The 144,179-nt window shown below is 40.3% G+C and overlaps 3 protein-coding genes across 6 annotated transcripts; 1 reads left to right on the plus strand and 2 right to left on the minus strand.

The window, feature by feature from the left end:
- Positions 1-2,577: 2,577 nt before the first annotated feature.
- Positions 2,578-91,019, plus strand: dscama (Down syndrome cell adhesion molecule a). 3 transcript variants are annotated; one of them, XM_018692398.2, is made up of 33 exons: positions 2,578-3,496; positions 23,833-24,150; positions 24,274-24,423; positions 57,436-57,582; positions 58,639-58,917; positions 59,092-59,367; positions 59,908-60,204; positions 61,586-61,861; positions 63,152-63,430; positions 63,721-63,840; positions 65,681-65,860; positions 74,726-74,922; positions 75,389-75,485; positions 75,581-75,709; positions 75,973-76,140; positions 76,726-76,796; positions 77,923-78,166; positions 78,534-78,680; positions 80,947-81,102; positions 81,504-81,637; positions 82,527-82,680; positions 83,242-83,359; positions 83,523-83,686; positions 83,840-83,938; positions 84,041-84,229; positions 84,684-84,974; positions 85,751-85,927; positions 86,029-86,059; positions 86,174-86,289; positions 86,382-86,540; positions 87,281-87,478; positions 87,647-87,949; positions 89,028-91,019. In XM_018692398.2, exons 1-33 carry the CDS (start codon positions 3,454-3,456, stop codon positions 89,405-89,407), a joined length of 6,087 nt encoding a protein of 2,028 aa, XP_018547914.1. In that variant the 5' UTR covers positions 2,578-3,453; the 3' UTR covers positions 89,408-91,019. The 3 variants fall into 3 exon arrangements, with proteins under 3 accessions (XP_018547914.1, XP_018547915.1, XP_018547916.1); XM_018692399.2 differs by having other exon boundaries at positions 86,382-86,531; XM_018692400.2 differs by lacking the exon at positions 87,647-87,949.
- A 3,495-nt stretch (positions 91,020-94,514) lies between these two features.
- Positions 94,515-115,609, minus strand: pcp4a (Purkinje cell protein 4a). 2 transcript variants are annotated; one of them, XM_018690973.2, is made up of 4 exons: positions 115,408-115,609; positions 100,840-100,891; positions 97,514-97,546; positions 94,515-95,555 (listed from the first exon to the last, which is right to left on the minus strand). In XM_018690973.2, the coding sequence occupies exons 1-4, from the start codon at positions 115,603-115,605 to the stop codon at positions 95,425-95,427; spliced, it is 414 nt and encodes a 137-aa protein (XP_018546489.1). In that variant the 5' UTR covers positions 115,606-115,609; the 3' UTR covers positions 94,515-95,424. The 2 variants fall into 2 exon arrangements, with proteins under 2 accessions (XP_018546489.1, XP_018546492.2); XM_018690976.2 differs by lacking the exon at positions 97,514-97,546 and having other exon boundaries at positions 115,408-115,587.
- A 13,636-nt stretch (positions 115,610-129,245) lies between these two features.
- On the minus strand, positions 129,246-138,704 carry igsf5a (immunoglobulin superfamily, member 5a). The gene is made up of 9 exons (XM_018692409.2): positions 138,593-138,704; positions 137,627-137,705; positions 135,699-136,010; positions 133,199-133,489; positions 131,785-131,904; positions 131,422-131,446; positions 131,231-131,322; positions 131,011-131,072; positions 129,246-130,041 (listed from the first exon to the last, which is right to left on the minus strand). The coding sequence occupies exons 2-9, from the start codon at positions 137,691-137,693 to the stop codon at positions 129,934-129,936; spliced, it is 1,077 nt and encodes a 358-aa protein (XP_018547925.1). The 5' UTR covers positions 137,694-137,705; positions 138,593-138,704; the 3' UTR covers positions 129,246-129,933.
- Positions 138,705-144,179: the final 5,475 nt, after the last annotated feature.

The raw sequence follows: 144,179 nt of genomic DNA on the forward strand, positions 1-144,179 counted from the left end.
AAAGATTCAGAAGGCAGTAGAAGCCAGTGTTTACCTCTGATTTTCAGCAACAAAACTTATAAATATCAAGAATTATAAACAGAGTTGTGCGAGGTTGTGTGTTCCCGTTGCTGTGGAAGGCAGGGATCATAAGGAATGTACATTGTTCAGGCGTGTTTCAGTTCAGTGAGTGGGACTACGCAGTTAGAGCCGAAGTGATTGATAAGCTTTGTTGTCTCCACATGAAAACTGCTTCATTAATTATTAATGTCCAATTCTTAGAATAAAAATTAAGCAGAAACACCAGAAACAAAACAAGGGGTCATTTTTCATGCTCAGACCTGACTGACCAGTTCTTGATGTCACAGAAACTTGTAAAATGATCATAGCATCATAATTGCATAAAAACATGTTATACATGTGTATAAACACATTAAAATCAACTTTATACTGTATATTTTAGTACATACTGTAGCTGTGTGTAGATGTTTAACATTCACCAATGTGGTATTTTTAACAGCACTTTAAAATGTGAACTTTCTCTGTCATATTGACAAAAAAGCAAAAAAGAAGTCCCAGAAATGTCTGCAAAGGTTTAACATTTAAATAACAGAAGGGTTTACAGAGGATAATACCTTTGATTTGATCATAACCTCGCAACATATCATGGGGTTAAAGCAGGGATTAGAGAAATAGGGATTGAGCTCTTTATGACCATACAGTCAGATTTTAATCCAATCTCTGTACCCAAACAGTCCACTGGGATGACACCATATGGCTGAATGATTGGACATAAGACAAAGAGAAAAAAAAAAAAGGCAATCAATCAATGGGACTGGTGAGGACATGGGTCAGCACCAAGTTAATTGGTACTCTGTGTATGAGTGTGTGTTTTACACAAACCACTATGTGCCTGTTGGATTCTGGTCTTTCACACACAGTGGTTATTAAATGTTTCTGGATTTTAATATTGTTTTGTATGAAATCCAAGTCGTGAAGTTAATTCCCTTGAATTGCATTTTTTGACTGGAAAATAATGGAAAATGTGGAAAACCAAGATTATGGCACAAACATAACTAATACAAATATCAATAGGTGTTGATGTGTAAGCCTGTTTATCTAATAAGTATTTGCAGGCAGTCTAAATATGTAGCTGCCTGCAACTGGAGCAACATATGTACAGTATGGTTTCTAATAATAATCCCTTTTATAAAGGGTAGTGGGTTGTTGTGAGTGCCAGGCTGCAGACCAGTGTTATACAGAGGCAGGTAGAGGAGGCATGCACATTACAATGAACACAGCACCATAACTGGATGAACAACAACCCCCCCTTTCACTGCTGGGAGCCATGGAGACTGACGGGAAGGACTATTAGGCAAAATCAACACAAACAAAAACATACTTTGTATACAATGTGTGAGGAATAGCACGTTTTCCTCCCTTGCCATCTTGGTTCGGGTAGCTGGAGTCAGTGATAATGATCTGTTTTATTTTGGGGATGCCTGGCTGGAAGCACATGCAGGGGCCAGACAGGCGGTGACAGGTCCTGTATCCCTGGTGCAGAGCATGTTCATGTGTAGGTCTGATGTGGATGCTAAGTCTGAGAGACAGACAGTGTATCTGGGAGGAGGGCTGAAGCCCAGCTCGCCTGCTATTTGAACATAAATGGGCCACGCTACATTCAAACAGCAGCGGATGTCACTGCAGTGATATTGTGTCAGTGCCTGCAAAATCATTTAAACTTCAACGTATAATGCAAATGTGACTTTCTTATCATAACACTATGCCTGAAAAACATAATATGGATGCTTGTAGCATTTACTGTCGGCATGTTCCCTTCATTTCCCTAGATCACCAAATGTAAAAGTTTACATGTTCAGGTGTACCTCCCTCCCAAATGCAGATAGTTAATTGTAAAACCTTAACATGGAGGTCATTACCAATCTGTTAAAGTAGAAAATGTTTATATTACCAAGTCTTCTTCTGTTAACACTAACAGCTTTAGTTTTCATATATATTAATCCACTGCCTCCTCTGTGGTCTGATTGGAGGTGAACGCATGCGGGGGGCTGTGGATGTCTGACATGGCTGCTGTTTGATGCCCCCTGGTGCATTGGGGGGGGGTCGCTGCTTATATTTGTCAAGGTCAATTAATGAATGCAGGGGTAAGGCTGGCAGGATCCCCAAAACGCCCCCGGGGCTCATAAATTATCCAGAAAACACATTAAAAGACAGGATTTGATCTCCTCCAATTAAGATAATTTAGATTTTTTTCCCCCCACCAAATGCCTACATAGTATCCAGTCAGGTGTAGCCTACATCACTCCCTCCCTCCCTCCCTCCCTCAGCATCCGTCCTCCCGCCTGCTACACCACAGCAGTGCCGGCAAGCCATGGAAGGATGTCCTGCATGGGCTAATTCGCTCTTGCTTATGTTAATGCACAGTTCTCCCTCTCAGAGTGGGACACCTTGATCCGTCTTCTCAGTGATAAAACAAAAGAAAGAGGGTTTTTTAACGCTCCTTCAAAGGCTCTGCTGTGCGCGCCCCTCCATCCCCCCCCCACCCCCCGTCTCCCCACCCCTGCACCTTTAAGGCAATGGAGAGGGAGAAAAGCAGCTGCGGAGAAGAAGGCAAGGGTTTATTCCACAGTGCTCTGAGGCAGGGCAGGTTATAAGCGCAGGGACCAGTGTGCGCAGTTTGTGTGTGCGGCTGCGGGGGGAAGATGCGTGTGCTTGTTGCTCGCCGGACGGAGAGAGGCGGCGAAGAGAGAATGAGTTTTCAGCGCAGCTAACAATCAACTCTGTGCGCTTTTTAATCCTCGAAAAAATCCAACTTTTACGCATTTTTTCCACGTACCTGAGATGACACGTTTGGCGCTTTCCCGTGCATAGACTTCTAATTTATTTATTTATTATTTATTGATTCTTTTCTTTATTTCGATTTTGGAGCCTTTTTATTTTTTGTTTGTGTTGTTTTAATTGTTTAACCGTGGAGTTGGGTGTGCGCATAGGCAGTTTGTCCTATGCGTCTCCAGCCTCTGACTCAGCAGCAGCAGCGGCACAGCTCACCTGGACCGGAGCGCACCGAGCCGAGCTCCCTCATGTTCCACGCAGAGCAGCGCTCCGACACGGGGGGACGGCTGCACTGAGGCCCGGCGCGGTGCGGTGCGGTCAGTCCGACAAAGGGGAGACGCACAGTTGTGGATCATATACTATCTCCCGCTGTACCAGGAGACAATCAGCAGCAGGAAGAAGCTCAAACCTCCTCCTCTTCATCTTCCTCCCAACGTGAAGGATTGAGGGAGAGAGAGAGAGGGAGAGAAAAAGAGAGAGGGAGAGAGAGAGATTTGCAAGCTCCCTTTTCTTTCATTGCAATTGACTTGTTGAAGAAATAAAAGGAAGAAATAACAAGAAGAAAGAGTGCGGGGAGATAAGAAGAAAAAGCATAAGCTTGGATATTGAACGGAGCGGGGCATGTGGATATTGGCTCTTATCTTTTCCCAGTGCATCTTGAATGGTAGGTGATGCATTTGTGCACGTTCAACTTCAAGTTTATGTTAATTATCCCAGAGGACTGAGTGTACAAAAACTAAACGAAATAGTCTGCAAGCATTTCCACATTATATATCGATTCAGTTTTTTTTTTTTGAACGGAGGAACAGGCTGTTGCTATGTCCTGACACAGGCGGTGCATGGGCTTTTGGGGGGTTTGATACATTCATATTAACATTTAGAGAGATTAAGTGTAAGAACGTTTAACCACTTACACATTTTTTAAGATTTAATCTTTCCTTATAAGTAAATATATAGGTATATAGATAAACAGAGAGAGAGAGAGAGAGAGAGAGAGAGAGAGAGAGAGAGAGAGGAGAAATGTAGGTTGAGTGATAGGTGCAGCCTGTACTGCACTAAGAACAAGACAGTTTTTATGTGTTTTTTGGTTTAGTTTTTGTCCAATTAATTTTTAGGGAATTCTAGAACTAAATTATAACCCCACAATTATTTTTGTTTCATTCTCAGTTGGTAAAATAAATGATTATTTGTTCTCCCTCATCAAACTGCACTGGGCCTCAGTCTAGGTGCATTTTCCTACATCATGTTTATATCCTCAATGTCCATATTAACAGTTTTCAGTCACATTTTCATGTATCTGGCTCATGAGAAAAAAATATCTTTTAGTAAATAATTTAGTTGTAACACATTTGCACTTTATCTGGTGTGGTCACCATTTGTTTGTTTGAATCTCAAATCTGCCTATGACTTGCACACCACAATTATTCACTTAATGAAACAGATTTTTTTTTTTCATAGACCTTAAGTTGATTTTTAATTCAGAAATCTTCTCTCAAACCAAGAATTATATTGATGAAAAATGCACTATTTGCTTGCATTCCATAATAACAAGTAATTTTTAAAGAAAATGTTAAGTATTAAATTAAATAACTTCCACATATGATTGTATGTTTGTATTGGATTTCCAATGCATTCTGTTAGATCTACTGAGGGTCCTCTGAAAAAGGATTAAATAGGTTGGCTGTGCTTTTTTCTGGCATTGCACCCGCCATATTAGAAGCACAGACATGGAGTCATTTTGGATTGGAAAAAAAAAAAAATGAGACAAGCCCTATCACCCTTGCCCAAGTCCACATCTCGCAAAATGTCTTGTGTTTTGTACACAGTAAATTCTTCAAAGGATAGGTTTGATAAGTGGCTATTGTGTTTTTTTATTTGTTTTTGTTTTTTGGACTGAGGTTGACTGATTTTTTTTACAGCGAATACAAGAAGGGTGTGTAAGGAAGGGGGGTATGAGGAGGACAAGGGGCTGTGGGGTAGGGGGTGGGATGTGCGCGTGTTGGGGGGCAGAAATCAGCTCGAAAGAAAATTGGGGTATTGAGAAGATCTTTTGAAAGGTATACGGAGGGAAAGGGGTTAAAGAAATCAAAAGTGGACACAATGTGAACTGAGAGTGGAGGGTGATGCGTCAAGCAAAGATGACAGGAAAACCATTTTGTGGCCATGCTGAAGGGTTCAATGAAGGCAGTGCTTATTTATAGGAGAGAATGGAGTGAAAGCAGTGACGGTGGTGTAGCAAACAGACCTTTCTTTAACTGAGGCAAGACAATTTCAAGAGATAGAGAGGACACTGATGTCCATTTCAAATCCCCCTCAATGCTCTGCTGAAATGTGTGTTTGCTGAGCACGATCTATCGCTTTGCTTGTGAATGGCTTTTTCAGTCTCTTTGGTCCAGGCAACAGCGTTGCAAAATGGCTGCTGCTAGAGACATCTACATGGAAACTTTGAATGGCAGCAATAGCACTTGTAATTGTGATGAATGCTACATTTGTGCTTGCTGCAGATGCAGTGCCATTCATATTGACGGACTCGGTTCATTTGACACTGACCTTTTCTATTGATTCAAAGATATAAATGTTGGTTTTGTGGCAGAAACTAGAATTATCCTGAGTGCATTATGACAATCCCCTCTTTGTATTGTGCTTCTGTCTGTACCATGCTAAATTGACTGTGGGCAGAATAAAAGGGCTGTGATTGTTGATCTTAGACCGTATTCTTTCTGCTGCATATTTGCTCTCCCTGGACAGACCTGCAAAGATTAGTCTTAATGAGGAGCTTCCATCAGAATCGTTCATTTTGCACCTCTTCTGGACAGAGAGATGTAGCTTCCTGAAATAAAGGCTTTTAGGGCTCTGGTCCAGTACAGGCTGCTGAGGTTGTCTCTATGGAGACCTGGGTAATGAGTGTTGTTGCCGTGTGGGCTTTGGGCTTGAGCAGCACTGCACTCTGTTCAGGTGACCCTAGCAATGTTTCCTGATTTTAGCCTGCTACTCTCTCCTCTTAATAATACTGTAGTTATGGGAGTGATATTTTATTTCAACACTTCATGTTCTCGTCTATGTTTTTATGTAGACATCGGTATATGCATTGCATTGTTAGTAGAAATTTGATTTAAAAGATTACATCCTCTATCCACCTATTTGCAGTGCAGCTCTAGTTAGACTTAGTAGTGGTCATTTATGAATAGTACCTACTGTACAAACTCCATTTTGCTCTGAATAGCCGTTTGCCAATTTGAGGACATATTTTCAAGCTCATCTACGGTAGATATAAACAATTCACTGCTGTAGAGAGTAAAATATGCTGAAGAGTTCACTTCAGTGGTGCTTGAGCTTTTAAAGTGCTCTTGCAAAAGTGTCTATTAAAACCTAAATGGAATAGGAACAACATATTCCAGTTATGAAGAGATAAAATTGGGGAAAATGGCATAATGTTGTTTTTGCACCGCTACGCCAGGGGGGGAAATCTGACACATGCTCAATTGGACACTAATAAGCTGTGTAAATATACAGCAAAGCTCCTCAATTGGCTCTTAGTATCACTCTGTGCATGTGTATTTTTAGCTTTCAGCTTAGGATAGCGAGGGGCTGCTGGAGAAATGGTACCTCCGCTTATTAAAACATAAGCATTATCAGTATGACTTAATCCAGACATCAAACATGATTAATGATTAGGCAGAATTTTGTTTCCTCCTACATTTTTTCCCAGTTCAGATCATCATAGCAACAGACTGAACACTGGAAACTGTCTCATAGCTCCTTCATGCTGAACAACACGTTTGGAGGATTAAAGATTCAAAACACCCGAGCATCTGAGTACCTGTCATCAGCAGTTAGACTCTTTATTTGGATCGGGAGTAACCCATGCACAATTTTAACCTAGAGAAGGACAGAAATGATTATCAGTCAAGCTCAGAGAGGAGCCCTACTGAGACAAAGATGAACATTAAACATTTTTCCATTGTGTTTCCCTGAAAATGTATTTAGCCAAACAAATGAACACTGGTCACTTCTAGGAGACAGGGTTGGGGTTACACTATCTTGAGAGCCTGTATTGTGTCAGACATTTCATCAAGACACAACATGTCCTCAAAACAACATCACTCTTAACTTTCTATGTGAAATATCTGTCCTGTCATCAGCGGGAACTTTTCTTTTTAATGATACCAAATTTGGTGTAACCGTTTTGTTTTGACCAATTATCACCAGTCAAAACAGCGTTGCTTAGAGGTCACATTAAGGCCAGTGGGAAACTAGGCCTGTGTAGACTAGTGTCTTTTGGTATACATCTGTCACTTCAAATAGTGCCACGATGGCTTGACAGAGTCACAGCAACACCCATCAGCCAACAACAATTGAGTTCAGCTTTTCAGTTGCACATTAATATCAGCACACCACCCAACACAATGTAGGCCAGTGGGAACATGTTTATTCTGTGATCAGTCTTTGTAATATTTTCACCTGATGTGTTGGACAGAGTGACTGGTGTGATGGTGTATTCATCACATTATGATTTTAGACAGAGGTAGAGTGTTCATACATTTATTTAACCCATATTTTTAACATTATGTATTATATTAATTACGTCTTCGTCATAATGAAATGTAGTATAGTGTTTACTGTAATCACGAAAACTAAATTTTAAAACCTGACTAAAGGCAGACTTTTCCTCAACAAGATTGGAAATATGAAATAAAACTTTAAATGTTCTGCAGTTTTCAAAATTTGAAGTGACTATATACTAATTCCATCAAATATCAGTAACACCATATTCATATTCTGGTGATTGAATTTAAGTTATTGCTTTAATTCTTCATATTTTTGGGCACTTGGTGTACAATTCAGGTTCCGGATGATTTCTTTTATTATTTAGTGTTAGTTATGCATGAGGCTTAATATCGGAGGGTATTAGTGACATGCTGTTTTCGTGGACTCACTAATCACTCCAGGATTTGTCAGTGCCATGGGGTCAAGATTTTTGTGTCGCTCCGCTGTGTGTGCATGCGCCTGAGCTTGGCTGTTCAGACAAGAGTAGACTCAAGCATATGTTAATGGATGCACATTGAACTGTTAAAGGTTTCATTTAACCCAGACCAGAATGCTTAAGGAGATGATAGTGTGTAGTGAGGCAGAAAAAGAGGAGGAAGAGAGGGGGAAGAGGGACACACAAGAGTTAGCCCTTGTGATGCGGTATCTAAAGCTCAGAGAATCATATCAAATCAGCCTATTTTTTCATGCAGAAACACGGCTATTTTAGGCACTTTCCAATATATCAGACATTTATACTGTTGGACACTGTGAAGACACAACAGTCTTTAAGGTTTATCTAATAGGAAATAGACAAAGCTTTTATTTAGTTGCTTTAGCCCTTTGTACATGTGCAGTATGGTTAAATAATGTTGAAACAGTCCTTATGCTGGTGATAATCAGTGATGCAAGTGACATGAGAACAGTGTAATGATTTATTAAGTGTCAGCAAAATTTGAAGTTGAATTTAATAAGGTCAAGGCAAATGGGGTAGAAAAACACTGCAGCCATTAGAAAGCCAGCTACCACGACATATGTTAAGAGGTTACCGAGCTTGTGAATGTTTTACAGCTGAACATTGTTACAGATGCTTTCCAAAATCTGTCTGTCATATACATCTACCGCTTCACATAGATGTCATAATTACAGAATTTGTCACAGAAATTGATGCCCAAACAAGAAAGCACTGTTGAATACAGAATATTGGTTTATTTTTACATTATCTGTTTGAATGAGGCAGTAATTGACTTTTGCATCACTGCAGTTTGGTTGGAATTGCATTGCATGAATGTATAATAGCACAGTAAGGCAGTGATGTTAGAATATTGGTGGACCATAGTTTTTGGCATCTGTTGACTGGACCTGTAACTTAACAAGATGACAATTAGTTGTGTTGTTTGTGTCTATAGGCTCTCGTTAGAAAATAGGGCAGTAGGTTAATGCTGTGGTCACGCAGGTACAGCAAGGTACAGCAAGACAAGTTGAGCTCAGGTTATTCTATAAAAGAAGGTCCTGATCAGAACTCTTTGCTTGTTGTTTTGGGTTTCCTACGTTAGCCTGAAGGATTTTGTTGATATTTTATGTCATGGGAGAATACTTGGTGGCTAACATAAGAGATAAAGATGTACCAACTGCTCAGTGGGTCAGAGAACCTCTGTGGGATTTTTGTCTGTTGTGGCCATGAGCCCTTCTGAGATCATAATAAAGACAGACATGGAAACACCGTTAGCATAAGTTAGAACAGTGATCTGCTTAGCTGCTGCACATCATTCATTATGGTCATGCAGAGACAATTTGTGACAATAATTTATGTTTACAGGCAGATGCAGGGTGACATTCATAAAGTGCTACAAAATGGGTAAACATGGTGCTTGACCTTACTCCAGAGATCAGGGTTTGTGTTCACTCTTACACTGGAAGTCATTGACATTTAAATATTTAACCAAGAGCGTAATTCTTTCCTAAAATCACCAAGTGAGTTTAGTTGCCTAAAGTTATATCATGCTTTAGTTGCTCCAGTCAGCTTGAACTAAAACGGTGTGTCTCAAATTTTGCTATTGGACCTTTTGCATAGCTTGAGTACATTTACTTTGAACATAGAGAATCTGCAAAATACTGTATGTCCTTGGTGCACATTTTGCACATGTTCAGACTGAATGTTTTGGCTCATTTGTTGATTAGGTGGCATTTCCCTGTCCCCAAAAATGTGTTTTTCTAAGGCAAAATACTGTAGTTGCATTATGTATGTTACTTTTGGGAGTTTGGTTACTCAGGTGATGGAGTTTCTGCCAAACAAAACCCAAAGAGACTCTGCCTGGTGGGGTTTCTTCATGTCCTTGTTGGCTGTAGACACCTGTCTGCACAAACAGAGAGATCAGCTTAATATCTGCCCAGTTTAATACTATGTATGTTCCTGAGAGGAGGAGAATGAGTAATGTATGCTGACACAGAGACACCCTTCCCTTTCTTTATATTCAAGTACATTCAAATCTTCTGCACACAGGACTGGAAGATGGTGCATGAGCATGTGCTACTCTTCTACATATAAAAACACAATAATTTTGACACAATAGTCACAATAATGACAGCTGAAGCCCAATGATATCTATATATTGTAGTATGTCTCGCTGTTTTTTGTTTATAATGTACTGTGTCATATCAAGACACTCAGCGTCTCCTTTTGTGCAGTTTGGTTAATGTTGTAATATCCTTGAAAAACCATTTTGCCATTTTGAATAGCATTTCCTTCCTGTGACTCTGACATCCCTGTGAGATGTACAAAGTATAAAGCTCTCTGGTACTGCAGTGATTGGCACACAGCATTTAGTGTCTTGAATTCTTTAGAGATTGATTAGCACACACACACACACACACACACACACACACATATATATGTATATATATATATATATATATATATATATATATATATGGTATGGTATATAAAATAAACAAATTCTGTGTGTAGTAAACAAGACCTTAATTTAAACAGTGCAATTAATGGAAGCACATACATCTTGAACCCGAGACTCTCAAGTGGTCATGTCCCTGTGCTACAGTCTTATAAACCGATAGAGGATATTTCACAACACAGGTTGAAATGTCTGTAATATGGTACTCTATAGAAGCAGGGTGTGGCTTCATCAGAAATGAATAGAAAGAATGAGAATTAAAAAAGATTAAATAAAAAAATGAAAACTAAACTTATTGTTTCAGTAATAAAATGATCTTGCCGTTCTTGTTGAATGGTAGAGAATACAAACTGAATAGTAAATCATAAAAGACTTTACCAACAAGAAATCAAATCAGGACTTCACTGGCAAATTCTTCCCCTGTGGCTGCCTACTGGACGCATTCATTAGGCATAACCAAACCATGCTGATTAGCATTCAAAATCCAGCTCTGTTCCTGTAGCCCAAAATGTGTAACATTTTCAAACATTCTGGCAAATGTTCCATTAAAGTGTTGCTAGCCCCCAGCTCCATTCCGCTCCAGTCTCCACTCTATCAGGCCTTTCCCAGAAGTGATTATGCTAATTGCTGTTTGATCAGATGATTAAATTATAATTTGATTAATCCCGGGCAGTAAACGCTCTGAATACATTGCTGTGTATTTTGCTGCCTGGCAGTGTTTGCAGATCCCCCTGTCACCAGGCAGGCAGTCTGATACACTCAATCCAGGTATAGGACAGGGGGGAGATGTATGTAAGGCTGCATTTGGAGGTACTTATGAACATAAATGAAACGCTGCTTTCGATGTACTGTGGTCTAGTAATCACAGAAAACATGATTAATAAAGGATGACGCTCGTCTGTGTGCAGATTGAGTGCATCTCTAATGCAGATAGCTGCCATTTTCTCAGCCACTGCCTGTCTCTGTTACTCTCAATTGACTGTGTATCCATCAGGGTGATTTATAATAGTGCTGTATGGTGCTGTAGGACTAAATGACTAGGTCCTATATTTTACCATGGGATTCAGTGCCACTCTGGTATCAGACTGTTCTGTGATTTCAGTCTTGTTATGCTTCTTGATTAAAGGCAAATTGAAAAGTTGAACCAATGTTGGATGCACAAAAACTTCAAGATGTGCAGACACACACAGATCCACACAGATTGGTTCACAATGTGTATTTGCATAGTAGCAATAAGGGAGGACTCTCTCCTGCAGTGGGGTTACTGAAGATGAAATACTCTCGCCTTTGAGGCAAATGGAGGGCTGTTGCGGGGAGGGGAGGCAGGCGTGGAGGGAGAGAGGGTTGGTGGAGGGGGGGGTTGATATTTTTCTGAGGCTGAGGATGGCTGTGAGCGGAAAGGCAACGATGTCTAGTCATCTGACCCACAATCCCATTTAACCCCAGGACTTTGATTTGCCCTCCACTGTCAACTGCCAGCTCATTTCGCCTCTTTGTTTCTCTTTCCTTTTTTCCACCCCCAGATAATGCAAAAACAACATGGCAATGAAGCAAAATTCCTCCCTGTTGTAGGTTATTAAAGAGCCAAAGACAGAAAAGCATTCAAAGATCTGTCTAATTTTTTATTGTGATAAGTGATTCAGGCAAAACTATATTCTCTTTATCCATTTTGATACCAGTAAACCTTTGGGATTGTTGTTTTTTTTGCAATTACTTGCTAATACATTGCATATTAAACACCACAGTGAAGTTATAAAAAAATGTATAAATGTTACTCTATAAGGCTCTAAAGTAAATCCATTTAAGTAGTGCATGCAACTATTAATTAACACTTGCACACATAAATGTGTTGTTTAAAATTTGTAGCTCACTACTAAGGTTTGCATGAACAGTGCATGCTTCACATTTAGGTGCTAAATGCAGAATACTACAAAAATACAAATGATGACAACATTATAGGTGTTAGAATAATATTTTGGCATTCCTGAACTACGTAAAGGATCAAGGATTAAGAGTGCATTCTAAAAAGCTCATTTTTATCTAGATGGACCCTTTATAAACCAACACAACATCTTGCTGCTTTCCCAGTGTGGATTGCTGGTTCATAACCTCAAATGAGGCCCAAGGAAGCATACTTGTTATATAAGCAGAGTTTTCATATCCCACACACCTGTTTTAGTGTAGATGTGCCTCGCATATTTGGCAGGCCTAATGATGCAGCCGCACAGATCAGATAGAAATACAAGTGAGAGCATTGTTGTTTCTTTGCTTTGATGCAAAAAGTATGATGCAGAATCATCACATGTCAGAAGTGGACACTGTGTATTAAGTGGACACTTGTCAGTGAAAAACAAGTCTAAACAAACAACAGCAGACAGGCTGAACACGTTAGTGCTGCCTAAACTTGAGTAAACATTTCCCAGTCACATTTTTGGCCTGTGGTTTACTCATCACTCATGTTGCATTTCACCTCTCAGTCATTCATGTCAACATGTCTAGTCACTACTTGCCTTTAGCCACATGTCAAAATAAATCAAATTTATAGGAAAAAGAACAACAAAAACAATTTAAGGAAAAACAGGTCAGTCATTAAGAGCATTACAGAGTGTTCTCTTTCTTTTTTTCTTGCACACAAAAGAGATGCAGGAAAATGCCACTGTAATTATTCTGTTCAGGTGGATATGACATGTATATAATGGCTATAGGCTCCTGTGCTGTGCTATATAGTAGTACAGTGTTGTATGAAGATGATCTTCAAGCTGTTAGCCTTCCTCCTTCCACTAATCTCCCCGTTCATCCCTGCCTGCTGGGTTTAATGTCCTCCCTCTCAGCACACCTGAGATCTCTCTCTCTCTCTCTCTCTCTCTCTCTCTCTCTCTCTCTCTCTCTCTCTCTCTCTCTCTCTCTCTGTCTGTCAGCTCAGTCAGAGTTGCTCTTGACAGTACAGCAAGCAGAGGTGGGCGGAATTTTACTGAAATAGAAATTATGCACTCTTCCCCTCTCTAAAAGCATGCACAGTGTATATTGTGGTGCAATATATTACATGCAAATTCGAGTCAAGTACTGTAGAACTGCTCAGACAGGAAAGTCAATAACTAACAGCTCTAACTAAAATTCTCTCACTAAAAATATATTCTAGCTCGTTGTTGAATGAAGACAAGAGCTAAAATGTCACATCAAAGTACAGCACTACCTGGGAAGTCTACACTTTGCTCTTGTGAACATTCTTGTGATGTGCAAGACAGTTAATCTATCAATGACTGTGAGTGATGCCTCTGTCCTTTCATAAGTATAGTTATATAAAAAAAGAAGTGAACACTGAAGGATGCTCAAATTAAAGGAGAAGTACAGCATTTTGGGATTTAAGCTTATTCACCTTCTCTCTTTTCATTCAACATGAAGCTTCTGGTGAGTGCACAGCATAAAGACTAGAAACAAGGGGAAACAGCTAGCGTGGCTCTTTTGGAAGGTAACAGAATCTGCCTACACTACCAAAACCTCTAAAGCTCACTTCATACAGCATAACACATTATATCTCATTTCTTTAATCCACACAAAAACAAAGGCATAAAAATGACAAGGAGTTTAATCTCTCACTGTTTCATGAGCCTTGTCGTCATTGTGAGGCAAGCAGTGTCCAATAGACATAGTTCAGCACATAACAAACGTAATACATGTAATACAGTTTATGTATGAACTAAACAAAGATATAGCATGTTAATAAGTGAGCTTTAGAGGTAGTATAGATGGATTTTGTTACCTTTGAAAAGAGCCAGCTAGCTGTTTCCTCCTGTTTCCAGTTTTTATTGCTAAGCTAAGCTGCTGGCTCTAGCTTTATATTTATTGTACAGATACAGATATAAGAGTGGTATCATTGTCCTCATATAACTTGTGGCAAGAAAAGAAATAAGCATAAGGTTTTCCCACAATGTCAAACCATTCCCTTAAGATGCAGACTTGCAAAAATAATTCCCAATAGTTGTTGGGAATTCTCAAAGCCACAAATGTTTATCATGTTGGCACTGAGGGAAACTCAGAGGACCTGCAAAGTCAATAATATGCATTGCCTGTGAACCAGGAATGTCTGTACCAAATTTTGTGCCGATCCATCCAAAAGATGTATATAAATAAAAATAAAAGTCACACATAGTGTAATGAGTCAGAGGACAGTCTTACATGACCACTGTATGTAATAGGTTTTAATTTGACATTGTAAAGCAGCATGTGAACTAACCTCTGCTGCTCCAGAGCTCTATGAAGTAACCAGCATCTACACCAAGCTCTGATTCACACTTTGATATTCATGTGGAATAATATTAGAAAGCTGCTACATTGGGTACATGCTGTCATTTCAATGCTGTGTCACTTAGGAGGGATAATGGAGCATTATGAGTGTCTCGTATGGTTGTTTTTACCCCTTACTCTTCTTTCTCTTGATGTGCCTTTGCATATTAGCTTCAGTGGCAGCAGCTAGAGCTTGTTTACGCACTCACAGGAGTTTCTCCTCTTTTCACTCTGTAGCCAGCACTCTCTTTTGTTTCTCTCTCTCCTTCTGACTCAGTTGATTTGGAGTATTTGTCTATTTCCACCTTGGTGATGTAACTGGTTAAGGTCTTCAAAGTACCCAGTACATAGGAACTCCCTCCTCTCCTGTTGGTGCTCATGTAAATGAGCATTCATATGCATCAACTAACCCACTCCACAGTGACTCTCCTCTCGCCCTCCAGAGAGTTGACATCAGAGGAGGGTATCATTGGTTTTACATAGCGGCTGCATGGCACAGAGCACACCGCTCAACATTATTCATGAGGGCAAATTGGGAGCCGATGATTTGGGAGAGTGAGGGGACCCTGTTCTCCGATCTGTGCATCTCGGCTCAGCGCAGCACTTCTCTTTACCGCTTATTGTGTAAGCCCCTAGGGCAGGAGGAGAGGGGGGAGAGGTTGGAGGGGTGGTTTGGGGGGTTGGAGTGGCGGGGTGGGGGGTGAGGGGTGGGATGGCGGGGGGTATGCTTACTCACTGTCATCATGTGGCCATCCTGTCCTCCACCCTGCTCTATCCCTCCCCCTTTTCCACTCCCCCAGCCCCCACTCTCCCCTCCCTAGGCGGTCTCTGCAGAGCTCTGCCTTAATTACCTGCATCGCCTGCCATGAGCTGTCAGTGTGGCTCAGTGCTTGTTTGCCCCAGTGGAGCTGCCCTAATGTCTTGATGCCCTGGTGCCCACTGTAGCACCACAGATCGTTGACCTGGTGAGGGCCACACTGTGGCTGAGAGCCAATAGGACTCTAATGTTTAAATACATTAGTGGCCTTGGGCAGGGCAGACATGTTTTGGCTAATAGCTAATTCAGTGTGATAAACTCATAAGAGAAAGGGTGAATATTAGGCTGTTGTCACAGAAAACCAAGCAGTCAACCAGGATAATATGAGATAAAATAAAGCATCAATGAGTTTTTTGTCATTTGAACAAGAAAACAAGAAGCTCCCAGGCACATTCAGCTAAGGTTGATTAATGGTATTTGGTTGAGGTAAACACAGGCTGAGCAAAAAGCCCCTGACACATCAGTGGGCTAATGCACAGGCTAATGCATAGGCCTATTTATGTTGTGTGTTAGTGGGACCTGTATTGATCAGACATTTACTTAAATAAATTGCCTGAGTGATTTGGAAGCAACCACTGATGGGCATTGTCAGAGTGGAGGTTCATGGGTCTTACTGTGGACACATTTCAGGGAAAATAAAGGCTTGTTTGTTTATTCTTTTGGAAGAGAAATATCACTGAAGATCTTTGCAGCTGGTGCATTATTAAAGTTGATGATACTTCCTTTCTAGCCAGTGTCTTGACGTCCAATTTCAACATATTTTACCCACAGCTACATATAATATTCTAAACTGGCAACAGTACTAGCTGCGTTGACTCCTTTCTGTCTTGCCTGTCAAGCAAGCCCCTGTGTTTGTGAGCTCCCGCACATTAACGCACATCCCCCCACATCCCTGTGACACGCCCGTGTGCACTCTCCTTGACCAAAGCATGTTTGGTGCCCTTGAGCTCCAAACGCAGTAGCAGAAGCTGCACAATAGGAAGATTGCATTAGGAGTCACCTGCAATCCACGATTAGAGGCTTCAGCAGGGCCTGCCACCAATAGGTGCTGACATCTGGGACTGTGCCAAGCATTATTTCACGCAGCAAGAAGAAGGGACCCGCTTCACTAACCCAACAGGACCCCCACCCCTCCTGCCCCTCCTGCCCCTCCTATGAGCTTTTCTAAGACAGAAAACACAGAAAAGAGAGAGAGGCCATCTATTATAGATGAGTGAGAGATTCATAATTGAACAATATCACTTTTTCCTCTTTGTGGTTTTGGCTCATGGAAAACTGTCGATTAAGACAGGCTCTGGCACAGGCTGGCATATGGTGACTGTTAGTGAGAGCATTTTTGTGTGTGTGGGCATGAGAGGCAGGGGAGTGGGTTGGCGTTCCTTCAGCATAATATTGTAATATTATGTTTGCGATGTCAAAGCCATATCAAGGAAACTGTAAAGATTTGTACAGTTTGTACAAGTGAGAAATAAATTCTAAAAATGCTACAACTTGTATTAACCAGAATTTTTTTCCTGGCTTTGTGTAGTGTGGGATAGGAGACAGAAGAAACGAAATGACAGGGAGGAAAGAAACAACCCAATCAGAGTTTTGGGGTCTATTCAGTAAGCAGTCCCAAAATCTAAAGATTATTCATTTTAAAGTAAAATTCAGAAAACCAGCACCATCAACCGAGACAGAAATCCTTTGAGATGTGGACCAAAGTGTTGCAGACTGAAGCCTTAATCTGCCAACCGACTATCGATAGGGTCCACATAAATCTTTTATCTCCCGTTTCAAGATTCAGTCTGCTCTTGTTTTGATCTCACTCCTGTGTTCCCAGTATTATCAATAGATCCTCAAAAGTGCGCCTTGTCCCTCTGCAGAACCAATGTGTTACATATCTTTGAGATGTGCATTTGTATGTGTTACATCTTACTATTTTATGACAGCCGTTAATGAGATTATTATTTAACGGTGCTGTACACAAACACACTTGATGACAGCCAACAGCCACCCCCATACTGTCTCCTTTGCTTGCAAGCAAGCATTATGATAAATTGGGCCAGTTTGTCTTGGGCTATTAATTTACAACTGAATATTCTAATAAAATCCCCTAAAATACAAATATTGTATGTTTATGTAATTTCTGCTTTATTAGACTGTTAGTGAACAGTCACAGGGAATAAACAGTAAGGAGTGTCTAGTATTAACCTGATTCAGATGCACTATTGGATGAGTGGTCCAAGCGGGGTTACATGTGGTAATGGAGGATATTTTAAATCTATGACCTAACAGTCCTATTTACTCTCTACCCAGAACACAGCAGCGTATGTGTCTTCTCTGTATATGTCCTATAGCACTTTGATTGGCTGCAGTGCTTTCAGTTGCAGGGGCTTGTGAAGGTTCCAGTGGATGATAAATACAGATCAGGAGAGTTAGTGGACAGCTGGGTTCACTGCGATACACAGACTTCCTCTCTGGTTCTCTCCTCACACGTTTACTGTTTTTTTTACACCTGTACCCCCATGTAAAGGTGGAGCAAGTCTGACTGTGAGAGACAGGGTCAGAGAAGCGTGAAGGAGAGATGAAGGTTAGAGAGGAATACAAACAGACAAAGCAGAGCGTGGAAATGAAGAGAGAGGAGAATGAAGAGAATCAGAATAAGAGAAGAAAAAAGTATGCATTTGATGAAGGTCATAGAATACAGCTGAGATGGAGCATGCCTTTGACCTCTGTCATGGCATCTCTGCTATACTTCTCCCTTTTCTGTACATTTTCTTTCTGTCTCTCTCTCTTAATAGTGGCCTGTGTGTCACTGTCTGAGTGCTTTCCAGCATTCCCGCCTCCCTACTCAACCCCCCACCCTCACTGTTTTCCTTGGCACTGCACTGAAAAATAAATGCACTCCCACTGTATCTATCTGAACTACTGGGATCTGGCAGGGTTTTGTGTCCATCAGGCTTTCTCATCTTAAGGAATCAGCCACCCAGAAATAGGTGGTGGTGGTGGTGGAGGTGGTGAAGGTCTCAATTTTTTATGAGTCGGTGCAAAGCGGATTGAGACAAAAGCAGTTATAAGGCAGCCTCTCTTCTTCACACAGTCACCTTTCAAACACGCTCAGACTACAGGCTGCATGATGGCTGTTTGTTCTCATTTAGACAGTGTCAGCCACTGCAGCAGCCATCACACTGCCTGAGTCCCTGATGGATGATTACAGTAAAGTCTGGCATCCTCTTATACAAAATGATTGCTCCAAATTTTTTATGAGACAGCCAGCACTGCACTACAGATGTAAACAAATATAAATACAGTATTAGGATATAACCAGATAATGTTCTCTGAATAGACATGAACATAATTCAGAAATCTCCAGCAATGTATTGTTTTCCTGTGTCAATTTGCCAGAAAGATCACGCCACTTTTTTAGATTAACGTTGTATACATTCACACATGCCAAACCAAACCCCATGTTTGAGTCTGTGTCTAAACATGTCCCTCTCTCAAATTACATCAACTCTGTGTTACAATGTGGATAATTCACTGCATTGTAAATGACCTGAAGCTACAGGGAATCTAACAGTAAGAGACGTGTGTGTGTGTGTGTGTGTGTGCCACTCCCTGGTATTTGGGAGATCATCATTCAGCTGATGAGAGCCAATATATCTGTTTTGGAGCCAAATTAACTAAAGGGTGGGGAAATATTTACTCTACTGATAATTCACACAGTCACTGCAGCTCCCTGCTAGTCATAACAGATGCTGAGATTTTATGACCATCTTGATGGCAGATTTTCCTACTTGAGAAAACCACTGACAAGCTGTTACTCAGTGTGATTACATGGCTGTAAATTAACCCCTGAGAAGTTCTCCATGTATCAGGATGAGTAGAGAGCCATTCTGCATTGGTTATTTTGATAGGGTTTTTTCTATATTTACTGTATTAATGCAGCTATATCAAAGTCCTTTCTGTGCGAACACAGTGTATCATTTTGAGGGAATAAGGCAAGGTAATAAAAGTCATAAATATTGTGTCTGCCTGAAGGCTAATGCTTAATATGGACCAATGCTTAATCTTTGCAACAAGTTTTAAATTAACCTTCCAAACAGATGATTGATTGGTGCATTTTACAAATGCAAAGAATAGTGAGTAGAGTTATGTGATGACAGAACCCATCAACAATAAAAGCTGAAGGTTAGCTGTCTGTGTGTCAACAGCTCAAGTAGACTGTCACACAATACACTCAAGATACAACCTCATACAAGCAGTACACGTTTTTTAGGTCTTCGCTGTTGAAAGGTCACTCCTATATTAGTAATGTGACAACTCAACATGTGACTCTCCATCTAAACAAACAGTCACTGTTTTGAGGGTAATTAATGTTCAGGTTTCAGGAAATCAATAAAAAAAAAAAAAAATCCCAGATTTGTCCCGAGTCGTGGCTCCTCCTCTTGCCAGCTCTCGGATAAGAAACTACAGTCTTGTAGCTGTCGACAACTACAACCATTCGCTTTTCAACACCTCCAGGCCTGGCCCTCTGAGTACTGCATGTGTGAAGTGTGCGCCGCCAGTACATGTGTACACCATGATGTTTGTTTGTCCTAACAGGTTGAACAACCGGTGGGTGGAAGTGGCCGGTGATTTGAGCACGCTCATTAGGAATTTATGGAGCGCTAAAATGTTTTGTCTCTGGGGAGGGGGGATTGGCAGCTGTCGCGCAGGCAGGCTGGCGACAGGAGGGGAGAGCCCACATTAGCAACGAGCACAGACTGTAGAGATACAGTACAGATTCCTGAAATATTTACCTCAGGTGGCTGACAGTGGCTCTTCACACAACAGACCACTTGAGATTCCCTTCAAAGGCTGATACTCTTTTTCACCCATACCATCATTTGTTCACTGTTGAATTATCATTTGCTTTTTTTTATTTGGCTTGCCCTGCAGATGTAACTAATTTCAATAGAACAAACATACATCCACTTAGCAGTCCTCACTTTGTTTTTCCAAGACACACATTGTAGGCATGCCAAAGTGAAATTGTACAGTTCTTTCACACATTATTTGTAGTACTTCAGCAGGCATTCGCTAAAAATATTCTTTTAAAATGGGATTCCTCCAACTTGCCATATTACATTTGGGTCCATTGCAAATAGGGAAAACATCTTCAATAACTAGCATTCAGAAAAAATGCTGCAAAGAAATAAAACATTAGCAAATTGACAAAAACATACTCACCATACCAAAACACACTTCTGTTTTCTTTACTTGAACTCACTTAAAACAAAGAAAACACCAAATATAGAAAATACAGCAAAATTTGGAGATGCACTGAAGTTGACTACCCATCAGTGAGGTTGGAAAATGAGTATTTTAGCTTTAACATTCTGATATGAAACACATTGATCATCCCATTACAATACAATTTTCTGTGGGGAAACCTTGGGTTCTGGCATTCATCTTGATGTTACTTTGACATGTACCACCCACCTAAACATTGTTGCAGACCACCAAATACCCCCAGCCCATGCCAACAACATTCCCCAAAGGCAGGGGCCTCCCCCAGCAAGACAGTGCACTCACCACACTGCAATAACCGCTTAAAAATGGCTCAAGGAACACAACAAAGAGGCATGGACCTGGCCTACAAACTCCTCAGATCCCAATCTGATCGAACATCTGTGGGACCTGTCTAATACTGTGTGGATCCCCCATGTGCTGCCTGAACTGCTCTGACCATTCAGGCCATGGACACAGGACTGCTTGGGTGTCCTGTGGTGTCTGGCACCAGGACACGTGATCCTTGTGGGTCCTGTTGGTTGCAGTGTGGTGTCTCCATGGATCTGGTTCCAGTGCATCCCACAGATGCACAGATGATCAGGCTTGATTTGGCTCTTTGTCGTGTTTCTCGAGCCATCTCTTAGCAGTTTTTGTAGTGTGGTAGGCCTGCTGTGGTAGGCCCCTCTTATTGGAGAGTGCTGTTGTCACAGGGAGGTATAGAACGATGTTTAGGCAGAACATGTAACAAGATGATCAATGTTCTTCACATCTGTCAATGGTCGTGGTTATAATGTTAAATGTAATGTTGTAGCTGATCAGAACAAATAGTTTCCAGTTTATTTGGTACAGATAACTAAACGAATGCAATGAAATACATACATATTTAGCTCACAGCTCAATAGCATCACAGCAACGCCCCCCCCTCCCCTCCCACACACACACACACACACACACACACACACACACACACACACACACATTAATCAGACACACACACACACACACACACACATTAATCAGACAGTTCCATCAACAGCTCTCTAAAATAATTTGTACAAAAACCAAACGTTTTAACCTTCATGAAGGAGGATTTATTGCAGGGCTGTTGTATTTGGCTGCATTAGTTTTATCAAGGTTCCTGATTAAAAAAAAAAAAAATAAAAAAAAAAAAACATAGTGTGTATTTATTGAGTAGTAACTTTACTGGCTATCATAGCCTTTTGTTTTGATCTCAGCTCATTTTTGTTCAGTGCAACTTGCAGCATTTCTGCATTCACTTTTGTTTTCTTTATTTGCCCATTATTATTTTATGCTGCATTGTCAAACAGATTAAGATGTTTTCTTCATGTATTTGTGTTTTTTTCCCCTATTTGCATATTTTTTAGTTGCAATGCATTAGGCTCCAAGTAACACAAATGGTCAAATGGTTATTTGTTACAATTAATAGAACTAATATAGAACCCTATATATGTAACACAGCTTGTAAAAAGAAGTGCTAATATCAGTATTTTGTGCTGACAGAATGCTAAATAAATTACCCTTTTGCAATGCCACAATGTTGTTTCGCAATAATGGTGCAACTCAGCATAGAACATGTAGAAATGACATCAAATGAAAATACAAGGGTGATATGAACAAATAATAATAAGCAGTTTTACCATTGATTTTTGTGGTCTCATCTTTAAAGCAAATAGATACAGTACTGTTGGATGTATTGACACCCATCAACACAATGATTAATAGATACTAACAAACTACTTGACTAATTATAGTTACCTATCAGAAAAGAAACGAGATTGGCATCATGCATTTGTGGGGTCTGAAGGTTCTTACTGTCTCCTCTTGGAGTGCAGAGATAATTAACACTGTGCACAACATGTTAGCTGCTAGTAAATTATTAATAGTTATTCTGTTATGTATAGAAATGTGAAACAGGGCTCTGCAGTTATCTCTCGTTATGACACATTATGACATATGTTTATTTCCTCCACTTTTAATATTTGAATATGTAAAATATTGAAAAGGTGCCAGACGTATCAAACAAGTCATCCACTCTTGCTTGGGATCCAGCCAGTATACATTTCCTGGCTTCATGCCAACAGTGTAGGTTGTCCATTACAGCAAAGAGTTGCGTTGTCAGTTTTTATCCAGCACAGTAACTTACTACAGAGGAAGTGCATCACATTACACTGACTTGCTTCATTTGTTAAGATGACTTGGAAACATCCTCCTCTGCATGCTATACTGACAAACATGACAAACTGGCTACATAACAGCTTTTAGGGCTATTCTATTTTTGCCAATATCCAAATTGTAATTACAGAAACTGATTCTCAATGAGTGTTTTATGCTACAACAATGTAATTGTTCCAATGATAGATTATTTATTTTAATCCAAGATGAAACATCATGTAGGCAATGGCAGTTATTTTAGATGCAAATTAGTTTGTCAAGAGAGAATGTATGGCTGTTTAGCTGTGTGAGAATAATAAAATAATAATAATGATTAAAAAAAAACAGAATTTAAAAACCCTGAAAAAATCAATATGATCATCATCATACTTGCTCCCATTATGATGTTGCTATTTCTATTGTACATGTATTGTTTGAGTGCAGGATTATTACTTAAGCTTGTTCTCCATATGTTTACCAAGAAATCCCTCTATTATTGGAAAATTACCCCTGAGGTCACTGTCATCAAAACTCTCTGGATTTCTGAGAACTCTGCAGGGTTGTGTTTGCCTTAGAGCTTTTCAGATGATCTGGAAAAGGATTGTGTATTTTGAGGGTAATGTGTATATATGTTATATCAGAGGAGGGGTGTGGCTACAGGCATGCTTGTTACTGGCTGTTAGTTTGCACCCACTGCTTATCTCCCAGAGCTTTGCTGCAATGTTTCCTCATAGACAACAAGAGATACACTACTGCAACCTTCCTCTCCACTGCAGTGAGCACAAACACAATGGTCAAGCAGGGAAAAACACACTCGGCCTAAATTCAGCGACAAACAGAGATGCCGGATAGCACAGTTCTGTCAAATACAATAGTTCTTCTGTTACGTGGTGTGGTTTAACAGTGGCTGGTACAGATTGCAGTTTAATTAGTGAAAAAATTCTGCCATACAGTGTTTCATTTTGGTATGAAGTGAAAAATGCAATTGCTTGTCTAACAGTTGTGCTTGTCATCTCTTTTATCTCCCTGCAGTTTTCTGTGAAGATCTACGTTCCAGCTTATATTTTGTCAATGCATCTGTGCAAGAGGTAGTGTTTGCCAGCACCACAGGGACATCGGTGCCCTGTCCCGCCGCAGGCGTGCCCCCTGTCTCACTGCGCTGGTACCTGGCCACAGGCGAGGAGATCTATGATGTGCCAGGGATCCGCCATGTGCACCCCAATGGCACCCTTCAGATCTTCCACATCCCCCCTTCCAGCTTCAGCAAACTCATCCATGACAACACCTACTATTGCACAGCGGAGAACCCCTCAGGGAGAATCAGGAGCCAAGATGTCCACATTAAGGCTGGTTAGTTTCTCTGCTCATGAATGTCTATATTTCACAGTCATAGTCAATTGAGAGAAGTGTTTGTCTTAGCTCAGTATTAGCAGTTTTCCATCTCATACACACCTCTCTGTCCCTTCCTCTCAGTCCTACGAGAGCCCTACACTGTTCGGGTGGAGGACCAGAAAGCCATGAGAGGCAATGTGGCGGTCTTCAAGTGCATTATCCCTGCCTCAGTGGAGGCCTACATCACTGTTGTGTCCTGGGAGAAAGACACAATGTCAATCAACGCTGAAAGTAAGTCATTGCATCTGTCTTTCCTCCAGTAACTTCTGCATAATCTATGCATAACGTCAAAATGGGTAGTTTGATGTATGATGTATTTAGTTACTAATGAGACTCTTTTTTGCTGAGTTCTCATTGATGTCACAGTGTTGTAAGAGATTAATAAACACAGTCTGGACGATTGATTTGATTTAATGGTGATACAGTAGAATTTATATATTTATACCACATATAGATACTGGTATACTTATAACAAACAAATGAGAGCAAATCAGTGTGTGTCATCTGGTCAGATGTGGTTAGAAATCTGCTGAATGGTTTCACAGCACAAAAGGAGGTTTATGTTACTAAATGGGCTGCTATTTTAAGTTTCCTTGCCGAGATTACAATGGAATTGGTAAAATGTTGGTGGAATAAAGAGAAAATACATAGCAAACAGTACTGCTGGAGTGAGATAAAGTTAGTGTTACAATGTTGTTCTGCAAAAATGCCATTAGTAATACCATAACTGAAGTTTATCCTGGCCTAATGGCAATTTCAAGTGGTGTTTGTCATGCTATGAGCATTGTCACACCAGAGGTGTGTGTGGTCTGAGTTAACAATACTAATCTTCTGACATGAATCTACACAAAGGCCTACCTTGTACCAGCCAGGCGGGTCTACTTGGTCTGTGGGTGTGTGTATCTGTGTATCCACGTCTGTCTGACCCAATGACAGTGAGGTCCCGCTCCTCTTCCTCTGCCTGGTCTTCCATGAGAGCACAGGCTGCCAGCCGTGTCACTTAGTCTCAGTGTATTGACCCATTTCTCTGGCTGATAGGAAGCACTGCAGCGCTCCGATCATTCAAATCACTTAAATGGAACGCTCGCCTGCGTGATTGTTTCCCAGCCCTGGGGGGCAAATTCACTTTATGTGGGGCATTTAGCAAACTCAATAGACAAGAGCTAATGTCATTTTGCTTTTGGATGGAGGGCAAATGCTGGCTTGCGACTGCTTTTTTTGTTGACATTTCACATTTGTCCACTGAGGTGAAATCAGCCATGTTGAAATCTATAGCAATCTCTTAATTGTCCACAAATGGATTTGCCCCAGGCATGTTATATGGGGATATACAATGATTAAGTTGCTGATTGAATCTACACTGTAGGTTTTCTTATCTTTTAAGTTTGGACTTTTTGAACTTATCACCAAATTGTTAAATTGTTTTACAGTTGGACTGTAAGTTTGAAGTAACTGAATGTTTTTGAATGCCGGATTTTTGAAAACCTGCAGCTTTTTCACTTGTTATCTTTATAAGAAAAGTTTCTGCACTGTCAAAGCAAAGTGTTTATCTTGAGCCGTAAAAATCATCACATCTGTAGCCGTCAGCCATGTAAACGCTGTCAGAAAAATCATCCAGCCACCAATCCACTGCTCTTCTCCATGCTAAATAATGGATGACGGAAGCCTATGAATCCATGAGCAAATGGTCTTTATTCACGTTTCAGTGCATGCATCCTACTGACGCACCGTCCATTCCCCTCATTCTCTAAAACACACATTTTAAGTGCACTTTGTGTGTGTGTGTGTACCCATGCCTACGAGTCTATTCGCACAGTAACTGACAGCTCAACGCAAGATGGCTTAACCCTCATCTCGATGACCAGGCTTCAACATTTTAATTTTTAATGAATAAAAATAATATCAACACTTGGCCTTCAAACAAAAACTTTGTGAAATATAGCTTTTCTGTTTTTCACATGAATAATTGAATTGGCTTTTCAGTTTGGAAGGTGTAGTATGATGTGGGGCGCCTGTCAGACAGGCCCTCTGTAAGTCTCACTGGACGTAGACCTTTCTGAGTTATTGCAGGCTTGACTAACAAAGCACCACTTACAGAACCCTGGAGTCCATTAGAATAGAATGGAAAATAATGATGAAAAATGCATTTAGTCAGAACATCCAGTAAAAGTAACAGGTCAGTATAGCTGTCTGATACAGTGGTTTCATAGTGGGTTGGGATTTTAACAGAAAATATCCACTAAATGCTCCAATACTGACTCTTAAACTTGACCCTTTGTTTACTGTTTAATGTTTCTAATGTATTTTCTCTTGCACTGGTATTGAGAAACTTTCTGACTTTGGAAGTTATTTTGGAAACAAGTTTGATGATTTCACTAAGCAGGATACATTTTTCTCATTCCTACCCACTTAAAAAACCCAGGACTAAACTAAATTACTTGTTCATGAAGAAGGATATTCTTTTGTATTCTATTCTGTGCAGTAACTTAACCACGTGTGGAGACATGGATTGGGCTAAATTCTTGTTAGCCAAGTCAGCGCAGGAAAACCAATTTTTAGACTTATGAATGAATGAAATCCCTTTGAGACTATGATTGGAATATAAGATACAGGGCTGACAAATCAAATGTTTTGATTTGACCAGTTTCTCTTATTGTAGCTCTGCTTTATAGAAGCAGTTGCATGTCACTGGGTAGGTACATCTTTCTTCAATGATATAAAATGCTTGCAAATACTCATTTATCCATATGAGCATCGAAGAAAGTTGGGAAATTTGTCAATTCAACGGCTACAAACCGAACCAACTAAGAGGATTTCAGTTATTGTTTAGAAGGGCGAGCCAGTCAGGACTGAATCTGATTGTGATGGGTTTACTGATTTACTATGATTTATGAATACAATAGAGGTAAATCTGTCATTGTATAATAAGGCTTTTAAAGAAGGCCCATTGACAGGACAGATAATACTGGCAACCCAAGGCCCTGCACTGCCATTTTTTGCAGTTATTACAAACTCTGACATCCAAGACTTCACAGCAGCCTAGTGAATGAGGGATTAATTGTTGGAAAATCAAACCTGTCAGACAAACAATGCTAAAACACTGATGCCAGGAATCACATGATGTAAATCAGCTTTAGAAACAGCACTGTTTTTGTTTTTTTCCTCTGTGTTTGGTCACAGTGAAAAACAATACCCAGGAATGAATTTTAGATGAGAGTTAATGTATTTGTGTTTTGTGATAATAAAAACAAACAAAGAAACAAAAACAAAATTAAGGGAACCTTAACAAAAATATTTTTAATGTTATTGGTTGTAAAGAAAAAAAAAGGTCCTGTATCAGTTGAACTATACTTTTAAATACTTTAGCAAGTACAGAAGCACTTTCTATCTCTAGACATAGAAATCAAAAGTGATAAGAAGGCCCAGATGATCACCATGATTAGCAGTTAGCATTACTGTAGCTCACCAAGGAAACATTTAAACAAACCTGACAAAAACCTTGAAACCTTGTACTTTTGTTTTGGACCATACCTGCTGGACAGGTGTGTAACCCCTGTAGGGTTGGTATTAGGGATGCTTGTGATTGACTGTATGTGGCTGCGGCTGTGTTGCTGTGCAGGGCCATTCCCCAGGTGCAGCCTGTGCTGCAGTCACTGAGGAGGCCTTGTAGTCATTTGCCTTGGCCTGATGCTGCCTGCTCTGCATTCAGCACCAGTAGGGCCGAGAGGGGGCCGACCCCCCAGTACTATTGCAGACGCACACACACACACACACACACACAAAAGCACACACACCCACACGGGGGCTTCTTTTCATTCAGCACACGAGCTAAGCACAAGGGCCGTCGGCCATCACACCACACATTCTCTTTGCTCTGCTCAGCCCTCCCTCTTCTCTCCTCCGATTCAATCTTTTCCTCTGCTCATTCTCCTTCTTTTCACTCTGTTGCTATCACTATCTCATTCACACATATATGAATTGTTACATCAGTAAACAAAAACATACCTTTATTATCTACTTATTTCTTCCACGACATCACTGAATGACCACTAATGATGGTTAATGTCTGTTATTAACCATCACTCAGTGCTGCTGGGTTAGGCAGCATGTAGAGAGAGTTCTTTCAGGATATTGAAGATTAACACTTTCAGTCTGGCCATTTGCTGAGCCATCTTGTGCCTTTCACAGATTATTTCATGTTTGTTGACATTTTGGATATGTGTTGGAGTTATTTCTGCAGCCAGTTTCGATCCCTGCAGCCACCACCGAGAGGAAGACGAGCCAGCCTCACTATGTCGGTTTAATTGGCTGTGTATAATGGGCCCTTGAAGTAAATATCAAGAGCTACTATCAAAGGACTGCTGGACGTTAGCATGTGCTTTCACAGTGCCCACTGTTTCTCCTCCACTCCTCCTCCTCCATTTCAAGGCAGCTACAAAGCCGGGCTGGTATGAAGCCATGCTAATCTCTGTGAGTTTCGGGTCGTACAATTGATGGCAGTTGATGTGTGGAAAACTAAACTGACTTGTGCTTTTTCAGCTCATCCTCAAAACTATGGATACACTCAGTCAACCCTTGGATGCAGGTGTGTTTGGCCACACAGTATTAACAGTTAAAGTTGTTATTAGGTTTCATTAAATAAAAGCAAGGTTATGTATATAGGTTAAAATTCTTTACCTTTATGCATCAAACCTTAAGATATTTTTTAGAGGGACTGTGACTCTTCTGTATCACTGTTGTCCAACTGTAAACGTGTCTGCAGGCTAGAATGGGAGTTAATCATCTGCTGTATACTGTGTGTTGTAGCCTACAGCTAGTACGTAATAATGAATGTCTTTTGTTGGGAGAAGCCTTGCAGCTTGCTCGCTGTCAGTTCTGCCCTTTTCTTAGAATGCTATGTAGGAAGCACAGCCATTGGCGCAGCACAACCTTGAGCTGGGGGCTGGGGTGGGTGGGTAATGGTTTTACTGGTCCCTGTGTGGTGGAGATGTAGAAGGAGAAGGAGGGGAAGGAAGGAGGGGGAGAGAGAGGAGAGGATAACTAACTCTCTCACTCTCTCTCTCTCTCTCTCTTTTCTTCCCTCTCCATCCCTGCCTTGCTCTGTCGACAGGCAGGGTTGGGACTCTGACGTGTGACAGGCTGGATGTAGAGTCTTTTTCCAGCATTCGTCATTCTGTCTGCCCATGATTGGCTGGAGTATTGTTATTCACACAGAAAAATGGGTCAGGTGGCCTGTGGAGAATGGAGTGTTTGTATGGACGGATGGACGGACAACACAAACACACACGCGCACACACACACATACACACACATGCATATCTACACATGAATCCCACACAGAGCAGGATTATACTCTGCAGCAGAGCAGTGCTGGCAGATAAATAACAGATAAATGAAAATAAATCCAGGTTATGTGGTAAGCGTCTCTCATGTTGAATTCACTGTGTCCTCTCACAAGCTGCGAGCTGGTTCTCTCCTCACACCCTGTGGCAGGGGCTTAGCAAGATAAATAAAGGGTTGCGCTGAAGGAAAAAAAAAAAAAACTGGGAAGAAAATCAATACCTGTGTGCATGAATCTGGCTGCAGCTGCCACAAAGAATTATGGGAACATGACAGGTAGATACACTTGGGCTGGGCAGCATGCAGGCAGCATGATAAGCTATATGGATAAAAAAAACAACCCCCCCCAAAAAAAAACAAAAAACAAAAACAAAACAGAAACACAGACACTTACTGACTGAGCTCTATGAAAAAAAGATATAAATGATGTTACTTAAAAATGTGATAGATAGATAGATAGATAGATAGATAGATAGATAGATAGATAGACCGTTCAAAAATAAGTTACACAGTGCTCTACAAAAAGAAAATTTATAAATCAGAGTTTAAATAATAATAATAATGATATCCCATATTGTGCTATTACAACAGTGTAAATGTTTAAATCTGAATTAGTCAATTATGTAATAATTGTAACTGCTCACCGACCCACAATGGACGATTTTTCTGGAAACAGAGCATAATTAATGCTTATTTTCCTTTTTCTTTGTATTGAAATTCAAACAGCCATATTCATTTCACACGTCTAATAAGTTGTGTTTGGTTTAGTATGAGGGTATCATGGTTGTCAGACCTTATAATGCAGTGTAGCAATGTTATGAATGCTCCATTACAACATTACAGGTAGAAAACATATGCAGCTATAATAGCATGCTTATCAGTATGTTACAAATATGTCACAAGTGTCCAGCAGCACTGTAAAACATCAGGCATTAGATTATACTCTGTGTGCTCACTACATCTCTCTCCACACAGCCTGCTCCAGTCTTAGCCTGAGACTGACAGAGATATTAATTAAATTGGCTGATGCCCTTTCTCTCTCTTTACTGCACTGGCGCTGCAATGATCACACTCCCACCTCCGTACTGTGCTGTTTGCTCACCAATAACCGCAATTTGTTCTTTATTAAACTCTCGGGGCTGGGAACAATTAGGGTTTGAGCTGGAGGTGGTGGTATATGTGTGTGTGTGTGTGTGTGTGTGTGCATGCATGTGTATATTTGAGCACAGGCAGGAGAAGGAGAAGGAGTAGGAGGGTTGGGGGAGAGATACTAAACACTGCTTAATCTTTGATAAACAGTGAGGTCTCCTTTGTGCTACTGCAGTTTGGCACATCTTCTCCAGGCTGCTCAGTGCTGTGCAGGCCTAGCTCATGGCTGCTGCCTCTGTGGATAGACCTATCCAGACCTGGATAGAAGCCAGGTCATGCGTGGCTCCCTGCCAAGATACAGATTAGCTATAAGCGCAACATGAGCTAATCGTGAAAGGAGCCACCAATTAATTGGCACTTAGACATTCTGTGGACTGTATAGATTTGAGGCTGGATTTTATCAGTGGATCAAAGTGACTGGCGTGGATGTCACCATCAGATACAATGTCACATACTGGGAAAAAAAATATTTGTTGCGTAGATGCGTTTACGTTAAATGCATATTTCTTATGATAGAGAGACTGAAGCTCCAGCTGTATGTAAAGCTGGAGCCTGGAGCTGTGTTTTAAACTGATAAGAGGGCTATGCCAGGACAGGTTGTGTGTATTTGAGTTTGTGTGTGTTTGTTTATCCACAGAGGTGTTCTTCCTGTCTGGGTAGGAGAAGGAAACATGACATGGATGATGCATTCATACCTGAACATCTTTTGAGTGCAAGGTGACATAATGCAAGTTGCAATTTTGGTACAGAGATGATGAACATGGTATCCAGTTCTACAGCACACTATACAGGGATAACAGAGCCTTGTGTATAGTACAGTGACAGTAATTTGTCATTAAGGGACAGTAATTATTCAGGCATTTAAGCAATCCTCATTTGTATGTAAGATTATCAGAGAGAGGCAGACAAATAAATCTGAAATCAGACTGAGCAGTGGACAGCTAGATGAGCGTAAGTCACAGAGCCGTAGTAACGCCTGTGTTGCTGCCTGCTGAGCGCTACATGACGACTCTCTGTCAGTGATAAAAAAAAGAAAGGTGAACCCCCCCCCCCCCCCATCACCTCTCCATCTCATCCATGTTTAACCCTGCTGTACTTTGACGTCAGAGAAAAATCTTGGGGAAAAAAAGGGTTTGCAGGGAAGACCTCTGACTGCCGACAAAGGCTGCTTGAAATCGCAGCATCTGCGGAGGAACCTGCAGAGAGGCTGATGTGCATATAAACGTCTATGTAGTAGTGTGTTTGTGTGTGCGGCGGAGAGACAGAGAGGGAGAGGAGGAAAGTGTATTAGTGTGTGTTGGTGTGTAGGAGGAGGAAAAGGGGAGCTGGCTGTGAATGGTTGCTCTTATCGCGTGCATGCAGCTGCTGCAGTGTCTTTGAGAGACAGAGGGGCTGTCCATGCATGCCACTCACAGCCTCCCTCCCTCTCTATATCCCTCTCTCCCTTTCTCTATCTCTCTCTTTCTGTCCCTGTCTGCGCTGCGTTTTACAGCAAGGAAGTGAGCAAAAAGAAAGAAAGAGGGGAGAAAAATCATGACTTGAGCTCTAATGCAGACTCATGATGTACAGGCCCTCAGTTTCACATCCTCATGATGATTCTTATAATAAGGGACAGGCAAGAAATTAAATGTCATTGGACATCACCACATCACCCTGACTGATGTGTGATTGTTTCCAGTGTCTCCTTTTATTGACAGAGATATTTTAATGTTTCAATAACTCATGGCTGTTTACATGCATTAGCTCAACAGGCCTGAAACGTGGCTTGTGCTATTATCATATTGTTCAGACATTAATAATGTAAAAAATATTTCTTTTTTTCCCCTATAAACTAGTAAATATTCAGGTAAATCAGGTGGTTTTCTCTCCAGAAAATCATCTTACAGTAGTTGCAAGCAGAATGGGAAAAATGTATTGCAGAAGAATTTAGATGTAAATCGTTAAAAGCTAAAGAAATAAAGAACGACGTACCAACCTTAGCTGTCCCACAAGTCAGTTAGGAGATAGTACCGATGAAGAGTCCTCCCCCTCCTCCATGATGCTAATCAAAACTACGAATAATGAAGTGAATTAATTCAGTTGGGAGCCGGTGCCAGTATAAAGGTGACCTGTGGAAAGGTATTTCCAAGACGAGCCGCCATGGGAAATCACCTTGATAGATGGATGTCTCAGGCAGCTAGGGAAGTGATATCCCCAAGTACTGTAATGCATGTTGCATGCAGAGTGTATTCTGGGACTTGTAACCCCCCTCCCTTGCCTCACCCATTTTTGCCCAGGTGCCCTGTCATGTATTGCTACACTCCTGCAGCAGTATTTTTCAAGCTGTGATGTGTAACCTTGACTCTGAGAGTGGAGGAGCAGATGGTGAGAAAGGATGATTAAGAATCAGTTTGGTCTGCAAGATCTAGGAAGAGAAAGACATTTTATGTGTTTATTCTAGGTGATTTTTTGTTGTTGTTGTTATTTAACATTTGCCTTTTTTTTTTTTATCACTAACTGAACTTACAAATAAAAAACTCTGTTTTATGTTCATGACATTCATTTAGGTTTGGTAAACTGGAAGCTGAATTACAATTAGATTAGAAACATAAAAAAAATCTAAATAAATGTGCAAATGTTTTTAACAACAGCATATAATTATTTTTGCAACAAATATAAACAGCAAATTTTTGCATTTTCAAGACCAAAGTGGAATTTCAGTTCCATCTTTTCATTTTTTCTAATATTCAAGTCAGATTTATTTACATTTACTGTAAACAAAGAAAAAAAAACAGTGCTGACAGTATGTGTTAAATCTTTATTTTTCATTTATTTTTCATTTAATAAAATGAAATCTAAAACAGTAAGATTTATATTTACTGTAGTACTTTTACTGTGATGATAACTGAGACTTTCCTGTTATTTAAATGCAGGATTTAAAATAATTATACTGTATTTCATTGAAGATATATTTATATTTTTAAACTGAATTGCTGCGTGCAAACTCAGTGGTGAAAACATTAAGAGAATCAACCAACCAACGTTTTACATTTTGTCCAAGGTGAGGAAACCATTTTTTTTTTTTTTTTCGTTTTTAGAAATGCTTGCATAATCCTTTAGTTCCACTTGGCAACTACAGAGAGCGATACAATACTGAGGGAGTCTGTGTAAAAATAATTCAGAGGACAAAGAAATTAAACTGATAAGTGAACGCATGAAGAGTCCTTTGCATAATCCGAGTTAATCCATAATGCAGAACGCAGAGTGAACTGTCTAAAAATATCTCTAACTGCCTTCAGAAAGCAAAGGAAACATGTTCTATTAGCATGTTAGGTGCTACTGCTCTTTCTGCAGCCACCGATAATATTACAGGTTTTTCACATTACATTTTACAACTTAATGATAGTAAGAGTAGTGAAAAAATATACTAAAATGAAATAAATCTATTAAATTCATGTATAAAAACAGCTGAATTTAATGTTTTTGTGTGTGTGTGTTTGTTGGACGAGCAGTGATGAACCCCAAATAGATTCTTCTCTTGCATACAGTAAATAGTCATGTTGTTGCTGAGGGCCTGAGTTTACGCTGTCAGCTCCGCCTGATTGGCTGGAGCTTGCTATGACTCGTCATGCACTTGGCCAATACGGTTTGCTCGGGCTCCGTTCCTTTTTTTTCCCCCACCCTAAATAAATTGCCTGGAGAAATTGAACAAAAAATTAGAGAGAGCCTTTCATCTAATTGAGAAGCTCATATTAGCTGTGGTGGGAAGATAAGCTCCTCTCTCTCAGCAGCTATTAAGCTCACTGTATGTTAGCCAGTTTCTTCTGTTTTTTTTTCCTCACTTCAGTTTGATTTTTTTAAGCTGTCACCTCTGTGCACTCAGTGTCAGAGAGGAGCAGGTTTAAAGTTATATGTGCAGCGTGTTTATCTCTGTGTGTTCCAGGTGCTGCACCTGCACACATGCACACCACTCCGAAATGGAGACCAGATCACGTGACCTTGTGCAGCATTTTAGTCACAGGGGAAGAGATACCTACACTTTTGAGCACAAATTTATTGTAAGCATGTACTGTTTGTCAGCAGTTAATACATTATGAGATGAAATTGCCTTTGCCACATTTATATAGTCATACAACCACAAAATATATATTTTAAAAAAAATGCTTGATAAAGAAAAAATAATGGGTAAGACTGTAAACAAATCTGCACAAAAAGTGTATAAATGTGTGTGTGTTGTCCTCTGCACGTGCGAGTGGTCAACATTCAGTAAGTGTGTCAAATGTCAATTAATGTGTCCCAACATATGTTCTAATTGACATTGTGGATAAATCTGTGCTTGGATTTATCTTGCGGTCTGATTCTTGGGGTGTAGACGTTCCTCCTGATTACATTGTGTCTTCTAGTGCCTTGATCCCTTTAGCCCCCAAACCAGGATTACATTTCCACAATGTAATCCTGGTTTGGGGGGCCTGGGGGTCACACTGCAGCCCCCAAATGTCTCAGTGTGGTGGCGATATTGTGGAAGTCTTAGGGGGGGAAAAGCAATCAAGTGGTGGTTTGCTGGTGATTTGTTAATCTTTCCTCAATAAGAGTGAGGAGAGACCAGTAAAAGATTTGCTCTGTTTAGGCTGCTGCTGCTGCTGCTGCTGCTGCTGCTCTGGCTTACTGCCTCTTTCAGTCCAAGGCAGCCATTTTGTGTCAGCCACTCTGTGTTGCGAGAACAGTGCTGGTTCTCAGTTCATACTGAAGAGCTGAGCTGATCTGAAAAACATAGTACAATTGTTTTTGATTCCAAATCAAGGTTCTTTTCAGTGTGGAAAGAGAACACTTAGTGAAGTGTGATCCATTATTAATGTGGCGAAGGCCTTTAGACACTGCATAGTAACAGGACAGGCTTGGTTTGTATCAGTCTATTTTAAGTCAGTTTGTTGAGGGAAAATTTTTGTTACACTGAAACAGTTGTGTCCAATCCATTCTGCCAGAAGGTCCTAACAAAGAAATAATGATAACGATGAAAAATGGGGTCTTGTGTGTTCTTTTTTAGTATCTCATTCAACAGCTTGTATTTTGATCTAGATGTGAAAGGGTCCATCACACTAAGCCCTCCCATCTGCACACACACACACATACACACACAGACAGACACACACATGCACCTGTCCTCTCTATAGGCAGGTGCGCTGCTCATCAGCATCATTCTCCTGGACCTCAAATAGTTCCTTATCTGTGTGAAAATAGCAGTGCTGTAGCAGCACTGTAGGGCTTGAGCAAACACACCATCTATGTACCTGATCAGCCAGCCCATTCAAACAGGCCCATAATGGCCGGCTTCCTCCAGCCTTGTTTGCTCTGTGTGTGTTTTGTGGCTTTGGTGTCTGGCAGATGGGCCATTGGGGATTATACCTGCTAATGAAGAGAGGTGGAAGAGGGTAGGGGGTGGTGGTGGTGGGGGAGTGGGGTGGGGGTCATTACAAGTTATGATGTGACCATGTGGATCTAATAATGCTACAGGTCTTCTATTAAACTTCTCATGGGACGTGTTGGATGTGGGATGTGTTTCTAAGTTGACAGTGGGAATAGTTTATGAATTCTGGCTCATGTCTTTATCTGGCATTTTCGTGGTTTCATTGCTGTTGACTGTATATTTCATATCTTTTGCGATGCAGATAACTTTGTCGTGAAATTATTATTAGTGTCATTAACTTGCATTTGCAAATTTCATCAAATCTTTTCTGAATTTTGACAACATCCGTTTCCATGCCACAGCTGGGAAACAAATGTTGGGACAAACTATAATAATTCAGAGTGTGTGATACATGAGAAGGAATTGGAGCTTATGTGTCCATTATACTGACATGTACAGTACTCTTATTTACTCCGTTTTACTTTTTGTATTTTATGGTACTGAGGCTTTTCAGACAGTTCTCATCCCTGGTTAACTGGTTGGTGCTTACAACAGCAGCTGCAGTCAGATTCAGCGTGTAGGTGGGTGCAGGGCAGAGTGTTTTTTCTTTTTTTTTGTGGAGTGGTCATTGAGGTTATGACAGGATATCCTGGGGCTCACAGACCCATACTGGACAGAGATGCACATTGACCAGCCCTTCCAGCGTGATTACACAAGGCGTATGTCCAGACAGGATGGCCTAATCCCTGACACCCCCGTCCCCCTCCTCCCCTGTCCATACACACACTTGCCCACATGCACTCCCCCTCCCTCTACAGCCCTTAACATATGGAGAAGGGAGGAATTAGTGCAGTGGAAGAAAATAAATGAGTTAAAGCAGCCAGCAGCTTAGATCCTACAATATTCTTGGGTGACCCGTCTGTGAGTTTCCTAGAAATGAGGCAATCGTCAGGAAAGCCTTGGCTCCTTATTTTTATTCTTTCCCTTCAGGAACATGTAACAGCAAAGTACCATGTCATTTTACATATGAATGCTCACTTAACTGTGAATAAATTGCTCACATGTACTGACTACGCATTTATATCTCTGATTAGGGATGTAGTGTGGTGCTCATTGTTTTTAAGGTACACAATGTTTAGGACCAAACCACACACAAAGCCACAGCCTGACCCCGACGGCTCCTCGTGTGACCCCACCAACACGCCCCACCCCAGATTCAACCCAGATCTTGTTAAATAGGATTACGCTGGCTACCTGCCATTCAGTGGCTTGGACAGGACCTCTTATCTCCTGTCTTCAGATGGCTGCCAAGAACAACATAATGCACAATGACCTACATTAAACAATGCCACATGCAGGTTTTGTACTGGGCTTATATCTTATGGCCACTGTAGGTATTGTCTTCCTTATGCTGATTTCCATGGCTAAGTGTAGGTTACTAGGCCACTTACATGCCTAATTGGGATCTAATGACTGGCCTCATGCTAAGAAGCATTAATGCTCAGGCCATAAAATGTTTTGATGCCGACCATGGCCACTCATGTGTGTTTAAGTTTGTGTGTGTTAAAACTGGTCCATCTTGTATAGGTTCTTGTCTTTTCACGCAGAGCTGTTTGCATACATGCTTTATAAAGAACTTGTTAATTCCCTACCCTTGTACTCCACCCCTTACTCTCACGGTTTGTCTGTGTATTTAGCAGGATGTGGCCCTGAGAGAGACTAGAGAGAGCAGTGGAGTCCTTGTCCTCCAAAGCACATGTGACATGTCTCGAGCACCCTCCCATACTCTCCCTCGAAGCAGGGACACCAATTCAGTGGCGTAAGAGGCTTTGTGTTCAAATCCCCAGTTGATCTTCATAAAGTTTGTGTCTTACAATTAAGTACAGATGGTTTGCAGCTGGTTGTAAGGCTAGTAAATAACTTGGGCCTCTATTTTCGCCAGGGATTTGGTGGGGTAATCCCTCTCTCTGACAGTTTACCAGATTCAAATCAGTCCGGGCTTTGCTTTCCTTCCTCCACTTCTTCTACCGTTTTTTTTTTTTTTCTCTCCTATCCCCCTCATTCCGTCAAAAGCTCCTTATCCTCATTTGAATATGCGATCATGTAGGGGGAGCACACACATGACATGACTGTATCCAAGAACAGGGACGTGGGTGATGCAAAGATCTCACTCAATTAACCCTTAAGACTCCCTTTTCAATCTAAGAGGTCCATAGTGTAGGTTGGAGGGACTAAAGACATACTAAGAAATCTTTCAAGGACTTGACTATCTAATTCTCTTAATTCTCTAGAGGCTCAGTGTTTAGAATAATAAATGCAAACAGTTTCATTACTGGTTCACTTTTATTACAATACAGGGTTTTATAGACTGGTTTTATATACTCTATATTAAACAATTATAATTTGCCTGTCATCAGGTACCATACCCTCATATTTCAAAAACTGATATTACCTGAAAAGATCACAGTATACAGTGACATTATCAGTATAGCTTAGCGCATCTTCATAGCTCAAATAATGCATGTCAGTGTGCATAGAGGACCCCTGTTAAGCAGATCTGTCTCTTGGGACGATGCTGGGGCCCAGAGGAAGGCAAACCCTAATGAGGACATAGTTACGGCACTCACACATCCTGAAGGAGCTGTGATCATCGGATGGTAAAAAGCAAACGGTCCCTAGGAAACAGCTTGACCCTGCTGCTCCTTGTTTCCCCATCCGGCTATTGCTATTATTCAAATATATTTGAATAATATATCCGCTGTAAGTGGAAGGAGCCGGCACAGCAACACCTCATCTGCATAAGACTGTAGCTAACTGCCCTAGTAGCGCCTCGGGATACGAACAGATGGGAGTGTTTAGCAACCTTACCCACCTACCCCTCTCACCCACAACACACACACGCACATACCGAGACCCACACACGAGTCCTCCACCTTTTCCTCTCCTCTACCCCACCCTCACCTTCCTCCCCCGCCAAATGTTCAGTTAACCTGTCAGATCTCATTGCCCAAAATTCAAGATGCCATATGCCTCGCTCTGACTTCTAACCCTCCACCGCCGCTCTTCCCTGTCTCCTTCATGGTGACATGAAAGTCCCCCTTGAAACACGAGGATGTCTCTCCTCTGTTGTTTGATTCAGAACGCCTGGCTGAGATCACACCGATTGCAGGCGTAGCTTGTCTTGTATAATAAAAGCAGTCACTTAGCGTTACACGACACAGTGGGAACACATTTACCACGGCAGCATCGATGAGACTTTTGATGATGTACCCGGGTAAATACAACAAATAACTTATGATGAAAATAAATGCTGTGCCATCTTCAGTTTGTCAGGTGCTGTGTCGCGGGAGCCAAAATGACTGATGTGTTCAACATTTAACACAGAGCACATGTGATCTCATCAGCTGGTTGATGGATGCATTTAAATGTTTCACTCCTGACTGAGATTGACTGATTGTTAAAAGGACTGTAAATAAACCCCGGCAGCCTAAGAGCTTGTCCTGTGTTATAACATCTAATAACAGCCTCTTCTGCAAGCTTTGGCAGTCCTGTGTAGTGAATTCCAGGCCATTTGCCCTTGCACAGAGGGCAGCTCCCAGCAGGCCTGGCCATAGTGACAGTTTGTTGTTGTTTATAAGGTCATCCCCACCATAGGGGGCAGCATATTCATTACACCCACCCCATGGCTCTGTTTGTCTCTGGCAGTCTGTTTCTCTGTGGGCTCCTGTCATAAGGTCAGAGGGTATTCACTATCATCCTCCTCTTGTCTTCACAACAGGCCAGTAAAGTCAGAGCGCCTCTGGAAAGAGTTAAAAAGGTTAATTGGCCTCGTCTAAACAAAAATGCCAAGTTTATACTGAGAAATGGAACATCTATACTAATCAAGTTGCTGCCATGCAGATGTGGCAAGATTCAGGTAGATTAGTGAAATTAGAGCTGGAACAATTAATCAGTCAACTACTTTGAAAATCGATTAATCTTTTAAAGTGACATTTTGCAACTTTTGAGGGTGACAACACCTTATTCTTCTTAAAAATGAATATTTGGATTCACAAGCAGTAAAATGCACCCTTGCTTAGGTCAATATACTCAGTGATATGTTGCTGGTCTGGTATGACCGGTTAGAAAGTGTTAGCTGAAGTGCGTAACTGGTGACATTATGAGTCCTCCCTGTTTGTTCTTCTGTTGCACTATGTTTTACATTTGGCAGCTGGGGCCAAAGTGGCTGTAGTTCAACAAAAGTTTCATAGTCTCACTTCAGAGACAAATTAACCTAAACAGTTAATAAGTCAGTTATACAATAAGCTAGCTTCAGCTAGGAGTAACCAAAGTAAGCTAGTAGTCATACCAGACTGTATGAGCCAGCAAATCCCAGCGCATTACATCACTTATACATTCAACTTTTCATTTGTGGGAGGAAGAATATGTTGTCTCTTTTTTTCAAAGCTATGTAGTCACCTTAGGTCATTTATCAAGTAGAACTGCTAAACATTTGATGCTTCAGGCCTTTAATTTTCTGCTTTTCTGAGTCTCAACATCATAGCAAACTGCATATCTTTGGGGTTTGGACTGTTGGTTAGATAAAACAAGATATTTGATGATGCCACCTTGGACTGTGGATAAAACGTGAAAGGCATTTTAATGTTCTAATCCAGCAGTTGAACCTCAACAGTTAACATTTATCTGTGGAAAAATTCAATCTGAGAAACACCTGCAACAGACTCAAGCATGTAGTGTTCTGAAAGAGAAACACAGAGAGAAAGAGAGACATAGAGTAAGGAAGTGTCTGGGAGTGGGAGCAGCAAGCTAAGTGAGGTTGTTAGGAGGAAGCGCTGACAGTCCAATCCAGCACAGCGACCATTCAAAAGACAGCTCCTTTTGTTTCTGCCTCCCTTTCTTCTGCCAGGGTAGAAATAGAGGGTGAATCTCTCTGTGCGCAGTAACCCACTGACACCTCCCTCTGATCTGCCTCCTGCACTCTACCTCCTCCACCCCCCACCCCACCCCACCCCAACCACCACCACCACCACTACCACTACCCTCCCCTCCCTCCACTACATCCCTTCATCAGCGCTCTCCACCTTCTCTCCCTCTGCGGCTCTATGTCTCTCTCTCTCTCCCTCCCTTCCTATGCATATGCCATTGCCTAAGAGTCACTCTCCTGGTTGCCACAGTAACCAGCTCACCTCTCTCTCCGTCTTTCTCTCTCTCACAATGCACCTAAACAGGAGAATTGGTCTCAGTCTGAGAGAGAGAGAGAAGGGGAATTGGAGGGAGGCATATTTCAGAAAGATTGCTGTTGCACAATTGTCTTCCTTCCTACAATTCTTTTCTACGCAGGCAGCACAGAGGAGACAAGGCAAGGCAAGAGAAAAAGAAAAAGGGGGAAAAAAACAAACAGCAGGGAATAAAGACATAAAATAAAAGGAGTCTGAGTAAGGCTACTGGAGACCACGTGTACAAAGGAAGCAGTCCTAGAATGACATCCTTTTTCTCTCTTACATTTACTGCACCAGTAGCGCCACTGCTAACCAGCACTCCCAACCTGCTCTAGCCATATTGACCCATCCCCCTCCTCTATATCAGTCCTCCCACATCCTTCGTTCCCCTCTCCCTGCCTTGTCGTCTGTGAGTGGCAGTCAGGTGGTGATGGTGGTGGTGGTGGTGGTGCTGTTGTTGGAGAGTATGGCCATACAGCATCATCCCTTTGACAAGTCGTTCAGCACCTGAGTGCTCTCCCTGTCTGTCTGTTACTATCTTTCCTTCTCTAAATGTGCCCAATGCCCAATAATACTCTCATTACCTCATAATTACCCTGGACAAAACAGCAACTGGTAGCACAGCCACAAAGAGGGCAGAATGTAAATCAGTTACGTTCGTTCTGACATTATTTGTGGGATGTCTTTTTTTTCCACTGGGTGGTGGCATGTTAAATGCTCCCCCAGTGATTGTGGTAATTTAGAGCAATATGTTAATAGGGGTGCTGATGGCTATTTCTCCTCTCACCAGCCGCTGTTTTTGTCCTTTCATGAGCTGTTTGTCGGCTAAATTACATTGAAGGTTTAATTGGGTATTTTAGATCACTGGCATCACAGCTGATGAATGATAAAAATCAGCTCAGTGATCATTGATTAGGACTTTTTAGAGCATGCATCATATATTAGACCATCATTGGCTCATGCAGTTTTTCTCATATACACTAAATTAGAACAGCAGGCCACACTTGCTCTTAAAGACACAATATGTGATCTGTGTGCTGTCATTGGCAAGCTGACTGACAAATCTTTTTTTTCTTTTTATTTTATTGATGGTTTGTTTTCAGTAATGGTTGTACACACAGGCTTGAAGAAGGCCTATATTTTAATTATGATCTTTCTTTATTATGTATTACTTAGACTGGATTTTTCAATTGTAGTGTGAATACACTGTGGAAGACTGTTTATTCAAAATACTGGATATAAATATCTATGAATATAAATATGAATATTTGAGAGTAATTCTGATATATACAATCAGGCATTACTGTATATTTTTAATAAACTGTATAATTCTTAATAAGATTCATTCATTCAAAACCAGCACTGCTCAGGCTCTAATCACTCTCTCACTCTCAAATAAGATTCTGTTTTTATAATCTTCAATGATACCAATGAGCAATGCAGTGATGATAAACAGAAAAGCCACACTTTACCATGCCTGCAGTAAACTGCTGTACCTGTCTGCAAGGCAGGACTTTCTTTGTGTTTTATTAAAAGCTGAAAGTCCATCACATCTTGTATGTAATTTAATACTGGGATTACTGGTCGTAGCGTTAGTAGAAGGGGAATGCCACACATAATTTTTCCCCAGATATAGAAAAAGTAGTTTATGCTAGTTCATAATAAGACCTATAAACTGTAGAAACATTATCATTAGAAATAACGAGCCATTTAGTTTTACAGCTGCATCTGTCTCGGCTTTGTCGCTTTCTTTGATTGCCTCAGTGCATGTTCCTGTTGTCTCAGAAGACCTTCCTGTTCTATTCTAGTTTCTTTCTGAGTTTGCTTGTTTGAAAGGTTTTTTTTACTAAACAAAGTGCAGCCACTCAGCCCACACATCAATGATTTAATTGCACAGTTGATCTTTTGCCACACACTACTCTCCTCTTTGATGAAAGCTGCACACCTTTATGAGTTTTTTTTTTAAAAAAGAAGAAGAAAATAGCCATGGAAAATACATGGATGAATCCCAGGCTGCTGGATTCCATAAACAACCAGTGATATGGTGAATCACTGGTTCCATGGACCTCTGTGATATTTGCACATTATCTAAGTACTTGGGTCAGTCTGCCAAGTCCTCCAACTGTTGCTTCAGAATCAACTTCAGGGATGTTTCATCATTTCTAGTGGTCATATCTTGACAGATTTACCACAACCCAACTCTGATATTACTCCCAATGCCACCTATTTGCAATCTCAGTATTTCAGACCTGTTACATTTGGTTTAGGTTCTCTTTTTCCCAACTTTGAAACTATGTCTTAGACAGTCTATAGACATAATAGATTAAAGGGATGGCAGTGTCTGACTGTGGTCGTTATGTCATCCACTACTTTGGTCCAGACTAAAATATGTCAACAACATTCACTGTTGAGTTGATGAGAGCTACAAACTTTGCTGATACTATGATATTTTGTCTAGTGTTGGAGGCAGCAGACAAAAAATCAGGTAATTCATAATCAGGGTATCAAAGTTTTCCCTCAGGTGGTGAAATAGTTCAACATCTACTTGACTGATTGGCACAACATTTTGTACAGACATTTGCAGTTTACAGAGAATGAAACAGACGCTGGAGATCCTCTAGTGCCGCTATGAGGTTGATTGATTGTTTTTTTTGGGAACTACTGGAAGAATTACATTGAAATTTGGTATAAATGTCAATGGTGACCGAACAATGTACCCCTATCACCTATCACGATGCCCTGACTTTTTCTGTTGCCCCATCATCAGGTCAAACTTTCAATTTGTCCTGTACTTTTTGACCAGAGAGCTGCACAACTACTTGCACTCCCATCAGCATCATATACACTATGTACACTAACGGGAAATATTAACATGTTAATACACTAAACTAAGATGGTAAACATGATACCTGCTAAACATCAGTATAAGTCAGTATAAGTGCAGCCACACAGAGCTATAGAGTGACTATAAACTCAGTCTTGTTTAAGTGTTCACTCCAGAGTGAACAATGTACATTGGTCATATGTTCTATTTGAGAAACCCTGGTCCAGAAAGTCAACAGATTCTTCAAAACTATGATCCTTCTCTTGAGTGTCCATCCACCCAACCATCCATCTATCCATCCATCCATCCATCCATCCATCCATCCATCCATCTGTCCCTCCTTCCTCCACCCATACAGGCTGGTGTCTGGTGTTTATGGGCTTCCTCAGCAGGCGGGGTTGTTTAACGAGGGCAGGGGGACGGTGTGGCACTAATTGCTGTGTGTGATTTATACCAGGCTGGGACCAGGAAGGAACACAGGCAGACGATGGTACTCTGAGAGCAGATGCTTCGCCCAATATTTACTTAACCCTCCGCTGGCGGGCCTTGCACTAGTGCCACTGACGATGTGTCTGTGGGGAGTCGTTTCACTGCCTACTGTTATGTATAGCAGCAGGGCTGGGGCCTTGTTTGGGGATTGGCTCAAAGTGGGAGTGTGAGCCTTATGGGAAGGTAGATTGGAGCAATTAGAGGGAGGAATGTGATTGGTCTCTTGATAATTTGGCTGTCCAGGAGGAATTGTTGCTAGGTGATATAATCACAACATATTTTCAGAATAGTAGGATTTATTTTTTTTCTTGGTAATTGGGTGCCTGCAAGGAATCAAATGTAGTGTATGAAAAAAAAAAAAAATAGAACAGCAATGTGTGTGTATATATATATATATATATATATATATATATTGTGTGTGTGTATATGTATATAAATAAAACAAGATATAATATTTTGTTATATATTATCGTAATATATTACTGTTTCTGCATGGATGAATAGAGGAGTCCTTAAAGGTGATTAGTAGCGCTTTGAGTGCGGTTCTATATTGAGCAGCATGATTTGTACAGTGCTCACTCTCCTGTCATGTGTTAGCAGTGATAGACACTTTCGTCCCACGCCTGTCTGCCTGGCTCATCTGGAGTGATAGTCTGAGACATCTTGGGGTTTGCATCTGCAACTCAATTAGTCACACCTCAAAGAAATTAGCAGCAAAAGGTGCTAATGTATGCTCCTGAAATAAATCAGTTCAAGAAGTTAAATATCTGAATCTTCACACTTTCTATCCAGCTTAATGATCATTTACATAAACAAACAGTGAATCATTTTCAGTCCACGAAAAGCCTGCAAGACCAAGATGATGGAAGGGAAAGAGGGGCAGAAAATAAAGCAGAGCCTGATTCTGTCTCCACAGCAACATTGATTGATATTCTTCAGGTGGAGCAGCTGTCAAGCGGCCTGACCACTGCAAGCTAATGCTCTGCGGGGAGAGGGGGGAGGGGGGAGGGGGAGGGGGAGGAGGATGGGGGAGGAAGGAAGGGAAACACCAAGGAAAAGGCAAGAGATGAAAAGCAAGAAGACAGAGGGGACAGCGACACAGAAGGAGAAGGGGAGGGGAGGGAAATGAAATTGAAAAGCGATGATATAAAGGAAAAGAGAGATTTTTTCATTGTGATTTTTGAGCCATTGTAGGAAAGGTGGAGGCTGCTGTGAGAATTTGATTACATGTTAGTCGAGTCATCCTGTAAATGAGGGGTGTGTCTCCATTCTTTCCTCTGGAGATGTAAAGGGGATAAACGGTGTGTGGAGTCAGCTTGTTAAAGACTTCTCTCTGAAATGAGTTCTGCTTTGGTTCCTAAAAATGGGAGATCATTCAGTATGTGCCATTTGGACGTGTTAATATGTTGCAGTTTATTTAATTGCACACTTTTATGTTCTTGTGCCTCTCACCCAAATTTACTGTAATGTAGGATAAATATTATTTATCCAAAACCTATGGGTATCTAAATCATCTTTAAAAAAATCATATCATCCCAACACTAATATACATCACATCTTAGTGATCACATGCAAATGTACAAGTGTGTCAGGGTGCAGGTTTTTCTAAATGTGCATAGCTTGGCCAGAAATATCCAGCTGGACTAATAAATGAATGTAGGTCTTAGTGAAACGACTTTGTAATCTAATTGTTGCTATGGCACATTCTGAAACCTTTGTGAAGAACTTGGTCAAAAGCCAGTCCTGCTGAAAGAGGAGTATCTACCCGCAGGCCTCAGTCTTTTCTGCTCATGGAGAACCCATTCATCAGTTTAACATCAGCACGTGTAATTACCCCAACATGTATATAGAATTGTAATGTTCCAACAGATCATTATAAATATTGGCCATTTTGTAGCAACAGGTTTTATCTTCATTAGCAGGTAAACAAGCAGCAGTTTGTAAACAACTTTAATAAGCTTGATAATCAGCTGTTATGAAGTGGTGAAGAGCTGCCTATTTAGTCTCCCTCCTCTCTGTCGCTCTGCATCTTTTTCTGAGCCATTGTGTAACAAGTACAGTACATACGCATTTCATTTTGTGAAATGAAGCTCATTTACACTGTGAAGTAGTAAATCATTTACTGAACCTTTATTCCAGCTTTGCATTGTTTGACACTTTGCTTTACCAAAGTAAACTATGCTATATGTTTTGGGTAGTTAGAAATGATTATAGGGGACAAATGGCAATAATATGGTAACATATGATGATTTTAAGGTGGTCAGTGAAATCAGACTGGATTTCAGGTATCTGTGTGTGAATCAGTTACAGGGATTTGAATTGATCAAAATTCAGCAGTGCTGGAATGTAACAAAGTACATTTACTCAAGTCCTGTAATTATTTACTGTTCTGAGGTATTTTATTGGTGTGATTTAGTGTTCTGCTAAGTTATACCTCTGAGCCACTACAACATTAAAATACTGCTTTCAAACTGATGTATTAGTAATGATGATTATCCAAAAGACAGACATCATTGTTCTTTTACACTGTATTATTACTAATCCTATTACTACTGCTTCCATCACAGCAAGTGTTAACTTTTCCCATTTCAGTTCATTTAAACTGTACAAACAAAATTGTCAGATAACTTCCTCAAATTATCTATTGTACAAATAAACAGTGGTATAAAGTAAGTTAGGACATTTCTCAAGTACAGATGGAAGGATTATTACAGGCTGATAAAGTTGTAGTTTCTCCCAGTAGCTGTGGTGTGGACCATGGTGTGCGGTGTTTGAACTATCACTGGTTTATGACATAGTTCAAAGGAGCTCCACCTTAGCTACAGTATAATGCTGATTACATTTTAACAAATCAATAATAATAATCTATTCATGTAATATATTTGTCATTTGTCTGCCTAATAAATCCTTTTAATTTTGATACTTTTAATTTTGATACTTTCATCTTTGCTTATAATACTTCTGTACTTTCACTCAATTAGAATCTGAATGCAGGATTTGTTTTTTATGTTGTTGTATTGCTACTTTCACTTAAGTAAAGAATCTTACTAGTTGTTTAAAATGGCTATAAAATATGACATTTTTTAATGATTTCACTTGTTTCCAATATGTGTTCATATGGTTTTAACAAATAAAAAATAAAGTACTACTCTACATCAGGAGATCAGGCTGATGTGACTTGATTCAGGAAAACCTAAAGCAGTCTGATTTGCATGGAGATTAGTGAGTGATCTTGCTCCATTGGCAGACTTAGGCCATCTTTTTATGGAAAATATGGTTTTACAGACTGAATACAGAGTAAATGTCACATTAAGCTGTAGTTACTGCAGTATTGTAGATGCAGGCTTTAGCTCGGGGCCATGATCAGACAGGGTGACTCATTAGAGAGCAGCACGCTGTCTCTTCACTTCCTTCAACATAATCACTGTAATGTGGTTTTCCGTCTTTTCATTTATAGACTTTCATACTCACAGCATGTCACAGTGGTTTTAACCTGTCAGGATTCCTTTGTTGAATTTCAGGCTAGTTCCATTAGTTAGAAAAAGAGCAGTTTGATCCATTAATAGATCAGTACTGTCAGTCTAATTCAGAGCAGATTTTTTCTCAATTTTTTCTCAGTTTTGAATTTTCTTTAAATGACTTCTGGTGTTTAATTTAACTGTCTATATCTCTACCTTTATATAGCCTTTTATTACATGTATAAACAGCCGTTGATGATTTTTTTTAATGGTGTAACTGCACTACATTGTACTGTACTAAAACCAGTTGTTAAGTTTTTGTCTGTGGATCAGTGATATAGTTCAGCACCATGGAGAGCTCCACTCAACATGTTTGTAAGGAGGACCAGTAGAATCTGCTTCATCCTGACACTGGAGATTTGAAACAAAAACTCTTGCTTTTTGGTGACTGAAATACATGTTTTGGTGCTGTTTAGGTTCTGCTTTGCCATGACTTTTAACCTCTAGAAAATGACAAAAATGCCACTATGAAAGATTATAATAAGGCGAGAATGATTTTGTAATTTACTTTAGTATTACTTAATTTGGGATTTGATTTCACAGCCTGTAAAGTTTTTATGATAAAATGCCAGGCAAGGGGGGAGGAATACAGGAAGTGCATTTACTTTCTTGTCCGCACATATACAAAGAGTTTGATTCTTTAAAACAATTGCTTTATGCAGCTTGTATTTGCTTATATAAGTTGTGGATTGTTTTACAAATAAAGGTATTCACATTCTGTTAATATTAATGCAAATCTGGGACTTGAAATTAATATGTAAAATTTACATGTAGTAGAGTTTGATATGATAGAGTCTCACACAGGTGAGTGATGGTGGTGTACCAGTTTCACATGTACCAGCTTTCTGATATCCTCCCAGTGCTGCAGCTAGCTAACAGTGTGTAGTTTGGCCTGACAATTGCCAGATCATTGAGTCAGTATTCCCAACATATCCCTCTTTTACTCTTTATTAAATTTGCCTTTTTTACAGCAGACACACAAACCTGTTAATGCTTTATAGATCTTACCAGTTTTCCCCATATACAGTCGAAATGACAAAATCATTTGAGATTTTATAACATTAGTAGGAATAATTCAGTGGAGCCTCGACACTGTTAGGAACATGTTCCTGCTGTCCATACTCAGATCTACATCTATGATATAGGGACATCCCTTCATTACTTGTAGAAATTTCTCCCTGGACAGACTTTCCTAAGAAAGAGAAGAAGAGGTTTTCTCCACAGTGGGGATGAAAGTCTATTTCTGTTTGTGTCTTTGTCAAGCACTGACACATGCACTTTGTCTTACCACGACCTCCTCCCATTCTCTTTTTCTCACTCCTCTCTATACCTTCATCTTTCCCCCATCACTCCCTCCTTCCCTCCCCTCCCCTGTGTGGCTCCTGAATATTTAATAAGCCTGAATTACTGAGGCCCTCAACAGTAATGACGGGAAAATCAGACAATTAAAGCAGAAGGGCTCCAGCTTTAAGTCTCACCTCCCCCAGAGGAGCCAGAGATTATTTAAAGTGGCACACTGTTTGATTATCTAATCCTCCTCTTGCCCCCTCTGCTTTACTCACAGAGCGGCATCGCCTGCTCCACTTGCCACTGCAAATTACCATGAAACACCAATGAGCACTGTGTTTAAGTCCTTTTCCATAAGCGGGAATGTGGTGCCATGGAGTCCCATGGGAATGGCACTGTGGGAGTAACTCTTTTACACTCAGGTTATCACATTTTGGCAAGGGCTTGAAGGCTTGTCTCGCTCTAACTTGGAAAATGTAATTAATAATCATATTGAGACATGCACATTTACATGAAAACCATGTTACTTTGCATTGAAAATGGCCCTTGTGTGTGCACAAATATAATATCCAAGTGTCTGTTGCTGGTATTGATGAGAATGTTGATTGCAGTTGATACTTCTCCTCCCCAGGTGCCAGAAAGAGTATTCAAGCTTTTTTCTTTTTGTCTTCAGTCCTGAGCTTTCATCAAGCATGTGTGAAAGGGGAAACAAAATAGTGTGAAAACATTGTATGGGACCCACCAAGATAACCCTGACCTGCAGCTCTGCTCTTTGAAGTGAAAAGCTGCAGGGCTGGAAACAGGCTCTACTCTTTCTTGCTCCCAATACAAAGCTTGTTTTGTTGTGGGGTTTGGCGATAAGTAGATTGTTGTCAGCCTGACTTATTATCCAGACAAAGTGACGGATTGTGATTGAGTAGATAGTAATAGCTTCCTTAATGCCTGCCAGTGCAGCACATACACACAGAGGTTCTCACAGACAGAGAGATGAATATTCATGATTATACAGCTGAGGCTCAACACTGGCTCATTTAGTGTTGGCCAGAGAGAGGCCAATGATAGCATTGTAAACACACAACCATCAGGGGTTTAATAGCTCAACTCCAGTACTGGCTAATTACGCCACACATGCAGCCACACACACACACACACACACACACACACATTGCAGCCACAGATTTGAAAGCTATTGTGATTAGATTTCCCTCCTCAGTTTTGACTTCAGCAGACAAACATTTGTCTGATAGAAAAAAAGTGCTCACACAGCTGCTTCACTACAGTCTAGTGGAGAATAGAGACATCCTGTCATAGTATGTCAGTGTCTGCCAAATGAATCCTGTACAAATAAAGTCCATTCTTACACGGTCCATTGTTGGATTCTGTTTATATTTGATGAGATAGCATTTCATTGGTCTGTCTACACAGCCAGTTGTTCTTGCAGTTTGATGAACAGAGGAACAGTAGTTTATACTGGACAAAGCTGCTGATAGTGGCCACCACTGTTCCTCTCATATTGGGTTGACGTGACAGGTGTTCCACATCTGTCTAAAGAAACTACACTCACATTCAGTATATTCACATTACAAACAAGATGATTAATCAGCAAAATGCTAATACTGTTCAAGATGGATACAAAATGAACAGCTACCATCCCAACTATCATAACATTGTGCTTCATATAAATCTCAGATGTCTTGTGGAACATCACTCTGAACACAGACAGTATCTAAAATCTCTCCTCCCTCTAACACGACAGAGGAATGTGGGGCAACCGTGAGGCCAAGCACCTCAGGGTTTAAGCTTCCCTGTTGCCTACTGATTTGAATATCATTCAACGTCCATTTGCATCTAGTTTTAATAGTGGTTTATTCATTCAAGCAGAAGATGACATCTTTATCTGTGGTTGACATATGAGGCCGTTAGCCTCAGGCTAGCATGTGTCTAGTTAATGAGCAGAGGGATGCTGCTGCTGATTAGGAGCGGCAATAAAAAGGCACAGCCTCCTACTCTGACTCAACTCTGTAGCGAGCAGATATTGTAGGTATAGCCCAGATAGGCTGCTTCAGGTTTGTGGTCCAGGTGTGATGAGAAATTAGGGCAGGTGCTTGGTTTGTGTGTGTTTCCCTGCACTCCTGTAGTTCTGTACTTGGCCAAATGAGCTCCAAACCCTTTATGGAGAAGAGGTTTAATCCTCATACATGCTGTTTTTATGTGTCTGTGTGCAGTTTTATAATACATTATGTTACAGTATGTTTAGCATAGTCGGGCTTAGCTCATTTCTTTAGAGATGATATTAGGTCAGCAGCAGCTTGTCTGAAAAGAGGGGACATATACCATACACCTTTGAGTCATTGTTATTTTGTGGGAAAAAAAACACTCTTAAATCTTAAATCCCACAGATGAACCTCTGCATGCTTAAATAAATAAGATACTCACAAGTTTGTTTTATTTATATTACCCAAACACTCTCTATCCCTCAGAAAATGAGACTCCTGACAAAAACCAATTGGAAGACAAAATAACAATAAATTTAAATACAGAAAATCCAAATAACAAGGCCATGAACAAATAGGATGATCAGTATAATTTCCATAAATCAAAGTATCACTTTTAAGATGATATATACAGTACTGAGATCAAGAATCTCTGTAAGTGCTGCACTATATTATGCCCTTGCATATGTCTGAGCATTGAAACATTTAACTGGACAGTATGTGTGTGCACGTTTCCACCTCACCACCATTTACAGTACTGGGAATATTGCTTGCTAAGCGAATGGTGGCCAGCACGTTGCCATGGCAACCCCAGCAGCTGTCAGTGTGCCTCCTCTAAGAATGACAAATGATTTTTATTAGAGGGGCTCTAAATTGGTGGAATCCCCCTCTCCATAGAGATGCTTATCCCAGCCTGATCAAACTGGAGTCACTCTGCCAATAACTCTGACCAGGCCTAATTACAACACAGGCCCTCCTGGGCTCATCATACACTCATTATTACTCACAGACTACACCAGCAATTCTGGCGCCAGACAGTGTGTGACATTCTCATAGTGGGAAACAATGTGGTGTCGCATATGGCAATGTGATGCTTGCAGTTTCAGATTATTAAAAAGATGGTCCTTGCTAAGTTTTTAATTAAATTGACAGGTTTTTTTTAACATAAATGGAGTGATGAAATAATTCATTTTGTACATTGTTAACTGTTACATAAACAAATAATCTAAATCCATCATCTACCAGTCACATGTAGTTGTAGTACTGTATTTGTTCCTGTGTGTTCACAATAACAGAGATAGTCTCTGTGTAAATTGTAGCTTTGAATGTTGTTTTGTTGAATAATGTCTATTAGTTTTGTTGCAGAAAATACAATTGCAACACCTTTGCTGAAATCTATGCTCACCTAATCACCTCAGTAATGATATTCTCCAAACACACACACTCTATTGCTTAATTCAATCCTCCAGCCCATTTTTAACTTACATCTATGCAAGCCACATTTTCAGAGGGAATGTATTTAAAGTGAGAAACAAGCTCCCACACTTAACCACCCAACACACACTCAAGAACTTTTAAAAAAATCAATTCTAGATGCAGATGGCTGATGGTTTGTTACTATGCAGCTGCAGCATGGATTATCCTTTTTTGTGTGTGTGTCAAGCTGCATGACTTTTAGTGGCCAAGGTTATGGTGACACTGTGGGCCCCCAGTTGTCTCCAGGGACCACACTCCACTCACTAATACACTCCAAGACAGTCGTACAGTGGGGACACTGCCAGCAGAGTGATGAGGAAGCAATTTTTATCTGCATTGTTTAGCTGACTCCATGGGTTTCCCATAAGTGACATCCAGACTGTTGGTGTTGATTGGTGAGACAGTTCAAAGTTCTTCAGAGTCAGAGGAGTACAGGTTGGGCTATTCAAGGTCATAGCAGAAAATAGTCAGTCTGGAGGAGTCAGTGGTACTATAACAACATGCTCTATGAATTTATGGAGGATTGTGCTGTATGCAAACCTGCAAAGTGTGCATGTTCTTGTTTTTTATTGTCACAGTGTCTTTACATTGTGTTATATATAGTATGCCAGTGTAAAGCAATCAGTAAAACGTATTAGGTTTGACAGACAGGCAAGAAACAGAGGCTGAGGTACTGGGTTCCTGTAGAGATCTGTCAGACAGACAGGGCTGACATTTTTTTTGATAATTGCTCTGCCTAGCCATGATCTGAATTAGCATATGAAAGTTGTGTCTTTTTATTTCCCTTCACTGGGAGCGCATAGCTGTAAGCTAATTTGTAAGTCATTTTAGATGACAGAGAGTGGTTGTATCCCAGAGGTGCTCTTTCCCTCTTGATCTTTTATTTTCTCTCTCTCTCTACTGCTTGCTCCCTCTTCTCTCCCTCCTCCCATTTCATCTCTCCTCCACTCATGTCTCAATTATTGAATATTGAAATGACTCAGGGAGCCAAGGTAACTTTCAACTAAAGCACATGTTTGCATATGGGGCAGATGGTCGCCCAGCAAGCATGGGTCAAAGTGCTCAGCTATGTCACCATGTGTCATTGTGTTCCACCTTATCGGAAATCCTTCTCTCTTAGTCCTTGTCACATATTAACCTGTGTGTCTGTGATGACACATCCGCACTAGTAAACTGTCCATAGTGAAAAGTGTAACTACAGCATTATAATATGGATGTGAGTCAGTCTTTTCTTACTCTTTCTATTATGTCTCACAAGCAATTTAGGTTTCATTAGAAAAACTGCAAAGCCTCCCATTTTGAATGAACAAAGAGTCTACTTGCATGCTCAGTGTGACTTTATGGGGATTAATTGAAGCTATTGAGTGTGGATCCACAGAAAGGGACTTGTGTCTGTGGCACCGCTGATGCCAAAGCAGCTGGGTGGGCCGAGGAAGGGAAGAGGAGACGACTGATAGTCCAGCAAGCCACCTGGGGTGAAGTGAAGCCATAGTTTCAGAAATATACACTAATACACCCAGGTGTGGACACAAACACATGCTCATATGTCTAGTATGCTCTCTCTCTCACACACACACACACATGCACTCACTGCAAGAACAGTGGAGGCTGTTTCTCAGGCGGTGTTAGTATGCAGTAGGTGGAACTGAGAGGAGCAGGGAAAGGCGTAGTAGAGCTTCGATCGTTATTATTGACCGTTCCTCCATGCAGCTGTATGCTGCATAAACACATTCACACTCAGTTGCTTGTACACAAGCATAGAAACACAGTATGTTCACACACATAAAGACTTTAAAATACAGACACAAAAACCAATGGGATTTGAGATAACTGCAGTGGTACAAACATACACAAAATGCCCTCAGCTTACAAGGACATGCACATACAGTACTGTGCTGTAGGCCTGCAGCTCTGTGTGACTGTCTCTCACTACCAACAAATTAATGTTTGCTGGTAGTGAGAATGAGCTGGTTCATGGAAGAATCAAGAATCTAATCAATTACAATGACCCTATAACCACAAACACTTTCGGTTCTCATTGCAGCGCTCAAATCTGGATCAGCTGAAAAATGTTTTACTGACATATACAAGTGTTAATATACCTTCTACTGTGTTTGTAAACTATAGGGTACAGAATGTACTAATATCAGAACTCGTTCTACTGGCACTACTGCTACTTTTAGTTACTTGTGGGGGGTAAATACCAAGAGTGTGAGGTGTCAAACTCTGTTGTCAAGAAGGGACTGGACAAAAAACAGGCTGATGTTTGAAACTGTTGCCTATAAAAGTACTAACATCTGACATCAGAATATGTAAGCAATGGAAGACTTATAATACTCATATTTATACACGTATTAAACATATACATAAGATAAGTCAGAAATTCAATAATAATCCACAGCCAGTTTGATTTACTGGTAGACAAGACAACACGTGTGTGAGTGTCTGTTTAAACACACACTTAAAACACAGGCGTGTTCCCCTCTCCCAACCCTGGCCTTTTGTTGCAGTGACATTCAGTCTGTTCTAATGAAAGCTCCCCTCATTCATAAGCCTGCCTTGTCAACTTTTGATGCCAGGCAACTTTCAGAGGGAGAGAAGGGGAAGGAGACAGAAAGAGGAGAAAAGAAAGACAGGAGAGACAACTGGCATTTCTCTTTCCTTTGATATCTGCTTTCGCTGAATTGTTCCTTTCCATGAAAGTAAATCTCAACCAGTAAAATTCAGATTTGATAATATTTTGTGTCTTGTCTCAGTGTTAAGTGATTAAGGACTACAGACATGTACATGGGCGTGCACTACCTCCCCTGTCCCCCTCATTTTACCACTGGTTGTCTGTCACACATGAGAGCATCTCGACCACAAGTTGAAAAAAACCCTTCAGGATATCAAATCCATGGTCCCTCATATCTAACTAGGTCAACACTTGCTCACAACAGCATCCTCAATACCCTCCTCTGTGTATTCCTCCCTCTCCTACTCTGTTTTCTTCCCCCATTTCTCTCTGCCCTCTCAGTCATCTTTCTTACTGCACCATTACTGTAATATGTAAATATGCTGGGCATAATTTTTGTCTGTCTGTAATTCATTGTATCCTGTGTCTGCAGAAAGTTTTTTTTTCAAAAATATCTTAAAGATTTTGCTCATTTTGTGTTTTTTTTTTTGTTTGTTTGTCTCTAAAGCAGTAGATTGGATTTCTTGTGATTTTCAAAACATAAATGTAGAAAATGTAAAGATATTTTAACATTCACTGTGCACAGGCCTGTACAAGCAGTCTTAATCTGTGTTAAACTGTCATGACAGGCCTAAATGAGAGTAATTCAACAGCCCATAAAGTTTGCATTATGATATCTCTACCAATATTGCCAGAATCCCCCACTGTGCAGCTGCCCCATTTGATCCCCATCTCAGATAGGCTTCTCCATCATCAGTGACATGAAATAGCCTGGCAGCCACCAGCCACAGCACACATCACTCCTCATAAACACTGACTACCTCTCTCTACTTCCATGTGTTCACACAAATTAGCATAACATTAGCATGATATTAGCACATCCGACCTGCGCAGCCATGCCTTATCAAAGTGTTCTGTGATCCCTGGCTCCCTGCGCTTTAGTCTGGAGCTGAGAAAGAGAGAAACTGAGAGAGAGAGACAGAGAGTTCCCCCGAGAGAGAGAGAGAGAAGAGAGCGATGAGCTACATGATAACGAGCTGTGTTACACTGCTACACAACACACAGACTTGTCACAGCGCCTCAGAGCTGTGCTGAGCTAAATGGGCTGCAGCAGATGTTTGGTGACTACAATCACACAGCGCTGCGTACCTCACTTGACTTGCAAATATTTGCTAAGAGACTCCAATATTGTATCGTCTGTATTTTCTTCTTTTAGAATGTGTAAGGTGGTGATTCTAGTGCATAAAAATGAACACACACACTATGTTTTCTTCTCCACAGCATGTAACTGTGGAATATTATTTGTTATGAAACGCTTGCCATTTCCTGTGCTGAAATCCAGAGGGTATCGATCCTTTGTGTTTTTTTTTTCCTTTCATGTACCACACACAGGGTTTCAGACGCCATCCAGTTTTCATCCATTTTTTTTGTCTTCAGAATACGTATAGTTATTCTATTGAACAAAAGTGAATATTCACACTACACTTATTTCTTTTTATGAAACTCTTGTTGCTCCAGACGAGCTGAATGGGGAGTCAGAGGGGGTCAATGAATGATGAGAAAGTGATGAATTCTGCTCTCTATTGAGAAGGTTGTCTGCAGGCAATAGACGCTCTCAAAGATGTGTGTTTTGCAGGCAATGCAAGCTACAAATAGCTTTTCTAGAATATTCAACATTATACTGATTGACCAGAGGCAATATGCAGTGCTTACAGGTCACATAAAGGTGACATATTTGGTACTGATTGGCCCACAGGCTGGTAAAATGTTAACAAGAGCTGTCATTTTATAATGTTGGTTTTATTGTTTCATTAAAGCCTACACTGTTGCAACATACATCAGTAATGTGTGGTAACTTAATATGTCTAATTTATCTCTTTTTTTCCCCAGTGTCTCGGTTTCTCATCACATCCACGGGAGCCCTGTATATCCTGGATGTGCAAATGGAAGACGGGCTGTACAACTACAGGTGTATGACACGCCATCGGTACACAGGAGAGACCCGACAGAGCAATAGCGCCCGCCTCATTGTCTCAGGTAAAAGGAACATCAAAATATCCAGTGTCATAGTTAGAGTGGTATATAAATGTTATTTACTATATACTTAACATAAAATGACAGACAAACTGGTATAAACACAGAAAAGGACATCTTTAATCTCTGTCTTCAAAACCAGTCTAAATATATTATATGCTTGAGACCTTGTTCTTGTTATTTGCTTGAACTATCCATTCTGGTTGGTTTCAAAATGTCAGAGGACCGTATGGAACTAAATCCATGGTTTTTTTTTTTTTAAAGATCTAGATAATGTGAATAGAATAGAGAGTGACAGGAAAAACACATGAATTAAAGAGACGATGACATGTGATAAAGGTCATCAGAACTGTGCCAGCACAGAAAATGCCCTCCTTTACCTTAAACCATTTAAAGGGACACTCCACCGTTTTCACAAATGAAGCCCAGTAATTCTCGGCCTGTGAAAACAGTTGTATACTTTCTTTTATGGCTCTGAACTTGGCCTTTGAAAGTTAGGAATTTAAAAGGCAGGGAGGGTTTTAGCAAAAGATGCTATTCGGCTGCATCATGGAAGATCTAGTGTTTGTAGGGCTTGAACCATTCTCAATACAAAAAGTCAAGATATCTCAGGTGCTACAGTTTAATTAACAACATAAATTTCTGCTAAGTTTCTGTATTGTCCTTTAAAGTCAAGGATGAGTGATGTTGTGTTTATGCCAGGTATTTTTGTGGGATAACTGACCTAGTAAATTTAAAGATTTTGATCAAAATAACAATTTCTAAACTTTTCTGGGGTTACCAAACCTGACCATGAATCACATCGAAACTCAATATGAACAACAATATGGCAAGAGTGTGTCCCTTTACTCTGTCATCTGCCATGAAAACCATGAAATATAAGACAGCCTCTAGCTTTAGTAGCCTCTAGCTGGAAAGAGGATATGAAAACATTCTACACACTCATCCCAGTTTAAACTCTTTGTGTTACATAAGATGCATCAGAACTTGGTCAGGAGTGATCAGACAACAAAAATTTACAACTCCTCTATAAACTATGCATTACTCCTCTCCCTTCAGACCCCACCAACTCAGCACCCCACATCCTGGACAGCTTTGAGCGTCGTGAGGTGATGGCGTCACATCGAGTGGAGCTGCCCTGCAAGGCCTCCGGTCATCCTGCACCCAAATACCGCTGGCTAAAGGACAACCGGCCGCTGGAGCCCGACACACGCTTCAGACAGAGTGTGACAGGCCTGCTGATAGAGAGATCCCAGCCCAGTGACACGGGGACATATGTGTGTGAGGTGTGGAATGGCTATGGCAATGCTGAGGTCGTTGGCAGGCTGCAGGTGAAAGGTCAGTGCCTGTGGGCTGTTGGTGAGTCATCAGGGTTGATTTATATCTGTGGTGTGATGCCTTAAAACAGGGGAAAGTAGGGAAGCTTTAGATGCTGTTTCTGATTTCTGATCACATAAGACAAAATATTCCAATCTTCTGTTAAAAGCAGCCTCTGAACTTCTTACCCGACAGAGCCCCTGAAGGTCGTGGTGAGTCCGCGGAAGGTGAAGGGCAGCGTGGGAAGCCAGGTATCACTGTCCTGCAGCGTAACTGGCTCCGAGGAGTACCAGTTGTCCTGGTACCGCAACGGAGAGCTCATCTATCCCAGTAACAGCGTCCGCATGACAGGCCAGAACAGGGAGAACTTGGTCATGGCTGGTATGGCCAAGAGCGATGGAGGAGCCTATCAGTGTTTTGCCAGACATGGCAAGATGTCAGCCCAGGACTTCGTTCAAGTCATACTGGAAGGTCAGAATTCACAATGTTCTAAGAGGGGACATGTGGGTGGTGGAATAAAAAAAGTATCTGTATATGGATAAATAACCAAATTAGCATGTATTCTGTCTTTTGTTTTGTGTGCACATTGCATGCAAACTGCTGTCTGTATGTTCATGCTTATATCAAGGCTGTGCATGTAGTATTGAGTGCTGCAGTACAGCTGAAGCCCAGCCCATTTTTATTAGATTGTCTGAAAGAGGCTTGCATACTGTTACATGAGCTACAGCTGCTGCAGTGTCTGCCTCCCATGACCACACAAATATAAGGAAAATATTGATAATCAATAATGTTGTGGAGCCAGAGAAAGGAGCTGTATTAATCTGCTTTATGCCTTGATTCTGCTTTTTATATCACAGACAAGCATGTATTGCAGTGAAAAGGCAAATCAATCTGGATTTCAAAAGGATTTTTATTTTTAAAAAATATGCTTTAGTAACTGCTAACAATGAGAGCAATTAGTGAAGAATAATAGAATGTTCATTGCAATGTAAATCTCCTTCCACTGTCCAGATGGCACCCCCAAGATTCTGGCTTCATTCAGCGAGAAGGTCTACAACATCAACGAGTTTGTGTCGCTGTCGTGTACGGTGAAGGGCACGCCAGAGCCACGGGTAACATGGACCCTGGACGATGAGCCCGTGGTACGGGACAGCCGCCACCGCATCTCCCACTACACCAACGCTGAAGGTCACGTGGTCAGCCACCTCAACATCAGCCAGACCCAGGTGCCCGACGGAGGGGTGTACCGCTGCATCTGCAACAACTCGGCCGGGACAGTTTCCTACCAGGCGCGAATAAACGTAAGAGGTGCTTGTCAGATCAACTCTTCCAACACACCATCACATATACACATCAACATGTCTTGATTTATTCTGCTTTGATACATTTTTAACTGGTTATGTCAAAACTCATGGATGTGCAGATGTTGACAGAATGCCTGACTAAGTTTGTCAAGACATTTGAATTTGTAGTCATCAGATATGGTGCTAGTGTCTCTCTCACATTTAGAAATCTGATGGCGTAGCTTTGTTCTGTTTCTTCTTGCTCAGTATAGGACGGTTATTTCTACAGCCTCCTGTAGTGGCTCCTCCTTCCATTAGTCACTGGTGTCAGCATTAACTTTTCTAATGCCCCGCTTCCTACCCAACACCTGCTGATAGCTTTATATTGGGACATCATTAGGGTGACTTACTGTTAGCTCCAGTGTATGACTGTAGTGCTATCTGCTCTCTACAGGGGCATGGTTGGTTGGATTGCTGTTGTCTGCTGTAGCAGTAATACTGGGGCGCTCAAGCTTTCTGTGCATGGTGCATGGCCATTAGTATTGCTCTATTGCAGAGGGAGGGGTGCCTTCTGTGCACTGATTGGTTTAATTTGATTGTGTTCATTCTTGCATGTTGTGAGGCTAAATAGGGCGATTCTCTTGCCCTTAAGCGAGGGTCTATGGATGCCGAATGCAGCCAAGCAATGAAGATAAATCTCCACAGGTGCCATTGCGGAGAAAGTGTAATGACTGTTTCTCACATCGTTGGCTCCTTAATCGTGCTAAAGAGAGTAGCAACCCAGGATATGCTTGTGCTCAAAGTACACTACAGAGCCTAGTTAAACTGTCTTCTGCAATGCTTTAAAGAGAAGCCTAATAGTCCATTTCCCTGATAGACACTGAGCTATGGAAGCCTATTGGTTATTCTGTTGGTTTTTCACAAGTGTGAGCGAAAGCCAGCAACATGAGTAATGGTTTTGATAATAGCTTCATGAGTGGAGAAAGGGAACATTCCACTCTAATGCTTGTCAGAGGCAATCATAGCCTGCACAGAAGAGGTGGGAGCAAAAGGTAATATTCACTAGTGTAGGAGAGTACATGAGTCCCTGGTTCTGTCAAGGCAAAAAGTACATTTATATGAAGGAAAGCAGGACAGAGGGGTCCACTGGAAATAATTCTGAATCTGATTTCCTGTTTTGAGTTGCCTACTTTTCTTTAAGTGACTACAAAGATACTTAATCAGGCAATCTGAAACTCCTAAATAAATCTTGATAATGTTTCTGTTTGTGACTATCAGAATGAATCAAGGCATGTAAACTTTGTGGTGTCTTAAAAACACACACAACACAGCACAGCTATCTTTTATACCACCCCCTTGCCTCAAAATCATTTTAAGAGAGTTGTCTCTCCAATGTGTCCTTCAAGGGCCTGCCAGCATCAGACCAATGAAAAACCTCACTGCCATCGCTGGGCGGGACATGTACATCCACTGCCGTGTCATTGGCTACCCATACTACTCCATCAAGTGGTACAAGGACTCCAATTTACTGCCGTACAACCACCGGCAGCGGGCCTTCGAGAACAACGGCACCCTGAAGCTGTTTGACGTGCAGAAGGATGTGGATGAAGGAGAATATACATGTAATGTGCTGGTGCAACCTCAGCTCTCCACACACCAGAGTGTCTACGTCACTGTTAAAGGTATGATCCTCAGTCTGATCTGTCATCAGTTACAGTAACTGACTCAGCCCTGGATGATAAGCCCAGGCCTTACATTCAGAAAAAAGCAGATGTAGATGGTGCATCTGTGTGTAATCTCAGATACTCCATCATGATTATTAACAATCTCGGGTGTCAAGTAAGCAGCTTAGGCCATTTATTTGAGATGAGATATGACACAGTATATTATAGCCCAGTATTTGTTGAGTATATTCAGTAAAGTCCATCATTATATTCTCAGTCTGTGGATACTAAGACAGAGTCACTTTATCAGTCTGCATGCTGACCCTGGGATGTCTTTCCATTCGGCATGCATGCTGTACATCACATTTAAAATATGCATTAAAACATCACCTCAGTATCTACCTTTCCTTGTTGCTGAAAACACAGATATGCAAGGGGATATTTGTATATCACAACCCAAACCCACCCCAAAAAAGGCACTCACATCACTGATAGCAAAGCAGCATCTCCATCATCCCGGCCAGTTTATCTGGAGCTCATCTGAATATGCAGTGGCACTGAGCTGAGCCAGATGATGATAACCTCAGATGGCTCTCTTTCTTCAATGACGCTGCATAATTTGAAAAGTCGGATGGGCAAACTCCCCCCACACACACACGCACACACCTTTCTCTTTCTCCCTCTCTCTCTCTGGCGGGTCTTGACGTGCTAACGAGTGTGCGAGGGGGAAATCACACAGCGTAGACAAAGCTATGCCGCCATTCCGCCTCGGCTAATTTGCCTCTCAGCTGCTTAGCATTCCACCGCTGCTGAGAGGGAATCCCCAGGAGCCTATTATCCCTATTTTGTTGTGAATTAAATAAGCGCTGAAGTGCTGCTTATTCCAATGTTATTTTAAATCATTAATTTTCCAAAGCATCTGGTTCTCACGATGGCTACAGTGTCCCCAGAGAGCAAAAGAGAGTGAGAGAGAATGTTATATGCATGTTGTTTGAGAGGAAATTCAGCTGCTCTAGATGGGGAGAAGTAATAAAATATTTCTCTCATTCCCACCAAATCACAGCATAATGTTCTGATGTGGAGAAGAAGGTGATAAAGAGAGAAATATGACTAATGAGTTGCTAAGGGATTGCTTTATGAAGTACTACTTCTGAGGCTGAGGTCATAAACCTGTTGTCTGTTTATATGCACATGAACAGTGCCTAATTTTGAGCAACATTTGCTGAAATTAAACCTAAATTATAGGCATATAACCCACAGGCCTGAGGTCCAACTCCTAAAAAAATTATTTGCATGTCTCCTCCACAGTCCCACCTACCATCCACCCATTTGAGTTCCCTCGGTTTTCCATTGGCCAACGAGTCTTCATCCCCTGTGTGGTCATGTCTGGCGACCAGCCCGTCTTCATCACCTGGCAGAAGGACGGTCGGCCAATCCCAGCCAGCCTGGGCGTCACCATAGACAACATAGACTTCACCAGCTCCCTGCGCATCTCCAATCTCACGCTGATGCACAACGGCAACTACACCTGCATCGCGCGCAACCAGGCTGCCGCTGTGGAGCACCAGAGCCAGCTCATCGTCCGAGGTGAGGGGGGACAAATGATAGAGGTGGGGATGGGAAGAAGCAGAAGATACAAGCAGAGATCCTTGTGTCTTGTGTCATTTGCCACCAAATGTACAGGCTTTACAGAGGAAATGGTGCAAATACTGATAACAGATGATATATTGGTGATTGTCAGCATCAGATTTATAAATGACTCGAAATTGTTGACCTGGTTATTGTCATTAAGAGAATATTGTTCTTTTATTTTTACCCTGAATATAATAATATCACCTTTGAATCTACTGTTTTAAGTCTAAATACTTGTTTTGCAGTTCCTCCCAAATTTGTCGTGCAACCAAAGGATCAGGATGGCATCTATGGAAAGGCGGTGATACTAAACTGCTCAGCAGAAGGATATCCTGTTCCTACCATCCAGTGGGAGTACTCTAAAGGTAAACATACAGCATGACACATACATGAATATACACCATGTGCATGTACTCCACATGCACACACGTTACATGTGAGCCTCCTACATGTACAACCGTTCCTCCTAGGTTTAGTGAAAGTGTTGAACGTTTCACAGGTTTTCAGAGGCTTTTCACTGAATAACTTGCCCTTCTTTTCTATTTGACAATCATGCTGAATTGTATGTTAAGATTTTTTGTCCTACGGCAAACTTATTCTCTGCGGTAGATGACTTTTTTGTGAATGCCAACACAACAAATGTCCACAGCCTTGAGGTTGAATGCATAAAAACACCCACTTCAAGTCCAAACAAGCTGTGTGAGATGAGAAACAGCAGTGTTTCAAGAAAGAGCCTTTTATTCTGTTTTATTCTACATTATCCCATTCTGGCTGGACACAGTGGGAGTGTTTCTTGAATACCATCCCATTGCTTTGATTCTTGTTAGTTATGGCATTACTTAGTCTTTATGATAACTTATTTAAGTATTTATGATATATATATCATATCATATATATATATGACATAACTGAGGCCCATACGCTGACCAAGTTGATGTGTTTTCAATTGTACAATTTATGCATTTCACATTTCAGCATTAAGGAGAGAAAAGGTAAAACGTTCAAGTTTAGCTAGCAGCTACTTAAGTCAAGGTATCTCATTACTTTCGGTGGATGTGAGAAGATCTGGGATTCACGCAGCAAAGAAAGAGTGAAATGAAGTGAAATTCAAACAAGGTACATCTGTACAGTTTAATGCAACCTAGCACAACTGTTCTGCCATAAAGTTGACTTTTATGATGTCTGTAATGTTGAGGTTTTTTTTATAGTCATAGAAGTGTTAATTTATTTAGATGGTTTATCACTAAGGTCATAGTTGGTGGTGGTGATGTTTATTTTGAGAGGTATCCCTAATATTCTGCCCCCCTTGTGTATGTAAATGGGTTGGACAAAAATAGAAAGTCAATACAGCACCAGCACAGCACCACTTATAACTGTGATCTTAATAATAAACAATAATATATAATAATAAGTGATAATAAGTAAATTGTATTTAACACATTTCAGTCAGTTACCCAAAGCTGAACATTATAATACTTTGTACTGGTAGAATTTAAGTTTAGTAAATTTAGTACAGTAAATATGGTTTTTGACCATGTTTGCAGAAACAGGTCTTTGCATCCTCAGAGTCTGAACATGACTCATTTGTACAGGGACTGGACCTCTCTGGAGGGCTCAGATTTTAAAGTTGTAGCTGATTTCCATTGTTTTACAATGATTCTCCATCCTGGTAGCATTGCCAGTGACACCACAGGTTGTTGTAGCCACTCACCTCTAAAGCCTCAGGTATAATACACAAAAAGCACAAGGCTGTGTTCTTCATCATCAACAATTTCATTTTCCCTGTACATCTATATATAAATTGTTATCTCTTAGTTTAAACCCTACAGTTCTGCTTGGAATCTAGTAACATTGATTGAGGATTGAGGATCTTACCATTGCTGTAAATTGCATTTAGATTCTAGAGGTATACCATCATGACAGAGTGTCAATCCATTGTTTTTCTTCAGTAACCCCTCACAATGTCTTTTTCCCATGTAAATTTAAGACCATTTGTTTCAGGTGGGCGGTATCTCTGTTAAGGTCATAGACAATTGAAACACCAGCCTTTTTATACCAGTAATATTGTAGTAGGGTTTGAATTTCAGTGATGAGCTCTAAACTCGGCTCTAAACATTTCTGAGAGCATGGAGGACAACATTAACAAGCCAGTGTGTGTATATTCGTCTAAGACTGTATAAACACTCACTCTCTGTTCTGTGACAGGCGCCGGGGTCCCTCAATTCAAACCCATCGCCCTCAACTCAGGCTTTCGGATTGAGGTGCTGGTCAATGGCTCTCTGCTCATTAAGCATGTGCTGGAAGAAGACAGTGGTTTCTACCTGTGTAGAGTCAGCAATGATGTCGGAGCTGATGTCAGCAAGTCCATGTATCTCAATGTCAAAAGTAAGTCTCATGGGAGAAACAACACTTTTCTAAACATAAGAAGCTAAATTTAAAACGTGCATCTCAGTGTTACAAAGTGCCACTGAGGATGATGTCTGCTTTAGATTTCCTCTTTATTAAGCATTACGCATGTAGTGTATTCTTTTATTGTCAATTTTCCACAAAAATGACAATTACACAGTTACACCTGACGTTATCTAGTCCACTCTTCTTTTGTGTGCCCAGGGAGGTCATGCTCAGTGCTGCTGGTAACGTTAAATTAAAGCATTAACACTAAAGCACAAAGGTTAAAGGAACTGAACTGTAATTGGCATCGTCTGTGACAGTCAGGCCACCAGCAAGATGCCGTCATGGTGCTCGCTCTGTGCTGTCTGCCTGACTGAATCCCACGAAAGCAACGCACAGAGCCATCGCCACCACATCTCTTGGAAAAAGTACAGCATTTATCCGCTGTGTGGCCAAGGACTTAGCTCCCCTCCATTAAGCCCTGAATTCTACATGCAGGCAGGAGATGCCATGTGGAAAAGAGGGCTGAGGGATGGAGGAAAAGGGGGTTGAAAGAGGAATGGGTTATCCATGTCTGTTCCCCTCCTCCGCCTCCTTTAGTCCTTCCTTTCCTATACTGCTCGTTCTCTATTTTAGGTGAGGGATTATCTTGCTTTTATGTTTGCAAGAGATACAGCCAAGGGATACATTATATTGTATGTACATGTATATCCCACTCTTCAAATGTAAAACATATATGTTGACATCAAAGGTTGGAGCTAACACCCATCATGCTCACATTACCATGTATACATGCAGCTTTTAACTGATCACAGATCATCACCAACAAATTATTTTTAAGGTAGTATTATTGAAACATGTCCTGGACAAACATGATTATTACATATGTGATGACAGAGATGAAGCCGTTTCTTTTGTTGAGACCTTTAACTTTATGCAATTATTAGACATTTCAATGATTATGTAGTAATATTTCAAGGAATACTGCCCTCTTCAGTTTGAAAGAGCACTTAATAAACCATGAGAGTCTAATACATGATTCAACTCAGCGCAGCTTCTCAGAAAGAGAGATGCTAAAAGCAGGGATTTGGCAGTCTACATACTTCCTCTATAGCACAAACAACTGTGTCACAAATAATGCATTTCTGAATTCCACAAAGATACAGTTCTGTGAGTTTCAGCTTATGCACATGATTGTGGATTTCCGTGTGTGTGTGTGTGTGTGTGTGTGTGTGTGTGTGTGATCTTCAGCCAGTCTACTGTGGCTGGGTGCTCATTTTGATCAGTCACTGCTAGATGAGGCTTTTGCCCTTGTGGCTCTTATCAAGCCAGAGCAGAGTACTCCCTGCTGAGTGTCTGCCAGCAACAGCCAAATAGACCAGCAGTTCTCCATGAGCCCTCCTGTCTGACTCCAGCCTATCACGCTTCCTCACAGACAAACATACATGCGCACAGACACAGACTCGCCAACTCTCAGTATAGTCCCTTGTGCCAGTCAAGTGTGATTCACAATTAAAAATCTTTAAAAAAATATGCCTTTGAAGTATTTTTGTAATGCTCTGGTGTTCTGGTAATATGTATTCCATGTTTTAACAGTTGCTATTAATCTGTGTTTTTAACTAGAACAATATATGTCATGTATGGTCTGCAGACCAATCAGAATATGAGATTTCTCCTAAAATTAACATATGGCAGGATGGGAGCACTGCAACAAATGGACAATATTACAGCCAACTGAACATTCAGAGACAGTATTTATGATATGATGCTCTCTGGCAAAATGCACATTTTTGCACATAAATTAGCCCATAACTTAGGCTACAAGTCACCAAAACCTGGTGACTACACAAAAACTACAGCAAACTTCTTATTATTTTTTATTTGTTACATTAGCTTTCTTATCTAACCTTATTACCTAATTTAAACCCAAACTTTAGATTACAGTATTATTATTACTGGAGCTAAAACTGTGTGTAATCAATTACTTATTTGACACAAAATTATTTAGCAGCTATTTTCATTATTGATAAGTATGTAAGTCATTTTTAAACAGAAATTCTAAAACCCTCTCTGGTTGCAGCGTTTTCATTCTGAGAATTTACTGCTGTTTTATATTGTATATCAATGGAAAGTTGGATTTTGGACTAGTGTGTGATCTGAAGTTGTCACCTTGGACATTTTATCAACTAAACAGTTTGATTAATAATCAGATAGGAAGATTTATTGACAATGAAAATATTTGAACATTTTTGAGAGACACCGTAAAGAATTTTTTACAATGAACCTCAAATAACCTCATTTTTGTCATAATTTTGACACTCAAATTTAAGATGCAGACTATTACAAATCAACTATAAATATAGAAATGACACTCTCATGTACTGACATTAGAGCATGCAGTATTTTACTGTATGAAAAACTCTCTACTCTTCTTTAGGTGTAGTCATTTAGTGGAGGCAGCTGCATCTGCACTGTAATTTTGACAAAATTATTGATTATGTGTTTCAGGCTTTGTGTGCCTTTGTGTGTATGTGTATGTGTGTGTGTGTGTGTGTGTGTGTGTCAGCAGTCCCTCAGGCGCATGCTCTGCTCCTGAAGTGTGCTGTAGTTGTGCTGTCCTGATTTGTGTCTCTTCTCTGTAGTAACCCCAATCTGGGCACCAGGGGAGAGCCACACCTCATCCTACCTCCCCTGTGTGTTTGTGTGTGACAGTGTGCAGACAACGAGCTCATTAACCCTTAAAGCCCCTCCATGTGCTTAATAGGTATAGTGTTGAGCCTGTGCAGTCCACCGTAATGTCTGAGGCTGTAATGCTCGGTAATGTCGGACACTGTGATGTTCCGTACACTCTGTGCTGTTTTTATGTTGTTTATCCAGGCCAGCCTACACCACTTGAGCAGTGGCAGCTACTTAAGAGGCTTAGGAGCCAATTAGGGGGCACACAAGCTGACGCATGCTCAAGTACTCACGTGATGGATAGCATGATCTTCGCTGTGTATTATTGGCTGTCCAAGTGAAGCTTGATGTATCAGTAAACATAAATCAATAGATTCAAAGAGAAACTCTCAGGTCATATATGAGATACAGGTGAGCAAACAAGTTTGTAAGCACACGCAAGGATGTATATTTGCACACAAAGGACTGCACATGTTAATGCAAAGACATAATGTAAAGGCACAGATATAGTGCAGCACGGTGCAGCCATTACAAAAGACTAATGGGCCAGGCTGCTAATGCAGTGGTTTAGATAGATCCCACTCTGCCAGGCTATTGTGGTGGACTCCCTGGGAAATGAATTGCAGCTATTGTGATGTCCTAGCTTGGCACTTCCATTGTTATGAGTGTCTGTGCATAGGCTAATGTCTCGTCATAATACACCATGTATCATCCTGTATGAACACCGCCACTGCAATAACAGCCAGCCACTAGAAAATGCTCACACCCACTGCACCAGAATTAAGTTGTACGTGACTGCATGTGTGCATAGATGCACTTGTGTTATGTTTACTTTTCTTTCATAAGCTGCTTTATGGGAGTATTAGTAGTTTTTGTGTCGTCTGCGCTGCTGGCAGCAGGTGGCAGCTTAAACAAATGATTTTTATGCAATTTCCAGTCAAGCATCCCTACCTCCAAAACAGATGCAATTCAGTCAATTCATTACCAATCCACAGTGGATGCTATCAGAGTCAGTCAACAGCCACTCAATGTTTATCAGGGCCAATTAAGGCCAATCAAGCCTATTAGACATCATAATGTCAGCAGACACAGTGATGGGGCAGAGCACATAATGAGGCTTCACTGAAGAGAAGTAGTAAATGGTCTTGTGGTCACTGAGCAGACGACCATAAGGAAGTCCCCTCTTCCTCTGATCTCTGTTTCTTTTATCTTATTTACTCATCTGCAATCCTCCAACCCCACCCCCCCACCTCTGCACCACCCAGTCTGCAGGCATTCATTTGGTATCATGCTCCATGTCCAAGCCAATTGTGCAGCTAAGGGAATTATTTCAGTACATTGCAGGCAGCCAGTGAACCAGTCATCTTTGTGCCATCGCCACAGTGCTCCGAACCCCCCACGCCAGCCCCCCGCCTCCACCCATCCAGGCCGTCTCTTCCCCAGCGCCCACTTACAGTGTGCCTCCAGGGCAGGGAGCTATACACATCTCAGCTCGTCTCCTCTTGTCTGGCCCTCGTGGCCCCATTGAGCAGGGGCGCCCTATGGCTTTCACTGGCTTGCCAGGCAGCCAGTGACACAGTGTGGGGTGCAATGTAGACTCGCATCCCTGTGCTCTCAACAAGGGTGATACTGATGAAGCCAGCTAATCTGGAGAGGGGAAGATAGGACACTAGAAAAGTTTTCTTTTTGTTGTTACAGATTTTCAACATTTAATAAAAATGTGCCCAAAATTGTGCCCGCTAGACAAACTAGAAATGTCACCAACAATTCGAATCTAGGATATCCTAAAAGCAGTAGCTTAAATTTTTTGTAGATTGAATAATGTAATAATTTTATTTCTGCAAAAGATGCAACTTCCAGAGTCTTGCTAATAGCAGTTCATCTATTAATCTCTCAAATGATGCTGAAGTAAATGCAAGCCTTTTTCATCACCTGCCACATCATATTGAACCTCTTCGTTGATCTCGCAGTGTTCTTTCTTTGATCGCAGATGAATAGCCTCACACTGAAGTGGCCATTCTGCTATAATTATGTGTTATTATTATTCTCCTGACTCCTCCATTTTGCTAATTCTGTTTTCCGCATCACTAACACTACCAGTTAGAGACATTAGAAACATTTTCTTTTTTTGTCTTTTTTTTTGTTTTTGGCCCTGCATTGCGACATTCAGGGCGTGATTGTGTAATCATCATCATACTCCTGTGAAAATCAATGGCAGGTCCATGTTCTATTCCTGGCTACTAGAAATGGTCCTTTTTCTAAGAGTAGAGACTGGAGAGAGAGAGGAAGGAGGGGAGGGAGGAGGGAGGGAGGCGAGGTGGGGAGAGGAGAGGAGAGACTGTCCGATGCTGGTTGGCATGGTAACCTGGCCAGGTGAAAGGGAGCCTGGGAGAAGGAGTGGGGGGGCTTTTGTCTCATGGGAGTAGCCTATCAGCAGCCAGCCTATCCCCCACAATCCCCTGCAGGCTTAAACGTATCATCACTGCCCTCTGGGTTGCTGTGGAGGAACAGGGCTCTCCTCACCTCCTCATAAAAGACACATTGTGCTGTGCAGAAAACATACACCATGCACTCTGATTATTATTGTTTGATTTTCCAAAAGCTGCAGAGTTAATGCCTTCTTTTGTTTTCTTTTTATACTAATGTAAGCTACAGATACAGGACCACATTTCTAGGGATAATCTTAGGATGAAAAATAGACATGTTTGGGACTGCAACTCACTGACATCCACACTGTTGTCTATCATCATCATCCCCTCTTCCTCATAAACACATCACACCTTATTGGTTCTTTGAGAGAAGTGGTGCATGAGTGTTTTTCTTGTGTCTGCGTATGTATGTGAAGGACAGTGAGATCTGTTTAGTCATCTATTTACTTCTTCTTCAGTCTTTACGAATATTAACATGTGCATACAGCAAGGTATTAATAAAACAGTGAGATCGAACTGAAAAACCACAAAATGACTCAATGCAAACCAAGGTTTAGGATTAAACCCTTTGTGTGTGCTGTGTGTGTTATCTCATGTTTTGATGTGTGTGTAAGGCTGAATTAAATATCAGCAGACTCCCCTTTTCCTCCATCTTGCCTCTCTTTCTTACCCTTGTTTTCTTCACTCTCTTTCTCCCTTTCTCTCTCTCTTTACTCCTCCCTATTGTTTTGTTCTCATAATTCCACTCAATATTAAAGAAATACATCAACACAACAATTACAGGGCCACAAAGTGCGCCTCAGGGCTGGCTCAGCTGGGCTGCTTGCACACACTAACACACACACACAAACACATGTACACACATGCATATACATATACACAAGCTGATGCATTTGCAAACAAACTTGGACACACACATACAAATTACATGCGCCTCATCTCTGAGCTGGCCTCATGTTTCATAGACACTCCCATTGTTGAGTATTTGTTTGCTTTTGTGTCTCTGCCTTGTAGACATTCATTTTATATTGCGTCATGTTGTAAAAATAAATTTACTTTACTGTTTGCAACATATTAATGACAGAACTGCTGTCATTGAAATAAAAGTGACTTCAGTAGTTTGATAGCTTGATGCATAAAATAATAAGCAGAAAGATTTTCTGTGTAGCATCCTCAGCAACTGATTCGCACATTGGAAGGTCTGTTTTATCAGAACAATTTCAGACAGTTTCTGAAAGTGTTGGCTGTGACTGTTTGTGTAGCTCCAATTTATCTTTTATATGCATCAATCTGGCCTCAAAAACATGAAATAAAGCTTTGTTATTGGCATGTATTCATTTATTGTTATCACTGCTTTCTCTTTAGTCAGGGGAGGAATTTAAAAATATACATAGTTTATGCTTTTTGCATCTTACAGTGTAGTGCTCAAATGTCAACTGTTTTTTTTATTCATTTTCTCATCTTGAGTCTATCAACATCAAATCGTTGTGTTGTTTTTCAATCAATAAATGAAGGTAGATTTTTTTTTTCTGTAGTTCCCTCATCTAAAGAGCTGTCCAGCAGATAGGAAGATCCACTGTTCTGATTGGCTGTGAGATCAAAAGAACCTCCTCTATCCCCCACCTCACTTATGCACCCAGACACAGACACACACACACACACACACACACACACACACTAAGCCTATGATGATTGGTTGATTCCAGGTAGTTAACATTTCTGCTCCTTTGAGATGACACACATAGCAAACATTTATTTTATTTTCTTTGAGCAAATATTTTCCTCTTAAGAACCAAATCACCAACAATATTCAAAGTAATTAATTTGTGTGATTATTGCAGCAGTGCAGCACTTCTGAAATGTGTCATTTCTGTACATCTAACCACTGTATCAGCATATCAATACACACTATCTGTTGAGCTGTAATATATAAATGACATGGGAACTATGACTAATAGTAGCTTTCCTGTGTTTCCCCTCCAGATCCTGGATATTGAAATGCCTTTAATGTTTACAGTACAGACATGCTCTACACACCTAACGGGTGGAGCTGTCTCGATCTTTTCAGCATCCTCGCTTTTTGTCACCTAGCACTGTATCCCACTCCGCCAGTGTGAGTGTCAACAACATCACCCTGTACCACCTCCGAGCCACTTACACGGCAAAATGAAAGTAGCTGTGCTCTAAAACGATAACGTTTACATAAAGCCTGAGCAGTTATTTTTTTCCCCTCACTTATCCAAATGTGTCTCACAAAAAATTCATACTTGTCATGCAAAATAAATCAGCGTTCTTTTCCACAGCCGAGCCCCAAATGGCTGCAGAGTGAATAAGAGATGAGGCTTAAATGTTTGCAACCTCTTGCCTGACACTTCCCATCACATCACTGGAGTCACGCTTTGTGTGTCTGTGTGTGTGTGCAGAAGACAGAAAACGAGAGCGAGCGCACACACGTTTGTGTGCATGCGCGAGCTTGTGCGTGGGTGTGTGTGTGTGGGTCTGAGTGTGTGTGAGCATCTGGGAACAGAGGGTTGTTATACACTCTGCTGTGGGTGTAATGAGGCATGTACATAGTTAGTGTGTGTTTAGTGTGGTGTCTTCAGAGTGTTGTTAGTGCATCACTGTACCTCTTAGGATCCTCACATACAAGATATACAAGACATACGGCATGGCTGCTTTTTGCCTTCAACACAGCATTAAAGAGAAGCAGTGCACTCAGTCACAGTTGCTCACAATATTTTTTGTGCCTAAAGTAAGCACATTTTTTTCCCTTTCCACTGCTGTAAAAATGTCAAAATGTTTACATTTAAGTTTTAGAAGTGAAAAATAAGACAGATTTTTTGATTATAGTTCAATAAATAGCCTCTACTCAGAAGGAAACTTAGTGCACATCACACAATTAAATGCCACAGTCATTGCTATTTGATCATTCACCAAAGGGAGACATAACTTTAACAATAGTACAGTACTACTAAAGTGTTAAATACTGATTAAATATATATGACATCATGAAACAAAAAAATCATATAAACAGGGTTTTATTGGTGTTATATCAAAATGCCAGACTTTTTTTTTTGTTTGTTGTCATTAGTCTCTACCTCTAACCTTTCATATGGCCTCTCAACAACTGGATAGCTGCTATTGGGAACAACAGCCAAAAGAGAAAGACTTGTGTTTATGCTTTACACAGAGTTGTGTGTCTTTCTCTGAGTAATGTCTGTAGAATTAAACGTGCCAAGTGTTAGCCAGCTGCTGATAACACTGTCTAGAGGTTAGTTACTGTGTTATGTTTATTTACAGCAACAGACTGTAGTTAGTTGTGTAAGAATTACTTAATCATTGTTGTTGCTCTGGCTAACAGGAGGGTTACAGTAGTTGAGCCTGCTAAAAGAGGCCAAGGACATGTGATTGGCTGAAAGTTGTTATTGAATAAAAACAGACTTTTGAAATAAAAACTTAAATGATTGAAATCCAATGAAACTGTCATTATGAAAACCACAATAATGACATAACATTTCATAATGAGTTGAATTTTAATAATGTCTTGAATTGTTTCAGATTGGTTTATTTATATGTTGACTCTCTATTCATATAAGAATAAGAATCTAATATTGAACCCTATCTTCATCAGACATCATTCTCTTGGTCCTTTGTTAGTGCTGTTTCTGTGAACAACACATCTGTATGGTTCATCTGTGAAATAAATCTAATAAGATATCATCTTCTCTCTCTCTCCACCTTATCTTCACACCAGTCCCAGCCATGATCACGTCTTACCCCAACACCACATTGGCCACGCAGGGTGAAGAGAAGAAGATGAGCTGCACAGCACACGGTGAGAAGCCCATCATGGTGCGATGGGAGAAGGAGGAACGCATCATCAACCCCGAGACCAGTCGCTATGTGGTTTCTGTCAAGGAGGTGGGCGATGAAGTCATCTCCACCCTGCAGGTAGGAAGCTGCACAAACCAGCGGTGTAAAATTTGAGTTGGGGCCATATATTGTATTGCTGACATTTATTACATGTATATGAAGCCATAGCACACACAAGAAATCTCCTTTGAGTTCTATAATGGTCTAATCAGTGGTTCCCAATCTGAAAAAGTCTGTGAAGGAAAAATCATTCTTCATGGGAAGTGCTCACATTGTTTGAGGGTCACAAATATACATTGCTACATTCGAGGAATCACAAGCCAAAAAGCCTGTGAACCACTTGTTCTAAACAATGTTAAAGAGGTTTTCCCACACTGCCAAGACCACCATGCTATGGCAACACCTCACCAAATGTAAAGATATCAAATATTGTAAAAAAAAAAATTAACATCAGTATCACTAGTGGACCAAAAGACATCCACCTGAATATTATTTTTTACATCAGTTCACTGCCAACCTCATCTTATCTCTGTGCATCCATCAGATCATGCCCACAGTGAGGGAGGACTCCGGTTTCTTCTCCTGCCACGCCATCAACTCCTTCGGTGAAGACAGAGGAATCATACAGCTCACAGTACAAGGTATAATGAAAACAGCTTAGAAACCTTTACTCAAACTACTGATAATGGCAATGTGAGTGAAATAACAACATGCTTGTCAACTTTGTGACTTTAAGAGCCCCCAGACCCCCCAGAGGTGGAGATCAGAGAAGTGAAGGACAGGACCATTGCCTTGCGTTGGACTATGGGTTTTGATGGCAACAGTCCAATCACAGGCTTTGATATTGAGAGCAAGAACAAATCAGGTACAGGAAAACATGTGTCTGTCATTTTAGATTGTTTGACTGTAGTTTATCCTTACTGAATACTTTTTTTTTTTTGCATAGTACAGTTTAAAATCTGTGTGTAAGCCCATAGAAAATCATGTGTTTTGGTTGATGAATTATCTCTGCATTCCCTGTGCTTCAGCATTATAATTTAATATAGCCTGTCCTAATGCACTTAGCTGGATTTGACCTCTCCCCTGACTTAAGCAACCCCAATAAACCTTGCCCTCTCCCCTCCACAGCCTCCTGGGATACTGCTCAGAAGACCAAAGATGTCTCACCTCAGCTCAACCAGGCCACCATCATCGACCTGCACCCCTCCTCCACCTACAACATCCGCATGTTTGCCAAGAACCTGATCGGCAAGAGTGAGGCCAGCAACGAGCTCACCATCACCACTGATGAAGCAGGTGAGAATGAACTGTTGGAGAATGAGTTTTTCTTTCTACATTTATAGTCTGTTCTGTACAGAACTAAATCATGCACAGGTGTTACAGATATTCACAAATAATTTGTAGTTACAATGATCAGAGAACATTTAATTTGTTTTGACCCAATAAATCAGAGTAACAAACACAGTAGAAGAGACAACAGAGATGTGAGTGCAGGCAGTGAGTGAAAGACAAGAGGCAAATAGAGGTAAAGGGCCAATTCATTAACAGCCTGGTGACATCAGCCCCATTGGCTCTGTTGCATTATTGAACACACGCTGACCCTGCACTAAAAGCAGAACTTTTCAATTAGTAGCCTCAGTAGTAAATGTCACACTACAGTCAATAGAGTGAGGTCGACCCCCTCTAAGCCTTCATCTCCTCCCTCTGACACCCTCCCATCCCCCACAGAGCACTTCTCCTCACCTTCAACAGTCACCTATAAATACAGCCATCATGTTTGTTAAAATAGCCAGATCCATACTCACTCATTTTTTAGTCTTTGAGACAGCTGTTGGATGTGTACAGTTTTATAAGATACACATGTTGCTGATCTGATCTCAGCTCCTGATGGACCACCTCAGGACGTGCAGCTGGAAGCCCTCTCCTCTCAGAGCATCCGAGTCACTTGGAGGGTAAGTTAAACCAACTGTGGGTTAAAAGTGTGTGTGTGTTTCCATGAACTGAGTATGTAGCTGTGTCCAGATAAGTACAATCACAGTTGATAGGGCTGAGGTTTAGATTGTGGCTACAAAGTAAATCAGCACTGCTCTATCCTTCTACAGTTAGTCTGAACTAGACCTCTAACCTGATGCTGCTCAGTGGCAAACTGTAGAGGACTGAAGTTGTACTGGTCAGCTCCCAGGTGTGAAGTCGTTTTACTTTATGAATGTGTGTGAGAATGTGTGCATGTGTGTAACGACAGTATACAGTATCAGTCTTATCTGGAATTTCGGCCTTGTTGAAACCTTGGATCTTGTCTTCCGGGGTTATTAATTGTTTGAGGAATACTCATTTCACAGGTGGCATCTGAATGTATCAAATATACTTCTCAAATGAGACTCACATGTTACTCTCTCTCGTTCTGTTTTAACACAGGAAACTGTGTTTCTGTTTAACAGAAATATTTTGTCTTAGCCATGCAGATAGAGAGGACTGTGTTGGCTGCTGTATGTGGTGCCTCATTTCGGTCGCCAGCTTTGGTACTTTTGCTGGGTTATTGGCAGTGACAAAGGAAATTGTGTTTGGGAGGATTGTAATGCTTTTCGCATATTTACTGTACTTCAGCAAAGTCTGGATTTGTATTCACACTTCACTACATCCATTATGTTATGCCATGCATCCCCGAACACTTCTGTGTTTCACCAGATTGACCAATCAGACCTGAATACATCCTTAATGCATTTTGGGTGTATTCAGGTATATAGAATTCTCCACAAGTGATTGGATAACTCAAGATAACATGTCAGGGGCCTAGGTGAAAAACAAAAGAGGGGTGCCTCCCTGGGCTTTGAAGGTCTTGGGAAGACAAGAGGAGAGCCCAAACAGATTTTAACAGATTTTAGAACAGATTTTATTGGTACATTGGTCTTATTTATAGCATCTCTTGCATTATTTAGTCAGGTGATAAAGTCAATACCAGCAGTGATTGCAAAGAGTCTTTTCACATGTCTTATAGAATATTGTACTTTCGCACCCAATTAAAAAAATACAGGGATGTTTATTCCCACTGTCTCAAAAAATCTGTCATTCCTCTCTCAGGCACCTAAGAAGCACCTCCAGAATGGGGCCATCCGGGGCTACCAGGTGGGCTACAGAGAGTACAGCTCAGGTGGAAACTACCAGTTTAGTGTGATCAGTGTGGAAACCACAGGGGACAATGCAGAGAGCCTGGTGCTGGACAACCTGAAGAAGTTCACTCAGTATGGAGTTGTGGTGCAAGCCAGCAACAGCGCTGGGACAGGGCCCTCATCCACAGAGGTGGCTGCTACCACGCTGGAGGATGGTAAGATAGGAGGAAGAGGTGGAATATTTTTTCAAGCTTTGAAAGTGGAAATACTCTCTATGAGAATAATGAGGAAAATATGAAAGATAAATATGAATTTCCAAACATTATGCTTAAAGTGTTCACTGCAGCAAACGTGATGATGTATGTATTTTATGTTCTCTCTATCCCTACGTGTTCTACAACACAACACATCTGTGAACATGCTCTTCTCTGAGCAGATGCCATGGTTTAATATCGGAGAGATTTGTGAGGATATATCACAACCTAGTGGAGATCAGAGGGTGCTGCTACATGTTGTCAGTCCCAGAGTGTCCACTATGAGTCTGCTGTTTTTATAGTCTGTCCCTTGGATTTTCTCCCTCAGTGCCCAGTCGTCCTCCTGAGAATGTCCAGGCCACAGCAACATCTCCAGAGGTCATCTCTCTGTCCTGGCTGACCCCGCCCAAAGACGCTCTGAATGGCAACCTGCTGGGCTTCAGGGTCATCTACTGGGCCAACCTGCCTGATGGAGGTACCCACTTAAACCTGTACATTACTTAAATACATAACTGTGTATGTTTTGTAGAATAGAGAAATGCACTGTGTATGAATTTGTTCACATTAACATTAGCCTTTTACATAAGCAGATATGAATGCCACAGTCCCCAGGGATCTACAACTGTCATCAAAATATGTAAAAAAAAAAAAAGAAACAGTTTTAGCAGGAATTCAAGTGTTCCAGAAATATATGTTCAGATAAAAAATCCACATACTGTAGTGGGTTCAGTAAATGCAGACAGACAACAGACAACAGAGCAACATTTCAGTCTAACAGAGACCTTTTGTCAAAAGTCACAAAGTTCATTCATGATAAAGTGTCTACTCTCAGACTGCACTGATCAGATTCAACACTGTCAAATACACATCATCTATATGGTCCAAAATTCAAAAAATCAAAAAAAAAAAAAAATCACATAAATGTAACAATGGAATACCAGAATCATGTAAATTACCCAAACAGAGAGAAAATATTAATAAGTAATATAATACTTTACCTAAAGGGTTTATGACCAGCAATCAAGTCATTGTTTTATATAATAGTAACATATTAATAATAGTAGCAACTGAAGATTCCCAAACAGAACAGACTAGATAGAGCACCTTACCTTGGTGTATCTCCAGGGTCAGACTGAAGCACTTCATATTTAAATTCCCTTACATCATTGCTGACATCCTGGCTGAGTCTTTCAACAATAAAGTAATAACCTAATAAGGACAGCTATCAATGCTAGTGTACAAACTAGATTATAGTTACCAAAGTGGATTCTGGGTATTTGAGTACTGTTGGCCAAAAGTCTGCGTGGTCCTGTGGAAGTGAGACAGCATGCCATGCCATTGTCACATGCCGGGTTTGTGTCAGTAGGATTGGTTGTGACAGCACGATTACCTTTGACCCCTGCACTGTCACATCATGTTGGCCTGCCTATGGAGCATGAACACTCACGACTTGACAGCCAGGAGTAGTTTGCATGGTAACAGTCTGTAGCTCAGTGGGTGAATGCTCCAACTTGAACTTACATGCTAGTAAATGCTTTGGCTTATATTGTATGCAGACATATATATATATATGTGTATATATATATATATATATATATATATAGCACTTCACATTCACAGTGTATCTTTTCCAATGAAACTGTTCACTGTTCTATATCATTCCAATCCAAACAAGTGCAGAGATAGTACAATGTCACTGACCAGCAGAGGGGGATACAAGCCCACTTTAACAAACTGTGCTGCAAGTTGTATCAGTATACCGGTGTTGTTAGAATCAACTTATTTGCATACACTGTTAGTGCTGAGTCCATAAGAGTTCAGGATTATATTAACATTACACTAATAAAACAACCATAAATACTGCTGTTTTTGTTTCAAATCAGCATTATCATTTGAAAAGTAAAGCCACTAAATTCCAGAGATAAACTACCATTTATTTTACTTTTTATGTTCTTAAGGGCAGCAGCTAATCATTTTCATTACTGATGAATCTGCTCTGCCAGTTTGAATAATAATAGTTATAATGATAATAATTCAAATGATAGTTTCCCAGAGTCAAAAGTGATGTATTCAAATTACTTGTTTTGTTTGACCAACCACATTTGAGAAGCTGCAAAGCATCACATTTTCGCATTTTGGCATAGAAAATGACTCCAATGATCATCAAATAATTATCTGTTGATTGATTAATTAATTAATCATCTAATTCTTTCAGATCTAGAAGTGTCATTATTTTTGTATCTGGTTGATATAACTTGATATCTAGACAATAGGCAAACACAGACACATACACACCATGTGTAAAATGTATTTACTGTGTGGTAAAATGTGATGGTATTCCAGGTGTTTTAATTGAAAAAAAGAGATGCAGCTGGTCTTATACATCTCTGGAGAGAAGAGAAAAGAGAAGAAGGAGGGAGAAGTAAGCGGTATGAAGAAGGGATATGGACAGAGAGCAGTGACATAGATGACATCAATAATTCAAACCCTAACATTTGAGGAAGCAGGCAGCCAGTCAAGGCCTGCCACCGCAGCAGACCTTGGATGCAGAGTTGTTTAAACTTTGTGATTGAATATGACATTATATCCAAGGCTGTGCTATAACACCCTAGGGTCTGCCATGTATGTTTATGTATGTGATCTGCTATATGATATATGAGTCACACGTTTGGACCTCACAAAATTTTACTTTATCCCTCCACTCTCTCCTCTGCTCTCCTCTCCTGTTTTCTGTCCATCAGAGCTCGGAGAGATCAGGAACGTGACCACCTCGAAGCCCTCTCTGGAGCTGGATGGACTAGAGAAGTACACCAACTACAGCATCCAGGTGTTGGCCTTCACCAGAGCTGGAGATGGCGTTCGCAGCGAACAGATTTACACTCGCACCAAGGAGGACGGTAGGAAAATTAAGTCACCTCTCCAAATAAAAAGCCCAAGGGCAGCTGTCAGCTTACACTTGTCAGTGTGAACTTGTGTCTCACTCAAGCTGTTTTACAGATATCAGACTTGTGCTGAAGTTCGATTCAAGGAATTACACAATGTCTGCTCTTTCCATTGAATGACGACATGTTTTGTTACACTGAGAATATTTTACAGTAATGAATGAACCCCTGTGATAAAAATGAGGCAACTAGTTCTAATTGAAGTCTTGCATGAAGCAGACAGTCGTGTAGAACATGACATTTGTTCATATGTTATCTTGCTTTATAATTAGTGTAAAAAGCACCATGAAATCTTTTGAGTAGTAATATTAGCTTGATGTAGAAAATATATCAACTAGTTCATCTTTTCGTTTTAGTTCCGGGTCCTCCGGCAGGTGTGAAGGCAGCAGCTGCATCCAATTCAGTGGTCTTTGTGTCCTGGCTTCCTCCTCTCAAAGTGAACGGCATCATCAAGAAATACACTGTTTTCTGCTCCAACCCTCACCCCACGGTAACACGTTTAATACAGTGTAGCCTAACCAACATTACAGACAGGAGTATGCATTATTCTATGTTCTAAAAATCTCTTGAAAGAACCAAAACGATCAGTGTGTTAGTATTTTCTTAAAACTGGACACTGTAGTTTTAGCAAACATTTGTTAAAAAGCAACTTAAAGCAGCTATAATTAATGTGTAATATTAATGGATTCATAGATCGTGTGTAATGATAAAGGGGGAACTTGCAAGGACAAACCACAGAGAATAACCCAACTCTGCAGTTTCCCTCAGCTTTCGAGGGCTTTATGTGTCTCTAAGCTCATTGTTTTCCTTTTCTAGCCCACAGCTTTACTGCTTTTGTTCACTATAACTGCTCTCATAGCATCATTTTCATCCCCAAAAACATTCAGTTAAAAATCTAGATATATATACTGTACCCTAACTTCCCGGTACCAGAGTCAGAGACTAGCTGGTGAACATAATAGAGCATTTAGAGGCTAAAGAGCCAGGTTTTTCTCTCAGGAGCTGGTACTTTGTAAACATTACACCCTCCTGTTGCACATTAAAGTTGAATAATTGATCGTTATGGCACAGAGGAATAATATATATTAGACTTTGGATATACAGACGGTACTTGTTACTGAGGTACATTTATTGTTGCTTTTGGTCTTTTCATGAGATTTATTGACAACAATAAAAATCTATAATATCACCAGACTTACCTTTAAAATTAAGTGAAAATGGAAAGTGAAAGGTTGATCTGCAGCAGCACATAATAATAATAATAATGACAGGAAATTGCTTTGTTACAGCAGCACACCAACCATCACCAAATATAAATTAAGATAAAATTAAAAGGGACAAGTGTAATCAGATGATCTTGAATGTTTTCCCTCACCCAGGTGAGCAGTGAGTTTGAGGCAGCCCCAGACATATTCTTCTACCGCATCCCCAACCTGAGCAGGAACCGGCAGTACAATGTCTGGGTGGTGGCCGTCACTGCTGCAGGCCGTGGAAACACCAGTGAAATCATCACCGTCAAACCCATGGCTGAGGGTAGGTGAAGGTTAACAGTCATATGAAGGTTTTACCAGGACACCAATGCACAGTGTAAATTCAGATGTTAACAGGATCTCCTGATAGGGATTACCCTGTTTTACCCCTTTACCTCAACTGACTTCACCCATGCGGATGGCTGAAAAAGTAGCTCATTCCCAGCATCTTTTCATTAGAAGACAGACAGGGTAGCATCGGCTGAGTGTAAATAACCCAGTGTTTGGCCCTGTCAGCATCAACATGCTTGGTGAGAGCTGATAAGCTGATTGCATATGCTGATAGGCCCCATGGTGTTTGGAGTCAGGACCCACAGCTCCTAGCAGGACATGCACATCCTGTCTGAGGTGTAGGTGATGGATGTCCTCTCTGCTCCGCTGCTCAGATGGAGAGAGAAACAGCATCACACTCTGCCCCCAGAGTCTATAGCCCTGACTCAGTGAGGGAGCGACAGCAAATGTGAAAAACTGAAAAACTCAGTCAGAAATCATTAGAAACAACTACACATTTATGTGTTGCTGCATCTCCTGTGTGGGCTGATGAAGCATGTGTGTACTTCTGTAGCTCCGGCTCGGATTCTGACCTTCAACAGGACAGTGACCACCCCCTGGATGAGGGACATTGTGTTGCCTTGTAAAGCAGTGGGTGATCCATCCCCAACCATCAAGTGGCTGAAGGAGATGTGAGTACCCATCAGATACAGCATGTATTGAAAGAATAAATATGTGTGCACACAGTTTCTGACAGTGGTTGAAATATTCATTGAATCATTTTTTTGTTGTCTCTTCAAATTTATCATTGACGCTGAAAATATGAAGCTAACTCTAAACACATTGATTTTTCAGCAATGGTACCCCAGCACCTGTTGTGATTGACAGCCGGCGTAGTGTCCACGGTAACGGCAGCCTTGTTATCCGCACAGTGAAAGCAGAGGATTCTGGGAACTACACTTGTGTTGCCAGTAACAGCTTTGGGTCTGACAAGATCGTCCTCAACCTGCAGGTTCAAGGTAAGACATACAACATGTGGACAAATGGCACATCTCTACCAACATGATGAGATGCCAGTGAATTATTCAGTGAATGTTGTTTTTGTCCACAGACTAGTCCTAATAATCACAATCAACGTTATTGGAGAGCTTTGTCTGTTTTCTCTCTTATAGTTCCACCTGATCAGCCTCGTCTCACAGTGACCAAGACCACCACCACCTCTATAACCCTCTCCTGGATCCCAGGAGACAACGGAGGCAGCTCTATAAGAGGTCAGACACTCACCACACTGTGTTTCTTCAGTGTTTTGTTTCTTCTTCTGTTGTCTTCCCATCTTGATCCACATTCATCTCCCCACCTGTGTTCCTCTCCAGGCTACATTCTGCAGTACTCAGAGGACAACAGTGAGCAGTGGGGTAACTTTGCCATCAGTCCCAGTGAGCGCTCCTATCGGCTGGAGAACCTCAAGTGTGGCACCTGGTACAAGTTCACCCTCACCGCCCAGAATGCAGTGGGGCCGGGACGCATCAGTGAGATCATTGAAGCAAAGACTCATGGGAAAGGTATAATGTTTTGTGTTGTTTTTAAGGAGATTGCAGTCATTCCAGTATTACAGTTATTTAATCATCTTTATAAGTGGAGTACTCCTGAATCTGAAATGGAAGTTTGAATGTTTGAAACAGCTTTTGCCCAGTGTGAAGATGTGATGATGTGTGCAGACAGTACAGTATTTGATCACAGTGACAAACACATTTCAGCAGAATTATTTCTCTTTATTTAAAAAATTGCATATGTTTTCTCACATACTTTGCAACTGATAATGTAATAAAATCAGCATAAATGGAGTTATAGATTTGTTTAAAATATGAATGTCACTCAGCCTATTGAAAGTGATATTTTACAATTTAAGTTACCACAAAGAAGAACTTTTGTCCATTATTTGAGTTTTTTTATTTTATTTCTCAAGCGTTCATTTTTCTGACACAACACACTAAGACTCTCCTCCTCCTTCCACAGAACCTCAGTACTCTAAAGAACAGGAGCTCTTCACTAGCATCAACGCCACTCGGGTCAAAATAAACCTGAACGGCTGGAACAACGGCGGATGCCCCATCACCTCATTTACCCTTGAGTATCGGCCTGTAGACTCGCCCACGTGGACCACAGCCCAGCGCACCTCACTCACCAAGAGCTACATCCTGTACGACTTGCAAGAGGCCACCTGGTACGAGCTGCAGATGAAGGTCTACAACAGCGCCGGCTACGCTGAGAAGAGAGTCAAGTTTGCAACACTCAGCTACGATGGCAGTGAGTTAACACGATACTGTTTCCCACTCATTTCTTTCCAGTGAAATATCTGTCATGGCCCACTGAAACTGGCAGGGAATGTATGATTCACCAGCAGCTCCAGAGGTAGTATAATGTGAACACTGACACTGACTGTTGAACAAGTGCAGAATCTGTGACAAAGGACCTAAGTTTCAGTGACTGTAACATACTGAGTCTGACTAACAGTGGATGTTTGAGGCAAAGAGGATAAATCTCTTTGTCTGTTAATGGCAGAGCTTGAGGCCTGAGGAGACTGAAGCTCCCTTGATGAATTGGGCAATAAAAACACATTTCATGCTGACTCCAGTGGCTGCAGCTTGTATGTGTGTTGCTGCTTATGACACCTCCATCACAAGCCCACTGAATGCCACCACATGACTTAAATAATTTCATGATCTCATTTGAGATAAAGGATGCTAGTGCTGCCAGCTCATATTGCAGCCTGAGAGGTCAGTGGTAATCTGCCATCAGCAGTTCTAACGTCCAACCACCTTCACTTAACTTCACACTGAGCAGGGTGAGTTTAAGCTTGGCACAATGGGAGCAAGGTGTTACTGCCAATTCGGCAAAAGGTTAAGTGCTGATATTCAGAGTGCAGCGACTTATGGTGGAACACTGTCCATGATTGCTTGGAACAAATGTCGAACTCTTAAGCTTTAAGCTCCAGATGGTCTTGATGCTTTCACACTATATGATATCTGTCATTCATACGCAGTACTGTGTGTCATAACACATAACATATGACCTCTGCACAGGTACCATTGCACCTTTGGTGAAGGCACCCAATGTCAGTGAGGATAACTCAGGGGGCGGTGAGGGTTTGAAGATGATGGTGACTATTTCCTGTGTGTTGGTGGGCATCGTTGTGATCTTCATCGGGTTACTGGTGCTGAGGAGGAGGAGGAGGGAGCAGAGGCTCAAGAGGCTACGAGGTGAGGGCAGCTTCTTTACTGTATTTCTCATGTATGTAACTGCTTGCTTCTGTCACATGATAGATTTTAACAAGTGAAATGATTTTCTGTTCGCTTTCCAGATGCAAAAAGTTTGGCTGAGATGCTCATGAGGTAAGACTGTTCAACAGCTTCACTGCTTTGCTCTATGACAAATATCTCAGTACGAACACAATACTGTCGTCCAAACAGAGTTAATTACACACAGTTTTTGTTTGTGCTTCTCAGTAAAAACACACGTCCAGCAGAGCCAATTAACAAACAGCAACAGACGCTCCGCATGCACATTGACATCCCCAGAGCCCAGCTTCTGATAGAGGAGCGAGACACCATGGAGACCGTTGGTAAGCACACTGCTAGTTTTGTACTTTTAATTCATACAGGGAATGAACCTGGTTATGGAAATCCTGAGCTTGTTTTTGTTGTTGTCCCACAGATGACAGGTCCACTGTGCTACTGACTGATAACGACTTCGGGGAGACCCAGAAACAGAAGTCATCCACAGTTACCCACACTGTCCACTACCAGTCCCTGTCCCAGGCGACTGGTCCACTGGTAGATGTGTCCGATGCCAGACCAGGAACCAGTAAGTCCAGTACGGACTCCTTTTTTCTTCATAACACATAAAATGTTCATGTGATTGTGTTTTTGTTCCTGTTGTTTTCCCAGCCATTTTCCTTTTCCTAGCAGTTTTTACTTTTGTCACTTTTGTTACTTTTCCTTGATGTGCTGCATGCTTTGCTGATTGTTCAGTGAAGTTAGCTAGTTCAGGGAGCCGACTCCAGCTGTCACTACACTCACATGGCATACTGCTCTCACTGCAGCACATAACCAGTCCCCCACTCTTCTGCTGCATGCCTCTTGCCTCACCACTGCCCTAAAAGCTCTCCTGTTGTTTACTTCTGCTGCTGCTGTTCATGTAGCATTTGATTAGCTGCGCCTCCACCTCAGCATCCATCTGGAAGCTCTGACTCTACCTTGCAGATATTGTTATTACTTAGGGTTTCCTTGTTAGAAGTGACAAGGTCCGAGAATCAGCATTCTTCATTCACATGATAATTATTTCTACATGAGTATTGCACAGTAGCTTTTAGCCTCCTTCTATTACTGTAGATTTATAAAAATGTGTAAAACAGTGTAATGTTCAGTTAACATTCTAGAAAGTATGACATGAGTTTTTGTTTGTTTATATGACTCCTCACATGATAGCATGTCTGCAAGCTGTGGCCTGGTATGAGTTGTCATTGGTTATTTCAGGCAACCATAACCACTTCATTATTAACTGTCTTTCCTATGACCTGCATAAACACAGCGCGTACTCCTCCTTATTCTCAGACCCCACAGCCCGTCGCACAGCCAAAGCCGGCCCAGCTGCTCGCAACCGCTACGCCAGCCAGTGGACCCTGAACCGACCACACCCCCCTGTCTCCTCCCACACCCTCAGCACTGACTGGAGGCTGCCCACACCCAGAGTCGCAGGCTCAGTTGACAAGGAGAGTGACAGCTACAGCGTCAGCCCATCTCAGGACACAGGTAAACAGCATGTCAAGTAGTTTTTGAAAAGTTTTTTAAAACACTGTAACACCACTCTTCATCCCTCACAACAAACTCTTATCAGCTGTCTTTAACAGAGCCACATTCTAATAATTCTGATACTAACTCTTGTCACTAATCCCTCCACTAACTCTGATCCACGTCCAGACCGAGCACGGAGCAGTATGGTGTCAACAGAAAGCGCCTCCTCCACCTACGAGGAGCTCGCCAGAGCTTACGAGCACGCCAAGATGGAGGAGCAGCTGCGGCACGCCAAATTCACCATCACCGAATGCTTCATCTCTGACACGTCCTCAGAACAGATGACGGCAGGCACCAACGACTACACCGACAGCCTGACCTCCAGCACACCGTCCGAATCGGGCATCTGCCGCTTCACTGCTTCCCCTCCCAAGCCTCAGGACGTCAGCCGGGTCATGAACATGGCTGTGCCCAAAGCCCACAGACCGGGTGAGGCCGTGCTGTCCAGAGACCACAGTTCTGTCCGCCTGCAACCCGGCGGCATGCTAACCTCTTATTACAACTGGCCTTATTATGATGCACTAATGATAACACTATGATTATAAACACTGATCACTAAAGTTAACTTTGTGTCTAATACTGACATCTAACCATTAACTGTGACTCTAACGCTGACACTGAATCCAAAAGTGTTAAAAATTCATTCAAATTGATGATTGTCTCAGTTCTTTTAGAGAGAAAATGGGGAGCCATTAAATCAAAAATTCAATCTTAGTTAAATGCAATAGGACATTCCAAGATATTAGACAATTATTATTTCAAACCACTGACTAAAAATTCATGAGAACTCATAACAAATCTTGGTAAGTAAGAGTCTGGGGCAGGAAACTGTTTCTCTTGTTCCAACATGTATGACTGAGACTTATTTTATAAAGACAGCCAACAGTATTCACTGTCATTGTGGGAGGTCCAGCACACTGACAGATTCTCAGCATAGTACACAGTAAAAACTTTTTCACATAGACAAGCATCACGAAACAAACATCATTTATGTTATTGTAATTGAGATACTGTTCACACTGATGATTGCTGAAGGGATACATGATAATTGAGTAACAGTCCTAATATGTGTGAATTTAATATGCTAGACTTTTGAAAATCAGGTTTGATGGGATGAACATACATAAACTGCCTGCTGTGCAGTGATATTACTCATTTCTAGTCTAGTTTACTATTATAAGTGTAATTACATCAGCAATAACAGGGGATGGCAGATGAGGGTAAGGTCTTACCATTTAATTAGATGAGGTTAGCAATGGCAAAAGAAGTTTGTTTGCATGGCTTTGTGATTATACTCAATCATCTCTATTGGTTCATTTCTTTCATAAGCTCATAAAGCTGTATTTTCATTACTTTTCCAAAAAGTAGTAAAAAAAATTAACTCTGAACAACATCTCTGTGAGGTTGACCATAGATAAACAAAGTTGGAGATCAGGTGATGTTGAACAGAGATGTCTCCATGTGTTTTTTCTTGTATTTAACTCCCCTGGTCTGTGTCGTCCTGCAGGGGGCGAGTTGGTTCACCTTCCTCCATACCTGCGCATGGACTTCCTGTTGAACCGAGGCATGTCCTGCTCGGGGTCATCCAGGGGGACAGCTAGTGGGGAGAGAGCTGCCATGGGTCAGGCCTGTCTGGAGCCCCAGAAGAGCCGCTCACTGAAGCGGCCTTCTCGCATGGCGCCCCCAACGCCCACAGAGGCCCCTCAGGCCAGCAGGGACCCAGTGGCCCAGTGGCAACCCGGCTCTGCGGCCACGCTCCCCCACAGAGAGGGCTCAGAGCTGGCCCAGGCCGCCAAGCTCAGCACCTCCCAGGAGTCCCTGCTGGACTCACGAGGACATCTCAAACAGAGCAGCAACCCCTACGCAAAGTCCTACACGCTGGTATAACGGCAGGGGCACCTAGGGCGGGACTAGAACTCACTCTAACACTGGACTTAACACTCAAGTGCAGTAAACTGACTTTCACCACGCAGTTCTGTATATATGTCCCCTCCCTCCAAGGGCGGGGTCACTTTTACTAATCTCCTTTTATTTATTTTAGAACTTTCTTTTATCTCTTGTTTGTATCTTTTTTTTTCTTTTTTTTTTGGTTTCACTTGAGAAAGAATTCACTCATCGGAAACGACTCCAGTCGGAGCTTTGCCAAACTAATTGAGTAACGAGGGAGCATTATTTATTCTTGATTCTTGTTAATTCTTTATAATTAATCAGTAATTATTAATTGTTAGTTGTCAGCTATTAATGATCATTAATTATTGATTACCAAATGATCTATTATCACCATTACTACAATGTTTTCATAAGAACCCGGACATCTTTTTTTTCTGGAGTGGAAGATGACGATTTGGAGTCATTTTTTTCCTATGGAATATCCTTCTGAAACACTGAATGAAACTTGGGAGAAATCTTGGAATGAAAGCAATTGACACCAGTCCAAACTTTTCAGCTGCTCTCCAATTGTTACTTTTTTTGAAGAAAAAAAAAATCTATTTCCTATGGATGCATGGGGACTGACCAATTAAAAGACAATGAGGATTACGATCGTGGCTGGACAGCCCAGTCGAGCATTTTGTCACACTATGAAATGATCCAATGTGAAGATTTATTATTCTTATTACTATAAATATATATATAAAAAGAGAAATCACTTTTATTTGTGGATATTACAGGGAATAATTGATTTGGTTAATAAAGTCCTTAGTCATGTTTGCACATATCTCGTTTTAATTAGGAAATGGAGTCTCTGTTGATCTTTCTCTGTGTCCCATTCTCTGATGGTGCAATATGAAAAAAGATATGAAAAGTATATGAAAACTATTGCTCTATACTGTACTGTAATGATGAAAAATAACTATGTTGTGAGTATACTTACAGGGCCGGACACACTCCAGCTATGTATTCAGGTGTAGTTTACCACTGCTTGTTTGCCAGGGTGGTAAATGATGTTAGCTAGAACAGGGAGGGTTTAGAGAACTGATGGTTTGCACTTCACAACACCCCGACTCAAGTGTGTCCAGATAGATCCCCCTACTCTCAGTGCACTAGGTAGAGTCTTCAAGGCTCTCACTGTCCTCAGTAGATTTACTGTTGCTGCATTGCAGTGATGCTCCTCTACAGGGAAAAAAAAACGTGAGACAATCCAGCAGAATCCCCCCTTCAAACCAAACCTATAATGTCTATGGGAAATATCTAAAAAAAAATGTGGATATACGTAAGAAGCTGTTTTTTGTTCCTGTCTGCCCTGGCCCGTTTCTGTTCTTTCTGTTTCTTTGAGTTAGCCTGAAGGGAGAAGAGTTTGATCCAAAATGCTGTGAGGTCATTATGTCAGTTTCTATGATTAGTTTCTATGATTAACTGTCTTCATTATGATTATACATTTTAACAAGAAAAAAAAATGTCACTTTTTATTTTTAACATGAGTGTTCACCATGGTGGCACCGGAATAAAGAGAAACTAACACAAAGTTCAAATTTGATTAATAAAATGGCTGTTCCCCAAAGTGTCCTCCACGGGTTTGACATGAGTGACTGATGGTGGTGTGGAGATGGACGGAGCGGGTCCAGGCTCTGCTCTCTGGCTGTTCGCCGGGTCCTGAATGTCAACAGGAGACAACAGTGAGACGTCCTGAAGGTAGTCAGCAATGTCTCAGTAATGATGGTTTTTCCAATGTTCATCTTCTGTCATCCTGTGGCTGATCCTGCAGGTGGCAGTGTTGTAAAGCGTTGTGTTGCTCACTAATCTATCCTCCGCCTTTAACTTTCATCCCAAATCTTTGCAGCCAACACCCGCCTGCTGTGTGAAGACTTAGGTTGCTGTTTGAGTGCAAGTTGGAATCTGCCTCTGACCAGAACAACATCTGTGCAGGATACAAGAAAAGATATCAAATCATAGACAAAATCAACATAAAACCCTTTATGATGATGCATGTTGCATTTCTGGGCCTTGCTTCTTATTTGGTGGTATTTTCCCAACAGTGCATGTTAGAATAGGTATAGAAAATGAATAAACAACTGAGTTTAGACAACATTTCACCTAACAAGTGTTTTACAATCTTCGACCTCAACAGTAAACATCATGTTCATGTCAGACATCACACAGGGAGAAGAAAAGTCTGATAAATTTGCTTCTCTACCAACAAAGCCTCAAAAGTGTATTGAATGGGGTGTAGTTATATAGTTATAAATGGAGGCTGTGTGTGCCAGGTAGACCGCACACACTGATTCTACCCAGCTTTGACTTTGCAGTGTGTTCACAGACAGTACGCAGAATTAAAAAACTGATTTTGTGAGTGTGCTGTTGGTGGATATGTAGTGCATATTCCTGTTAGTATCAAACAGTATCACACAGTAGACTGTTAAGATTGATATATAGTGCAGTGTGTATACACACAAAACAAGTGACAGGACTTGGTCACTACCCTTTATGCCATAGCTATTAAAGGGCATTCTGGGAAGTGTAGGTGTATGACAGAGCAGGACAGAGTGAAAGCAGATACACCACACAAGTGGATTACAACCATGATTTAGAAAATGTGCAGAATGTTACAGGTTGATTAAATCCTTTGGTTTAAGACAGTCTGAAGGTCAATCTCTTCTTTAATAAAGCCTCTGTGAATTTAAAATGTCACCTCCTCTATAAATGACACCAGTAGCTTATAAAGATTAATTCTAAATCTTACCACAGGTGTAAAGTGTGTAGTCACATAATTTTGAGGATTATTAAGAACTTGCTTCCAAAAGTGGTTTATTAATTGAAGACTTGCCATTCTGAAGCTTCTGCCTGAGCCTCACATGTCCTGTCTGCCAAATTGCTTCCATGGTTTTATATAACTTGACGGGGGTTTAGCAGGAGGGCGTATTACTCAGCATGACAACTGTATCTGCCATCTTCCTCTGAAGTCCACAACAAATTAAGTGTGGTGACAGAAATTTACTTGCTGCTACACTTGGCGGTTAATAACCACCATAATAAATGAGAATCAGACTGAACCGAATTCTTCTCTCTGATCAGCCTGAGAAATTTGAGGCTGTCACCAGCTGTACAGGGGAAGTGATTCTGAAAATGTACAGCACCATGTCCCAGTGCAGAACTGAAGCAATGAGCATTGTACTGTCCTGAACAGCTGTCAGCTGCCATTGTTTGTTTTCATTTATTGGATTCAGTATTTTTCTCCTCTCAAATGTATTTACTGAGTTACTGACAAGAGAAGTTCAGTGATTTCCTTTAGATTTTTTCAGATCTGAAAAACCTCAGGCTACCAGGTTTCACAGGAGATTTTAGACTGGTCTGTCAGTTTTAAATTAGCTCTTAGATTAGCTTACTGCAAGTTAAGAGAGTTTTAGCACAAATGAAAACTGACTTCCTTCAAAGTTCAAAGTTAACCACCTTGCCCCACCCTCTGAGCTAAGTGCCAGATTTCCATGGCAACAATCAGCAACACCAAATGACAAAACAGGGGAAAACGTGGCTCATAATCTGCGGCTTGCTAACACTAACCTGTAACCTGTTGGAAATATAGAGCAGTGAGGACACGGTCAGTCATTTCCTGTTGTCTGACCTATCTGGTGAGTTTACAGATGTACTCCTGCCACAGTAAGAAGCCACAGCAGCTCAGAGATGTCATGGTGCTGGAAGTGTTTTGTATTAATACACTCTTCACTGAATTCTCTCAGTGAAATGTTCTTGTAACTAAAATTTGTCCAGAAGACAAACATTTTCTGTTGGAGTGAAGCAAGCTGAGTTCGACATAGTTGCTTGGTCAGCCACGTTCTTTATACCCAGGTTGTATAGTAAATTAGTCCCTCTTAAGATTCTGCTTTGTGTAACACACTGATTCAGACATCTATCTGAAATACTATTAGTCTGTAATAAGCCAGAGTCAAAGTGTATCTTTGAGAAGCTGGTCTCAGGTGCCTGTGGGATTTTCTGAAACCTGATACTTGACAGTTTGAGGCTAAAATATGCAATGCACTGAGAACATTGATGTTCTTAACGAGGCAGCAAAGTGTAAGAGAGGTGAGGATGAGCATTCAGAATGTGAACAGAGCTGATGTATGTTAACTATGACCACAGCCTTTTCCTAACCTAAATGCTGTAGTAGCCCAAACTGAACCATAGGGGCAGCAGATCAGGACACACTCACTGGTATGAGGTCTATGGGTATAAGGACTTATTACTGCACTTCCTGCAGGAAGAAATGTCCTCAAATCAATCACAATCACTAAATGTGCAATATATTTGCAGTTTGCTGTAAAAATGGTATGAAATGCTATCAGTGTAGTCCATTAGGATCTAACTGTACTGATTAGAATATATGGTGATCTAGTGCATTAATGACTGAGGTCATTGCAAGGTCATTGCCCTGAAAAGCTAAAATATCAGTTGAATCATCAAAACTGCATGTGTAGCCCCTTGTCTGAGATTAATTGATTAGATTTTTTCCATCGTATTGATCCACTGCACATGATACACAAACTCTAAACTTATGAAGCTTTGATGAGAATTCAATATGGAAGATCTCTTTCCTCGAGTTCTGCCTTGTTCCTCTGTGGGTAAATGTTGGCAGTATATTCCTGATATATTTGTCTGTCATCTCCGCTTTCCCACACTGTTGAATCCCTCTACTAACAACCCTGACGTTACTATTATTCTGCCTGAGTTCTCTGAGCCAATCACTGGATGCCATTCTTTAAACATTGTTGAAATTCTGGCAGTCTGTCTTTCAGACCTACCTTTGCACAGCCCACCTCCTCCACATCACCACCATAACCTCCATGATGTCCAGGGACACTCATCAACCACCTGCTGGCTCTGCTCCACCACCACATGGGATCCTGTTCTACCTTCTGTCTTCATATGTGCTCACACTTAATGAAGGTGATGGAGTCTTACCGTACACTATATACACAGACTTTCTTTGGATCCTTGCTGATATATATCTAGTACATAACAGCACTCACTGCAGCCTAAACAGTATGAAATGACAGATAGTAAATCAACTTGCACTTCTTTACAACTCTTTATTTATTTCTCTGTATGAGTGTATATGCATGTGTGTGTGTATGTGCATCTGTGCAAGCTTGCATGCATAAGTGTGTGTGCTTGTACAGTATACATGTGTGAGCCAACTGAACAATGATATTGATTCAATCACACCGAACATGAACAATGACAGAAACACAATTGGACTCGAACCACGAGCACAACATCTAGAGTCTCTACAAAGACACACACACATGTCGTCGGGTGAAAATACATGATGGAGGGGAATTACAAATTAGAGACATTGATTTGATTTCAAAAGCACCAGACGTACAGCATGAAAGCGCTGGCTGCTGTATGAGATCATTTTACCCAGCCAGAGGGAAATGCCATTAACAGACCTCCAGCAGAGCCCAAACATATTTCGATTATGACGCCTTGCAAAGACTGCTGATCAAATTATGATGCAAGTTTAAGTGTCAATCACAGAAATGCATTTGGCTATATATTCCCCCTGAATTAATGAAATTTGTTTGACAATTCATGAGAAAACGTACTGTTTACATGGGTATATTACACTGAATGTGACATGAGAAACACTGTTAATATGTACTTAAGTTCTACTGCAGATACACTGCAAAGTATCATTGAAGTAAAAAACAGAAATAGCAAAATTATAGGAAAATTCTAAATACATACACCAAGATATTCATAATGTATTGTTTTAGTATATAATAGTCATTATAAGTTAGAAATCATACACAGACTTTCACAAAGATTTACTGTTCAACCCCCAGACCAGACCCCTGACCTCCACCCTCATGAATCCCTCTCCCACCTTTCCTTTTCAGTTCATGAACAGTTGTGAATGACATGCAAGACCAGGACCAAATCAGGTGAAGACGCAGCTGACGACACTCGCTTTACGACTTCACATCCTGCTTCTTTTTCTGGAATTTTCTAAACTGCGACTGGATGGCGACGGCAGCCTTCTCCGTCTCAGGGTTGTCCATGTCGATGTCGAAGTCCGGTGGGAGGTTGTTCTTCTTTTCATCTGCAGAGAGGAGAGTGGTGAGAAAGGGCAGGATCGATGTGTCTCAGGGCTTTTATCAGTCTCCAGGAGGGTGATTCATAAATGTCTTGTTCAAACTCTTTTTATTCTGTTTATGATCACAACATTTCAAGCTGTTTTGCTGATGTCCCTCAAGCTGCAATTCTATCTTCCTTTTGAGTGAATGTCTGATATTGCCATTCTAGTTTTTCTCTGTCAGTTGGTCAGTTGGTCCACCACTTTAGTCCAGACTGAAATATCTCAACAAATACTGGATGGACTGCCAAGACAGAAAAAAGATCCCTTAAAGATAAACTGTGATAACTTTGGTGATCCCCTGTCTTTTCATTTTTAGGGGCATCATCAATGTAGACATTTCTTTGGGTTATGATTAAATGTATGCAAAAGTAATGACATTCCTATCAGCCTGTACTTAGTGTGTAGTGTTAATTAGCTAACATTAGCATGTTAACACACTAAACTATAATGGACAGCATGATAACAATATACCCTCGAAACAACAGCATCAATGTCAGCGCTGTCACTGAGAGCATGTCAGCATGCTGATGTTAGCATTTAGCAGAGTTTACAGTGATCACTTCTAATGGTTCTATTTTCATAAAAGACATTTTATACCTATGCATTGTGGCATGGATTTTGCAGGGCTAACTTGTTGGACAGGGGGAAGTTGGTCAGATAATTGTAGATGTCTGGATACTGCAGGTCTGGAATGTTGTTCGCTCTGGCTTTCTCAGTACTCATGAAAAGTACACCAGGGGTATTGTAAGGGTCAGTACTGTTCAGTCTATCAAGTTTTGAAATATTTCATTCAGTTTCTGCAAATCTCGAGTGTGAAGTGAGCTCCGACGGCTTGACTTGGCACTGGTGCCATTCATTTTTGCTCAGCCTTTTCCTGCCAACATGGCGGTGTAAACAAACCAAGTCACGTAACATCTGGAGCTCTATTGCTATAGCCTAAACACAGTGAGTCCCAGAGACGTTATGTGTGTTATGTCTAAGCATCTTAAGCTTCTCGTGTGTTATTTAATGCCATTTAGATTAGATGTGGGGTAAGTGGAGGGTTAAGGGTGACACATGGAAATGTCTCACCCTGGAACACGGCCACAGCCATAGCTCCATTAAGCTCAAAGTACCACTGTGTTCACATTATTTGGATGGCAGACATGGGAAAGATTCCCATGTTTATGACTTGTGAGCACTCACGTCATCAGGTCATGTGAAGATTAAAATACTGTGCAGTGACAATATAACACTATATCCATTACATTTGGGTTAAATTACATTACCATTACATTGCCAGATTTTTGAAGTCCATATTTGTTTTGTGCTGGTACTTCCGTATTAGTAACTGCTATTCCAAATGTTATTTTACATGAAAATAAATCAACAACTACTTGGACTCATAAAATGAGCAGAGACAATAAAATTTTAATTGCAGTGTTTACAGGCAGTTTATTCTGTAGCAGTGTTTAGAGAGTGTCTTCATTCAGGGCAGTAGAGATGGCTGGATATACAATGCTAACGAGGCAACTGCTCTCTACTGAGAAGATGTTGATCTTTAATGACAGAAGACAAACCCCTCTATTTTTTTTATTATTATTACTCATACTGTATTCTATCCATTAATCCACCTGTATGTAACTATACAGTGAAGACTGATGTCAGGTCAGTGCTGACTGCTCAGACACACAGAGCAGATGTCAGGTGTAAGTAAAGTGGTTTTATGGGATGTTGCTTCAATTTTTACTGTAGGTCTCGTGGAAAAGGAAATGCAATAAGACACATTGCTACTCAGTCACTCACTAACACCAAAAGGTCAGTTGTTTATTCAAGCAACACAGTTGTCATGCAGTACAGTGCTCCGTGCATGATTGTGCTGACCTGCTGTGCAAGGTGTGCGCTCTAGCATAAACAGTGATTTTTCCAAATGACCCACTTACGTTTAGATGGAACCTTTGGCTGCCCTTGAAGTCCTTCGATGACACATGTGACAATGAAAACAAATTCATATTTCATGATTGCAGAAGCCACACAAACCTCTCTGTGTCTTCCACACACACAGCCTCTTTCTCTACAATCACACCTGCTCCATGGGGTTGATGCCCTTTACACCACGGAGGGCATAAGACTTTATGAGCCAGGAACATCACACTTTCAGTAATGTGTTTCACTGCTGCATGAATGAATCAAATTGCCACTTTATTTCCATAAGAGGTTTGTGAAAGGTCATGTTTAAATTGGTTCCAGTGAGATTTAAGGCAGCCTATGTGTATGTGGACAATGATTGATGAAGACTCAGTCGAGAAAATACTGAGCAACAAAACCACAAAACACTGACCTGTGAAGCCATGAGTGTAAAACCTGAACCACAGTCTGGAGACAAAAACCTGACAAGGAAACACCTGTCTTCCCTTTAGCTGTGAGATACTGTGTCTATAGGAAAAAGCTAAGTCACTGGTTTTCATACAGACATGATGCCCTTTCAGTTAAATCCAACATGTCATGACACCCTTATTCAGTGTCATGAGTCACTGTCAGATTGTGAGCTAGTTGGCAGGAGGATGGCAGATAGCTTTTGGATTTAAAAGACTTCCACATTATTTATGTTGACAACATTTGGAGAAAAATGCATTAAATCCACAATTTTTCCTCATAATAAATACATAATTCATTTTTAATTGCTTTTTTAAAATTCAGTATTCAGGGAAAATTGACAGCTGGAACAGCTGTTGGAGTTGACCAAATATTAATTAAGTTCAGGTTAAATGAAGCCAAGAGATTATTATTGGTTTTGCTTCAGACAAAAAAATAAAAATAAAAATGACAAATACAAATTTACAAGGGAGGAAGATATTATGTTAGGGAATGAGGAGATACCAACTAAGACATATTGTGGCTGGGTAACAGGAAAACAGGAAATGAGGGTATTGCATTGTAACAGTATTGATATTACAATGAAATTACTTATGGTATAATGTACTATATTTAAAAATTGTAATTATATACTTACAAATTAATTAGGTGAAGAAATTACATTGGAGATGTGACACAGTGTGATTTATTTCTAGGTCCTTCCTCAATGCCAATGTGTTACCTATTTATTCCTGGCACTTCTTCTCTTGTATCTACCAGTAGGTATGCAGTAAGTATTTAATTGGGACCCTGTCAGTTTCCAAACTATTTACACCATAATTTGCAGACTGTAATCTAAAGTGCTACTGTACAGTTCTGAATTTGTTTTGCTCTGGGACAGTTTTTACTGTAGCTGCTAAAGACTTTTCAATAAGATCCTTATTGTTTATTTGGATCTATGTAAACCTCCTGCAGTACTGTAACACAATGGCTCAAGGAAACTAGAGTAGACTTAAGTGATCTGGAGGGTTCCTGATATTTCTATGTAATACATATAAAAAGTGAATTTCTCTGTACACAACAGTAAGTGAGGGACAGTGTGTAGATGTGTGTAAAATGTGTCTTATTATTGTACCGCCTACTCCTCTTTTTTTTATTTATCACCCTCTCTCTCTTAAATCTAAATCCTATAATGTTTGATCTAAGGATTATTTAAAAGGTGCCTTTCCTACACTGTACGTGTATGAGACCAGCAAAGTCCTGTAAAAACAATGGAAAGTGGAAAAAACAGAAAGGGATTAAAAAAAAAAAAAAAAGAGTGTGAAAATGGGCAAGTGTCAGTTGAATGTAATTCACGCCTCTATCAAATTCAATTAAGCTGCCTAAAATCCCTCCCGATCACTGCTGAGGTGTTTCCCTCCGGACTGAGCCTGAGCTGCAACACACTTCATCATCCCAGAAGTTTGGACAGAAATCCATTTCAGGATGGGTCTTAACAGTGTTATCAGCAGCCCCAGAGAGAGAGGGGAGGTGACACATGGTCTCCAGGTACATGGGATCTGCTTTATGTGCTGAATGGGGCTGTGGAGACATTTAGCAGTGAATGGGCTCCTATTAACCTGCTGCATCCACTGTGAGAGGAGAAGGTTGCCTATAAGAAGTGGAGGAGATTACATAGAGTGAGTCCTCTGTGTATTGTATCATATGCTGCCATGAAACCTAATTTAGTAAATGTTCAGACTGCAAAGAGCTCTTAAAGGATTTATGGTATCTGTTTGTATGGTTGTAAGCAGGAAACCCAGTAGCACAACACAGCCTGTTAAATGTATATTCATGACAAAATACCAGCTTTTCTCAGAGCTCAGTTAGCAGCTGTTAATTCTGCAAGCCAGAGAGGAAATGTCAAAATGACTCACATTTGTCTCACCTGAGCTGAGGTCATGAAAACAAAGTGATTCACTGGTCTGAGGTTCATTAGAAACAGACCTTTGTTCTTGTTTATTCTAATTTTGCCAGAGTGACAGTTCTGCACTTAACACCATTTATGAATTTCAAAGGGTCCTGTCAAGTACTGTGAGCCCAGTTTTACTGTTTAGAACTCAAGGGATTTGAATTACATTATCATGCCAACAATACAATGGCCTAGTTTGCAATTTACAGGTCTTCCTGTAAATTGCTACTATGATGGAGCAAACCATAACCACTGTGGTGTGTTGTTTCTTATATAAAAGCAGAAAAGAGACATATTCACATCTATTCTTCTGTCTGATCTGTTTACTATTGGAGTGTTATTGTATTTATGAGAGATTACAGTCAACATCCAGTCTGAGGAGGTTTACTGGGGTTCCTTTGAATAATAAGATAACAGTGTTGTAATTCCCAGTCTTGTAATACTTCTGCTCCTTCAGAAGAAGAAAGACGCGTTATAACAACCAGATCACATTTCCAGTCTGCCACAGAGTTCTGAAACTCCTTACAGGATCAGTGTCACCTCCAGTTACATTTACATTGACTTGTTGGTTGTGCTGTTTATTTACATCTCTTTCCTCAGTGGTATATAAACTGCTGGTAGGAAGTAGCTAAGTATATTTCCTCAGGTACTGTAAGCACAGGTCTTCATTCAGCTCAGAGTTACTTGTAGTTTACTTGAGTATCCTTATTTTATGCTACTTCATTTGTTTACTCCATTACATTTCCCTGTGAAATGTTATGGCACCTGTAGTTACTAGTTACTTTGTAGCTGTGGTATATTTAAGTGAGGTGCTAAGTGTCTAAATCAGCTAAAACCAACAAATAAAACCAGTTTTATTTAAGTAAAAAATCTTAATACTTCTTCCATCACTTTGATGAAAATTAGCTGTATTTCTGCATGGTTATACTTTTCATCTCACTGAACATGATGGTTAGAAAATACCTTGGCCAGCAGATGGTTTGCTGTTTCCAGTCGCTGGTCCAGATACTTGTCTCTGCAAAGACAACAGAGAAAAATATGATCACCATTTTTTAAGCAAGAGCACCATATGTGAATATGGGAATTAAATCAAACTTTTTAACCTATTAGAATTTGTTTGTTATTTTTCCACAAAATGTTAATTTACTGTAATTTAAAGTCATACAGTGATCACCATACAAATTTCAACATACAGTCTCATATTCCCAACAGAGAAAATGTCATAGGAAGTCATGCACACACTAAACCCAGTCCCAATAAACATGTTAGAGGACAGTCTCTGCTCTGTGTGAGGGGAGTCAGGATGAGATATATTGATCTATAATCCATGTTTCTGCAGCAGAGGCACGCTCTCTCTGCCTGCTCTAACAGCTCCCAACTGTTCTCCCCTGACAGGCTGGTGCTGCTCCACAACATTACAAGATGCACTCAGTTCCCAAAATAAGACAGCCTCCAAATGCTACACACCACAGTGTGTGAAAGGTTTACCTCAGCTGCATTACTCACATCTTAAACGTGTTTGCTTGGCAAAAAGAAAACTTTGCATCACACTGAGCTTTAGTCTGTAGATAACATTTTTTATAAGCATTCACAAAATCGATGTGTTCTCAGTATGAGAGCATAATTCATACAGCTGAGCGATGTGGGAGTGATTTGATTTAGTGCACATTGTATTTCACAGACCAACTCTCCATCTCGCCTAGCTCAGTCTGAATTATTAATCATGTGCATTCAATGAATTTCAAATGCCAGAGCAGTTCTGATGTATTTGAGTCAGGTGGGGACAAAGAAAAATAAAACTGGCAAAAAAACATCTTCCTCCTCATATCCCATGTGCCATCATGGAGAGCCAGTGGAAGAGAAACTTGTTTGGCAGTGTGGCCATCTGTTTCTCTGTTTACACACAGAAATCAAAGTGAGTAAATGCCGCTGGGATTCCCAGCACCACGCTGACTCTCATCTGCTTGACTGTGCTGTGGTGTTGAGCGGGACAGGAGCAGTGCCACACACTGACGGTACCATACATCACACCTCCACCCACCAGGACAATAGCGAGCGTTCAGTGGCAGCCAGAGCGGACAAACAATAATGTTTGAGTGATTGTCTCGGTGCAGTTGGAAGATGCAATGCAATATTGAGAAATCAAGATAAATACACTAAGCTGATGTCAATAAGCTGCAGGTCAAAATTTTCCAATGCTTGTTTCTGTCATTTTTTTTTTAAATTTGTCCCGCTTTAGTATTTGCTTTAACTAACTCTCTCATACTCTAAGCAAATGGACCATGGCTTTAGACCCACCAACAGATATGAGTTCTCCCATATTAGATCTCATTTACATATTTGTAGAATTCATGAGACACTTAAAAATCTCCCTGATCATGCCCAGAGGAGGTGTGGGTGCTATTTGTGTCTGTGCTGAGTGGCCGTGTTGTGATAAAAGTATCCTGAGTATGGTTATTTTTGTCTCCAACTATGACAAAAAGTCATAAGCCAGTGATGGAACTTAATGCAATAAAGCAAAGAAATTTCAAAATAAACGTATTAAGGAATAATGCATCAGATTTAGGAGTATTTGTCATCTTTGTAACATTGTATTTTGTGATACAAAATACATTCAGTTGCATTAACAGAGAAGATAATATTGCTTGTCGATGCAGTAAAATAATGTACAAATTAAATCAGTTTTAATCTATTCGTTTCAGAGTGTTAGTCATGGACAGTCCACTGCCATTCTTTCCTTCCTCCACACTATTACCTTCTCTGCGTAACTCCAGTGGAGGTTTCCTCTCACTAATTTCAGCTCATTTTTTTTACTGTGCCTAATGAACATGGAACAGGGAGAAGAAAAGAGCATTTACATAAAAATTCATACGAGGATTTTCAGAAGCAATGAGTGAATTTCAAATGAGATGTTTGTCATGGCCCATCTCGGTCTTTGCTCAGGCTTGGCACTGCCAGCAGCATTTTTAACAAAGGACTCAAAGCCTGAATAGGAATTTTGAATGTTAAAAAAGAAAGCAGCAGTTCAGCGGGTGCAGCAGTGCTGATGTTTGCCTTTTTTTTAGTGTGACTTAAAATCAAGTACACTATAGGATATCAGAGCTGAATGAAAACTGTTTCTGCATATTAACACTGCACAGCCTTCTGGATGACTTAATGGATAACTGTCCTGGTGCGACCAGCAGCTTCTAGTGGCCAATGTTAGCTTATGCTTGTAAACATAGGCTATACACCGATCAGCCATAACATTAAAACCACTGACAGCTGAAGTGAATAACATTTATCATCTTGTACAATACAATGTTCTGCTAAGGAACCTTTGGTCCTGACATTCACTTGGATTTTACTTAGTCACATACCACCCGCTTAAATATTGTCACAAACCAAGCACACACCCGTCACATGGCAACAACACTCCCTAATGTCAGGGGCCTCCCCCAGCAGGATGATGCTCCCACCACCCACCTGCCAATGTTCCGGTGCCAGACACTACAGGAGATCTTCAGAGATCCCATGTCCAAGCCCCAACAGGTCAGAGCTGTTTTGCCAGTATGAGGGGGACCTGCTGGGGGAGGGCCTCTGACATTGGGGAGTGTTGTTGCCATTGGACGGGTGTGTGCTTGGTTTGTGACAATATTTAGGTGGGTGGTACGTAACAAAGAAACATCCATGTCAGGACCCAAGGTTCCTCAGCAGAACATTGTGTTATAACGAGATGGTCGATGTTATTCACTTCATCTACCAGTGGTCACAATGTCATGGCTGATCGGTGTATAATTGACTTTATTACTTATTACTTTGATAAAAGTGGCAATTTAATGTGATCGTTTAAGTAGAAACTGACTACACCCATCTTTCTCAATGAAAAAATCCTCTCTTACTGTTTCATTTAAGTGGGTGGGCTACACACATTGGAAAACCTATTTCTTAGAAAGCACAACAGAAAAACCTAAACTAAAAGGTATCAACTAGACAAAATAAACTCAACATGTCACCAACCGAAAGCAGATCATCATGAAACACAATCTCCTGTCTGCTGCTTGTACAAATGATGATGCAGGCATCTTTGCATGAGCGAGAACAGGTCAAAGAACAGAGAGAATGATGCAGACTGATGCACACGAGCATCAGCTGTCACCGTAGAACATCCAAACTCCTCTCAGTCTGTGGCCGTCCACTTTTCATTAACCCTCACACCTGTCAGCTGTGACCTTGACTTCAACCTGCCTCTGTCTCATTCAAAGCATCACAGCAGACATAGAAGCTGGCGAGGGACGACAAGCTGGGAAGCCTGCTATCACAATGATTAACACTGGCAAAGGAGCAGTTGCCACATGAGCATCTGTGGTATATAATCAGCAAAACAGAGAAGAGGAGGAATGTTTATAGCACTTTTAGGAAAACCACAATTAGAAAAGCTTTGTGAAATGTTTTACAAGAGATTTTGGGAAGTAAAATAACATCAAGTTAGAGGTAAGCAGCATGAAGAATCATGAAAGTACGGCAAAGTAAATGATCACAGTCTTTAGAAAACAGTTTTGAAGCGTGATTTGAAAGATGAGATATGGTAATGCTAAGCTTCTCAGGCAGGTCGCTGTGAACTCAGAGTGACGATGACGGAGGACTCTTTTTAATCTACATTTGGGAGCAGCCAATTGGGATCTAAATACTTTTAATCTAGGCTTCAGAACAGCCAGTAGGAACCTGCTGGGCTCACACAGTGTTAAAAGATGTGTGATGTAATGACATACCAGAACTATCCATGCATTAAAGCTGCGCTAAGCAGCATTTTATGTAAAATTACCACCATTGTATCAGCCTAAATCACCCAGTGTGACCACAGCAGAGAACTGAATCCTATCACTGTGGCCCTGCTGTCCCACAAATTATTTTTTAAGTATGGTGACTGGTAGTAAATCCTCTCACTGCCACAGAAGTGATGAATGTCTCCTAACCAGAGTTATTGCAGTTACCAGCTGTGTCCACCAGGAAGCTGCATACAGTCCAGTATTCAGCTGTGGTTTCCAGAGCTACTGATGAAGTAACACAAGGCTTGTATTTGTAGAGTTAGAGTGGCTTATTTGACATTGTCATTATTGACATTCTGACTCTGACTGTCTTCGGTTCAGTCTGTTGCCATTTTGTTCAGTTTGCAGGTCAGCACAATAGGCTGAGCAGTCTATTTATATTTGAATTACCAGATTATGCTTGTTTCTGTGGCTTTCTCTGTCATTTGACAGGTTTGTAATGAGGAAGTAATTAATTCAGTGACAATGGTGATTCAGTGTCAGAATCAGTGTCTAATCTCCACTGCATTAGAGAGACCTGAACACACCAACAGTCCAACACAGGCTGAACTCCACCTCCTCATTCATCTGATATTAATAATGAGGCATTTCTTATACTGACAAAAACTCACATGATTTCTGGGGATTGAATTGATGTCCTTAGATTTCAAACAGTAGCCTCTTGCTGTCATTTGGGGTCACTAAAGTGTAACTGTGATTTGTGAAAAATCCTTTCCTTACTATACCACCTGTTCCTGTGCAGCACTGAATTAAATTGCTGCTCTCATGAATGTACACAGTTCTTTGGGTTTACAGTGATTTAACTTTTTCAGCTTGTCACCGTGGCTCACCATGTGACCATGGCAACCACAGAAACCACAGCGAAGGGAATGATACAAGAGCTGATTTTACTGTATCTGAGCTCTCTGAATGACACACCTCTTCACCAGCAGAACATACTGGAGCAACATCAGCTTGAAAGCTCCTAGTAAACAAAACCTGCTATAATTAATCATGTCATATATTGATGATTGATTGATTGATGTCATATTAATGATTTCCTCTATTTTAAGCAACAACCTGCTCAGTTTAGTAGTGTGATGAGATTACAGTATGTGGATAACAGCAGCCTGTGGTGTAGGGTTGGAGGTAGCAGGTGGTGGTGTTGTCAGTTCAAAATACAGAACACAAGTGTTGCCAGGCAGCAACCACTCACTGTCTAAAACCAGCTACAGCCGCACTAGCAGCACCTCTGTGAGGCTGTATGTTAATGTAGCACTGCCTCAAGCTACATGTTAACATCAGCACATTCACATGCTCATGTCAGTGCTAACATCATGTTAAGCAGGTATTATTAAAACCATATTAACCATCTGAGTTTAGCACATAAGCAGATTACACAAAACATGAGGGAATCACCAAAATCTAAGCCAAATTCCATAGCAATCCACCCAACAGTTTTTGAGACATTTCACTAAAAACCTAAAACAAGACTCTCAGGGTGGCGCAATACAAATAATCAGGTGATCATGTAAATCCTCCTGTGCAATTATTTTTGCCATTATGGGTTGTTTAGATAGTTAACCAGGTAAGTAACTGTGACCTGAGTCATTCGGATTTATCCTCTCAATGAAATAGTTGCTGAGGTATTTCAGTTGTGATCCAGCCAACTGAAGGACCAAGATCGCTATCCACAGAGCTGCGCTGCTAGGATGACTGAAGCCTGACATTCTTGTCTGGTGATTTTGTATTTAATCAACCTGTATAGTCAATATTATTGCCAATAATGACAACAGCATTAATACTAGTATATCATGCTTTGAATCTTCGCCTTGTAGTGAGATGAGCTCACTGAGCAGATCCAGTCTACAGTTTTCTATCAGAATTTACTGTAATAGTGATTATATTCATTGCATACTCCAGACTGATGCACAAACATCAACACAAATCCAAGGCAACACACACTCTGTCAGTACTGCCAAACAGGACAGCTCCTCATTAGGAAGCTGGATGAGAGCAGAGGAGATCATGAACCTCCCATGCCTGCAGTGCCAATAACATGGTGTGCTAAACTGAACCTAACACAGTGTTGTTGGCTGGTGTGCGAACATGGCTTGTGCTCAGCTTGTGTAGAGATGCCGTGCTGTCACAGTCCCAGAGGAGGAACCACGGTGTTTGCCTGCTCCCACTTCCATATGCTGAACACAGAGAGAGCTTGACAAATGGATAGCAGTGATAATAATCACGCTGCTAATGATGACGTCCTTCTGCACAGTGTATGTGCCACATATGGTTCTGTCTGCCATGGTTGACTAACAATGTACAAAGCTTGATGAATACTAGAAATTATAATGTTCACCCTAGAGTTTCTAGATCAGAATCCACTGTTGGAATGTTTTGATAAAATATTCAGTCTCATGCCCACAGTCTACCATATGTTCAAATATCAGTATTAGTCCTTAAAGCCTGTAAGGTATGACCCTACTTCAGAACACAAGAAAATAAATTATACATATTATTACTTACACCCATAGGTTATATCATAGTTGTGTAGAATGTGATTCAAAAAGCTTAAAATGCTGTTTCGTTGTTGTGCTACATTTGAACCAGAGGTTAACAACTATATGCAGAGGCGGCTACCCTGGAAATGATTTTCACTGATGGTCTGGGCTAAAGTAAATTGAAATAGAGGAAGTCTTTTTGGGTTGATTACTGCATTTAACTAGTTGTGTTCATTTCATTACATTTCTGATTTCTAATTTACAACAGGAACAGTTATTGGTGAAATACAATTGAGTGTATCCATACAAATGAATTATATACAGCTATCACTCTGAGGCAGATTGGTGTTAACTATCAGCACAGTCTCAAATTAGCATTCACAAACAGAATGAGTTTTACTAAGGATTTGTTGTTTCCATCACTGCTTCTTTACATGATGTTCATATGTGTTTTTCTCATTGAGTTTATAAAGCACAACACTGGCATGAGGGGTTGGCGTGGACATGGAAGGAATTGGTAAAATAAATAAATCACCCTCCCAGTATGTGGGGGGCTATTTTTGGCTCTTATGGCAGCTCGGGCTCCCCAGAGAGGTTCCATGCTGCACTCAGGATCTATTAACAATTTAACGAGGAGACAGCAAAACTAGGTCACAGACAGCTCATCCCAGCACCATTACAACTTCTTAGCAGCTTCCCCACTTCCAGACTGGAAACAGGGATGACAGCATGGAAGAGAGACACTGCTGAGGGATGATTGACTGAACAAGCAGTGTGAAGCCATGCTGGTGGCAATCATGGTGGACTATACTGTAAAGTGTAATTAAAAAATCAGCCTACTGTAGCTACTTTAAAAGCATGTTCACAGCTCTGCAATATGAACAGGAACTTGAGTTACTGTGGTGATGTAACCTGCTGTAGAGGACACTGAGATATTTACAGCGCAGGTACAACCAAATTTAAAATAGAACTTAGTATTGTATTGCCACTGTTTATTTCACTCACTCATTTTGTGAGTCGACTTACTACTATTTCTCAGGTGCCTCACAGAATAATAGTGATAGTGTGGGAGGCTGTAAACTTTACCACCAGAGTCTTGTCTTAAAATGGAGATGACAGCCCCTGCAGAGCATGGTTAGAAGTGCCAACTAGTAACAATGCAACTAAACAATACTGCTGACTATATTCTGATATTTATGTGTGTGAAGTCAGGACAGTTAAGCAGGTTCAGTTTAGTTTCCACTGTTCTCCATATATCCAAGGCCCTCCTCAGTTTCAAACTCATTAGCTGTCCACAACAAAGTGGGTAATTCATCTACTAGTTACGTTAATGAAACAGAAAATGATGACAACAAATTCAAATTAATTACCTGCATTTCAGGTAGGAGTGCAGTAAGGTTGTTGTTTTAGACAGAAAAGTTAGGATATGAAAGCTGGCTGACTTCCTTATTCTCTCTAATGCTGATGTGGTCACTAATTAAACTGAGTCAGTTATACACCAGACTTCAGTATAATTGGTGGCATTAATCTTGAGAACAGTTTGCTGTCAGCAGAGAAGAGGGTAAAACAGAGGGACCACTGGGGGGACAAATATAATGACGTTCTAGTGACTGATAAAGTAAGCCCAAACATCATCGTCATCTGTACCATCTCCGTCTAGCAGGGAAAATTGCTAATGTTAAGTTATTGTGTTAATACTTGTATAATGATTGATTTTATAACCATTTAGGTTTAGGAGGAGAAAGGAGTTTTGTTTGTGGTTCATGCATCTAATGTCATCTAATGATCAAATATTCCTCTCCAGTGTCCGTTACTCTGGATGATCCATGACTGTCCTCCCAAGATAAAGCCCTCTAGTGGCTGAAGTGATTACTACTCTTGTCCATTGTGAGCAAAGAGGGTAGTCAGGTGAGTAAATGTGGGGCTTTGACTGCTGTTTCTTTCTGTCAGCCATGATTGTTCCCTAACCTTAAACAAGTGGTTATCACTGTAACCATGATGATGTGGCTCCCTAAACCTAACCAAACCTTACTCATATTGTTGTCCCATCAGATGTAGTTTTCCAACAGTGATTTCTAATGATTTCGGAAGGCACAGAAAAATGGTGTCATCCTGCTGATCAGAAAACATCTGTGTCATTTTAGAGGTCAGTTACAATCTGTGTATTTTATTGCTTAATTTGGACAACTTTCACAACATATGCTTTTGTGTGGTTTGCATTGGAGCTGTTTTATACCAAATAAATAGTCCCTATGAAAAGTGTAGCCTGTGAGGTCAATGCATTATCCAGAGTATATAGAAACACTGCTTCTGAGAAGAGATCATGTTGTCGATTTTTATTTAAATGTAACTGTTCACACTGTGAGAGCCACTAAGTCCCATTCATTTTCACTGCATTGGGATGGAGGCAGAAATCTAAGAGATATATGACAACAAAACCATCTGCATGTATACATACCATGAAGATTTGTTGTTGTAGTTATTGCTTTAGAAATTTGAGTGCGATGCCACTTTAAATCTCAACAGATTTGCTATACCCAGCAGCAACATCTTGACTGTTTAACAGCATCATTACAGTACAAAGAAGGTACAGTTTGCCCTCCAGCTGGAGTTATTCACGTAAAACTAATGGTATAACAGCATGGATTTACCAAAGAACATTAGCATGCATTAGGCAGAGTCTGAGCCGCCCAGCAGCATACAATAAACTGTGCAGAATATTCCATCTCTCTCTTTCAAAAAGCAATTGTAAACACACTGAAGGAATAATTAAAAGGGGAAGTAAGAAACATTTTTACTTCTCTGTTGAGTGTTCAGTGGGGATCAAATCCAGCTCAAGTTGCATCCTTTACTCCAGGTACAAAAAAACACCCTGGGGAACTAAATGCTCCACAGATACTGTTTTTATCTGCTCACAGATTGAGGGCAGCGCTTTGACTGAGTGAGTGAGTGAGTGGTGTGGTAAACCATTTTAGAGACAAAAACAAGAATGCATTGGATCTCAAGCCAAAAACAAAATTAATGATGAGGAGGTATTTTTATTCAGATACTCTGCATCATGTGTTGTTTCTGTTGGATCACTGCTCTAATTAGCTGGCTCACTTGGCTGTGACTTTATTATTTGTGTTACAGGCAAGCACAGCAGAGATTTTGTACAGTTCCTGCTGGTTTTAAAATTCCAGTTTTTCTATTTGTTTGACTCCTTGGTGTAAACTAGAGAGGAATGTGAAGGTGAATAGTCTCTAACGGACACATGGATGGTGTAGTGTGTGTTATTATCACTTGTGAGGTAAATTAACAGTTTTTCTCGTATTCCTTTGAGGGGACATTGTAATAGTGCAGATTGAAATCAGCTGGTGGTCTCTTGTGTATAATGAAACAGTATGTCAGTGTTAACAGCTTTCCTTCTGGGAGATTATAAGCAAATCCTGAGAAATGATGTGTGACATTTTAAGAACCTCGGGGTAAACCTATCTGTGACTTTCTATGCAAAATATGATAATGTTACTGTAACACAGATCTCGTCTTGACAGTTCAAATGTAATCTGCTCTGCGGTGACCATTCACATCCCACTCCTCACTCACTGATGTTTGTCATTTTCTTTCCACAAAGCCCGGCAGAAGCTAGGATTACCCGGAGTCTGGGTTACAGAGAGCGAAGGCACCACCAAAGCCTGCTGACAGTTTAGATGGATTACAGATTATTTCAGTGTAATCTCTGTTCATTGTTTAAAGCGGGATTAGGGTCAGCCAACATGCCTCTCGACAAATCACGTATATTAAAACGTGTTTATGTTTCAGGTCAATAAGTAGTAAAAAAAGTCATATTAAATCAGACGTTTCCAATGATTTTTGAACATTTCTTCCAGAGTTGCAGAGGCTTTTTCTCTAATCACCACTTTAGTTTGGATCTCAATCACTTTATCAGTCTTAAGTCAGCAAAAGGGAGTTTTAAGGAAAATCCATCCCCAACCACTTTTCCCCATCTCAGCGTACTGTCCTTTTTACATTGATCAGCAACTTTTAACACTCTTATCTCATTAATTTAATAAAAAGGACTCTGGTCCACTTTGGTTGATGAAACAAATGGCTTTGCCAAGTAGCCACCATAGCCGCCACTCTCACTGTAATTAAAGTATGGGGTAGGTGAATGCAGCAGGAGACCACTTAAATGTTGATGCATTGACCGAAGGACATGTCGTCTGTAAAACATGATTTCCCCTTTAATACTGCTTATGGCAGTCTCTCAGCAATTACATTTTCAAAGAGATTTCATACAGATGACTCAGGAATCGCCATTTAATTATTCATACACTGCCCTCCCACCAACATACACAAGGCAATTCATCAATCCAAAAATGACTTTACATCCTGAGGGCCAGTCAAATCCTACAAAATCTAATGTCAAGCAGCACTTAAGCACGACATGTTGCAATTAACCTGCAGCAGAATTACAGAGATATTACAAGAAATTCATATCTCTACTTCTGTCCAGAGTGTTATTTGCATCAGCTTTTAGCAGCTGGAGTTGTCCACTAAAAGCTTTCCTGGGTTACAGAATCTGACACCAAATACTCTTTGTCAGTTATACTGATGGGGTGGGAAATTCTACAGTGTCAGATGTCTCAAAATTAAGCAATAATTTCAGTTTATTATAACTGTGTCCTGTTTTTGTAGTTTAGGACATCTTCCTGTTGTTTATGATTATACATCACAACATTGTACATCACCAAGTTAACTGCTGAGGGACTTTGCCATGATGAAGTTATTTTCTGGCTCAACTTTGACCCACTGTATTTACTGTAGTTATGTACATGATGCACAATAACATTTCCCACTCTCCCCCTCTTGTTTTTACTTTGAAATAGACTGAAATAATCTGATGGTCTGCCTGGCTGTGTTTGAATGTTATGAATTAACTATTGTTGCTGAAGCTCTGTGCTCAGTATCCACTGAACTCTTGAATCAGTCAGAAGACAGACAGACAAAACATGCAGTCTGAATAAGAATCTAAAAGCCCTGCCAGTGGTCCCTGAAGGCAGCACTGCTGCATACTCCATGTGAGCAAAGTGATTTGAATATGACTGACCAACAGTGACATCCTCACAGCCCAGCGCTCTCACTGGTGGGGAAAAAGGACAGAGTAAAGATGCTGACTAAAACTTTAATCAACTTAATTCAGAAATTACAAATTGTTACTGAGGAATATTTTGCCATGTGACTCCAGGTGATTGAGGCAGATATGATTCTTGTTGTGACCATGAGCCTAGTTTATCTTAATAAGCTTGATCTATCTGTCCATCTGTCTGCTTCCATGAAACACTCTGCTGTACAAACTGTACTTTCCACTGTGTGTGAGCAGCACAGACCCCATGTCCTTTTTCTTATTTTTGGGACATTTTCCCTTCTGCTTAAATACAGACAGACAGCAGTCACATTCCAAATAACTTCTTGACATAATGAGCACCTTTGCCCCCCTAAGCGACCAGGGTGCTGTGTATGTGCATGTGGTGAGAAACTAACTGGTTACTGAGTATGGAAGAAATTATTATCTTTTGCTGAAAATCTGAAAGGTGGAACTGGCATATCTTGGCAACTGCACACAGTTGGCTGAAGCCTCTACACTGAGTGCCATCTAATTAAAGTTTTGTTGAACAACCTGAGGCTTAAACAGAGGAGGAATAAGTCTCCAGATCATCATATGAGCCAAACAACATAACAGCTGTCACCAATGACAGCCGGTTACACTCAATCAACAATCTACAGACGAGTTCAAAAGTAAAAGATAACCAAAAAAATTATATATGGAGTCACTGAGAGTTTTACATGCATTCAGGCAGGAGGAAATAGGAATGATGGGAATTTGGGTTGATTTTCAGAAATATCTACACAGATAGGTTATATAAGATTATGGCAAATATGAAGCATAAATGGTGAAATGGCTGAAATGCAGTCTGCATGTGTCCAAAATGTTGTTACTGTAATTTCAAAGTCATGACTGGCTGGCAGTGCAGCCTGGAAAGCTGAACTGTTCATTACTATGCGACAGCAACACATTTAAAGCTAGTCTCACTGCAGAGCCTCAACTGCCGATGTTTATGGACAGTACCAGAGATGAATCAGCCACAGCAAATACCAGTGGAGACTTGGTTATGGCCTCATATCTTCACATTAATCACAGCAAAGTATAATAATTAATTTGACAATGATACTGATTTTCAAAATGCTATAAAATCCAAGCAGCTACAGTGTTGGCTAATTTGTGTGACTTTTAATATTTTATCACTCATGCTAGCGCTCTCTGGCTGTCACGCAGTTTGGATTTAGTGGAATCAGTTACAGTGAACCACAGCTTTATGGATTTTATAGGAGTGTATATCAACAATATACTGCCTGTACTTGCCTGAGATGATATTATCAATGTTCACATGCCCCTAGAGAAATAAGACTCTTTATTATTATATGGCAAAGATACTGCATAATTGATCAGGCTTTGAAGGCAGGCGATGAGTGGTAATTAAGCAAGATTCCTCTCTTTTGTCTTGAAAAGTGGACAGGAGTGCCAACTATCCTGATGAGCACCAGACTACAATTAAAACTTTGTGGGAGTCTGAGGATAAAGGTAAGGATGAGCAGCAGAGTGTGGGGGTAGATGGGGTCTGCCATTGATTTTTATTTAATTATTCATTCAGAGCTACATACTCTTGTCTTGAGCTCAGCTCTAATCCATCACTGACATGAGATGCAAGCAAATTTCCTGAGTTTTCCTTTGTGTAATGTCTTATTTATAAGACTGGAACTTCACTGTCTAAGCGCACACAAGAGGATAGAAGAAGTCAGCAGTGACTGTATCCTGTGTGACACTGTACAAAAAGACATCTCAAGTCTGCAATAAAAGATTCATAATGACAGAAGAGGCGGTGGGTGTTCGCGGCAGACTAGATGTGGGAGCACTGATCAAGAGGTAACATCTCATCCTCAAACAATTATCAGAGCAATTTGTTCCATTTTATTTCATATTGTTGAGGAAAGTCTCCAGCAAATACATACTGAAGCTGCAACAGTGGACTACATGCTGCAGCTGTAGGGTGATGGTGTGTAGCTGCCAGGACTGGACACCATCCACCTCAGGCAGCTCAACATGTATAGCAGGACACCGAATAAAAGCAGAATCACAGTATATGCTTTTCATCAGTCCGGCTCCTTAGGGTGAACAAACTCTTGATGAGGTCTTACTGGAGCTCTGTGCTCCCCCGTGCACACTGTGAGAATGTTTTATTTCTCTGGGTTAGCAGCAAGCCTTGAATAATTCAGTGACTGTACAGTAAGATGTGCTCTTCTTTCAGAGAAGATTCTTGCCATGCTCGCTTCTAATCTCCACTCTGATATTATCAGAGACTCTTCACCTCTCTCTGTGGTCCACATACGTGTTGTAATGGCTCAGCCTCATCAAATCATGCATAGACAATTCGAGTAGGTCAATACTGCCTCTGCTTCATCCAGCATGTGTTCATGCTGGATTGAGCTTTAGTTTGAAATGTCAAAGTTAAACCATAGTTTAGACATATTTACCAGTGAAGACGTATTTAATAGACTCATGGGCTGGCTCTCCCACATTAACTGTCATCTGAAGTTTGTGAGGTTTGATGTTCAAATCTGCTGCCTATTTTCAGCCTCCCTAAAATATCACAGACCCTAATGTACAGTATGTTAGCCAGTCAGATCATCACAGTCATGAAGAACAGAAGGAATCATTGACCGGGACACAGTGGGAAACGGGTTTGCACTGACCATGTTCAGAAAAAATCCTTAAATGAGTTATTATTGTATTACTGTTATTATGATGATTGTCGTTATTATTATTATTATTTTACTGTGGTCAATGTTTAATCTCGGACGCGCGGTTGTTATGTGAAACGCAGAAATGTGTGAACCCTATTTTAGACAAATTCAAAACAACCCTACACTTGACCACACAGCCACAATCCATTCATTTCTCTGATCATTAGGGCAAACAACATGGTATTTCACAAGCAGCATGAAAAACTAAGCTGTTCAGGATTCTGTGCGTTTTTGGACAAAGCGCGACGTTTAAAAGCGAACTGTTCTTGCGCGTCGTCAAATGTCCTCAGTTCCTGCTACTGTTCCTGGTCTGACAACTTTTTGCATTAACCAGTTGCCGTGATACTGGAGGATAACTCTGAGCAGAAAAGGCGTTTTTCCATCCTAAAAGAAGCACCTACCTCACTCATGGCTGCGCTGCGCGTGTCTGTTTGTGGATCCCGGTATGTGTGATGCGCACCGGCCAGCTGACTGATACAGTCCTCTCCAAGACGCTCCGCTCTCACACATACACACACATACACACACACACGCAGGCTGCTTTTATAGCACGGACAGCCCCTCTCCCTCCACCACATTTCCATGAAACCAATCGGCATGGGTCTCCTCGTCTGCGGCTACACCGAGCACCAGCCTTCTTATTTTCATTAATCTGTCTCGTGTTTGGCTCGCTCTCAGCTCCTGTTGCCAGTGGGTGATGAAAATGTGAGCAAAATAATGAAATACATCCCCTCGTTAAATAACGAAGAAGTTCATCTGAACAAATTGACCAATGAGTGTGAAATATTCTGTGTACAGTCTGAACATAAAAGACAAATACACTGAGTCTTTGTGGAGCCTTTGGCTTCATCTTTTAGAAAGAAATCCTCTCATGTATAGCTCCAGTACAAAATGAGTCAGAGGGTCTCCTGCTGTGTCTTACTGGATCTCTATGTATCAACTACACTAACAACAGTGTTTATTAACAGTATTCACCCTGGCTTGGACCTCTTGCATGTTGTCATGTTTTAGACTCTTGACTGACAGTGGCCATATTTAGGATTTTGTGACTAATCAACAGGAAATTGATCTACATTATGTACAATTAGGAAACACAAAATAACTGATTGGATTCACTTTCTTTTCTCTTCCTTAAATCACCTGTTTGATCTGTAATATCTGTTTGTCTGTAATATACACAGACAGATCATCTCTGTGGGTGTGTGAAGTGAATGTGGAGTAAATCATTTCCCATGGAGCATAATGACAAAGGAACATTGCAAACAAATATTTGACAAGGTTATTGAAAATACAATGAATACAAAATACAATCAGGACATGTAGGTGGAAGAGATGGTTCACTTAGTTCACTTAAGTAAAAGTAACAATGCACGGTGTAAAAGTCCTTGAAAATATTACTTCAGTAAATGTACTTTACTCAAGGTATTGTCATGAAAATGTAAAGTTTCCAGAGATTTTCTTTACAAACATTATTGAGTTGTAAGTTGATACATTTAAATATATATATATAATATATATATATGTATTTGAAAGTGGCTGAGTTAGAGCACATTTTTACCACTGTATGGTAGTTTGAGTAATAAAATGTATCATATTTTATAAAGTCTTCCTATATTTTGTATGTAAAATCTTGAGGAGCTGAAAACACCTGCAGAAACTTTAATCCTCAAAGTAAGAGGTAACAACAGTTGAAGTTATAGTAGTGGAGATAAAACTACAAAATTTTCCCCTAAAAGAAAAAAAATAAACAAATACAATACTTGGTTAATGTGCTTTGTTTCTTTTCACCACTGAGGATAGAAAATGTTTGAGGCACTGAATATCCCATGTAGAACAGGAGGCTGTGCAGTAGACTGTCCACAGTGTGTGAGAGAAGGACACTACTGAGGCCTCTTCAGAGGTCTGTGATCCCTCTGTAGAGGCTACAGCACTCCACGGCTGGAAAGAGATCGGATGTTGTGCATAATAATTGATGCCTTGGTGCTTGAAACATTGCAGCTTTATGGCTGTTGCAAGGAACTCACCTGACATGTAGGCTGGTGTTTGTCACAGGGCACGGGACAGATGAGTCCAAAGACACAGCACTATCAGCAGCAGGCTCACACCATCCTCAGCATGAAGCCATTTCCTAACAGTGTTGATGGTGGTGATGATGAAGCCTGATAGCAGCAGTGTGATGCAGTGGGGAGCTTTGCTGCAGCAGGCCCTGGAGGGCCTGTGTGGGCAGAGGAGGAATTAACACTGCAGAGAACTGTGACTTTGGAGCAGCTTTTTTTCCAGTGTGACCATGACCTCAAACATGAAGTCATATCAACACAGCAAAGGTTTTAAAGCCTGTCATGTCTGAAGAGTTTTACAAAGAAGAATTTGGAAAATTGCAGTGTAATGATGTGCAATGCTGATTCAGACCTTACACATACCTTACACACAATGTTCCCCCTAATTTTTCATGTGTCTGAGCATACACACAAACTCCCTGAGAATTCCTTGGACCACTGTGAGCGACATCAGACGTGCACACTGTGGCACACTGTAATTTTATGCGCTACATAGTGTTGCTGTGCACAGAGAAAGCGGGAGCAGCTTAGAGGGAACATTGCTTACACATACCACAAACTACTAACTGAACACATAAAACCTAAATATCTCAACACAATGAAATGAACCTAGAGTATAATGGCATATTTTGGATTTCTCATGACCTCTCAACTCACACTGTTGACAGTATTTAAATATGAAAAAATAAATGTGATAATGGTATCAATTTGAGAAGACAAAGTCAGTACTTTTTGGGGGACTTTAAAACAAAGCTTGGTGCTCTGGGTGCTCCTCCCTAAGTGACCTAGACTTAACAACCTGTAACATCAGTTATTGCCAGTATAATTGCTTCATGCTGAGGGCACAAATCCTTAATTTCAGGGAAGGTGTTTAATAATTAGGTGACCATTAATTCAAAGGTATGACATATTCATTTGTGGGAAACTCCTCCTGAAAAATGACAGCATCCTAAAGCAGCAGCAGAAATTTTCTGCAGGTATTGTTCCTGAGTATATTTCACCTGTCATTTCCAAAACCAGAGCAGTTCTCTTTAAATGCTTTTATTGATTTCTCAGAGGAAACCTGTATCTTTCCACACATGTGCATGTGTGTGTTTGAGAATGGTCATTAATCAGACGGAGATTGGCGCACTCTAAATCAGTCACATTTTAATCAGAGCACTCAGCTGCTTAGTGATCCAGCAGAGCCGGTGTCCCTCAGGATCTACGTTTTGGGACTAATTGATCACCAGTCAGTCTGAGAATTGATTTATTTGGATTGCCCATAGACACAGAATCTCACCAGCTACTTGAATTAAAGATTAACTCCTAAGCAGTGCAGAGAGTGTGCAGGTGTACTTGGGAGCTCAAATCATTATTACAGAATTGAATATATATGTTATGCCTATTTATCATACGTTTTTACATTATAAATGTTGCTCAGCCACTCAGATTATTCTCTAATTAGAATTCCACTCACGCACTTAATAAGAGCAATATTTTCTTAAAAAGCTCTCAACTCTTTAGCCTATGTAAACTTCATTAATGCCTGTTTACTGTGAGAGTCTGCAGTGGAGACAATGGGACTGCAGCATAGTATGAGGGAGATATGTAGGGACTGCATTCACAGCATCATGTATACTCAGTTCCCCCTGCTAAAAAAATAAGTGTGAGATTATTTTTGGTTTATTTTTCTTGTAGTCTTTGAACTCATTACCTGCCAAAAGTAAGTAAAGGCTGATGTTTTGTATTCTAATAGAAGTGCATTATTCTATTTAAAGCTGCTCAAAGTCTTTTTGTTCAATACTTCTAAGAAGATAAAGGCGCCAGAATTGACGGGACACATAAACAGTCATTTTGTAATGTTTCCATACCTTCAGTACCAGATTTTGTTGCACTACAACGCCGAGCCACGCCCCTGCAAGGAAGCTCTATACACACAAGAACAGAGCAGGGAGGGGGGAGAGGCACACACAAACACACGAGGAGAGAAACTCTGGGAGAGTGCAGAGAGAGAAGAGGGGGCCAGACAACACAGACATTCAACTCACATATGGACTTGCAAGCATCTAGGGCTTAAGGGAAATGGTGTTTGATAAAGACCACTGAAGAACATTCACCCATCAGCCACAACAATAAAACCACTGACAGATAAAGTGAATAACTGATCGTCTTGTTACAGTGTTCTCCTGGGAAACCTTGGATTCCAGCATTCATCTGGATGTTACTTGAGAGAGCTTCCATTAGACAGGATCAGGTTGGGATCTGGGGAGTTTGGAGGCTGATAATGATGATTTTTTTAGTTATAAGTGTAGTTAACGCTAATAGGATTTTAAACAGGGTTTTCTTACCTCTGGGACAGAAAGTTCTGGTTTCACTGCAGCTTTCTGTGGCAGATAAACGTAGCAACTAGCTGGTGAACATAAAGCAGTGCAACATTTAGCAGCTAAGGCTGTGTTCAGACCCACTTTAACAATGTCAGAAAAAAGGCTGCCCTCTCATACATTACCACAAGACTAGTCCAGCAATGCAGGGGCTCCAGTAAAATAACAAGGGGCTGTCTATCTGTTACGATAGCATACAGAAACTCTTTGACAATCTAAATCAAGTTCACTGCATCTATAAAATGTGACATCTGTCTATGTTTTGGTCACAACTTATTTATACCTGCCACCGTATGGCCATAAAATCAGTTATTATTGTTGCTTTTATAAAAATGAGCCTAACATCCAGGCTCTTTAATGTATCTTTTATGATGAATGTACTGACAATACATGTCATGGAACAAGGATAGTCCAGATAGTGCAGTCATTGATGCCTATCAAAACATGCCCTCTGTTACATAGATGTTAATGTTGCATAAACTGCTTTGTAAAACTGAATTTGGAAACGGAATTCAACTTATTTCTGGGAACATGTTCCTTTTGTAATCTACTGTACGCATTTAGCCAGATAATTGAACTGAAATGCTGTATTGAAGTGAAAAATCCGAGGTGTGGACAGCAACTCAGAGGTCTGGAGCCAGGCCAATCATGAACACAACTGTGGTAAACACACATATGTCTGCGCACATTGAGTAATTATTGCATTGCTGTTGGCGAGAATCAAAGGTAATCACAGGACTACTTTAAACTGCTCAGGCATGTTTTCATTTGCAGCTCATTGATTGAAGCAGTCATTAAAAGAGCTGAGACAGATAAAAATGCAAAGTAGGTAATGATGTGAACAAGGGGGTGCTGAGAGCCTGGGTGGAATGAGTCAGGGCTGTGGCCTGCGGACTCACTATTTTCTTAAATAACCAAGCTCTCATTATAGTGCCAACATTTAATAGCAAGATTTATTATCACATTAATTTTGAGACATTGGAATTATAATACTAAAAACAAAGACCATAAAGTAGCTGAGAGGAGCATAGAGACTTCAACAGAGCTTTTTTTTTTTTAACATGTCCTGGCAGGAAAAACACAGGTCAAACACATCTTATTACCTACAGCTCAGTTTCTTTGAGTGACCCAGTAAGCCACACCAGTGTACCAGCCTGCACAATACCAGGACTCTGGAACCAGCTTACTGGCTGGAATCCGGTCGTTTTTAATGTTATTACTTACACCTGTGCTGCTCCTACAATGGCATGACAATATATCTGCTGTGTGTTGGCACAGGACAACAAATACACAAATACATTATTGTTAATATCTCTTCTCTGTAATCAAGATGTAGCAGGCTTTATGGGGCATGTGGCTACCACTTACAACATGTTGGACTTTCATGGAACTCTACAGAGAGTACAAAGTGAAAGAGTGAGAATGTGCTCAGTGCTTAGCAGTTCATGAACATACCGGTTTTTGCTGGGATCAAATCTGTAAACTCTTTCTAAAGTCCACATCCACCCTGCCTCCACGTCCTGACGACATATTGACAATCTGACAAAGTGAGCACTCGGCTGTGTTCTCTCTTTGCAAGCTAAGGTGTAGGCCAAGGTTATCCATTACTAGATGCATGCGGCAAGTACCCCCCTCTTTCCTTCTCTCTTTCTCCCTCGGTCTGACAGTCATCCAGCTTCACTCTTATTCTTATAATATTGCTGAGGCATTTATAGCATAATAGCTCCTACCTTAAGACCTGCTATTTTTAGTATTGCTTCTCTGAAGAATCATTTTTCAAGAGATTGGAACTTTTTTCTGACAGCTTAGATCAGTGCATCATCCTGTATGAGGTAAGGTCTAAATCAGTCCTATTTGCATTGCTAATATGATAGGTCAGCAAAACCTCACAGCATGATGTAGTAAATTCTATCTGGGAAAAAATTTAAACTAGAAATAAACAGCATTGCTAATGGTTTGTAATGTACACACACACACACACACACACACACACACACACACACTCAAAGAAGATGGCATTTAGCACAACAATCGCATACAAAATGTTTTTATGCACACAACTATTTTTATAATACCTGTAAAATGTAGGTTTGGTTTTGTAGCAGCACTGTGTGTCACTCTGAGGTTTCACAAACTGCAGCAGAATGAGGCACAATTACACAAAAGCAGAAAAAGCAAAAAAAAACAAACAAAAAAAAAAATCCAACATTTACAGTCAGAAAATAATGGAGTAAAACTGGAGTTACTGTTATTAAAGCAGTTCAAATTTTTGTGAAAAAAAAGAGATCAGTAGAAGCCAGAACCAATGGATGTGTTCACCACTCATAAACTTCATAAACTAATAAATGATAAAAAGAAATAAATAATTAAAATACGGAAAATGACAATTCATCACAGTAGCATTACTTGAACATTATGTCCATTAAATATGTCTGTACCTTTGCAGAGTGAAATCCACAAACACAGCTCTGTGAGATATCTGCCCTCTGTGCTGGAGTGGACCCTTCTCAGTCTGCAACAAGACAAATTCAATTGCATTATTAAATTCATGTGCACCTGCCACAAAGTGCTATAAGTTGACTTGAAGGGAACAGATTTACCTTCTGATAAAGATCATTTCTTCTGTCTTGGAGTTGGCCTGTTTCCAGCTTCAGAGAGACAAATTCCTGTGGAAGCAAATCTCCTAAACCTGACCATCTCCTCATCATCACCTATGGCCTTATACATGGAGGCCTAACAATTACCAACAGCTCAAGAGAACAACCAAATTTAATTTCTTTATATCATAAAATTACTCACAGAATTTTCATTAAAGAGTGTCATTGTTGTTTTAATTGGTGAGACATTCAGTCAGGGCCAACTTAAAATGAAAAACTAACTTAGTGCTTTGAGGAATAGATGGCAAGATTGTTAGGAGGGGCTAACCCTCCCTAAGCCTAACCCTGTTCCAACTAAATATCCTGTATGTTTCCTGTTGTTAAGAACATGGTGCAATGATATAAAAGGACAAGAGTTTAACAAGTTATCTAACACTGGCCTATAGTCTCTGGCAGAGAAAATGAATTTATCTTTCCTGGCCCAAAAGACTTAATAATGTTAAAGCTAAATTATTACTGTGGTATTATGGTTGGGCAACATGACGCTATGCATCAAGGATTTAAAGGATTCAAGCATCAAAATAACAAAGTATATTCATTTGTACATGGACTATACTCATATTTTTCTACTCCTGCCAACCAGCACTTTACAAAACATGGCTCATTCACACAAACTCATACACTAATGGAACAAAAGTATCTTGCCCGAGTACATGTGGAATGGAGGAGCCAGGGTTCAAACCATGACCCTCTGATTAGTGGACGGCCTGCTCCACCTCCTGAGCCACAGTCCTGAGCCCCTTTGTCAGTCAATTAATACTTAAAGTGCTGCTACTAGTACATCTAATAGTCATTAGTAATTTTAGTAGCCCTGTTTCTGAGGAACCAACAGGAAGTTCACCAGCTATTAATATTTACTGCTTACAGTCTGTTATTACAACAGCTACAGCTGAGCTGTCACTAAAACCACTGACACAAGTGTTAATGCTCATCTCATTTTTATTACTATTAGTACTGACGTACATACTGATACTGCTGTTCCCAGTGGTAGTACCAGTACTGTTATGCACTAATAATTTAAATCTAAACTGTTTGCGCTGATGTGGTGATCTCGTTCTACTTAATCCTGGAAATTTGTTTTAAAATATGAGAACAAATGTAACAAATCAATAAGACATATAATATAATGATAATAAAGACACTGGATTATTTGCATTGATACTAATTAAAAGTATTTGAATGGATCATTGCCAAAAGAGTCTCTTAATGCTGTTTCCATCTTTTACAGTCTTTTATTTACATTATATACCATATATACAAAGATGGAGAACTTACCATTTTCTTAAGGAAACACAGAATAAACTGAAAGAGAATAATTATCATGATTCAGTATAACAGTATAACAGTACTAAAAGGAAAAAAGCTTTAAGAGGGTCAACCCATCCTAACCCTAACCCTCAGGAAATATTCCATCCACACATATTAAACCAACAATAATAATGTAAAACTGGTTTATAAATTCTCACAATTATTTTAACTTCTCATCAGTTCATGAACTGAGATGACATTATCAATGATGAATATTGAAGTATATTTTGTCTCCTGATCTTGAGTCTTTATGAAAACTAAAACACAGCTTTAGAAATGCATTTGAATGGAACATTTCCTCAAGACCCTCTTAAAGCCTTTCCTTCTCCTATAATTCTTAAATGAATTTTTACTTACTATATACATTCTAATAGTCAATGTACACAGACTCCACTGATTTGAACCATTGTAGCTGCTCTAATAACATCCATCAGGTCTGTGACTGAAGAGTCTCACACACAGCTCTGTTCTCAGCTCTGCTAACTTTAGACACCAGGTTCATTTTGACTTTTTGTCCAGTAACTACACTAAGTAAACAACATCCACAAGGTGTCTGTTATTACATCTAAATCAAATGCAAATGTGTAGTTATGCTCGTAAAACATTAAAGAACACTTTAAATTACATAAGAAATGTGAAAACAAATGCTCCACTTTTGAAATGTTTCCTGTGAACATTAGAATTGCAACAGTAACACAACACAGCCGGTTCCTGTGGACATTCAGTCAATGTATTTTTTATTTTAATTATTTTAAGCCTTTCCTTTTCTCTTATAATTCTTATCTTACTTCTCACTGGAAGTGGAAGACTTATCACTACTCAGTGAGTGTAACAGAAGTAAAGTGTTTTAGGACAGTCTGTCTATCTAAGCTTCCTGTTGTTCACACTGAGATGTAATAATTTAACAACAACTTTATCACTGACCTTAATGTTTTAAAATTAAGTTCACCTGCTCACTTTCAATAATACTGTGACGTGAATAAATTCAATTCAATTCAATTCAATTAGAGAATAGTGACTGAAGAACATAGCATAACACAATGTTCCATGTTAAAAAAAAAGAAGTAAAGTGATAAAGTGAAATCAAATTGGCATTAAAAATAAAAGTAATGGAGGAACAATTCTTTTGTCTCTTGCTCTTAAATCGTTATAAAAACGGGGAAGAGTGAATAGAGGCACTGTATAAAAGCCTAGATGATGATAATAATGGGTTTGAATGCATTTTGACATTAAATTCCCTCACATGATGTGTGTGTTTTTAAAGATGGATGAATGCTGAGTGCAAAAATAGATTTTGCAATAGAAATAAAAAAATAGGATTGTTATCTTGTTCTCATCTATTTTTCACATACACACACTCTTTGACCAACTAATGCACACACACCCATGAAGTACATAGTGGTAACTCAATTGTTTTGCACCATATTAAAACTGGTGCATCGGTGGCCTTCACCTGTGAGTTTTAGCCTCTGCAGTTACATCTCTCCATCTCTAAATAACTAAAATATATGACTGCACCCTTGTTGACCTTTAGCTCTGTCAATGAACTGTTCAACACTCAGTTCGTCATAAGTCACACATCACACACACACACACACACACACACATATCACAAATAAAATTAATTTGGTTTCTTCTGGAACTATGTACAGTATATAATGATACATAACTACTGTTTAAATGTTATCAATGCTGCACTGCAAATTTGCTCCCTAAGAAACTAGAGGCATTGCCATGGTAACTAAAATCAACCGACCTTGATTTGTGTTGCACAATAACATTTCCTAGAAATCAGAGAAGCACAGTGAAATGTATGAAAGAAGCTTATAAAAAATGAATAAAAATAGCTCATCTCAATGAAATAAAATAACTTTGTTTCAACTTTCAAAGTAAAGATTAATAATCTCACCTGCATACTGGGAAGAAAAATTTTACATAATGAAATAATTGAAAGCTGGGTCACTGATTTTCAGTGATTTTGTTACTTTTACATACAGAAAATCATCAGTAGCAGCCAATACAGTATTTCACAATTCTAACCTGCCTGGTCAACACACAGCACTTTACTTTCCATTACGTTCTGTCAGCTTGTGGCTTATGCCAGCAGGAGGCATGTGTGCCATCCCAACTCTCCGCACAGAGCCAATTTGATGATTGAAGTCTGCTTTGGGAGATTAACTTGCTAGACATTCCTTATGTAATGGTAAAACTGCTTAGGGAAGGGCCCTAAAAGCCAGCATGACTTGACAAGCCACGCTATATATGGCTCATCAATAGTCATTACCACAGCTCTATTCATTAATTTTATTGGTTCTGTTCATTAACTCTTTCAACCACTGCCAGCCTGCTGCTTAAGTAATTATGTTTATCTGAGAGCCAAGAGAACACTGTTTCTTTGCTCAAAACAAGAACAAATTACAATGCTGTGAATTGCTGGTATTACATAAACAGGCCAGTGTAAGCTACAGATGTCTCCTCACAGATAACCTGAACAGCCAACTAAAGTAACATCAGACAGTAGTCTCCTAGTAGAGAAAAACTAGAAAGGATCTTCTTTAATATTTATGCAATTTATTCCATGTAAAAGAGGCTAAATGGAGGAGTACATTACTGGCACTAATGTGATTTCCAATATGGAAACAGAAACAGGGCAGGTAATCGGATTTAGTGTAGGGTTTCCCAGATTTGAAGGGTTCTTACAGCAGGCTTTAGAAGTACAGCCTCAGTCTCTGTCAAAACACAGGATGAATAACCTCAGCATGTCAGGCTGACACAGCCCTCGTCTGTGCATCACTCCCATCATTTGTCAAGACACAGGGATGCAGTGAGATGGTCAGCTGAACTAGATGTGACTATACTCAGTTATACAGTAAACAGATCTGTTGCAAATGTGCACTGCATGATAGCAAGTCTCTAAATCCATCCATTTATGCCACAGACTGTGGTGGTAGCAGGCTAAGTAAAAAGCCAGGATCATGCTCTACTCTTTAAGGCTAATTGATATTTTTGGATCACAATGGATCACATGACTACATGTATGAGAAAGGAGTCACTCCTGGTGATGAGCCCACAGAGAATTACCTCCCATATCTGCAGTTCTCCTCAGCCCTGCTCAGATTCATGTTGGAGTTTTTCAGGTCATTGCTTGGGTTTTGCAGCTTGTAACTTTACTGTTGGAATCAGGCCCCACTGCTCTCATTGGTGCTGTTTCCAGATGCAGCAGGCAGCTGTTTTCAGCAAAAAAGCTGAGAGTGCAGCTTAAGAGCCCATGGGTGTAATTTCTACTCGGGATGGGGTGACATATCTCCCTCATTTTTCAAATTGCTATTTTGAGACTATATATACTACTGTTATACTGTCTAGCTGGTGGGGGCTGTGGTTATTGTTGGGGTGTGTGGTCAATGTAAAAATCACCAGGCTATCACACCAGAGACTGGGGTTAGCATCCACAGTCCCACCTGTAGTACTGGCAAAAACAGTTTGGTTCAAATCAAGTTCACACTGGTACAAGCTGCCCCCAGGAAGTAGCCGTATATCCACGCTCTGAGTCAAACATTAATAAAGCTTTCACCTACTCCTGCCTACTCTGTTTTTATATGCTGCCAAACTAACTGCCAGCCTCATAAATAGAAATAAATACAACCTTAAATCATGTTCCAAACTCACTTGAGTACTGTGTAACTCAAGTGAGTCACAAGGCTCACCTGTGTGTCATGTACATGTCAGTCCCTTTACTGTGTAGTTTGTTTTGATTTCCTGTTTTATTCTTTTGGTTTTCCTTACTTCCTGTTTGTGTTCATTTTAGGTGTCTTGTCTTCCCCTGTGTGTGATTGCCCCATTGATTTCACCTGTGTCTCATTATCTCCTCCCCTCCTGTGTATATAAGCCTGTTTCCCCAGTGTGTCTTTGTCAGATTGTCTGCGTCCTAGTGTGTAGCTTTCTGGTGTTTTCCCTGTGATTAGTTCTTTGTGATTTTGACCAAGTTTGTTTCTTGAGACCTGGTTTTTGCCTTGCGATTTTGTACTTCTGCCTGCCTTCACTTATTCTTGTGAATAAACCGCCTCACCTTATCCTACTGTCTCGGGTCTGCTCTGTGGGTCCAGTTTTGTCTGTCTGACTCTGACAGTACAAGAGACACCGCAGACTCAGGGCTTCTGTTAGCCTGAGGATATTACTCCAATTCTCCTCTTGTCAATAACTGTTTAGCATTTTCATTTAAATACTTTTGTTGTCTCCAGGTCAAATTTTATTCCTGCCACTGTCATGATAGAACATATACACAACCGGTAAAGTTTATAAGACTTTTCCACTGCAGGAACTTTTTCAGGAACCCAGAGAAGTCATACATGTGCTGATTGGTCAAACATAAGCCTCAAGACTTCTACAACTTTTGTAGGCTGAAGCACTCATTCACAAACTTATAACCAAGAGGCAGACCCCCCCCCTGAACCTCATCTTAGATTTGAAGTGGCTGTTTGGCAAAGGTCACATTAAATCCAGTCACAAATTAAATCAAATCACTAATTAACTAAGCACAATAATGAGGAACTCTGCCACAGCACAGTGAACATCATGTTATCACCTAATTGAGCCACGCTGAGTGATGCCATCGCTGGTTTGTATCTGATCCTAAAACTCAGCCACAGTGAGCTTGTTTCCTGCTGGTGCATCTCGGCCATCAAGCCCAGTTTTATTTGTTTCCCTGCCAAGTAAAGGTTATCTGAGTCCAGCTTGATCAGCAGCAAAAAAAGCATGCTTACTGGTCCGACTGAACCCAAGCTACTTAGGTACATTAAAGGAGTAGAGAACCAAATGCATTTCCACAGAAGCTGTACCTATAAGCTACAGCAGTGATTCCCAAACTTTTTGACTTGTGACCCCTTAAACTGAAGTAATGTCTTCATGTGATCCTTTATTACCAGCTGCATAGGTTCTTCTGTTCTGGCCCATTTTGCTTGTGTTATGTGAATATTATAGAGTCCCAAAGAATAAAATAATCCAGGAATTCATGAGAAAATAATCAAGATTGGATCTGAAAAAATAAATCTGAAAACATAAACATTAGAGTCAGAGCAGTTGCAAATCGGATGATTTAACTCTTGTAAAGGATTTTTCTTCGGTACAGAGTTTATTATTCTGATTTATTCAAAAATAAATACTCCTATTGAAACCTGACAAATAACGTTTGTACTGAAGAATGATTGAGACAAAGATTAAAAGATTAAATGAAAGTCTGAAAAATACACCTTGAGGCAGAAATATGTTTTTCTGCTTTCCACTCCTGTTAATCGTCATAAGACCCTTCAGATTTATCTTGTAACCCTTTTTGGGGACCTCTATCATAAACCACTGTGCTAAGGTATATCTGTAATTTGCATAAATGTGTTTAAATATGAGACTGAACTCACAAACTGAAGTCAAAAGGATAAAGGAATAAGTAATGTTGAGGACTCTCAAATATACAAGAAGAATTTCCATGACAACAGGTTTTAGGTTTTCAATTTTCCTGGTGTGAAGCAGTGTGTGAACAATGGATTTGATGGAAACATTCAATATCTAGGACATCTCTGTGAGGCGCAGTGGTCTTATGTGAAATGTAAGGAAAGCAGAAATTTGATTTTAGTTTCATGTTCCTGACAGTAAAATATGTCCATTCCCATTTACACAGAAAATGGAACTGCAACCATAACATTACAGAGGAAAAATACATGCTCTGTATTTTTTCACTTAGACTTGTTTCTTATTTACTTCTCTGTCCAATGCTACACGATGACAAAGAATTAGCACACATGACACCTTAATTTCCACAATTTAAGGGTGAAATAAATATAATAAGAGAGTTGTAAAAGTTAAAGTTTAATGGCTTCTATTTACATATTTATACATGTGTAAGCAGACATACTGTTCAAGAATGTAATAAATTACAGATCTTTTATCACTGGATAACAGTTCATTCAAGTGGAATTTTTCATGGTGACTATTTCAAACACACACATTTCATGTTGTACGAGACACTGGAAAAATAAGCTGCAGATCAGAGAACAGTCAGTTAAGTGTTACAAGTGTTACAGTATGACATTTGAAGACACAGATGTAGGAGAACAAAGGAAGTCTAAGATCTAAGATATGGTTTAGTATAAACCAGATAAATGGTAGTTGAAAGAATCTATAGCCTCAGCCCTGTTAGTCCACCATGTGAGAACAAACAAAGGAGTCTGGTACTGCCCCAAATGCTGCTCCAGTTGTTTCTAGTTCATTTGTTCATTGTGCTCATTTGGCCTGTCATGGTTCTGCTACTGTAAATACATCTTAACTGAAGCACTTTCAGAGGTTTATATTATGCTGATACAACTTTATACAAGCAGAAAATAACATAGATATTGGTGGTCTCCTCTGCCGCCAGCCACAACATATAACTACAATACATCAGTCTTATGTCTGGGCAGATTCAGTCCTTCTTCCCACCTTTCTCCAATCTTTAGAGCCCAAGGCGGTCAGGTCTCAGGGTACTATGTAAGTCTTTTATGGTCCTCTCTCTGTACTTACACAATGGTAACATGTCTGTGTTTCTTGAAACCTGATTCATCCAAAGTGTTGTAGGCACTATTGTAGCCATTTCCTGCCTGACTACTGTTGACAACATCAGGCATCTAAAAAACAAAAACAAAACAAATCCGACATTGATAATGTGTCTAATTTGCTTCTCAAAATAGCTAAGATCTGCAGTTAGAACAGTGTAGACTCATACTTCACCAGCTCCTTCTCCGTGCTATTTCAAAACAAAGTTTATATAACACATAAAAAATGTAATGCCGGTATATTGCTCAACTGAAAAAGCAATCAGCTTGGAATTACCAGGCTGTAATTGTGGCCTTGAATAAGATATTTGTTTATGAGCTGCTTCGTTCATTACTTGAACATTAGTTGAATGATCAAGCAATGAATTATCCACATGTAGCATGCCTGATAAATAACACATTAAATGATTAGATCTTCATAGTTAAATATGATAAATTCACATAGTGTACACATAGTATTTCTTTATTTCATCTGCAGGAGCCATGCAAAGTGATCGATATACAATACATCACCGCTTCTCAGGCACATAGAAACATCTAGCATGAGCTTAGAGGAATGATAACATTTTGATTTAAGTGTGTCTGACTTTGAACACTGTATGCCAACTGTGTGTAGTGTTCTTTCAAAACTCTATTACCATTTAGGATTGTGTATGGTGTATGGCAGTATGTGTGCAGTGTGCAGGCTGCACATGTTAGGTTTTCCATAATTGTGCATGGTAAATGATTTAGAGTCCAACCCTATTGTTATTATATAAAGAGACTGTTTCAAATAACAAATAAAAAATGTTGTAGTCATGCTTGTATTTGTATGAAGGGGATAAACTTTATCTTTCATTTCTTATATTTCCAAGACCCTCTGAAGTATCATTAATATTGTACTTAGGTCCTGCCTTTGACTTAAACCCCTAACATCTCAAAATACAGTCAGTGCAACTTGTTCCACCATTAGTAAGACAAAATGTAAAACAAATGTATACAGTCCCTGAGCCAGACAGGAACAGAAGAGGGAACAACAACAGAACAACACCACAACTCTACCTCAAAACTGGAGCCATTTCTTTGGCAAAAGCCACTGTCAGTCAGTTCACTGGGAGCGACACCTGTGGACAGAGAAGAGACTCGAGTTTGGACTTTATTTTGTCATAAGTAGATAATGGCTGTGTATAACACAGTAGCATGAAGTGATAAAGTGTCAATATGTTGAAGACTTTTATTTAAAGCTTGTGTGAGTTTGTGTACTTGTGCCTATTGGTCTTACTTGTTTGACCCTCTGGTATATATCCTGCATTCACATGACCTTGTCTCTGGCCTCCTGCATTGACACCACTCTGGCTCTGTGTCCTCACTCTCCTGTTGCACACATATCCAAACAACAACACAGCATTTTACTGTATGTAGAAACATGCAGAGGTTAAGGTGGAATATTTCATATTTCTGGTGGCTTCTCACCTCATTTCATCCTGGTAGTTGAGTTCTGGAGGAAATTGTGAAATAACAAATTACTTGATAATTTAGCAAATAAATACATACATGAGACTAAGCTATACATAACTGTTTACTGAGGGCTATTTGTCAGTGGTTTGATTTTAGTGCTTATAAATAATGTCAGGATAAATGATAAATTAATCTCAAAAGCCATTACTATAATAATTATAGAACGAGAAGCCCAGCTGTTTCAGTTTGCAAAGATTTATAATGTTTAAGAAAGAACCAGAGAGTTACTTTCTGCCCACAGACAAACTTACCACCATGATATCTGTGACTTTGAACATAGTGTAAGTTGTATCAGAGCTGATATAATGGGGGCCTTACGTTTTTCTTTCCTGCGTTTGTAACAGAAGATGATTCCGAGGATGAGCAAAACCAGCAGAGCAAAACCTCCAAAAGACACGACCACAGCTATCAGCACAGTCCAGTCAGTAGGCTTGGGAACTGTTGCAGGAGGAAAGACCACAATTAAGAGTGGGAGAGTCAAAAACCTTAGTGATTAAGATGTAAAAAAAAAAAAAAAAAACGAGGAGAGGCACAATATTCCCATTAAAACACAGTGCATATATAAAAGCTGGTGATGCAATTAAATTTTTATTTTTTGTATTTGCTCAATTAAATTTTCTTTATGGGTGGCATGGTGGTGCAGTGGTTAGCACTGTTGCCTCACAGCAAGAAGATTCTGGGTTTGAGCCCTGGTTTGCCTGGGGCTTTTCTGTGTGGAGTTTCCCTGGACCAGTGCGAGTTCTCTCCGGGTACTTCACAGTCCAGAGACATGTACCGGTACATTAGGTTAATTGATAATTCTAAATTGCCTGTAGGTGTGAATGTGAGTGTGAATGGTTGTTTGTCTATATGTGTTGGCCCTGTGATGGACTGGGGATCCATACAGGGTGCACCGGGCCTCTTGCCTAATGACAGATGGGATAGGCTGCAGCGCCCCCTCAACCCTTAACAGATAAGTGGTATAGATAATTGATGAAATTTTGTTTGTATGTGAAATTTTTGGAAATGGATCCTAATACGATCAACAACAAAAGATGCTGATCACAGTTTAATGTCATGTATCTCACATATTAAACCATCTGAGGTTTCAGTCACACAGTTGATGGTGGTGTCTCAGACCCACTGTAACTCCTTACACTGACACTATATGTCTCCCATTCAGGTTGTGTCCAGATGAAACACAACATATCTCTCACAAACAACTGTTTTTTCCTCCCCTACAAACTGTAGACTGCTGCTGGACTCTTACCTTCTGTCAGAGGTGTCAGTTTCAGTGTCTGTGTATTACAGTATGATCCATGCTATCTGTGTGCACGTCCTGGTTTAAACCTTACACTTGCTGTACATCATATGAATGGGTTTTCATGCAATTTTTTATCAGATTATTCTGCAGGTTGGCTGGTCATATGTTAATGTTAAGTGTAAAGAATGTCTATTTGTGAATTCTCGGATATTGAGACAGTAATATTTGTTAGTTAAAGCCACTACATGTGTGATGGGTGGTGCCTATCATTGGTCCTATATGGAGGTTTGATGGGTGTTTGGTGTGGCCACTTGTGACAAATAAATTCAAATTCTAAAAGAGAGTCAAGTACTTCCAATATAGCCTAAAAATGATATAACTTTTATACTAATCGAACGGTTGTTCTTCTTTTTCAAACTGAGACAGAGAGGCCTCGAAGAGACTGTTTGCCAGTCACCGTATATAAAAAGCTGTGGAAGACTTTCTTACCAACCACCAAGAGGACAGAGCTGGATTGTGGGTTTGGTAGTGTTGGCACAGTTGCCAAACACTCCACTGTGGTGTTGTGGACTGCCTGGAACTTGAAGACACTGGAAGAGTTAAAGGTATCCCCATCCGTCATACTAGTGGTGTTGTACAGACTGCTGTTTACATCTTGACCACTCAGGGTCCAGCTTACAGTTGGTTCAGGGAACCAACCAGTTGTTAGACACTGGAACTCCACCTGCTGGTCCTGTGCCACGGTCACATTCCCTCCCACGATGTTGACTGTACCGCTCTCTGAGAAACCAAGACACGGACAATGGGGAGGTTGAGTCAGGAGTACTGCATGTTGTTAGACTTCTGACTCAGTGGTGAGCCCATTTTTTTTTCCAACTGGCAGGTCTATACATACACACACACACACACACACACACACACACACACATATATATATATATATATATATATATATATATATATATATATATATAATATTACATATTTTCTTGTCCTTATCCTTTAACACACTATACTCAAAGAATGAATCCCTTTTTACACATGTGCAATACGTACAAAGTACATTGGATCTTACAGTTACCAGTACTAAAGATGGGGTGCAGGGAGCTGTAGTTGCAAAAGATGTTGGTGAGGGTATCAGCTGAGTGTTCAATGAGAAATACAAATACACCTGCGTGACTAGAATTGGGTAATTCTGGTCAGCTGATGGCCACACAGCTGATGAGTGAGGCAGTGATGGTGAAACATGAATAAAGCAGCTGGTGCCAATCACCTAATGTGAGCTCGACCTTGGTGCCCTGCCTGACCTGAAACAACACTCTTCTCACCATAGATAATGCTATTCATCAAAAAGTGCATACTGTATGTTAGAGTGGATGTATTTATATGGAGAGGGAACCAATGGAACAATTGCACAAAATCTGTATTCTTATAATATGAGACTTTCTGTAGTTTGCTGTTGAACTGTGTTTGTTATTGAACTGTCAGTGTTCTCATTAATACCCCCTTGCATTAAAGCAATCAATGTGCTCAACTGGCAGGTCTATTAAGTAGATTTATTAGCTTTAGCTGCAGGCTTTGCTACATGCAATGAGAATATGTCTGTAATCATGGAGGTCCCAATCAGCAGCATGAGATAGAGCTCCAACATCCTCACAATCAATATCCCTCCACAGCCAAGGACCGGAGCCCAGATGTGTCACAGTGAGATTACCTGCAGAATACTTTCAGGTTTATCTGTGCATAGAGGGAAGCAGGCATATATGGAGTGTTTCCCTAGATTTACTTTATAGTGTTGTGTAAGTGCTTGGTTTGAAGCTGGTAGATGAAACTGCCTTACAGAGACAGCTATTTATCGTGAATGTGCACCCTGTTCCCCTTCTGTCTGAAGTTTAATCCAGAGATCGAGGCCAAAGCTACTGATGAATGGAGGTCAGAGTAGGGCTGACATGGGGAAGTGTTGCTTCTGGTGGCAACAGTGAAATATTTCTTTGCTCTGTTTCAGGGGGAGTAACTGAACAAAATATTTGTGTCAGAGACTTTCTCTCAGGCCCCACATCTCCATCTGATGTCAAAACATGTCCCACTTCTCCAACATTTATAAGCCAGTGTTTGCAAAACAATAAGCATCCCTGTAGTCACAGATTACATATTCATGACTCTACAACATGCTGTTAACTACTGCAACACATATCTATAGTCATATCTACCTCACAATATCAAAACGATATTTAAACCAGTCTCATCACAGAGGAATTTGTTTTATTTTGTTCACCTGTATGTCTGCTTGAATCCCACTTGTCTGATACAGGGTCTTAAAGTCATATTAAACTGTCCTCACCCTCTTACAAATTAACTTCCCGTTAGAAAAGCAATTACAGTGACTCTCTTTCCCCTTGAACAAAAAGTCATTACACTCAGACAGTCTGACCACATGGATAAGCTGGAGGTTTTTCAATGCACCCACACCCAAATAAGCCCTAAGAAAGTGTGTCCCTCATATTTCCACTTCTTGTGGAGATAAAAAAAATAAAAATAAATCATTGTAAGTTAACTGGGATGAACATCGCCTCTCTAACACTGTTCTCTTGTGAAGACGATGAGGAGATAATGAGCCCTACACTGGCTGTCTAGCATTGTGCTACCAGTAATGGATGACAGGCAAGCAGGTTGAATGTCTGTTCTTATATATTGCTCCTATTGTGATCAGATAGTCTTGCCAGAGGTTGCACAGTGGACAGATAAAAGGAGCACACTGCTGCCCTCCACAGTACATCACAGTCACTACCAGTTACCAGCTACACTGAGGGATTTTTTATAGTGTAAATGTAGAATGTTTTTTTAATAGTGAAATGTCTGGGTGAGGACAGTGTGCATACATCTCAGCATCAGTGGGCTCCTGCCCTCAATGCACAGTGAGGTCGAGAAAACTGTCTCTCAAAATACTAAGCATATATAAGTGCAGCCTGATAGATGCGTATAACCTTACCTTGAACATAAAGATGTGCAATCTTTGATCCATACTCCCCCTGCACAAAGCAGATGACTTCCCCAGACTGCTGACGGGTGACATTATGGATGGTGAATTCCACACAGCTGGTGTCACCACCAGGGCAGAATCTGGCAGAATACTGTCCTGATGAGGTTATGTTACCACCTGATAGGACAGTGAGAACCAGAAGTTTCCCGACTGTCCAAGTCATGACGTTCCATTTTCCCTCCACGGTGGCACTGAATTGCACCTTAGAGCCTTGTAGCACTGTTGTACTCCGCGGCTCCAGCAGGAAATTTTGCGACACCGCTGAACATACAGAGATGATATGTGAGATGAGCTATACAGTTTATCACAGTAAAAACCAATAAAATCATTCTTTGGTTCTTGTTACTATAGTTTGTTTTAGTGCTGAGTGGATGTGCTGTCGCATCCGTCATCTTTGTTATCTTGCTGTGCAACAACATAGAGTGATTTGGTTTTAGATGCACATTTTACTTTACTTAACATACTGAGTTGCTGTCATCTGTGTTGTGATGCCATGATTGGATATTGCTTTTTAAACTGACCTACACCCCCATTCAGTGACTGAAGTACATTTTAAATTTTAGGGTTGCAGTAAAATTCAGATGCACAGGAATCATAAAAAACAAAAAAGTTTGCTGTGAGTAATACATGTATAGTAGGCCCCACAAAACACATAATCAGAATTATTATTGCCTCTTTTAATTCTTGGCAAGTAATAGAAGGAATAAGAAAAAGAAAATTGATCATTTAATATTATCTTACAGTGAGTTATAAAATATAAGCTGTTTTTATGCTCTGACCTCACTTCAAACTCAACCAATTTGCAAGGAAAATTTGATATTCAGATATGTTATAGACTAAATACACATAGTTAGACATACAGTACATATACAGTTACTGAATTTGTTTAAAAATGCTCAGTTGATAGTAAAAATAATTTTTAGAGTAGCCCAAGCTGAAGTTCAGTGGGCCAATTGGGATTTTAGTTTGTGATATGATGTACATGGCAAGTGTTCACATCACTGCTGAAATGAAGCAATAAAATCAGAGAACCCTGCACTGGAAGTCCACTGACTTGGACAGGCCTGCATATTATGGAGGACCATAACACTGCATACTTGAGACATGTTTGAGTTTGTTCAAGGTATGCAAATATTACAAAGGGCATTGGTTTTGTTTTGTTGACTTTTAACAAGACTGAAACTCAAACACAACATTCATCTGGAGTGGTCCTTCTCATGTCAAGCTTTATAGCTCCGGTTAAGTTTGTGAATGTTTCTTACTGTTGCTGTGTTTGAGCAGAGAAGAATGAAAGCAATCACAATCATGTGTGGAATGAGCAAGGCTGTTTACATTTTGATGGAAATGACTTTGTTTGGTTTGGTTCAGCTTTTTTGCTCAAGACAGCACCAAGGGTAATGATTGATAATAACAAGAGTACGAGAAAAACCTGTCTGACCTGATAGGTGCAGAGAAAGTATTACTTTAGAAGTAACTGACCTGATGATGAGGAGCGCCAGCCCACACATCTGACTTGATTTGCAAATAAATATTACATTTTAAAATCACTCCACATGTCAGATAAGTTTTAGTGGACAACAAAAGTGGGAAGTAAATGTCCAGTGCAGGTAAGACTCTTTCAGGTTATACTGCTGTAGTCACATTTGTAATTAATCATTTAGACCCCAAAACATGGGAAAATAAGTCTAAAATAGCAGAGTTATCCTTTAAGCAGTCTGCAAATTTAGAATTAAATATAAACATTTAATTGCCATAATTATTATGTAGGCAGTGAGTATTGGAAAACAAATTGCACAAATTGGAAGAAGCCAGACAAATATTATCAAGCAGAGTGTTTATACACACTATATAGAGTTATTTGAAAAATAAATTCTGACCTCCAGTTGCACACAGTAATAAACAGATGTGGAAGAGGTTGGGCCATGATTTCCAGGTAGCAGTCATGTTGGTGTTGTCCTGAAAGATGAAGGCGATGCAACTGAAAGAATATGCAACAAATCCACTGTCCTCTAAAATGTTCAGAGGAGGCACTGGTGCATTTGGTCTCTAAAGTGAAAATAACTCCAAAAACAAAAGTCACATATTTACATGCTCATATGTAGGCTTGAATTAGTGAAAAACTGGAGAAGGACAGTCAGTGGGCATTTGATGTTGACTGTACTGTCCATGAAAGTGACCTGCAGCTTCACTTCACTTTCCTTTTCCACATACTGACTGAAATGTATTTGAATACCGGTTTGAAACTTACGACAGTTTCTCAGCAGCACACCAGCAATTGGTTGAAGAATGTTAGGCCCAATTAAATTCCCAGCTTCTCAGGGTGGTGTAATTATTCCAAGAAATAAGCGACACTCTTGGTATGTAGTGATATGATTTTTGATCTGCTTACAGGCAGGTTGGTGTAAACACACCAAAGTGTGTGTCAGCTAAAATGATTATATCAGAAACTAAGAAATATTTTTAACATTGAAAGGGTTCAAAATCTACAAGTTTGTCTCATATCTCTTCATTAACAAAGGCAAATTAACCGATCAAAGGTTTTCATCATTCTGTCGCTCAATCATACAAAATTAATGTATCACATTATTAGGAGAATCTAGTCTTATCCATCATCTAGTTTTATCCATTCTATTACTACACTACACACCTACTTACTGTTACTTCCTCACTGCAGAACCAAACTGTTTATGTACATACTGGCTTTACGCTTTTATAGGTTTTCTATACTTTCCTGGTGTTATCAAAACACTTAACTCTTTTAAATCATCTCCATCGATCAAATCTCTGCATTGGTACCTAAATAATCCTCAGAATTAACAGCATCTTTACTTAAACAAACTTACTGCGTGATAGGTCCCACTGCCGTGTGTGAAATGGATCAAAGCTTAATTTCCTGAAACAGCAGGTGAGCAGCAGGGCTCCGCCTGTGGCTGTGAAACCCTCACAGGGAGCAAGGTTCAAGTCATTATCTACGCTTTATACCTGTCAGTGAATTATAGTCTCAAACAGCTGCTTGGCTGTGGGTGTAAGGCTGAGGTTTTCACCTGCGGGTGGAACAGACAGGTGAGGTGGTTATGTCTTATCAGAAGTATATTGCTTGTGAGTCAGCCAGAGAGGTCAAAACTAAAATGAGTCAGCCAGGGTGAGTCTGTTTTAAAAGAGAAACTAACAACAGAAAAAGAACAGAATATGCTTCTTAAAGGCCTTGTACTGGTGATGATACATACCTCAGTGCATTGATCAGGTTTTAACAGTATTTGAATCGTACTCTGATGACAGTTGGTGGGTTGTTTGGTTACAGTCAAATCTGATCAAACCACACCCTCACAGTCCTGATGAAGCAGATTAACTGAGTTTTAAACAGTGTTAGAAGTCCACCGCTAGCCCTTCACTTTTCTAATATCATAATCAAGTCAAAATTTCAGTTCATCCAATACAGTTTTTTTTTTGTTTGTTTGTTTTGTTTTGTTTTTTTGTTTTGGTTGTTATTTGTTTTTTGTTTTTGTTCTTTGACCAAATACCTGCAAAAGTACTTAAAAGAACCCGGTGGATTTTATTTATGCCAGTAGTGGTGTGGAGCAATGTTTCTATAAGTTTTATAAGTTTTATTTGTATTGTGTATGAAAATCAGCTTGCACATGAATGAACCTATCAATGACAACACTAGAGACACTCTTTGTGATTTAATGCTGTACTGCTGACTGACAATTGTAAACAGTTCAGGATTTAAATATATTTCCACATAGCCATTAGACCTAGTGGGTACACACACTGTGTTTCCATAGACACTAAATGTGAACATAGTTTTTGTTTGTTCACAAGAAAACTTACAGTGAAGTTAAGCAAAAACACTATCAGACAGTGGTTCCTGTTATTCACCCTGGCAGTGGAGTTACAAATTGCTGTTACATACATAGCTTCACCTCCACCACCTGCAACATTAAATTGCTGCTCATTTATTAATGTAACCATGATAGACAATTCATTCAACCAGTGCACTGTTGTCCAGTATGGCTATACACATAAGTGCACTGGAATCATGTTCATGAAGGTGTATTAACACTGACTTAAGCTTCTTGACACTAAGTAGTTCTTCACAAAAAGTAGTTAAGCTCCTGGCCTATGAGCTACCCAGACTCAAATCAGGCTTATTTATAGCGTAAACTGTGTCACGAAGGTCACTTTTTAAGACTTTTTCTTTGTTGAAATGTATCCTGACCTTTGACCTCCCTGTAGGGAGAGAACAGGAAGAGGGTAACCTCTAGTTTCATCACTATTACAGTTAACATGCAGCCCCTACACCACTGCTCTTAGCACTGACTGCAAACATACTGTATCCTCTTCACTGCCACTCAGAGTGGAAATGCAGATCCAGGTCAGCTGGCCTGCAGCAGGTTGATGCTGTGGGGCAACCTGTGGACCTGTGATATATTTTGATGACTGTCAGTGAAATGACTGCAACAGGATCATCATCACCAAGGTCATTTCCATTCTTTAGTGTAACACAGGCTGCTGTATGATAAATGTAGTTGTGCTGCTCCTTGTTGAGCTGCAATACCACTCTCTACAGACAATAACTGAGTGATGTTTTACACATTAACCACTAGAGGTCACTGTAGGTTCATGCTGTGCTCTTTTCATGTAGAAAAGCTCATTTTATTTATGAGTGCATTTTAAATGCACTTACATTTTATTACATCTGTATGTTTGCTAAGCCATTAACTCTGTGAACAACTTTGCCTTGATAGTTTGTATCATTTACAGCTGAAGTTCCTTCACAGAAAATCTGGTATATACTGTATACCATGGCTTTGTATAAACTACAGTGAAGCAGCATTAAATGCAGTCATCATTTTGGTTGAAGACATTTCACTTAGAAGATAAATGTAACAAATGTATTTACCATGACAAGCAATCATGAATTACCTGCACAGCAATAACTCTCTACCAATTACCAATTAAAAATGTGATGACATGTTTGATTACTAATTACTTTAGTACTAATTAAATTATTAATTACTCATGTTTATGAAAACATACATTATTAAATTGCCTATTGTAAGTCTGTGTGCCTTAAGACCAAGCGACTAAAATACACTATATATACATATAGTGGTGGAAGAATTAGTTTAATATTTACTTTTAAAAATCCATTATATGTAAAAATCCTGAATCCTCTATTTTACATAAGTGAAAGTACATAAGCATTGGTAAGAAAATGTGCTTTAAATGTCAAAAATAAAAGTACTCATCATACAGAATGGCTCCTGTCAGTGTTATATATCATTATGGTATTGGATTATTACGAATGGTGCATTAATATGTAAGCCATGTATGTAGGCAAATAGTTTTAAGACATTTAAATATATATCAGTGTAATATATTTTATACACCTTATTTAAAATCTTAATCTGCAAAGTAACTAGCAATTATCTATTAATTAAATGTACTATTTCCTAAATGTATTTATTCATAAGTGTTTTTCTGCTGTTTCCGAATATGTTCAACACATGCAAATCCTAACAGTACATGGTGTACATTTTAAATGTATAGCAGATACAATTACCGATATGTTCTATGGTATAGATTACATTGTAGCTATACTAATACAATTTCATATCAAATTGGTTGAAGTTCTTGCACAGGTTAGCAGCTGCTATTTTCCAGTGTAAAACCTGGCTGAAAAATAGCCAGAAACAGTCTACAGAAGCTAGAGAACTAATTGGCAGATAAAGCATGTCAAAAGACCTTTAGTGGAACAGTCTCCTGATTAGCAGATTGCATATGATGTAGCGGATAGGCTAGCAAAGCAATCTGTCTTCCTACTGTTCTGGTTATAAGCTCCTCTGACTCACAGTCATGGTTTTATGAGGGCAGCAATATAGTACGAGCTGGAATGTCTCCAGACACAGCTGGTATTGTATAGGCAGAAGCAAGCAGACAACCATGAAAAACAGGAAGTAGATTGTGGGGGAGGGTCAGCAATAGCGGTCCTCTGATCCCTGCATATGGCTTGCGATGGCAGTAATTGGGAGGCCTCCTGCGCCACGAGAGCCGCTGTGTCAAGAATCATCAGTCATTAGTCATCATACGTTGCTCATCCTTGTGTTGGCTGCTTGACTTAACCATCCTATTGTTTTATGTCATTGTTTGCAACCACAGATTAGTTCCATTCAATTGCCCCCCTTGTCTGAGAGAAGACGATATGACTACACAATGTGATACCTTCCTAACAAAAAGGCACGCCTTCAGAGCATGCATTAATCGCCATTGTGGGATTTGTTTTTGTGGTGTCAGCTGCTGGCTAATCAATGGTTAAAGCCGACTAAGGTTTATTGTTACTGAGCTTATTAGGCCATGTTGCCACTGGGGCAAGCCTCCGCCCTCTCTCACATGTAAATTACAGTGTTAAAGACAGGTCATGGGCACTCCCCTCCTTAGACTACAACACATTCCTTTGACTGCTGAGTGGACGAATACAACACAGTATCTTATTTTTAGAAAGAATTTTACTTTGTTTCATTTTAAACATTTAATCATTAAATATTCACAAAACAATTGATCAGTATCCTCATGTACAGAAACTGAAAAAAAAGAAAAGAATCATTTTCAGAAGACAGAAAGCTATTGTCATTTATAAACTGAATTTTGCATCTGTAATGGCAGTATCATCTTTATTAGAAAACAAGCATATTTCTGTGAGAGTGTTTATTTTCATTTTGACTTCCTTTTTACAGTCAAATATCTCATTAATAAACACTGATAAAATATAAATAACTACTTTTGAAGTGGTTGCATGTGAGGTCCATACAGTTGCAGTGCTGAACTATAGTATCAGTCCATATGTAGGCTCATACTGTGAGTTCTGGTGGTGCCCAAGCCCCTCTCACACAAACTGGTGTAATCTGGTTTTACCCGCTGCTCCATATGGGAAGGCCGCCATTCGCTGCATGGGAGAAATCCACTTAGTAAGATGGAGAGAGGGGGAGAGACTCAGCTTTTCCTTACATGCAGCTGATCCATTCACAGTCATCACCTCAACTCAAATGACTGATTGTTTACAGGCCCACAGTGTAGTGACATAAAAGTGTGTTTGTTCACAACACAGTTGCTCGGCCTCACCTGTTCCTGGTCTACAAGACTTAACCAGCTGACAAGGGGCAGTTGCAGTTGCAGTAGCAGAGAGTGAGTGAAGAAGATACATAGATGAACAAGTTGCCCTCCGTCAAAGAGGCTTTGGATGAGGTCACCTTTACCTTCATCCTGTCACCCTCCTCTGAGGATTATGCCAATGTCTCGGTTCTAGTTACCTCCAAGACAACTCAGTGCTCTATTTATTCGTATGTGAATTATTTGTACCACAAAAAAACAAAACAAAAAAAAAACAGAGGACTCATTTGCATTATTACCTCTCTTTATGAGCTAAAACAACAGTTGTTCAGAGGATTAGCTTCTCTCCTCCTAGTGTTCTAACAACTCAAGTGGGAAAAGTGAGAGTAAAAAGGAGGGAAAGGACAGCAACAGGCAGCAGCTGTGATGGAAGGGTTCCTCCATACTCAACACAACAACAGTATTGTTATCTGACACCCACCTAATGCCCCTCCTCCAACACTTCCTTTGTTTTTTTCCTCCCTCTGTCATATATACAGTATATATGTATATGTATACATTTATATAAACACAGAATCTATACAGAGAGACTCCCGCAGAGAGCTGCAGGACATTCTTTAACATCCTGATTTTGCAAAGCCAGTTGCACAGCCAGTTGTACCAGACAGGGCAGAGAGACAAGGTCAAACTACAGCTTTGCAAGTTTCTTTTCAGTTTTGGGGGTGGAAGAACTTCCATAATTATATGACACACACTGTTTTTGAATGTTGACTCTATAGATCACATTTTTATCTCAGCATCCTTGCTGCCTGCCATAAAGGAAAAACGGAATATGCTGAAACAGACTCTGCATTGTTCTGAGCACAATGTAGATCAACATATTGCTGCAGTGTTAGAATCCACACACGGTGCTGCCTCCAGTATTTTAACCTGTGTGGTGTGCTAGCTGTTATGGGTCTGTGGAGGTATGTAACACGTTATGGGTCATTGTCACATACTGTATGATCAGTGCTAGAAGACATAATTAGATTTTAGCTTGTCATTTATCTTGTACATAGAATTGGCAACACTATGTTTATAAATGAATGTATAAACTTTTCCTAAATAGTTTGTAACATGCTGTAACATAGTTGTGAGCAGATGGACATTTTAAAAGTTTATTCATATACAGTATGTGTAAACAATTATGACCATTCCTACAAGTTCTTCCTAAAAGTTTACAACCTTTGCAGTACATTAATTGAATATGAAGTCCTGTCTTTTCATCAGCTGTAAGATATTGTTTATAACAGTTTGTTGTCATAATCCAGCTCTTCCTGT

The sequence above is a fragment of the Lates calcarifer genome, linkage group LG20 (genome assembly GCF_001640805.2).
Source record: "Lates calcarifer isolate ASB-BC8 linkage group LG20, TLL_Latcal_v3, whole genome shotgun sequence".
NCBI lineage: Eukaryota > Metazoa > Chordata > Actinopteri > Centropomidae > Lates > Lates calcarifer.

Bases quoted from the DNA above. Each gene is read 5' to 3' on its own strand.
- pcp4a (XM_018690973.2), bottom strand. From the start codon at position 115,605: ATGCCGATTGGTTTCATGGAAATGTGGTGGAGGGAGAGGGGCTGTCCG. The intron at 100,892-115,407 runs GTAGGTGCTTCT...TTGTCTTTGCAG, and splicing joins GCAGCGCAGCCATGAGTGAG to AGACAAGTATCTGGACCAGC. The intron at 95,556-97,513 runs GTAAGTGGGTCA...TCCTCTCTGCAG, and splicing joins GCCAAAGGTTCCATCTAAAC to ATGAAAAGAAGAACAACCTC.
- igsf5a (XM_018692409.2), bottom strand. From the start codon at position 137,693: ATGACTGCTACCTGGAAATCATGGCCCAACCTCTTCCACATCTGTTTA. The intron at 131,447-131,784 runs GTAAGGCCCCCA...AATTTCCTCCAG, and splicing joins CAAACGCAGGAAAGAAAAAC to AACTCAACTACCAGGATGAA. The intron at 130,042-131,010 runs GTAGAGTTGTGG...TTTGTTTTTTAG, and splicing joins GAAATGGCTCCAGTTTTGAG to ATGCCTGATGTTGTCAACAG.
- dscama (XM_018692398.2), top strand. From the start codon at position 3,454: ATGTGGATATTGGCTCTTATCTTTTCCCAGTGCATCTTGAATG. The intron at 83,939-84,040 runs GTCAGACACTCA...GTTCCTCTCCAG, and splicing joins CGGAGGCAGCTCTATAAGAG to GCTACATTCTGCAGTACTCA. The intron at 86,060-86,173 runs GTAAGACTGTTC...TGTGCTTCTCAG, and splicing joins TTGGCTGAGATGCTCATGAG to TAAAAACACACGTCCAGCAG.